The sequence below is a fragment of the Mercenaria mercenaria genome, chromosome 11 (genome assembly GCF_021730395.1).
Source record: "Mercenaria mercenaria strain notata chromosome 11, MADL_Memer_1, whole genome shotgun sequence".
Lineage (NCBI taxonomy): Eukaryota > Metazoa > Mollusca > Bivalvia > Venerida > Veneridae > Mercenaria > Mercenaria mercenaria.
Window position 1 is genome coordinate 2,280,274 of NC_069371.1, and position 132,031 is coordinate 2,412,304.

Sequence of the window (132,031 nt, forward strand, 5' to 3'; positions counted from 1 at the left end):
AATGTGGATTTTTTTGACAGTTACGGAAAGGGACCGGGTGTAAATAGCGCGCATTTCCGGCACTGGATAAATGCTCACGCAAAAACTCAAATAGTTAATCACGTACAGTTACAGAGCGATGAGTCTAAGATATGCGGACTTTACGCAGTATTATATCTTCGTCAAAGACTTATTGGTTATAACATGGAGGACATTGTCAGTGTGTTCGATGTTAGTAATTATGAATCCAACGATTCTTACGTGTATAAATTAATGTCAGAAGCCTATCCTCATTGTCTATAAATATAGTTTTAAGTTATTTTGTGTCATATACGAGTGTAATTAAATAAAATACCTGTTATAACTTATTTTTCCCTATATATTAACTCGTTATGAGGATGTAGACACAAACTATGTGTGTGTGTGAATATGTTGATTTAGTAAACAGTTTGATTATATACATGCAATGTATACACAATTTTACAAACTATGTGCGTGTGTGTGTGAATATGTTGATTTAGTAAACAGTTTGATTATATACATGCAATATATATCTTTTATTATTATAAATAAAAAGGGTCATAAAGTGTTTGCGTTTTTTCATTTCGTTCCCCTCGTATCTCCAAAGATTTTTCGTGACGCACGCCACGGAGTAGCCACCGCATATAGGGATCATTTTTCTGTTCGTCTGTCTGTCCGTCCGTCTGTATGTCATGTTTCTTGTCCAGACTCGAAAAGTATAAAAGGTATATACGAGGTTGTGTAGTGTGAATGAACCATAACTCTACCTGGCCTACATTTTTATATTCTCATCAAATTATGTCCCAGCAGGCGACACATGTGATCAGGTGATCGCTCTTGTGTTATTGGTATGGTTGCACGGACTCAGTCATTGCAGCAAGTTCAACTCTTGAGGGTGAAGGAAGACTGCAGGTACCTATCCGTGCATTTATTTCATCACACAACGGGCACCCTTTTGGTAGAACTACCAACCTTCCGTGAGCCAGCTTTCCTTACATGAAAAAAAAATTAACGCCCGTAGTGAGGTTTGAACTCAAACCGTGGCCTGGGGCAAGTGAATAGAAATCAAGAGATCTTAACCACTAGGCCACGAAAGCCACATGAACTGGTTGGAGTAATAATAAAACCTAATTACTTTGATTATTGACGCTTTTTATTTTTTTACCATATCAGTTATTCAATTTTAAAAGCGTAAACAAGAAGCGTATGACAAGTCATAAGTAATATATATACTGAATATGCAGTAGCTTGTATCCAAGAAAACACACACACAAAAGCGTAGTGTTTTTTCTTTATAATCGTTTGTCTAAATGAAGAAGTTGTATAATCATTCCTTTCATTCTGTTTTTCCAATTAGCACATTTCGTGTCCGTCTCACGCCAATCCCGACAATAAATTTTCAGTCTGTACATGTTGACGAGTTCCTTATCTTCCAACAAAGCAACGGAGTCCTCCCATTTCGTAAGGACATCGTTTTCGTCCACTTCCTGCAACATATCCTCGAACCATAGATGTAACAGTTCCTCCGTTGTAACAGATAAACACGCGTGATGGTTCTGCGATAAACTGTGGTTCATACATCCGTCGCATTTCTTTCTAAATGTCTCAAACATTTTGTCCATAATTGCTTTCGCGTAGAAAAAGTTAAAGTAGGATTCTAACAAAGACACTTCCATGTTTACTAGGTTTTTTTGTATATGTCCTGTTTCTTTCTACTGAGCCTCGGACACGGCGGCGTGTATGCTGGGTGAAAGCTGTTTCAACGTGAGCCACTGTAACATACTGAGGTCGACACCGATAATGGTGGGTGATCTGTTGTCAAACTGTCTTATATCCACAAATACAGTCCCATTTCGATGACACACTGTGGCGTAGAGGTTTTCTTGTAGATAAAACTGTTTGCCATAAAGGCACTCCGCTTTGGTGAAGTTGGCTCTATGTATAATGAGCATGGTGGCTGACTGGAATAAAGCAGTTTGAATGCGAGAGTATGATCAGTCCGAGAACGGCGCAAATCGTAACTAATATTAATAGTTTGATCCATTTGGTAAAGGTCAATTGGCATCTAAGACGATTGCTAGTTGAAGGCCATTCTTCCGCTAGACTACCGACTTCCGACATCGCTGGTTCACAAATCATGCTCACAGTAGTTCCGTCGTTTTCTTCGTTTATACCCAAGCTGTCTCTAGATTGAAAATGCTCACTCATATTTATTCCTATCATCATGTCAAATCGCGAGGGCTTGTACACTATTTGCTCCAGAAAAAATTAGGACCCCTTCTGACATGTAACAATATTTCCTTCGATGACTTGTTTCAAATACGCGACACTGATTTGGGCCTCGCAAATTTCGTGAAAAATATCTATTGGCACTTTAATACATTTCCGTCCACTTTTAAGCAGAACGTACACAGAACTGTTGTGACATTTTATGATTATTGAAAAGTTTTCATCCAGATGATAAATAAATTGGTCCTTAAAACGTTCTATGTCCTTTTCATCGCCGGAATAAAACGAATATTTGGCTAGATCCACCTGCCTCTGCGTCATGATTGAAAACTATAATGAATTAATCGATTGCTCATGCGTAATACTTGACTAAAAATATACAATATAACTTTTCCAAGGGTATTTCTGATGTACTTTTGTTTATGTAGGTCGTGACTTAACAAAACACATGCTGCATTAGCCCTCATTTGCATACCAGGGTCACTGGAAACCCAAAACCAGGACCTCATGATGTCATGTATGTTCTATATTTAGTATCAAGGTCAGTCACGTGAACCTTATATAACTAGGTAGGTCAAGGTGAATGGTTTGAACCAGTTCATAGACATGGGAAACATTCAGTAGTGACAACATTTAAGGGAGCTGTGAATTCACACTCTACTACTTTTGTAGGAAATCAATTAATTTAGCGAAGGATTGTCAGGGTAAGTGCAGATACAAATGTGAATTAAAGTTTTCACAAAATGAAATTGAAAGTATTCATAGGAGTTTCTGGCTGCTTTAATACTGATGAAGAGAAGTATGGATTCTTTGGACAAACTACGGAAAGCTGCTTTATTCAATAGTTGTTTTCAAGAAGTTCATTTATGACTAATGCGTACTGAAAGTTATTCAATAGTTTTGTATCAGTTTTCATCAAGACCTTAATATGATTATTTTGTTATTAAAATTCATTATTGCAATTATGTCTTTTTTCCATTGTAGTCAGTGTTAAATCTCAAAAAGTCATTTACCATCTTATTTCCACAATGCAGCATTTCCTTTTTTTGAACGTTCGTTTTATTCCAGAACGACCTAACTCGAAGTTGCATTTTGGAACTAACTCTTAATACTTTAATATTCATTTTCATGTGATTTTTTTTAAATATTATTTTAATTTTCAAAATATCTATTTTATCAATTATTTTGAAATTTTTACAATACCATGATGAATATAAATTTAACATTTTCTGAAAATTTCAATTTTTTTTACCAAACAGTTTTAAAGTTATTGATACTTCAAATTTTGAATTGCATTTCCCAAAATTGCAAAAATAGCATTGTGGAAATCAAGTGACCACATGCCTACCAATTTTCTGACAAGAAACTGGACAATTACATAATGATTGCATAATTGTATTAATACATGTACATAGATTGAGACACTATACTTATGCATGCATAGCATGTGAGAGATTGTGTAATAGCATGTCAGGGATTGTGTAAGTCCTCAAAGTCTCCACTGCTGTTCAAAATATTTTCAAATTTACACAGTTTAGCAGTACACTTCCCGAATGTCCTTCTAAAAACTTTGTCTTGGATATAATTTTTTTTTACATTTTTCTTAAGCAGATACTTTTAAATATGTTCATAAATCATCTAGGAATAACAAACATAATACCAGTCTTGAAATCTGATCCCATTTCGGTAATATAAATCCATAAATGCCACAAGAACTAATTACAACACACAGCACAACTAAATGCTATATTCTAAATGTCTTTTAAAATAAAAAAATCTTTGAACAGTCAGGGGTGTAACTATTTCAAGTTATTGCAGTTTATAACCCATTTGAGTTATTGCATATACTTTCATAACTTGTTTGATTCAGTTATCATAAAATATTACAAAGCCCTCCTGTGCCAGTTCCTCATTTTGTATAAAACTAATGCAATTACGTCCTGAATCCTTGAACTTTTATCTTTCCAGCTATGCAGTAAAAATTTTTACGGCAAGGCTGATAAAGGTTTATGCAAAAGTTTTAAAGCTATAAAACACTTAACATCCCATTGTGCTTATCAGGTCATGATCAGACTAAAAGAGAATTTGATTAACCACAGTTTGCTACTAATTCCACTTTAACGGTCACTTTGTGAGGACAGCAAAAAGATTTTTTTAATAACTTACCTGAGTTAACTATATTTTATAACTTATACAGGTTATAAAATGCTTGAAAAAGTAACTGAAATAGGTGACATAACTTAAAACAGTTACACCCCTGACTGTTGAAGGGCACATCTCCAGATTTATGTCAATATCTTAAAATATAGCAAATATACTTATATTTGTTACCAACTATAAACTGGAGGTTGTTTTCAAGAAAAATGTGCTAGTATGTCTTCCACCACTTATCAGGCAGAAAGTGTAAAATGCCAAAAGGGCTTTTAAACTCCTGGGAAAATCACTCAACCGTAACATTCCAATGCTATACACAACTAGGCATGTGCGGTTTTGGTAGAATTCCAACCACTGGTATAAGAGAGTATCAAAGATCAAAAACAGATTAAGGTTCATGACTTTGTTAAACAATTGACAAAGTATTTCAGTGGCAATAGAAAGTCACCTACCAGCTGAAAACTTCGTTAGTGTTCATCCCTTGTGGTTGTTGGCAACAGTGTTCAGACTAAAAATGTTTCAAGGCATTTAGGGAGCTAAGAAACAAAATTCACTTTTACTTAAATTTCAATTATAGTGACCTTGAACTACAAGCAAAGATCGTGTACATGACAAATTGTCTCATCATGGAGAACATGTGTGTGCAGTACTAAGATATTCCATCAATTCATATAAAAGTTACGAAGTGGTAACAATTTTTCCTTGACCTTCAATAGTGACCTTGACCTATCTTATGGCCTACAAACGTAAGTCATAAACAGGAATAATCTACATATTGCCTTCTATTTACATACCAAGTTGTATTAACCTAGCTTGAATACTTTTTGAGTAACTGCAGGTTTCAGATTTTGTGGACAGACAGACAGAGTGCATTCCTGTTCCCGTCTCTTCCTGTATACAAAGTTTTAAATCAAGTGATGACAACATCTTGTAGGTTTCTTTCAAACAACCAGACTAGCCAACAAAACTTTTAAAAGAAACAATACGAATCTTTACAAAAGCTCTTTACCACTCTCATTATGTAAAAGTATTCTTATAAAGCACTGTTCATTCAGCTTCAGTAAAAATTCATGTTAGATAGAAAATATGTAATAAGATTGATTTCTGGACTTCAATATTTTACAGATCTACATTATGAACATTCGATCTGACATTATCTAGAGTTGTGCCCCATTAACATACTGTTCCTATATCGGAGGTAAAGTGTTTAAAAGGGCTTGACAAATACACTTGTTGCTTGTAAGTTTGCAACTATAAAACCTAAACCCCTCCTGTTCTGTTACTACACTAGGATACAGTCCACAACAAAATTATGCTATATATGTAATATTGTTTTCAACAGACTTCTGACTAGACTTCTGACTAGACTTATAATGAATGAATTAATACAGTAAAGTATGCCTATTGTTTTTCGAAAATAACAAGACTAGTGTAAACTGCAGCCTGACAAGTGAAAATTCTAAGCAATTCATGCTGCAGGATTTACTTTCAAAGCATTAGTCAAGCCCTGCTTAACAAACAAACTAACTTACTAAATCCCAAACTGTGTGTATGTAAGGTATCTATCATGACTTACCTAATGAAACTGTCTTTTGCACATCTTTCATATAGTTTCTCTATTTCCTAATTATCTTTACATCAAAGAACACACACCAACATAAAAAGCAGGGAATGTGAAACTCTGGCCACAGAACTGATACTGTCACCGTTAATCCCATACTGCTACCACAGACCTCATACTGACACTATAGATCTCATACTGTCATTGAAGATATCATCCTGTCACCATAGATCTCATACTGTCACTGAAGATCTCATCCTGTCACCACAGATCTCATACTGTTAGCGCAGATCTCATGTCGTCACCACAAACTTCAAACTGTCACTGCAGGTCTAATGTTGCTGCAGATCTCATACTGTCACCAAAGACCTCATACTCACTACAGATTTCGTCATTATAACGTTAATCCTATACTGTCACCTATACTGTCACAACAGACCTCATACTGTTACCATAGATCTCATACTGTCACTGCAGATCTCATATTGTCACCACAAACTTCTGTCACTGCAGATCTCATGTTGCCGCAGATCTCACACTGTCATCACAGACCTCATACTGTCATGGCATATCTCATACTCCCATCTCAGATCTCATGTTACTGAAGATCTCATACTGTCACGGCAGATCTCATACACTCACCGCAGATCTCATGTCATTGAAGATCTCATACTGTCACCACAGATCTCATACCCTCAGCAGAGATCTCATATTGTCATTGCAGATCTCATTTTGTCACTGCAGATCTCATGTTGTCATTTTAGATTTCATGTTACTGCAAATCTCATGTCATGGCAGATCTCATACTGTCACTGCCGATATTGTATTGTCACTGCAGATTTCATGTCATGGCAGATCTCAAACTGTCACTGCAGATCTCATACTGTCACAGCAGATCTCATATTGTCACTGCAGATCTCATACTGTCACAGCTGATCTTATAATCTTATACTGTCTTTGTAGATCTAATAATGTCATCACAGACCTCATACTGTCTTTGCAGATCTCATACTGTCATGGCAGATCTCATAGTGTCTTTTGCAGATCTCATACTGTCACGGCAGATCTCATACTTCACCATGTCTTTGTAGATCTAATAATGTCATCACAGATCTCATACTGTCTTTGCAGATCTCATACTGTCTTTGCAGATCTCATACTGTCACGGCAGATCTCACAGTGTCTTTGCAGATCTCATACTGTCACGGCAGATCTCATACTTCACCATGTCTTTGTAGATCTAATAATGTCATCATAGATCTCATACTGTCTTTGCAGATCTCATACTGTCATTGCAGATCTCAAACTTTCATTGCAGATCTCATAATGTCATCAGAGATCTCATATTGTTATAACAGATCTGATACTGTCACCATGGACCTCATATTGTCTTTGCATATCTCATCAATGCAGATCTTGCAGGAACATGGTATAGTTCTGAAATGTATTTCAAATCAATATCAAATTAATTTGGTATAATGCAGTAATTTTTGTTTTAATGTTCAGTAGACCAGAGTTTGAAATTAATTCATCAACAAAAAGCAAACAAGAAATATCTGTAAAACCAATAGATGTTCCCAGAAACATGATTACTGCATGTTAAAAGAACTAAAGATGAATTCACTGACTGGGCATTAACAGTTTACTAACGTTTAATAATTAAAGGCAATATCTATAGAAAAATTATCCAATCACAACATGAAAGACAATATGCAAGATTTCTTTAAGGTTATAAATAATTCCACCCTGCGGTTGCTGAGGAATACTCCGGACAAGAAATGGTACTATAGTACACTTATGTTGAATAACCAAAGGGCAATAACTCAGCAAAAATATTTTTTGTTTTGGGTTTAACACCCTTTTTCAACAGTATTTCAATTATGTAACAGCAGGCAGTTAACCTAACCTGTCTTCCTGTTTTCTGTAACACTGCAAACCAGTTCTCTGCAAGTAACTGCCAACTTCCCCACATGAATCAGAGATGAAGGACCAATGATTTCAGACACAATGCCCAGAGTACTGCCCATTTGAACAAAACTGGGAGAGGACCTTACAATGAGTGTGTGTTTGTTCGGGTTTAACGTCTTTTTCAATAGTTTTTCAGTCATATAAACGACGGTGTCTACTTTTAGCAGTGAGCACAATGCCCAACTTTATAGTGCTGCCTCACTAGAATATCACGCCGTAGGCATGTGGCATGATACCCCACCCAGTCACATTATACTGACACTGGGCTGACCAGTCCTAGCACTATCCTCTTAATGCTGAGCGCCAAGTGAGGAAGCTACTAGTACCATCTTTTTTACGTCTTTGGTATGACGCGGCAGGGCATCAAACCCACAACCTTCCGCACTCGAAGCGGACGCTCTACCACTAGGCTACCGAGGCGGTTGCGACCTTATGACCTTACGATGAAGCTACAGACCTAATTAATTATGGTGAACAAAACTGGGAGAGGACAACACAATGATGATAAAGATCAATTATCAGGTTCATGAGTAAGGGTGTAACGATATATTGGAATTTGCAATTCACTGTATTGCGATACCTTAGTCTGGTGATAAGCATATCGAAGCATAGACCTGTTTCATGACATAGGCACTTGGGGGTCAGCAATCCTCCCCCTCCTAATCTGTCCCTGCCAACCTTCAGCCAATATAATTATGTTTTGTCTTTTAAGACAAAATGAGTAACAGGTTATTATTTATTTATACTTAATGTGACAAATGAGTGAAAAATACAAGGTTTTTTACTCAAGATATTTCTGTTTCACTTCTGACATGATGATCCTGAAATACTGTAAAATTCTCGTTTATTTTCAGAATGTTTCGTTTTCATTTCAAATCACCATTGATTTAATTATGAGTGTCATGTTACATGATATCCTTGCGCGGATCCCGAGGGTGTCCGGGAGTTCAGATCCTCCCTGGAAAATCCTAAAAAAAGGAAAGAAAAGAACTAAAGAAATATGGCTTTTGAAAAGGCAACCTCAGGACCAAATTCAAAGAGTGGCTGCTGCTACAATATACGACCCCAACACAATTCATATTGATTTTAATTATCCTAAAGAAACAAAGAACTTTCCCTTGAGAAAAAATATATTTTATTTTCCCCAAATGTAACAGGTGAGCTCATAAAAATGTGAAAAAAGGGGGTATATTGTATATAAAATTGCAGTGGTAAAGGTGTTCTTAGGTGCTCCTAAAATGTCCCAAGATGCAGGAAATGAAGTGCTGAATTTCAAAATTGTCAATGGGACATGACCCCGGACCCCCTAGCTGGTCAGCTACTTTTCTATATCAGCCTGTTCAACAAAAACTTGTGATTGTAAACAGCTAAAATCCACAAAAATCACATCAAATTATTAAGTGTAAGATAAGATAGTGGAACTAACAACCAACACAGATTAAAATTCACAGATTTATTAAAATGACCGACGTATAAAGACACACGTTTGTCATAGTAAGGTTCTGGTTGGACCTATGCCCCAGCCCCTCCTGAGAAAATTGGCTGGATCTGCACATGATCAATGTTAACCTTAGGCTCTTTTGTAACGTTGCATTGTCGATTTTAAAGGGAGTGAGAACACGATAGGATAGAATATAGAAATGGCATGTAACTTAACTGACATTCAGATAAAACTACATACTGTTTTTTCCTTTTTCTCTAATTCTTCTTCTACTACTACTATTACTATTTTATGGAAATCCGGTGCCATATTCAGATTATCAAGATATTTGTAATTAAGGGATTTAATCAAGATATATAATTTCATTATGTTTTGCTCTTCAAGCTGTAATATGAAAACTTCAGCAGCATATCTAATACATAAATGATTCATTAAGTTCAGTTTAGTTTATACATAATTTATTTTAAGTTGATTGTGAAGGAAGTTCTACAACTTATATTAATCACTCTTGACACCTCATTCCTGATGGAATCCATCGCCATGAGGGTATAAGAGAAGAGGCCAGTTTTCTTTTAATGCTGAGCGCCAAGCAAGGGAGGTACTGGTACCATTTTTAATGTGTTTGGTATGACGTGGCCTGGGATTGAACCCTCGACCTCCCGCTCTCGAAGCGGATGCTCTACCACTAGGCTATCAAGGCAGTTTTAAGTTTATATGCTAAAAGAAATGAAAGTATGAAAATGATGCTGAAATTTCTGTCTTAGGACTGTTGACAATATGCATGCTGTAAAAATGACTGGAATTTACTAACAAGAGCTGTCACAGGAGACAGCGCGCTCGACTATTTCGATGCTGGATAGCGAAACTGGGCACATCTGAGGAAACTGGTGCTGTCACTGGAGTGACTCCAATGGTGGATGAAGATTTTGCACAATAGCCCGAGTCAAAATTATTATGTAACAAGCAAATTCGATGAATTGGTATCCCCTGTCGAAAGGGTTTGTGGTGAGGAATGGCAAAAAAATATAACCGGAAAAAAGTTAAGGATGTTACTAAGAAGCAAATAATTTCATTAGTCAAAATCAATTTAACAGAAAACAAATGTTTAATTAAAGAATACATAATAAATGTATGATACTTTGATCCTGACTAAAGAATTTATTTTGAATGGAATATGTTTACTGTAATAAGCTTAGCTTTTAAAATTAAATGCAGTTAATTGAAATTTGAGCTTGAAGTTTAACTGGAACGAAATATTATCTTTGACTGGTTTGGCACCAAGTGTTGCTGTTTAACATGTACATTTGAACTTAAAAGAACAGATGTCCTTAAGAAAACACAATCAAGTAAGATATCTTGAACATGGCTGGGGGCAAGGTTGGTGCAGTTACAACTTAACATTTGAAGGTTTGAACATTTTAAAAAAAAGGAATCGAAATATATATGTTTATATATTTTTTTGAAGGTGGTGGGGTTGAACAGGTGAGGAAACAAAACTTCACATGTTGATTATAAATTGAATATTGATGAAAAATTAAACAAGAGGGCCATGATGGCCCTATATCGCTCACCTGTTATCATTGCACTTGAGGACAAGAAGGTCCTCAGTAAAATATCAAAGTCAAAGGACAGGAACAACAAAGGGAAGAAATTTAACCAAAAAGAAAAAAAAATTCTTACAAGGTATAGATAGGTCAAAATACACCTAAAAATTGGAGGTGCCATCCATGTTGTTCCACAGAAAAGTGGTCTCGGTTTTTCCCTATGGCCAATAATAAAAAAGTTACTAAAAATAAGCTATTTATAGTAACGTAAAAGGGAAGTAGTTAAAAAAATAAATATTGTAAGTGAACAAAAGAAGGATCTGCCAAATAAATCTGTTGACATAAATGAAATTTCAGATCAGTATCTTCATTAGTTATGGAGATATACTCATTTTAATTTGAAATAAAGGGAGGTAATTTATCATAAAACCAGTCCATAGTTATCTACCCTGATTGTCTCTGTCCAACTAATAACAATAATGAAATTTCAAATAAGTCCTATAAGTACTTACTGATATAAATCCATTTTGATTACAATCAGGGGAGGTAATCAGATATAAAACAACTCTGGAAGCTACGATTGGATCTGATTTGTCATGGAATCCAAGATTTATTGTTGTTGAAGATATTTTGGAAGATTGTATCAAATAAAACCATAAATGAAGTCTCTATATGGCTGCAAAAGCCAAAATAGCCAATTTTGGACCTTTAAGGGGCCATAACTCTGGAACCCATGATGGAATCTGGCCAGTTGAAGAAAGGAAGCAAGATCTCTTGGTAATACAAGTTGTGTGCAAGTTTGGTTAAAATCAAATCATAAATGAAGCTGCTATTGTCGGACAAGGTCAGGGGCCATCACTCTGGAACCCATAAAGGAATCTCGCCAGTTCAAAAAAGGAACCAAGATTTTATGGTGATACAAGTTGTGTGCAAGTTTGGTTAAATTCAAATCATAAATGAAGCTGCTATTGTGCAGACAAGGTCAAAATAGCTGATTTTGGCCCTTTAAGGGGCCATAACTCTGGAACCCATAATGGAATCCGGAAAGGAACCAAGATCTCGTGGTGATACAAGTTGTGTGCCAGTTTGGTAAAAATCAAATCATAAATAAAGCTGCTATTGTGCAGACAAGGTCAAAATAGCTAATTTTGGCCCTTTCAAGGGCCATAACTCTGGAACCCATAAAGGGATCTGGCCAGTTCAAGAAAGGAACCATGACCTTATGGTGATACAAGTTGTGTGCAAGTTTGGTTAAAATAAAATCATAAATGAAACCACTATTGTGCAGACAAGGAATTGTTGACGCACGACGACGGACGAAGGGTGATCACAAAAGCTCACCTTGTCACTATGTGACAGGTGAGCTAAAAAAACAAGAAGTGTGTGTGTGTGGGGAGTGGGGGGGTTCTGAGGATGCATGATCGGTGGTGGGCATAAATGGGTGGAGGAGCGAGGTGGGAGAATGGTACAACTTCCATGTTGATAAATATTCATGGAAGGTTTGAAAAAAAAATCTAAAATAAGGAATGAAAATCTTTTTTTTTTTTTTTTTTTTGGGGGGGGGGGGGGGGGAGGGGGGGGAGGGGATGTGACCAAGGTAAGGGGATGACCAGGTGTGGGTGCACAACTTCACATGTTTATAATAAATGTTCATGGAAAAGAATGAAAGAATTTCAATGGAATTCAGAATTTCTACCAATGGTAAGTTTGTTATGTACAAATATGTGGATTCTTTTACAATTAAGGGGCAATAACTCTGAAGTTACAAAAGAAATCCGAATGAAATACATGTAGTGTGTGCACAACCACATTATGGTGCTCTAAATTCTGTTTAGGTTTCATAGTTCAAGGTCAAATATATCAAAAGTTATGATGCAGAAATTGCCATATTTATAGTACCTTATATAGTTAACACTAGAAACTTTGTAACGTAACACAACACAAGTTGTACATTTTTGATGTTTATTTACACAGTAGAATATTTTGTACATAACTTTAGTAATTCGCTTTGTATATAATTTCTTAAGTCTGATCTTAACAAGTGTCATATCTAAAACCTAACTTGATATTAATATCTATAAGACCCATTTTCTAGGTCTTAACTTCGGACTCCAGATTCACACTTGGACTGTCCCAGACCCTTTCTGACCATCTAAAACAGCAATATATAGCAATTCTCTTACATCAGTTATATGCACTGTCTGACAATTTGACGTATAAAACGTGTGGGTTTGATATAATAAACAATAACATAAATGCATCATATATCAACTTGACAGAATGTACTCGTTATATGTCCGCTAATGTACATCTGACCTTATTTGACAAGTTAAACAAATAAAATAATCTTTGATTATTTTACAACTTCTAAGGGCCACAACTCTGGTGTTACTTGGGCAGGGCCACAACTCTGGTGTTACTTGGGCAACCTGACTGAAACTTGACGGGCCGCATAAACTCATAGTGGTGAACATGTATATGAAGTTTTATATAAGTATTCCGAACCATTTCCTAGATATGGCTCTGGACGGACAACACCAAAAATATATCCCTCCGACTTTCGTCGGGGGATAATAAGAGAGGTAAAGATAAAGTGTATCAAAACACTTTATAAGTATATTCTAAGCAAAAAGGGGGCATAATTCATTAAATATTGGTGCAAAAGTTATGCACCTTGTGTCATATGATGTGGGTGACGATGTGGAACAACTACTTCAAGTTTGAATTAAATATGGATTAATAACTGAGATAAAGTGAAAATGCATCAAAATTAACCTTAAATTCTATGTAAAAGAGGGCTTAATTCATGAAAAAATTGTGCCAGAGTTATGCACCTTGTGTCATATGATGTGGTTGATGATGCTGAACAATTATTTTAAGTTTGAATCAGATCCATTCAGTAACAACAGAGATATAGTGAAGGTGCATGAAAACTTTCACCTGAAATTCTAAGTAAAAAGGGGGAACAATTCATGAAAAATTTTTTCCAGAGTTATGCACCTTGTGTCATATGATGTGGGTGATGATGCTTAACAACTATTTTAAGTTTAAATCAAATCCATTTAGTAATAACAGAGATAGAGTGAAAGTGCATCAAAATTTTAACCAGAAAAAATAAGTGAAAAGGGGGGATAAATCATGAAATATTGGCACCAAAATTATGGCCCTTTGGTCAGATGATGTGGGTGATGATGAGAAATAACTATTTTAAGTTTGAATCAAATCCATCAAGTAATTACAGAGATAAATAGAAAATAGAAATGTGCCCATGGGACACAGATGCCCCTACTACATGAAAAAGGACACAGATCAACTAAAATGGGAAAACAATATTTTGCTATTTAAAAAAAAGTGCAAAAAATAACCATATATAATGTACATATAAACATATATGCTTTCTTTGGATGCAAAATCCCAGGTGCACAACTGCACATGCTGACCAACATTCCTGTAAACTCTGGTGGCTCTATGTCAAATACTTTTGGAGCTACGAGCGATACAACATTAAAATGACAAATTTTTAACTAAGTCAGGGGCCATAACTCCTACATGACTGAATGAATCCGAACGCGAAACCCCAGGTGCACAACTGCACACGCTGACCAACATTCCTGTAAACTTTGGTGACTCTAGGTCAAATACTTTTGGAGCTACTCACGACACAACATTAAAATGACCAATTTTTACAAAGTCAGGGGCCATAACTCCTACACGACTGAATGAATCCAGAGGCAAAACCCCAGGTTCAAAACTACACATGCTGACCAACATTCCTGTAAAGTTTTGTGACTCTACGTCAAATACTTTTGGAGCTGGGCGCGACACAACATTCTCGGAAGGACAGACGGATGCACGGATGGACGGACAAGGGCAAATCTATATGCCCCCCAAAAGTGGGGGCATAAAAAAAGTGTAAAAAAACTTTGACAAAAGTGGGGTCACGGAAAGACGCCAACGCCGGGTCGAGTAGGATGGCTCTCCTTATACTTCGTATAGTCAAGCTAAGGCTAAACGCTGGGACAAACATGCTCCAAATTAAAAACTTTAATCAGTACAATATAGACACTACTTGTCAACCAGTCAGGGGTATTTTAAGTTATGTAACCTATTTCAGTTACTTTTTCAAGCTTTTTATATTAACCTTTATTTATCAGTCAGGGGTGTAACTGTTTCAAGTTATGTGACCTATGTCAGTTACTTTTTCAAGCATTTCATAACTTGTATGAGTTATAAAATATAGTTAACTCAGGTAAGTTATTCAAAAAGCCTTTTTGCAATTCTCACAAAGTGACCTTTAAAGTGTAATTAGTAGCAAACTGTGTTAATCAAATTCTCTTTTAGCCTGATCATGACCTGAAGGGTTTTTTTTTTCTTATATCAGCAGTACCGATAAACAGTACAGTTCCCAATGCCAAAAAGTGTCCATTTTTCCGGTAGCAAGACGTTTTGACCCCTTGACACCTTGACCCCTAATAAAATAAGATGACACCTTGACCCCTAGACACTTTGTCCCCTATTGTCAATTTTTTCATAGTGACACTTTGACCCCTAATTTATTTTTTTTATTTTGCTTGGTTTAAGTGAAAAATTTACATGTTATATGTCGATGTACAGTATTTATTGTTAGTTTTTAGTGTTTTTGTTGAATATTGACAGAGATTCTGGCTCAAATATTTCACATTTTAGTGTTTTTGTTGAATATTGACAGAGATTCTGGCTCAAATATTTCACATTATTTTACTTTTTTAAAAGGAACAGACATCAGAAAATAATATCAGAAAATAATACAATTTTAATCAAATTACTTGAAGATTTTGACATCACAAGACACATCAAAGAATATGTAAAAAGGCGATAATGATATAATGGTAAGTATAAATGCTGTATTAAAATATAATGACTTTGAATCTCTCAACGATTACTCTCTTATAGTAGATTTAAACATTCATTTAATTTTGAAATGTACTTGAATATAATTGAAGATAAAAAGTTTCGAATTGCTCTTAGTAGATTTAGATTATCATCACATAATTTGGAAATAGAAAGAGGTAGATATAACAACACGGATCGAAATGATAGAAAATGTAAATTTTGTAATCTTAATTCTTTAGAAAATGATTATCACTTTCTTCTTGTATGTCCGTTATATAAAGAATTACGAAGAAAATATTTAAAACCATATTACTGTAGATGGCCCACTCTAAATAAATTTGATAATCTGATGTCTACGAAAAACAGAAAGGAATTACTGAATCTCTACAAGATATTAAAAGTTAGTTTCATTTTTGAAGCAACACCATTTTCCATTTAACATAGTTATTGTATGTTAGAATGTTCTGGATGTAATAATGATAATAATGAAAAGCTTCTCTCAGTATTTGTATTATTATATTAAATATTAAATATGTCTCACTACAGGTCAACTCTGTTTAGGCTAGAAGCATTTATAAATGTTTAACTGCTGAATAAGTTTCGGAATTACACATTTTCGGAATTACACATATTTGGCTATGTTTGATAAGATGTTGAATGAATGCAATTATTTCCCACTGAGCTATAAATATTATAAAAGTTGTTGGAAAACTCAAGGACATATTTTATCAACACAAACCAGTGTTTATATAATTGTACATTATAACATGTTTTATTGCATTAAAAAATGTCAATGATAAATATGCAAAATGTTTTTATAAAATTTACTAAGTATAATAGAATTGTAGTTATTGCAATCTGAACAGATAGATATCAAGGATGTGTTTGTTGATTAATTAATGTAAATGAATATATATTTTGTGGAGTGAAAATTTCACTAATAAGATTTGAACAATTAAAGGCTATGATTGAATAACACTTATTATATTAGCATTTTATTTCACGTTTATCAATTTTTCAATGTATTTTCATAAAAATGATATTTCAATATTAAATTAATTTCAAATATAAAATTCTTCAAAAATAACATAAATTACAACTATTCTTTAACAGATTATCAATTTTATCCATCATTTAATTTATTGTTTAAAGGCATACTTGAACTCCATCAATAGGGTGGTGATTGGATTAAAAACTTATTGAGGTGTGAAAATTGGATTACACTGCACTATAAACTGAAGTGTGCCCCTAATTACTCTAATCTAGGTACAATACAGTAAACTTGTGTCCTTTAAGTGTTACCTAATGGGGTCTCACCTTCACAACATGCAATTAGTAGGTACCATATATTAATTGTTAAAGGATATCAGGCTAATATTTTATGAAAATTCAAAATATTTAACTTTTATCTAAGTTGAATATTAAAAGTGTTGGTTTACAATGAAAATGGTTTAAACGTAAACATAATTATTATGTATCGAAGTTATGTCTAATTTATTAGATCAGTTTCAGGTTTGTGGCAGGCTCTTTGGGAGGTCTTCCCAGGTACAAATCTACATAGGTGTGCTTTCCACTGGGCTCAGTCCATCATTCGTCATGTGAAGGAGCATGGTCTCGCTAAAACCTACCAGGACAGGACAACCGTTCATCAGCTGATAAGCAAGCTACTTGCTCTTCCGTTACTACCGGGTTGGGACATCAAGAGCGTTCCAACGTCTAAGGGACCGTGCCATGACCAGCTTGGAGCCAGTGCGGAATCTCTTCCAATACGTCTGGGACCAGTGGTTGGGCTCAAGTTTGTGGACGGCTGATGAGTGGAGTGTGTACAGGCAGCCTGTACGCACAAACAAAGACTGTGAGGGTTGGCACCGGGGCCTCAACCAGAAAACTGGATGCAGCACACTCCCCTTCTATGTGCTAGTTATGCTTCTTCTCCAGGAAGGAAAGTTGGTATCAATCACTGTTGCTCTTATCTCTCAGCAGGCAGTGATCAGGAACCGTCTTCAGGTGTACATGTCAATGGACAATCGTATTGGTGAGCTATGGGACAAGTACGATGACCATGATATCATGTGTTAAGACTTTCTAGCCCGCGTTGGTGAGATTTACGGACGTATGTAAATTTAAACTCAACCAAATTGAAAGAACAGTGCCAGTGACCAACCAGTGCTCATCATGTAAATAGTGTACAAAGTGTATTATGTTTTATGTGATGCATTTTTCTTATTTGTGTCTTTGTTGTGTTTTGTATAATGTTTTATATTTATGTTGTCTGTTTCATGTAAATAGTGTACAAAGTGTACTTATTAAATGTATTTTATGTTTTATGTGATGTATTTTTCTTATTTGTGTCTTTGTTGTCTTTTGTTTGACTTTTCTGTTTTACAGTTTTCTGTCTTTGGTATAATGTTTTATATTCATGTTGTCTGTTTCATGTAAATAGTGTACAAATTGTTCTTATTAAATGTATATTATGTTTTATGTAATGTATTTTCTTATTGAACTATTTAACTGTATGAAAGAAATATGAGAAAGAATGAGTGAAAGAAATTATGAATGAAGAGAAAAATATTTAGTTTTAGCGTTACTTGTATTTATTTATAAAAATGTACATTTATGAATAAAGTAGTATACCAATAAATGTGAAGTTTCGAACAGAGAGTTATTTTATTATTTCAATTAGTAAATGAAGTTATTTATATCTGTAATTACTAACATGATTAGTAATTTCATCTAAATAATTTCTTAGATAATTGCAAACGTTTGTGAAACATCATTTTTAATAATACCAACATGAGTAAACAACACACATAAACCATACTTTTTCACCTACTCATAGTATAGAACTTGTACAAGTCCATCAATACAGCTTTTATCAATGACTTACATGCTCATAAGAAATTAAACTGCAGAAAAATATACCCCTAGCCACAAAAAAAATCTAAGGGGTCAGTGTCAGATAAAAAAAAGTAGGGGTCAAGGTGTCACTGAAAACAGGGGTCAAAGTGTCACTAAGGGGTCAAGGTGTCATCTTTGGTAAAAAAAATTAAGGGGTCAAGATGTCAAGGGGTCAAACCGTCTAACATTCATTTTTCCCAATCGTCGGTAAAGGAATTCCCAATGACAATCCAAAAATTAAAACGGAAAGTAAATCGGCCATGACATACATCACATTGTGTTTTTTACGACTGCGTAAATTTTACATGCACCGAATTGTGTTTTTTACGATTGCGTAAATTTTATAGGCCCAAATACTCTCCATCTCTGTTCACACTTAGACGTTTCGTAACTACCGATGTAAATGAATGCGGGATTGAGGACGAAACAGATCATTAGCAGGTTATTGGAGGTACGATTGTTACTTCTATCAATTCCTGGAAAATGTCGCACAATAGCAAATATTACCGTAAAAGACTTAGGGAGCCTGACAAGAACAAGAATTGATGAAATATGCTGTCAAAACGACAGAATGTTGTACAAGAGGGTGCATCCCCAAGGAAAACAGGGGAAGAGTCTGTTACTGTTGAGTATTGCGAACCTGAATTACCGACGACTGTCACTAGTGAATCTACATGTTCAGCTGAGAGATGTTATTGAGAAGTTTAAAACCAAGAAAAAGCGAGAAATTGCTCTGTAAACTGTGAACTAAAGTGATGTTTGAATGTCAATGACTGTATCAGTGATCATTAAAAAGAGTTTAGAGCCTTTTCAGTTGTCTGTCTTGGATTTAGTACTATAAAATTAGCTAAATAGAAATTTCCCAATTTGACCAAATACGACGCGATTTTTCCCAATTGCATGGGAATCGGTACCATTCCCAAAATACTGAAAAAAAACAACTGTGGTCACTAAAAGAAGTTATTTTCCCTGTGAGGTAAGCCAGTAGCCAGACAAATATTTTGACAGTGTTCTGCTGTTAATTTGATATCGAAATAAGTAATTACACTATTTGTACACATTTCTTCATCATTCATCTCTTCAAAAATGCACATAGAACATAAACCAAAGTTCAATAGCAGCTACGAAAGCAAACCCAACATTGACTATAGAAAACTCGAATTTTGTCTAACAAGAATTCTTGTTAGACAAGCTTACTGTCGCTGAGCGGCTGCTTTTTAATTTCTGACTTCTGCAGTTACAGTTTGACCGTCACAATATAAAACAAACTGTATACCTCGGATTAGTTCGACTAGAATTCTTGATAATTCCAATAGATATAGCATAAAGTTATTGCAAAAATCGACAGACATGCATTTTATGTAACTATTACCATGAAATTAAAAGTAGCACATGTTATCAGAAATTACCACCCCTGAATGGCCTGATCCGCCGAAGTGATCGGCGAAGGCGTGGTTGTCACTATTTGAAAATCCACAAAACAGTGAAAAACAAACACTGCAGACCTCAGCAGACCTCATTATAACATTTCATCAATTTAAAAGCAAATTCACTGGCATTATCCTGTTATTTGGTCCGCGGACCAAATAAATTCCACAACATTTAAATGATATGTTTAGCTTCGGTTCTGTAAAAAAATCATAGTGTATTCATCCGCCATTCTAAAAAAAAAATCATAGTGTATCCATCCGCCATTCATTGCTGAGGTCATGTAAGGTCGCGTAGGAATACACATAATAAATTATATATGTGCGGACCAAATACCAGGAGTATATATATAGAGACGAAAATGTTTTCCAATAGATTCATTCTAATGCTTTATAAGGGGAAGTATCCCCGGGAAAAGGGTTTTCTTTGGGGGATCATATTTTCAGAAAATGGGGCTTGGCAGTCTTTTGGGGGTGACATTCTTAAAATAATTCGTTAATTTAGAAGTTTTCAGGTGCGGACCAAATACCAGGAGTATATATAGCGACGAAGAATTTATTTGGTCCGCGGACCAAATACCAGGAGTATATATAGAGAGACGAAATTGTTTTCCAATAGATTCATTCTAATGCCTTGTAAGGGGAAGTATCCCCGGGAAAAGGGTTTTCTTTGGGGGATCATATTTTCAGAAAATGGGGCTTGGCAGTCTTTTGGGGGTGGCATTCTTAAAATAATTCGTTAATATAGAAGTTTTCAGGTGCGGACCAAATACCAGGAGTATATATAGCGACGAAGAATTTATTTGGTCCGCGGACCAAATACCAGGAGTATATATAGAGAGACGAAATTGTTTTCCAATAGATTCATTCTAATGCCTTGTAAGGGGAAGTATCCCCGGGAGAAGGGTTTTCTTTGGGGGATCATATTTTCAGAAAATGGGGCTTGGCAGTCTTTTGGGGGTGGCATTCTTAAAATAATTCGTTAATATAGAAGTTTTCAGGTGCGGACCAAATACCAGGAGTACATATAGCGACGAAGAATTTATTTGGTCCGCGGACCAAATACCAGGAGTATATAAAGAGAGACGAAATTGTTTTTCCAATAGATTCATTCTAATGCCTTGTAAGGGGAAGTATCCCCGGGAAAAGGGTTTTCTTTGGGGGAGCATATTTTCAGAAAATGGGGCTTGGTAGTCTTTTGGGGGTGACATTCTTAAAATAATTCGTTAATATAGAAGTTTTCAGATGCGGACCAAATACCAGGAGTATATATAGCGACGAAGAATTTATTTGGTCCACGGACCAAATACCAGGAGTATATATAGAGAGGTCAGGCATTCTGCAGACAATGATTACCCATAATTTTACGTTCAGATCAAAAGATAATCATGTACTTCGAGTGAACCCATTAACATAGTTCACAGAGATGTTAATATGCGTGGATTGTGATTGCAAATTTCAATTGACCGTTAGCTATGGAAGCACGCGATCACAGAAGAAAAATTTACACACAATGGATGATAATACAAGACATTATTGGAGATGCTAAAAAGTGGCCAAAGCTAATTAGAAGACTGTTTTGGAAGATAGGTGTTAAACATTTTGATCGTTTATTATTAGCTGCATTCGTGTACGTCAATGGATTAAATCCAGATATATTCCTAGAGTGGGCTTATCTGACAAATTTGTGCAGGGATGAGAGCGGATATAAACATTTTCGCGATTTATTCCGTCTGTTTGACGAAAAGAAATACAATTTGTATGCATTTAATGTCACAAATAATCGGTACGAGTATATTGATGGAAGTGTGCGACATTATACCCATTCAACATTGAGATAAATAGTGATGTGTTTATTTCCAGCAAAGGTAAGTTATCGTCTTCATACAAATATTATCAGTTTCCCATTGTTTTATAAAGTAACATGGCTTTCAGAATGCCATGTATCGTCGCCATTTCTGATGTTGATAAGTAAGCGCGAAGAGCAGTGTGAAAAAAAGGAATAAAGTTAAATTAGATGAAATTTATTACAAAAAATTAGTGTAATGTCTGGATTAAATAAAAGTGGTGGAAATTACAGAGATAGAAAGGACGTACCCAGTGAAATTTCTATTCGTGATTTAGAAAATCCTTGGAATTTTTATGGCTTATTTGGATCCTCTAACGTGGTAGTTCTCGAGTGGTTGAGAAATAACGGTTTACTGGCGCGACATGTGTTTTGTGGCAAGAAGGTCGGAGAAGAAGTTTGTGATGGAGGAATGGTGCTAAAGTCACGCACTGAGAGAAATGGGGGTCAAGTATTCCGTTGTACAAAAAACAGAAACCACGTCAAGTCTTTGCGGGCTAATTCTTTCTTTGAGAAGACAAAGGTTGAAATCCAGGATATTGTTGTTTTCATAAAGTCATATTTGGACAAAAACAGTTTGTACCAATGCTCAAAGTTCAGCGGCATAGCGTACAAGTCTACAGCAGTAAACTGGGCCTCCTACATTAGGGAACTCTTCAAAGAATATTTTAGCAGGAGAACTTATAACAAAGTCATCAGAGGCATAGTAGAGATAGATGAGTCCCTTTTCGGAAGGCGCGTGAAATACCACCGTGGTAACCCGAACAAGGGGTTGAAGGTATGGATTTTCGGCCTAGTAGATCGTGAATCAAACAGTATCATCCTATATCCAGTGACCGACCGCACGAAGGAGACGCTGATACCACTGATACAAAGGCATGTTGCACCGGGTTCCACCATCTACAGCGATGGCTGGTCGGCATATCTTGATCTGAACACGCTTGGATATCGCCATTTCACAGTCCTTCACAAATATGCCTTCAAGAAAGCATATAAAAATGTCGAAACCGGAGACATAACTTACGTCCACACCAACCGCATTGAAGGCGCATGGAAACATGCAAAGGATCATTTCCGCCGAATCGTTGGAACAAAGTCCGGACAGTTTGAAGGACACTTGGCGGAAATCATGTGGCGTAGCGAGTGTAAGGGAGATGTGTACCAGAAATTCTTCAGCCTGGTAAAAGAAGTGTATCCCTTGAACAAGCCCGCTGAATACTTATATACAACACCTCTGTTTGACTCGTGGGAAGGACCGCCAGAACATGAAGCATCAGGGGATGAAAACAATGAAGAAAAGATCATGCCAGTTGAAAGCGGAGCAGAGACTTCAGAATCGGAAGACATGAATATGCCACAGCCCCAGGCAAGCTCCTCCGTGGCCGTAGCTGGTCCAGCTGTCATAACTGTCTCGTCTTCCTCCGAAGATGAAGCTGACAAAACTTTGAATAGCAGTATTCTGCATCAGCCAATGCCAAATCCAAGAAAGACGCAATTACCGTCATGGGAACTGACCTCCTCCTCTGATGATGAAGCAAACAAAACGTTGACGACTAGTAGCCGGAGACCAAAAACAAAGATTACAAAAAGGAAGCAGTCTTCGCAGCCCAATGGCAACCGCACCAACAATGTGTGTCATCCAACAGGGTTTAGTGAGACTAAGAAAGAAGGGAAAAAATCGAAAGTAAGGAGAATGTCTAACCCGTACAAGAAGTCTGCCTTTCAGTGGCACTTCGACTCGGATGATGACGATTTTGTGTACATAGTAAAGTGCTTGTGTGATGTTTTTGTATATTTTGCTCGGATTTTATGTACATTATGCCATATGTAAATTTTGTGTGTACGTAAACAGTATCTCCGAATAAAGACTTTACTAATTTTGTGCTGGAACTGCTCTTTTAAAACTTGGATATTTCGTTGTTCATTTGCTGTGGAAGTAATTTTGGACTGCTAACTGACGCGTAAGTAGTTTTTATATTTGGTTACTTTACGGAATAAATAGCATTAGTCTACTGATACAGACTATAGTCACCTGGGGTTAGGGACTATTTTTTCACTGTACGGAATAAATAGCATTAGTATTTTGATACAGACTATAGTCACCTGAGGTTAGGGACTATTTTTTTTTCAACACTGTACGGAATAAATAGCATTAGTCTTTTGATACAGACTATAGTCACCTGGGGAATGAAAAAGACTTTAGGGACTTTTTTTTGCAACACTGTAGGAACTACTTTTTAGGATGGACTACTTTTTGACCCAAATAACATATACCGCCATTACCGGTGAGAAATAAATAATTTCAAGAAAGTTACAATAATACAAGAAAATAAGACCGGAAAGTGTCTGGTCCGCGGACCAAATAACAGGATCACTTACATCTAAAACTTTTCAACTTTATTTTCAACCAAGAATTTGTCTAAATAACTTGCCATTTCAACTAGGTCACATCGCTGTCACATCGCCCGCTATTAGCAAGCGAATGGCGCAAAATAAACTAAGGGAAGTAACTTTCAATTACACGGTCTTTAAGAATGTTTAATTACAGGTTTCCTTACATGCTTAATGCTACCACAATTTTGATCAATAATATGAGAATAGGTATGATACAATCTTTAAGAAGACATTTTATAATGAATTCAAATCCAAGACTTATCAAGATAATTTGACAAATTTATTAGAGGTGTACGAAGTTGCTCCCCTTAGAAACAAAGTTGTCATTTGTTTACAAAAGAAGGCACAACAAAACTGTCCAGTGTAATACTAATACATATCCTCCATTTGCTGAAAGGAAAAGGGTTTGTCATTTTAGAGGTGTTTATTTTGTTTTATAACAGTTTTGCTAATTTGGATGTTTAGGTTTAATAGGCAGACTATTAACATATCTAAACTTGAGAAGTATAATTTGAGCCACGCCATGAGAAAACCAACATACTGGCTTTATTTTAATAGCTCTTCATATGGTCTAGGAAATAGGTATATTTACAGTACAGATTATCTGTAAATTTACAGATAATCTATAAATGTACAGATTTTTCGGTCTATAGATTTACAGATTAAGCATGTTAAGTGTTTGAAAACTGCTCAAATTGTATTAGACTCAAAATCACAGTTTGGAATCAGTTGATATAGGCCTACTAATGGTATGCATAATTAGTGTTTGAAATTATTTTTTGTCCAATGGCATTGTAGTACTTTTCAAATTTTCAGGAAATTTATTTTAAATAGTAAATTGGCAGAAAGACATTGCTGGTGTAATGCAAAACCTAATAATAGGATATGGTAGTGACTGATTAAACTGTGTTTTAATACAGGACTCGCACTGTCACTCACAAAATTCGCCATTGGCGAAAATCGTAATAATTTGGCAATGAAAATTCACTTTTGCCAAAAACTCCTGGCAAAGCATTTTTTCACTGCATTTTTTTACAGGGTTCCAGATAAGCACTGTTTTATCGTTGAAACAAAATGATTTTCATCAGAAACGAATTAAATTCCAAAACCTGTCATTCAAAAACAAATTGATTTTCAATTTTAGTCATTTCGAAAAACCCTTGAAATTGCCGAAAACGCCAAGAAACCATCTTCCGATCGTTATGTTTACACTGATATATTTTGTCAGGGTGTTAATGCAAGTCAGTGATAAAAACCGAACCATGCCATTTATTAGCCTGCTAGAGTGATCTCCCCTTCTAAAAAATTGCAAGTATGGCATCGGCAGTAAGAAAGCGAGAATGACCAAAAAATACAAAACTGACAGTGCATTTCCTAATTTTGTGACAAGAACGAAAAAATAATAATGAAGAAATTGTACATGGAATGTCATTTATTCTGGCTGTAAAAAGCCAGTGAAACATAGTTACTAAATGTAACATGGAAATTACTTCAGTCATAGAAAACGGCCTATTGGTGAAACAAGCGTTATTAAATGAATGATAGACAAGCTCCCTCCGACAAAACACTAAAAGTTTAAACTTTTTACAATGAAAAACAAATTAAAAATAAAAAAAAAACTAACTGAATTTAAAATTTGGTGGTGGAAAAACTAATTTGGGAAAAAATCATGAAGTGAAATACTAATTGCATGAAAAATTATCTGGAGCCCTGGTTAACAATCGCAGAATGGTTTTCTTATCTTCTCCAGATGTACGACAAAGCGCATTTCCATAGGCATAAAAATCAATACCAGTCTACAATACATTATCCGGATTATTGAAAGGTTAAAATGTGTCACACATGGAGGTGCGAATATACATAAGACATTTTTTACAGTTTGTGTAAATTATTTTTGACAAGCATGACGAGTGACTCAATTGTATGTTTGTTTAAGTTAATTGAACAGCTGATTAAAGAAAACTGTACAAATTAGCTGATACACTAGGTGATAATTGATTGGATGCTGGCAAAAATAATTAAAAAGCCTCTTCCGACGTGGCTGACTTCCTGAAGTGAAGTTTAAAATGAAGTTTTATACATGTAACTTAGTTTAATATAGGTCATAAACGTTATAGATCTAGATTTGCCTGATACTACCACCATCCAAAAAGTCTACATTTGAAAGTGCTACTCCACATGCAATCTGTTTAGACTACATGCATTCAGACAGCAGTGGTTTAATGAATTTGATTGAATATATATATTTTTTTATGTTTTTTAAATTGCTTTAAGATAATATTATTCGTAGGATAAGTTTTGGATAGCAGTATGAAATCATGTTCGTACATGCAAGTTTGTATGTTCTTGTGTAAGTTGTCAGTTGCAGAAACTATTGTTGTCAGTTGCAGAAACTATTGTTGTAAGAATAAATTTGTTAACATTAACAGTTTTCATTGTGGTGTGTTGTATATAATATACAGTTTAGAATAAATATTTAATTTTAAAGATATCCATTATATACAATAATTATAGAATATAGTACCGGTATATTTCAAACTGCTCGCCCTTGCAAAAATGCAGTTGAAAATCCATGGAATTCTTTGAAAATTCATTGGAAATCATTGCAGTAAAGTTCAAGGAATTTCTAAGAATTCTTTGCAAAAGTTTGGAAAGGTTTGATGGAAAAACATTGGAAAACATTGCTGGTATTGGCACAAAATTCCAATGAATTCCTATGAATTCCAATGAAATTTGTTATGAAAATCCAAACAATTTCAAAGAATTGCAATCTAGAAAAAGATTGGAAATCTTTGGAATTTCAGTAAGGCCTGGCACTGAGGAAAAGATTGCAATTCATTGAAATTTTTACTATTGTACCTAAACAGATACAATATTAACTATGGAAAACTTTAGAATACCTTGAAATTCTAAAGAAATTCCAAGAAATCCAAAGAAAAAAATGAAATAATATCGTTACAAAATTATTTTAATATAATATTGAGACAGATCTGGGCTTCACAAAACACAAAAAGCATAAAATTCAAAGGAGAATAAACATCTGTCAGCAGCTTTTACATCTGTGGTTAAGAATAATAAAAATTCACTTAGCTTAAACTTAAAAATTAAACTACAAGATATATGATATATCAAATAAAAAAAATTATTTGATAGAAATTAAGTTATGAATACAACAAAATCAATTTTGGAGTATTGTAGGCTCAATATAAGGTGGCATCAGAATGTCTCTTTGCTTTTCCAAAACCATCAACAGGGTCAGGTACTTCATTCCAGCCATTTCTGAAAATGATATATATAGAAACAAATTATATTAATAATAATTATTGCAATTAAAATATAATATTAGACAATACAATATAACCTAGTATAGTAGTATGTGAAATGAAAACTCTAAAGCCAGTTTTAATTTGTAGTTACCATTTAAACATTCTACATGTATCAAAACCATTTAATTATTGGACACTGAAATGAAAATATTGAGAGCACGACCTGTGGGTACTATCCCTCATCTGTGTAAGTGCTGACCATACAATATGCAAGTTTATTTTTTTTTAATCTGTTTGATGTTAACCCCAATAAAATAAATAAATTATCAACCTTTTATAGTAATTTGTATAGTATAAGTGTTTGCAAACTTACAATTTAGTTGAAATATTCTGTAATTTATGTTTGATGGAATTTCTGTCTGTGTTCTCATATCATCCTGTAGCATAGTCACTGAAGCCATCTGATTTCGCTGACTACATCAATTCATACATATGTGTTGAAGGCATACTTCTAATAACTAAACACATGTACACTCCTTCACCTGAAAATGTTTAGACTCTGTTGTAAGTCCGAGGTTCAAAGTGATTTTACTATCATTTTAGTACTTAATAATTACAAGAAATAAATAATTGAAAACTGCAATAATTAAGTATTAAATAAACTGTTGCTTCAGAAGCATAATTATCTATCATTAACATATACCTGAAAAAATTACCTGTAACCAGGTGAAAGTTCAATCTACTGAGATGAATAAAGTTCCAGTTTCAGTCTATTTATTCTAGACCTGTGACATATAGCTTTAAAACTTACATTTTACATTAGAAAGTTTGATATTCAAAATTGTTCTTACCTGCATGATATCCCTCTAAAAACATTTTAGAGTTTCAAGTTTTATTCCATTTGCCTCCAACAATATGAACAAAGAACTTCCTGTTTACATTCAAATTTTTGTATTCATGGGTGATTTTCTTTGGTATAATAGTTACTGAAGGGAATATCTAGAATGTTCTTAAAATATATATGTATATAGTTCATGGGAGAATTTATCCATTTATTTGCTCACAGAATTTGCAAAGATCACAGAAAAAAAAAAACAAGCAGAAATATTGGGATTATTTTTTGGGGTACAGGTGTAAAACGGCTTCAGAAGCCTGTATTTTCATTGGTCCTTATCTTGAACAGAATGTCCAGGTGTTATGGTGTTATCATGATGCTACCTCTGTGTGTTAACACATCAGTATACATTGAACAGCAGTATATAAGTGACTGTAAAAGCTAGATAATTAATCATTGCCAATCATCAAAGGAATAGACTTATTCAGTTATGATGATGTAACATTATAAGCATGATTTCATTAACAAATTTGTTGGACTCATGAAATGACTTTTAATGCCTATTATCTGATGCTTTTGTTTGAGATATTCAATAACCAAGAAATAAATAGCTTATATACTGGGACATAATTTTATTATTTTCAATGATATATCTTGTACTTTACATCAATTAATAAAATGATAGAATTCTAATATGTATCTTTTTAATACACAAAATGAAAACATTGACTTAAATTTTAATTAGTTAGATTGCTTGATTCATTTCAATTAATTTGGATATCTATATGACCATTAAACTAAGAAAAGTAATTACAGTTGGAAATAAAACTTGCTTGTGAAACAATTGCAAAAGTGTAGACTTTCCCTTTTTGAAAGAATTTATTAGCTAAAACTAAAGTCCAAGTTATTCCAATATTTTCCAAATGCTAAACTCAGAACACAAAAGCCCAAGGATTTCCAAAGACATTGAAATCTGATTTGAGGGAGCAAAATATAAGTCCAAAGTAATCCATAGTTTTCTGATTTGGAAAACATTGGATTTGTTTGGATTATTTTTTCAAAGTTTTCCATAGTATTCAAAAAGTATAATCCAAACAAATCTTAAGATTTTCAATGAATTCTTTGCTGCAATTTAAATTAAAAAATCTTACTAGGAAAACTTTGCATTATCTTAAGAAATCTAAGGAATTCTTTTGAATGAGAAAAACATTGAAATTGTTTTTGCAGGGGCAGCTCCCACAATGTCTTTTGTAAGGTCTCGGATTCTTTCGCTACTCCACATGCAATTTTGGCTACATTTTTTGGCTAAAGGTGAATAAGATTTGGCTACAAGATTTTCAATTTGGCTAAAAGATTGGTTACAAGAAAATTTATCCCATCACCACAGCTGTGTGTAAGTTTGATTGGTAAGTGTTTTGGGCTATTCTGAAACTAATTATCCACCAAGTACAACAGTAAAGTAGGGACAAGAGGTGTGTTATTGATTTTATTTGCTCTGACGTCATGGGTGATTCCATGGAACTGCTCACATTTAAGGGTGCCCATCTTAAGATAAAATACCGAAATTGGTGACATTTTCTGCATGCTGTAATAATATAAGTTTTCCACATAAAACACAGAAATAAAAAAAAAAAGATAAAACTTGAAAGAATTGTTAAGTGATTTTTTTGTATTTCGAAATTTATAAATCCAGAAACAAAAATTAATTACAAACACTAAGTAGGTTAATGTTTATTCAATTAAATGTGCGGCTCAGCTGCTTGTAGCTTATTAAACTTTATAAATACACATTAATAAACACTAACCTATACATAAAGGTCATCTTTAACTTTCAGCCATTTCTGCTGACTTTGATTTTTCTGAAAATACCAAAAAATCAAAGTCAAGGAAAATGGCTGAATCTCACAAATGACCTTAATTGATGCATACTGTTAATAAACCAGTTGATTTTAGGCTGCGGTTTTGAGAATAAATATAATTTCATCATATGATCAAGTCGTCTAAGTAAGGCAATGAAAGCTGTTTCCTAAGTTTATCTTGTGTAAATTATCTACATTATAATTTTCCCAACTTAAACAAATTCTAAGGGCATTTTCTCAGTTCCACCAGTGTTAGTGGCATTCCTAAAATAATGAAAAGAAAGTCTGAAATAGAAGCTACATGATTATAAATACAAACTTGATAAACATACTGAGGGTAGGAAATTATATCAATATAAGAACTATAGTTTTCAGTTTGTTAAAAATTTACATTAGAAATGACACATTTAGATGAAATTCATTAGAAATGCAAGTTGGTATAATTATTATTACCTCCTTTTGTCTAGGTTGCATATCCAAGATAGATATCAATAATAAAAGAATTTGGAAGCAGCACACAGTTTTAACACCTGCATTTTGGTTAAGATTGTTGAAACATTTCATATAGTGAATATACCATTAATCATGTTAGATGTTTTACTTAGTTTTATATTATCCTGCAATATTGTCATACAACAAGAACAAAATTTTTATGTAAACACATTTTTACTTTCTTTAGTAGGTGCCATGGTATAGAAAGATTGCAAGCATCTAAAGAAGGCAAGCATTTCAGACATGTTGAAAAGTGACAGGATTTTCAAGTAGTGGCACAGTCACTAGAAATTTTACTCTGGAGACTTCTGCTTTGGAGATTTTACCATTACTGTCTTGTACGTGAAAAATCAAAGTAACAAAAACAGTGTAACTGTAATACTAGTAGTTCAAAATTAGACGAAATTAGAAAAGAACTTATGTAACGGGAACAGTGTCCAGACAGTTTGCAAGAAGTCTAGAGTTCAGTATACAGTTAACCAGAATATTATCTATATTAGGACCAGGATGATTTCAACATTTTGAGACCAGTAATAATTAGTATGAAATCGAATCAAACCGGTTAATCAGCCACAATATTGAAAATGCTCTTTGCCTTCCAGATGACCGTATCAAGTTTCTTCCAGCAGCTGACCTCATTAGGAAGTTACGGTAATTGTTTGCGAGTAGTTTGAAAATTAGTAAGTCATATTTTGGTGTGTTTCATTTTGTATATATATCACAACAGGCGAATATGAGACTATTGATAACGTTGATTGATGTGTTTTAGCGGAAATATAATGTGGGTCAATGTGTTGGTCAAAGAAATATATAAAGTACAAATGTACGCTTTGTGATGTTCATTGTTTAAGAGTGATTAGTGGTTTTGCAAAATTGAAACCTGTTTCACCTAGTAATCGAATTGGATCCAATTAACCGAGTGATCATCCCAGTCCTAATCTATATATAGTAAGTTCACACAGCTGAAATTTTGTTGAGCAGAATGAAGATGCCTGCAAAGTTTTGCAATGTATGCATAGTTGACCGTGCTAGCGCAAAATGAAATTTTAGCATTAATTTTTAAGGTCTTCTGTTACAGATGAATAAGGGCTAGATGACTACATATTTGGTGAGGTAAAGATACATCTGGAAATAGCATTACATGGGGATATTTTCAAGTTGTTATATGTCATCAGGAAACAGATATATGATCTTCTTTGTTCAAGAACAAGGCAGCTTGAAATATTAGTAACGTAATTTTGGAGCAATGTTGACAGGAAAGTAAAATGGAAGAATTTCAGAAAGAAACTCTCATAGATTCTGTAAACTGTGACAAAATTGTGTCAGCATTAGTTGGAGAGAGTGAACAGTTTGAAAAGCAGTTAAGTGGTACAAATGTCAACTCTGAACCAGATGTAGCAGCTGGTGTGAGAGCTAGTGTGACAGTACATGACTCCTCAAACTACGAGGGTGTAGAATTGGGACACACTATGACTTACCCTACCAAAGTAAAGAAATGTGTAAATAAGAAGAGCAGTCATGAAGAACTGAGTGAGAATGACCAGTCTCTACAAGAAGATATGACATCTGAAGATAAGGATGCTAATTTTAGTGCTTCAAATGATAAGGATGCTAATGTTAGTGCTTCAGATAATAAGGATGTTAATGTTAGTACTTCAGATGATGTATTAGCATTATTTCCCTTTGTCTGTGGTATATGTGATGAAAAATTTAACATTTTAGTAAGTTACTTTATGCATATTTCAACGCATGAAAATGCTAACACATTGTTACATTGCTGTGACCAGACAGATGTTGATGAGGGTTGTTTCTTGTTTTCGTGTGGCATTTGTGATATAAAGTACCCAACTTTGTGTACTCTTTACCAACATCTACTTGAAACAGAAGGTGTGACTGACTTTGTTTTCAGGGGTAGAGTAAGAACAGCGCATGCTTGTAATGAAACTAGTGAAAATTTTGAAATTCCACGAAACAGTGCAGAGTGTTATAGGGTAAAAGTAAAGGGAATACATACTCTTGATAAAGGTATCAATTCAAACATTTCAATGGATGATGTAAAGTTTGATATAAAAGGTTCCTTGGATGATGATAATTTACTTGGTAACTCAGGAGATGACGATGATAATTTACGTGGTAACTCAGGAGATGACGATGATAATTTACGTGGTAACTCAGGAGATGACGATGATACCACAATAATCAATGAGAGTGTTGTTGGAGAAGAGATTGAAACTGGAAGAAAATATGTAAAAGACCTAAAGATCATTGAAAGAAAACAACTGAAGAGAAAGAAAAGAGGCAAAAGAAAAGTAAATGCTAAAAATGCAAATAAAACATTGTTAAATGAATGTAAGAAGACTAAAGGGAGTATCCTTGCAGGCACAGATAGGAACACATCATTGAGAATAGAAGGAACAGACATACCTGCTGTTGCATCTAATGATTATGACAATGATGATTGTTATGATGATGAAAAAGTAGTTGATGGTATAAATGATGATGGAATCAACTGTCATGAAGATACTGTTGAAGGAAAACACACAAAGGTAATTAAAGTGCCAAACCAGGGAGGTTTAATGTTTAGTTAAAGTCTAATCTCAGTTTCTTTTACAGGAGTTTAGTTTCAATCATAGTAACCTACTCAAATACTAATACTAATTTACCTACAAAATTGTATGCATGTTCAAGCAAACAAACAATCAAGTATAATGTAATCTCTTTTTCTTTCCAGTGGGGATGGTGGGGGGACAAATCATTTGTATAATAATTTTATTATTTTAAAAAAGAAATTATTAAGGAACAGTTTGTATGAAATATATTTGACATGACATAACATTGTTTTTTCACTTCGCTATTTCGAGGGTTCAATGCAATAAGGGCGTATCTACATATGATTATTATATGTAGATACGCCCTTATTGCGTTGAACCCTCGATTTGATGAATTATGAGAAGTATTCTACTCACACATGCATTGGCATTGTAATCAGCCTAGGTTAAAGCTTTGCATGTATTGTATTGAAACTTCACACAATGCTTCCAAGTCATAACGAATACTACATTATTACATTATAAACCAAACTAGATAAATTTAATGTAACTTTGGAACATTTTTGAACATAGAAATTTGTTTAAAGATTTTTGTACATTTAACTATCAATCTGTATCGCAGAAACAGCTATTAATATATGCATCTCAATAACAGCTGTTATATGTATCTCAATAACAGCTATTATATGTATCTCAATAACAGCTTTTAATATATGTATCTCAGTAACAGCTATTAATATATGCATCTCAGTAACAGCTATTATATGTATCTCAATAACAGCTTTTAATATATGTATCTCAGTAACGATCTATTAATTATGCATTAATAACACTATTTTAAAGTATTCAATAACAGCTTTATAGTTTGTACATAACAGCTTTTAATATATGTATCTCAGTAACAGCTATTAATATATGCATCTCAATAACAGCTATTATATGTATCTCAATAACAGCTATTATATGTATCTCAATAACAGCTTTTAATATATGTATCTCAGTAACAGCTATTAATATATGCATCTCAATAACAGCTATTATATGTATCTCAATAACAGCTATTATATGTATCTCAATAACAGCTTTTAATATATGTATCTCAGTAACAGCTATTAATATATGCATCTCAATAACAGCTATTTTATGTATCTCAATAACAGCTATTATATGTATCTCAGTAACAGCTATTAATATATGCATCTCGATAACAGCTATTATATGTATCTCAATAACAGCTATTATATGTATCTCAATAACAGCTTTTAATATATGTATCTCAGTAACAGCTATTAATATATGCATCTCAATAACAGTTATTATATGTTTCTCAATAACAGCTATTATATCCCAGTAACAGCTATTATATTACTTTTTATTAGGTGGACGGATAGCTCAGTGGTTTGCACACTGGCCTTCCAATCCTGAGGTCGGGGGTTCGATCCCCGGCAGCTACTTGGGAATTTTCAGAAACGCTTTTCAGTGTTTCCCACCCAACTAGAGGTGTACTGGTCAGGAACCCAGACAATCCTTGCGTGTATCAGTGCTATACACTGGGCACGTTAAAAGAACCAGGCTGTCTATTCGCAACGAGCTAGGCTAAGTTAGCCGGACAAGCCTGTATCTGATTTCTGATCTCTCTGTGGGGGCTTTGTCTCACTCTGTCCCTCTGGTCAGATCGCTCTGTGTCTGTAATAGTAGAGGATGAATTATGCGCCCTGTGTGGCTGCATTTGAACTATGTAAAGCGCCTTTGAACGTGAAATTGATCATGAAAAGGGCGCTATATAAATCTGGTATAATAATAATAATAATAATAATAATATGTATCAGATTTTAGCTTCAAATAATGTATTTACTGTTAGATAATTATGTCTGCCACATATAGTAGGGGAGACATTTTGGTATAGTGCAGCACTGAACAGATTTACAGCAAACTTCACAAGTGATCATTGTCAGCCTAGTTGTGCATATCTGGCATTTTCCAGATAGATGAACTTGTTCTCAACAAAACGGACACCATTCCCACATACCCTGCACATACTGATTTGTTTTTAACAATTGACAGGTGCCTTTCCCGAATACCCTGCACATAGGAACTTGCTCTCAATAAGGCCTAAAAATATTCTTTGTTTCCAGTAACATGTTAAAAAAAGTTAGGGTAGGTAGGTCAGAAAATATATATTTTCTTTTAATTAAGTGAGACTTTTCATGTCAAAAAATGAATACAAATAAGGAGGTTATACCTGTAGAGCATCAGTATGTTGATTTTTAACATGATTAACCATGTTTAAAGCATAGAAAGTGCAGTTCTGCAACTTTTTCTTAAGAAGGTAAAAAAAAGTCTCTTGGGCCATAAAAACAGTTAGGGTCAAGCCAAAACTTAGGGTAGGTCAGAATACCGGAAACAAACATTATTTTTATGCCGAAGTACCTAACTGGCACTTTTTCTTCATGCCCAGCTCAGTTTGACTTGAATTCAGCAAATGAGTTTACCTGTGCACATGTAGTTCAGGTAGACATTTTGAAATTGTCATTTAGAACCTTTACCTTGTGTGACATTGTGATTGGGAAATTTGTATTGTAATATTATACATCTAAACTTTCAAACAGATTAACTTTCAAAAATACATGAAATGCCTTCATTAACGTTTTTGTGTAAATTCTAGAACTGATTTATATTTTCACAGAAGAAGCGAGTGTCAAAAAACCGTAAAGATCAGCTGTTTCCATGTGAGATATGTGGAGCAGTTGTTAAACACCAGTACCTAAAGAGACACAGAAGTACTCATGAAGAACGTACACTAGCATGTGACCAGTGTGAAAATGTGGTAGGCAGTTTCATTCAATGCTAAAATTATTGTACATTGACCAGTCTGTTTGAGGAAGCTCCGAAGCATTTCTTAGTTATATACCTGTACTTACTTGATATCCATAATCTTTTCAAGAGTAAATCATTGGTCCAGGGTTATAAAGAGTAAATCATTGGTCCCAGGTTATAAAGAGTAAATCATTGGTCCCAGGTTATAAAACTGAAATTGGAGATCATCAGTGGAGTACAGTCATGTCAGAAGCTGGAGTTCTGAAATGGATCTGATCTATGGATCATAGGGTTGCAAGTTCAATCCCCAGACAGGCAGTATGTTCTCCATGATGGTTTGATACAAACTTGCAAAATATCTTCAACAACAGTAGATCTTGGATTCCATGATGAATCTGTCAAATCCAATCATAGGTTCCGGAGTTACGGCCCCTGATTGACCCCTGAAAGAGCCAAAATTTGTTTATTTTTACCTTGTGAACACAATAGAAGTGACATTTTATATTTGATTTTAACCACACTTAAACACAACTTAAGTCACAATAAGATCTTGGTTCCTTTCGAAATTTTCTATTTTGGCCCTTTCAGCCATATAGAGGTTTCATTTATGCTTTGATTTGATACAAACTTGCACAGAAAGATTATCTTGATGAACTCTAGGCCTGGATCGAAACTGGGTCATGTCGGGTCAAAAACTAGGTCATCAGGTCAAATCAAATGAAAGCTTGTTAACAACCTAGAGGCCACATTTATGATCCTATCTTCATGAAACTTGGTCAGAATGTTTATCTTGATAATTTCTAGGCCAAGTTCGAAACTGGGTCATATGGGGTCAAAAACTAGGTGGCATCAGGTCAAATCAAAGGAAAAGCTTGTTAACAACCTAGAGGCCACATTTATGATCCTATCTTCATGAAACTTGGTCTGAATGTTTATCTTGATAATTTCTAGGCCAGATTCGAAACTGGGTCATATGGGGTCAAAAACTAGGTCACCCGGTCAGATCAAAGGAAAAGCTTGTTAACACTCTTGAGGCCACATTTATGACCCTATTTTCGTGAAACTTGGTCAGAATGTTTATCTTGATGATTCCTAGGCCAAGTTTGAAACTGGGTCATATGGGGTCAAAAACTAGGTCACCTGGTCAAATCAAAGGAAAAGCTTGTTAAACACTCTTGTTCATTTGTGTGCATGAAACTTGGTCAGAATGTTTTTCTGCATGAAATATCGCATAAATTTTTATCTGGGGTCAAAAACTAGATCACCAGGTCAAATCAAAGAATAAGCTTGTTAACACCCTAGGGGGCACATTTTTGATTCTATCTTCGTAAAACTTGATCAGAAAGTCTTGGATGATTTCAAATCTGGGTCAAGTGGGATCAAAAACTTTGTTTGTTTGTTTGTTTGGTTTAACGCCATTTTTCAACAGTATTTCAGTCATGTAACGGCGGGCAGTTAACCTAACCAGTGTTCCTTGATTCTGTACCAGTACAAACCTGTTCTCCGCAAGTAACTGCCAACTTCCCCACATGTATGAATCAGAGGTGGAGGACTAATGATTTCAGACACAATGTCGCTTACCAAATAGTCACAGAGAACATACGCCCAGCCCGTGGATCGAACTCATGACCCCGCGATCCGTAGACCGACGCTCTACCTACTGAGCTAAACGGGCGGGCTCACTAGGTCAAATTAAAGGAAAAGCTTGTATACACTCTAGAGGCCTCTTTTTTGCTCCAATCTTCCAGAAACTTTGTCAGAATGTTTGTTTTCATGAAACTTTGGATCTGGGTCATGTGGGGTAAAAAAAACTAGGTCACTATGTCAAATCAAAGAAAATGCTTGTTTTCACTCAAGAGGCTACGTTTTTTGGTCCAATCTTAATGAAAATTGGTCAGAATATTTGTCTCCATGAAATCACTAGGTAAAACATGTTTACACTGTTATGGTGTGTTACTCAGGTGAGCGACCTAGGGCCATCTTGGCCCTCTTGTTTTTCAAAAGGTCCATTAATGACTTTGTATTTAAGCAAAATCACATATTTGTCTATTTACATGCTTATATTTAGTATCAGGTTGCAATTCTCTCTGATCTGGTCTTGTCTTGTCTGGTCTGGTCTGGTCTCTGGTCTGGGAAGGGATAAGACTGGTCTCTGGTCTGGGAAGGGATGGTCTGGTCTCTGGTCTGGTCTGGTCTGGTCTTGTCTTGTCTTGTCTTGTCTTGTCTTTTTCTTTGTCTTTGTCTTTTATGTTGTTTATTTACATGCTTATATTATCAGGTTGCAATTCTCTCTGGTCTGGTCTGGTCTGGGATGGTCTGGTCTGGTCTTGACTTGTCTTGTCGTCTTGTTTTGTCTTGTCTTTGCCTTTGTCTCGTCTCGTCTCGACTCGTCTTTGTCTTGTCTTGACTTGATTTGACTTGTCTTCGTCTCGTCTCGTCTCATCTCGACTCGTCTTTGTCTTTGTCTCGTCTCATCTCGTCTCATCTTCGACTTCGTCTTCGTCTTCATCTTGTCTTGTCTTGTCTTTGTCTTTGTCTTTGTCTTTGTCTTGTCTTTGAATTGTCTTGTGTCTTGGTCTTACCACAAATGAAGCCATAGGTTTCTTTGGGTTATCTACCACCTTAAAGTGAATAAAGTTCACCATATGACAATAATTTTGTCAGATGAAATTAAACTTGTTACTAGTCATTTATACTGCAGTCAATTTAGCTCAGTTGTTAAACATGTTATGTGACCTTTGATTCTTGTGTTCAGAAACTTAATGAATGAGCCACACCATGAGAAAACCAACATAGTGGCTTTGCAGCAAGCATGGATCCAGAGTAGCCTTTTGCATCTGCGCAGTCTGGTCAGGATCCATGCTGTTTGCTAACAGTTTCTCTAATTGCATTAGGCTTTGAAAGCAAACAGCATTCCTTCTTCTTTCTTTTTGTTCTTTCTCATTTTCCCTTTCGTTTTTAAACCATCTTTTTTTACTACATCCAAATAATACGAAATCTTCAGAATACCGCCCATTTTATTATTTTTTTTCTAAGGGCACACTGTCATTTCATCATTCATCAGTCATTATCCAGCCTTCAGTAGTATTAAAAAGACATATAAATAGATACTTTTTACAATATATAATTGTTCTACCTTTTTGAAAGCTATGAAGTATACATTGAAAGATGTAATCTTGAAATTGTATGAATACTATATAATATAATTGATTATTCAGGATTTATATCAATGCACTGAAATGAAATAAAAATGAAAATTGGAATACTCAGATACTGTTATTCCACTTTCATATCATTTAAGATGATTCTAGTCGAGCTAAAGGAGCTAAGTGTAGTGTTTCTTTTCTTTAAAAAAACTCTTTAAATTATTTATTTCAGTATAACTGCAAGAACAAATTAAGAACTCACAAGAAACAAGTCCACACAGATGAAAAGAAGTTCATTTGTGATAAATGTGGTAAAAGTTTCAAAGCGTGGCCCTACCTCAAGCAACACAGGTAACTACGGTGTTCCGTTTGGACAGTCATGACTTTTTATTTAATACTAAACCGCGATGCACTATAGTACGATGACAAAAACGCGATAGCGCGATGGTACGATGATGAAACAACGATGGTACAATAGTGGAAATGCGATGGCACAGTGATGAAATCGGGATGGTACAATGGTGAAATGTCGATGTAATATCGCATTTTCAACAGCGTACCATCGTGTTTTCACCATCGTGCCATCGCTTTTTCACCGTCGTACCATTGCGTTTTAACCGCCGTGCCATCACATTTTCATCATCGTACCATCGTGGTTTCACATCATACCATCGCGTTTTCACCATGGTACCATCGCCTTCCAGTAAGAAATGCGCAGTCTCGTGCACTTGTATTTTTGTCAACAATAGATGAATGTATCTCAATGTATTTTGAGAGAAGAAATTTACCATTTAGATTCTGCTGTTTTGCAAAATGTTTCACAAAATGTTCAGTGCTCAGTTCACTGTAAAATCTTCAAGGCCACGTCTTTTGTATTTTATGTATGCATGAAAGTAAATAAAAAGCTTGGTGTAATAGTCACATGGTATTATTCAAACTCAGCTTGTTCTTGTTAGGATGTAGAAGGTACATAGTGCAATGTGAAAATGAGATTTATCAAGCCTGTATTTCACTGACACATATACTGTACCATTGTGTATGACCAATGGAAGGCATTGGTACGATGGTGAAAATGTGATGGTACGATAATGAAAACGCAATGGTATGATGGTGATATTGCGATAGCACGACGGTGAAAACGCGATGGAACGATGGTGAAGACACGATTATACGATGCTGTGAAAACGCGCTGGTACGATGGTGATAACATGATGGCACGATGGTGAAAATGCGATAGTACGATGGTGAAAACATGATGGTACGATGATGAAAACGGGATGGTCTGATGATGAAAAAGTGATATTACATCGACATTTCACCATCGCACCATCGCATTTTCACCATCATGCTATTATTGTTTCATCATTGTGCCATCGCGCAATCACATTTTCATCATCATACCATCGTGCATCGTATTAAATAAAAGTTGAATTCTTCATGTGAGGAAGCCATCCAGCTGGCTTACGGAAGGTCGGTGGTTCTACCCAGGTGCCTGTTCGTGATGAAATAATGCACGGAGGGGTACCTGGGGTCTTCCTCCACCATTAAAGCTGGAAAGTCGCCATATGACCTATCATGTGTCGGTGCGACATTAAATCCAACAAAAAAAGAAAAAAAAATTTAAAAAAATTGTCTAGACGGAACACCGTAGGTAACTATACAATATCCAGTTTTTGTAGATTATCATTCACCAAGATACAAACTAAATGGGGCTATATTGGAGTCACTCATGCCTCTTGGTCCGTCTGTTCATTTGTTTGTCTGTCCAACCAGCAACACATCATATCAGCTCCATATTTTCTTGACTGCTTGAAAGATTTTCATAAAAGTAGGACCAATTCTTAACCTCATCCAGACAATATGCAAAACACACAACCCTGGTCATTAGGTCCAAGGTCAAGATCACTCTTGGAGGTCAAATGGATTAATTTTGTGTCCGCTCCTGATCTCCTTAATTGTTGGGAAGATTTGCATAAAACAAATATCAATGGTTAACCTTTTAAAGGTGATGGGTAGAGAGAAAGAACAAAGTCCAAGGTCAAGGTTACACATGGAGGTTAACGGTCAAATAGCTTAACATTGTATCTGCTTCATATCTAAACCCGAGAAGATTTTTACGAAACTTGCATAAATTGTTAACCTTATCAAAACAATGTACAGAGCGCAAAACCCGGTCACTAAGTCACAACCTTTGATTTAACAGTGGAACTAGTGACCTTGGTTGTGCACTGTACATAATAACTGTTTTGATAAGGCAAACAATAGGTGATAGTTTTATGCTTATCTTTCAAGCAGGTAAGAAGAAATGATGAGTAACCAAAATTAAGCTATTTGACATTTGACCTCGAAGTATGACCTTGACCTTAGACTTTGTGACCTATTTTCTCTGCATGTCATCTGTATGAGGTTAACACTTGCTGCTAATTTTAGTCAGTTCATTCTTCAGGTATAGAAGATACGGTGACATTTTACATTAGATTTTAACCACACTGACACAACTTATATCTAAATTATGATCTCAATTCCTTTCGAAAAGCAGATAGATTCCTTCATGAGAGGTACTTCAAAGTGCACATATTATATACATGTACTAAAATACAATTATCAAATCTATTTCAGACAAATCCATATCAAAGAGAGAAATATACTGTGTCCGGTTTGCCCTATGAAATTCAAAACTGCGGGAGTGTTTAAGGCGCATTTGAAAACACATTCAGGTATATATAGCTCAATTCATTTAAAGTTTGTTTTTATATTACCCTACTGACATGTTGAGAACGAAAACGGCAAGAAAACACTAAATTTATTCTCGGAGCTGACTTGATTCAATTACCCCAGCAGTGCAGCAGCCATTTTGACTAATCAAAATCCATATCCGAAATGTACCGTACTTTCAGGATATGAAGTAATATTCTGTCTCCATGTGACATCTATTGACCAATAGAATGCAAGACATTAATTTTATAGGAGGCGAGATAAAGCACACTATTATGTATACATCTTTAACAGATATTAGATCAGTTTCCACCAAACTTCACTGAAGTGTTTTTTGGTTGGTTCCCTCTCTGATTCCTACATATATAGGTCATCTATGCTATGTCTAGGCCATTTTAGTGGCCATGGCAACCAAAAGGAAAAACTTTAAAATGTTCCTCTCAGAAACTTCTGGCCCAATTTCAAAATAGGGCTGTACCAGGAGGGAAAATAAGCTCAGGTAAGTAGCTGTAACTGGATACCTAGTTTGACAGACAAGAACTTTGTAGCTTGTGTTAGATGTTGGTCATAGATCTATGCCACATTAAATAGAGCTTACCTATACTAGAAATGTAGCTGCTGTGGAAAGGGGTTAGCTTTCCCCGCATGGCTATATGGAAGACTTTAAAAATCTTCTCTGAAGCCGCATAGCTGGATTTCAACGAATCTTCACAGAAGTGATCAGTACCAACCCCAGTTGTGCATATCGTTGGCATGTTCCACTTAGCTGCACAAAATGGCTGCCAGCGCTAAAAATAGAAAAATCTTTCCTGCTTTCACAGGTCAAACTGCTGTTCAGATTTCAATGAAACTTCACAGGAGTGGTCAGTACCAAGCCTAGTTGTGCATACTGCTGCCATGTTTTGCTTCGCTGCATAAAATGGCTGTCAGAGCTAAAGATAGCACATAGGGAGGAGACATATGTTTTTGTGACAAAAACACCTTCTAGTTTTCTTTTAATTTTTAGCTTGACTATTCAAAGAATAGGGGACCTATCCTACTCGCCCCGGTGTCAGCGTGAGCATTAGCGTCATACAAATGTTAAAGTTTGTGTACCCCCCCAAATATTTTCAAAGTCCATTGAGATATTGCTTTGATATTTTGCATACTTGTTTACCATCATGACCCCAGTCTGTAAAAAGGAAGAGGCGGCGACTCTATCAAGCATTTTGACTGAATTATGGCCCTTTTTCGACTTAGAATAAATGTTAAAGTTTGCGTACCGCCCCAAATATTTTCAAAGTCCATTGAGATATTGCTTTCATATTTTGCATACTTGTTTACCATCATGACCCCAGTCTGTAAAAAGGAGGAGGCAACTCTGTCAAGCATTTTGACTGAATTATGGCCCCTTTTCGACTTAGAATAAATGTTAAAGTTTGCGTACCACCCCAAATATTTTCAAAGTCCTACCATCATGACCCCAATCTGTAAAAAGGAGGAGGCAACTTTATCAAGCATTTTGACTGAATTATGGCCCCTTTTTGACTTAGAATATGCTTATTGTAATGTTAAGTTTTACTCATAGCTTATATTATACTATCAAGCACTGAGAATAGTCGAGCACGCTGTCAACTGACAGCTCTTGTTGTTTCTTTTGTTTAAGAAATAATAAGTTCCCAAGTTTGGTTTATCGTAGAATAACCCGTGTTTCGAGTTCTTATGCATAAGAATATATCACGAAGGCCATAGGCCTGAGTGATATATTGTTTCGCATAAGAACAAAAAACTAGGGTTATTCTGCGATAAATCACACTTAGGAACTTGTTATTTCGATTCTAACATGACACACTGGTGTCAACAGTGTTAGAAAAAATGGTAACTACTTTTTACGACGGTGCTATGCACCTGGATCCGATGACGTCATTGCACACGAGTGGTTTATTGCAGAATAACCCCAAATAGATTTTGCTCTACATGTATGTAGGTTATTTGCTGGTCGTGTTAGAATTTTCTATATTGTCTCATAGTACATTTGTACCACAGTTGACATCCCAACTGCTCACATAATCCACCCCTCATCCACAGCCCCCACTTCCCCCACCCTCCCCTACATTTTTTTTCTATTTCTTGGTATTGTGTTACAGAGTTCTGTGTCAACATTCACCCCCATCCCTATGACACACAAACACACATACAAACACACAAGGTTACCCGTCCATATTTATTAGTCCCCTACTGGTTGAAAACCAGTTTCGGGGACTATAGGAATGCATTTTTCTGTCTGTCCGTCATTCCGTCTGTCCGTCTGTCCTTCCGTCCGTCTGCAATTTCGTGTCCGGTACATAACTCTGTCATCCATGAAGGGATTTTAATATTTCTTGGCACAAATGTTTCCCATGATGAGGCGACATGTCCTGCATAAAACCCGGATCCCTAGCTTAAAGGTCAAGGTCACAATTTGAGGTCAAAGGTCAACAGGGCTTTTTTCCTGTCCGGTCCATAACTCTGCTATCCATGAAGGGATTTTAATATTACTTGGCACAGATGTACCTCATAATAAGACGATATGTCATGCACAACTTTCAGACCACTAGCTCAAAGGTCAAGGTCACACTTGGCAGTCAAATGTTAGCATGGAATGAACAGGATCTGTTTGGTGTCCGGTCCATAACTTTGCCATCCATGAAGATATTTTAATATTGCTTGGCACAAATGTTCCCCATGAGACGACATGTCGTGCACAAAGCCGGGACCCCTAACTTAAAGGTCAAGGTCACAATTTGAGGTCAAAGGTCAACAGGGCTTTTTTCCTGTCCAGTCCATAACTCTGCCATCCATGAAGGGATTTTAATATTACTTGGCACAAATGTACCTCATAATAAGATGATGTGTCATGCACAACTTTCAGACCCATAGCTCAAAGGTCAAGGTCACACTTGGCAGTCAAATGTTAGCATGGCATGAACAGGATCTGTTTGGTGTCCGGTCCATAACTCTGCCATCCATGAAGATATTTTAATATCATTTGGCACAAATGTTCCCCATGATGAGACGACGTGTCATGCGCAAAGCCCGGACCCCTAGCTCAAAGGTCAAGGTCACAATAGGAGGTCAAAGGTCAAAAGGGTTTTTGTCCTGTCCAGAACTCTGTCATCTATCAAGGGATTTTGATAGTACTTGGCATAAATGTTCCCCATGATGAGGCAACATGTCATGTGCAACACCCAGAACCCTAGCTTAAAGGTCAAGGTCACACTTGGAGATCAAAGGTCAATGGGACATTTTCCTATCTGGTGTATATTTTTGTCATGCAAAACAGGATTTGGAAATTACTTGGCACAAATGTTCTCCACTATGAGACGGAGTGTCATGCGCAAGAACCTGGTCCCTAGTTCGAAGGTCAAGGTCACACATAGAAGCCAAAGGTCAGATACAAGAATGACTTTGTCTGGAACACTTCTTCATGCATGGAGGGATTTTGATGTAATTTGGCATAAATGTTCACTACCATGAGACGGATTGTTGTGTGCAAGAACCAGGTCCCTAGGTCTAAGGTCAAGGTCACACTTAGAGGTCAAATGCCAGATTCAAGAATGACTTTGTCCGGAGTATTTCTTCATTATGCATGGAGGGATTTTGATGTAACTTGGTACAAATATTCACCACCCTGAGGCACTCTTGTTTTTTAGAAATATGTCCCTTTGTTATTACTATAAATAGCTTATATTGTAACTTACTTATTACAGGCCATAGGGAAAAGTCAAGACCAGTTTTCTGTGGTACAACATGCATGTTACATCTGATTTAAAGGTGTATTTTGACCTATCTTTACCTGGTAAAGAGTTTTGTGTGGACTTATATAGATTTTTTTTTTACTATAAATAACATATACGATACCTTTTTAGCTCACCAGAGCACAAAGTGCTCAAGGTGAGCTATTGTGACCGGTCATTGTCCAGCGTCTGGCGGCGTCCAAAACAATTTTTTTATTTACGCCTTAACTAGATTTGGTCACCAAAGATTTGTGTCATTAATTACATGTTATGACTTATTAGTCCCCTACTGGTTGAAAACCAGTTTCGGGGACTATAGGAATGCGCTTTTCCATCTGTCATTCCGTCCGTCTTTCAGTCCGTCTGCAATTTCGTGTCTGGTCTATAACTCTGTCATCCATGAAGGGATTTTAATATTACTTGGCATAAATGTTCCCCTTGATGAGACAACATGTCATGCTCAAAACCTGGACCTCTAGCTCAAAGTCTCAAGGTCAGTAGGGTTTTTTTTTTCTGTCAGGTCCAGAACTCTGTCATCCATCAAGGGATTTTAATATTACTTGGCATAAATGTTCCCCTTGATGAGACGTGTCATGCGCAACACCAAGAACCCTAGCTTAAAGGTCATGGTCACACTTTGAGATCAAAGGTCAATGGGACATTTTTCCTATCTGGTGTATATTTTTGTCATGCAAAACAGGATTTGGAAATTACTTGGCACAAATGTTCTCCACTATGAGACGGAGTGTCATGCGCAAGAACCTGGTCCCTAGTTCGAAGGTCAAGGTCACACATAGAAGCCAAAGGTCAGATACAAGAATGACTTTGTCTGGAACACTTCTTCATGCATGGAGGGATTTTGATGTAATTTGGCATAAATGTTCACTACCATGAGACAGATTGTTGTGTGCGAGAACCAGGTCCCTAGGTCTAAGGTCAAGGTCACACTTAGAGGTCAAATGCCAGATTCAAGAATGACTTTGTCCGGAGTATTTCTTCATTATGCATGGAGGGATTTTGATGTAACTTGGTACAAATATTCACCACCCTGAGGCACTCTAGATTTGGTCACCAAAGATTTGTGTCATTAATTACATGTTATGACTTATTAGTCCCCTACTGGTTGAAAACCAGTTTCGGGGACTATAGGAATGCGCTTTTCCATCTGTCATTCCGTCCGTCTTTCAGTCCGTCTGCAATTTCGTGTCTGGTCTATAACTCTGTCATCCATGAAGGGATTTTAATATTACTTGGCATAAATGTTCCCCTTGATGAGACAACATGTCATGCTCAAAACCTGGACCTCTAGCTCAAAGTCTCAAGGTCAGTAGGGTTTTTTTTTCTGTCAGGTCCAGAACTCTGTCATCCATCAAGGGATTTTAATATTACTTGGCATAAATGTTCCCCTTGATGAGACGTGTCATGCGCAACACCAAGAACCCTAGCTTAAAGGTCATGGTCACACTTTGAGATCAAAGGTCAATGGGACATTTTTCCCGTCTGGTGTATAACTTTGTCGTGCAAAACAGGATTTGAATATTATTTGGCACAAACGTTCACCACTACAAGACGGAGTGTCATGCACAAGAACCTGGTCCCTAGGTCAAAGGTCAAGGTCAGACATAGAGGCTAAAGGTCAGATACAAGAATGACTTTGTCTGGAACACTTCTTCATGCATGGAGGGATTTTGATGTAACTCGGCATAAATGTTCACTACCATGAGACAGATTGTTGTGCACAGGAACCAGGTCCCTAGGTGTATTCCTTAAAAGTCTGATCGTCCCTGCTAGAATTAGTAACCTTAAAAATGTGTTTCAGTTCTGTTTCCAATGTTATTATAGTTTGATGTATATTTGCCCAATAGTTATTACAAAATGTATGATTGTTTTGTAATTGTGTGTATGTGTCTACATGCACATCTGTGCAGTCTGATCATGATAGTCTGCATTGTTCATATTTAGTCATTAAATTTACAGTGAACATAGAAATTTGGCAAGGAAATGGTTACACTGTTGTAAAAAAAACAACCAAAAAAGACATTTACTAGTTCAACAGTCCCCACAGAAAAGGGACATTGCTGATTTTGGACCTGACAGAATCAGTACATTTCAAGACAATCCGTCCTCCAGTATTTACAATGCTTTGATTTAGATGATTGTCCTTCAGTATCCAAAGTTTGAAGAAATTCTGTTATTGGGAAAAAATTTGCCTCAGTTCTAGCATACGCCTTTAAGCAGGGCTGTGTAACTCAGGTGAGCAGTCTAGAGCTATCATGGACCTCTTGTTTAATTGCTAAATTTCAGAATTTTACTTCCAATAGTTTGCAAGATATTGGCATTATAGTAAAGTTTATGTGTTTAAAAAATTCTGTGTTTATTTTTCAGATCAGAAGCCACACAACTGTGAGCAGTGTGGAAAGAAATTCAAACGAGCTGATTTGTTAACAACACACAAAAAATATCACATGGAGGAGAAACCATTTCCTTGTCCTGAATGCTCGAAAACTTTCAAAGTGAAACAAGACATGAAAAAACATTTTAAGGTTCATCTACCACCGAAGTTTTTCTGTCGAATTTGTGGAAAACCATTTGTTCAGAAGTACAATGTACGAATTCACATGAAAGTTCATGGAGAACTTCATGAAAAATAGAAATATTGTGCTATTAATGTGAAATAAAAATAGCTGGAGTTTCAAAGAAAGATATATAAAAGATACTGTGAAATCATTAATATTCGTGAGAGACTTTTTTTTGTCGATATCGGGGTTGAGTCAGTCCGCAAAATTTGATCCCAGTGAACAAGTAAAATTCCCATTCATTTTATATTCAAAATTTGAAATCCACGAAATTGCCGTTTTGATCGAAACCATGAAATTTCATGCACACGAAATTAAATGATTTTACCGTATATAAAAGATAGACAGAGAATAATGCCCGGAAATATAGGGTTGTTTGTTGATTTGCTAAGATCACTCCTGGACCAGCTAAAGTACCGGTAGCATGTTTTGAAAATTTGGGTCTCTTGAAAGATAAAAATTAAGATGACATTTTTACATATTGAAAGATTTTGTGATGTAAAATTTAAGCATACTTTTAACAGTTAGTATCAAATTGTCACGCGTCAAGGGACATTAATTTTACAAGAAGGTGACATTTATTAAGGCTCTATAATGCAGGGATTTTTTAAAAAAAATTTAAGTAAATATAAATGCACAATACATCTGGTATTCATTTAGGACCTTAATTAAAATAAAAAAAAAAAAAATTTCAGAAAATGGGGGGATGGTATTTATTAGGAGAGGACAGATCTTTGGTTAGACAATATTGTATGTGTTTGTCTCTAAAGGCATACAAACACTAAATAGAAAAATGGCGCGAAAAAAAATGGTAGTCGCATAATGGCGGATACAAATAGTCCTCAGTTTTTTTGCTCTGTAGAGCTATTTTCCTTATTTTCTTTGCATTTTTTTTGCTAAAATCACATGACAGATCTATGCTTGACATGTAGGTAGCATTTTCATAATGAAATAACAACATGACAAAATTTTTCATGGAAACTTAGATCATACACCACCAGTATAATTTGGGGTCTCATTTTTTAGCTGATTTTGCAGTTTGTTTGTTGGACTGAAATTAATTTTCTTGCATCAAACATGACCCCCACTTTTCTTTTGATTTTTTGTTAGCACTGACAATATTCTTCAAGAATGTAAGTTACAGACATTTAAAATGGGTCCTGATGTGTGCTGCAGTCATTGGAAGTAGGTCAGTTTTATATAGAATAAAGAACAAGAACTATTTAGTGTGTTATAACCTATAAAGAAACATACTTTTTCATCATTTAAGGTATGCATCTTGAAAGTGATATGTTTACTTAAATTACCTATATAAGACAGGAAAATAAAACAAACAACAACACACTCCTTATTTTTAGGCAAGTCCACCTTTCAGCCAACAGTAACTTGGACACTAAAAATGTCCATAGCAGTCATTCATGGAAAGTAATGAATGATACCATCGAGTAACCTTAAATCGTGATACCCTTCATTTCGTGATACTGGAAAATTTACATGTAGCTCGCGCACTGTTTTGTTTTCTGACGTCATTCCATTAAATTATATATAATACATTGATGTTTCCCTAAAATAGCATGTTGCAGCCGATTGTTTACATTTTGTTCAAGAAGGTCACGGCTTCGGAAGACTTATATGGCTAAGGAGTCGAAAAACTTTTTTACATTGTAAAAAATCCTGATTGAAATATTGTTGTTGGTTAGTAAGGTCATGCTCATTTGTTTCAATCAAAGCATATTATCAATACACATGTAACCGTCATTCATTGATAGATAGATTGGTCATTGTGAACTTCTTTGTAAAATTGTAAAAGTTGCAGCAAAACGATAATACAGGCAGTATTCTCCAGCTATCTTTAGCAAGGCCAACGAGAGTTTCAATTGTATGCAAATTAAATTATAACAGTATATTTGTATCAAGAGTGATAGAAAACGAATAAATTTCGAATGTTACAGGGTCTCTGTTATTGTAGTACCTTTCATTCCATTTAATTCAACCATTTCGCAAAGGTAACGAAAACTGTTCTACCAGTCTAAATGGAAGTCAGTTCCAGTTGATGTTTAAAAATGACAACGCCAGTCAGTTAGCAACATAAAATACGTTTTGAAACTGTGGGGATAAAACAAGGAAAGATTTTCACTTTATATCTAAGTAAAATAGTTTGAGCTTATACAATTATTATCACGAAATTGCGCTCTGTTTCCTTACCATAACGGAAACTGGTTACTCGAGGGTATAAACAGTAAAATTTATTTTTGTCAATAAGTGACGATGGGAAATAGCTACCAATTTCACTCCATATTGTAGAGTAATCCAGTATTGTAGAGTAATCCAGTATTGTAGGGTAGTCCAGTATTGAAGGGTAGTCCGGTATTGTAGGGTAGTCCAGTATTGTAGAGTAATCCGGTATTGTAGAGTAGTCCGGTATTGTAGGGTAGTCCAGTATTGTAGTATAGTCCAGTAGGGTAGGGTAGTCCAGTATTGAAGGGTAGTCCAGTATTGTAGGGTAGTCCGGTATTGTAGGGTAGTCCAGTATTGTAGTATAGTCCAGTAGGGTAGAGTAGTCCAGTATTGAAGGGTAGTCCAGTATAGTAGGGTAGTCTGGTATTGTAGGGTAGTCTGGTATTGTAGGATAGCCCAGTATTGTAGGGTAGTCCAGTATTGTAGGGTAGTCCAGTAGGGTAGGGTAGTCCGGTATTGTAGGGTAGTCCCATATTGAAGGGTAGTCCAGTATTATAGGGTAGTCCGGTATTGTAGGGTAGTCCGGTATTGAAGGGTAGTCCAGTATTATAGGGTAGTCCGGTATTGTAGGGTAGTCCAGTATTGAAGGGTAGTCCAGTATTGTAGGGTAGTCCAGTATTGTAGGGTAGTCCGGTATTGAAGGGTAGTCCGGTATTGTAGGGTAGTCTGGTATTGAAGGTTAGTTCGGTATTGAAGGGTAGTCCAGTATTGTAGGGTAGTCCCATATTGTAGGGTAGTCCCGTATGTAGGGTAGTCTGGTAGGGTAGGGTATTCCAGTAGGGTAGGGTAGTCCAGGAAATTTCACAAGATCACAAGGTCCAGTACTTTCAACCATACAAATATAAGGACAGGAGAACTGGCCCAGAGGTAACTATTAAGCCAGAGCCCAAGCTGAGAGCTAAAAAGAATTTTCATGCTCAGGCAAATGTTTCATTTCATAAAAGAAATCAATGTGCTTATGGTATCCAGATTGCTTTGCCACAAATTTTTAGGATATCTGTAAATAAAATATTAAAATAGTACAGTATCTTACGAAATGCCTACTTTTGAAAATAATAGATGTTAATACTTATTTTATTGAATATATCTTTAACTAAACAAGAGCTCGTCGAACACGAAATGCCCCCCTTGATGCATTCAGTAATTGCACAAGGAACAGAAATTATATGCTCACTGTAAACAAAAGTTCTACCATTCTAGTTTAATCTGACCTTGACCTTTAACCTATTAACCTATCAAGAGATTACAGAGTGATCTTGGCGCCATCCACTGATCCATTTTTGAATGTTCCAAATTTCAAGACTAGCTCAAGGTCAAAATCAATGTCAAATTTCATTTCGGTACAAAACAATCTGTATGTGGTCCAAATTTGAAAGCTGTGGCTTGAGAAATGTAAAAGCAGGTCACTAGATCAATTTCAAGGTCAAAGTTCATTTCGGTAGACAGAACTATGCATGTGCTTCAAATCTGAAGGCTGTAGCTTGAGAAAAGTGAAAGTAGGTAATAGGTAAAAATCAATGTCAAATTTCAATTCAAAACAAAAACATATGCATGCGGTTCAAATTTGAAGCCCGTAGCTTCAGAAATGTGAAAGTAGGTCACAAGGTCAATCTCAAGATCAAAGTTCATTTCGGTACACAAAACTATGCATGTGGTTCAAATTTGAAGGCTGTAGCTTGAGAAATGTGAAAGTAGGTCACTAAGTCAAAATCAAGGTCAAATTTTATTTCGGAACAAAAAACTATGCATGTGGTCCAGATTTGAAGCCTGTACCTTCAAAAATGTGAAAGTAGGTCACTAGGTCAATAACAAGGTCAAAGTTTTTTTCTAGTAGAGACACTAGATGATGTAATATACAAAATATGCATTGTCAAATTTAAGCTTACTACAGAAATGTGAAACTAGGTACTAGGTCAAGATCAAGGTCAACTCATGTCAAGTCATCTTGCACTCAATACTGTGTCCAAATTTGAATGATGTAAGTTATGGACAGAAGGTTTTAAGTTTTTCCTATATAAGTTATATGAACCATATGACCCGGGCGGGGCCATAGTCTTGTGGTTTGGACAAGAAGATTTTCAAAGTTTTTCCCTATATAAGTCTATGTAAACCATATGACCCCCAGGGCGGAGCCATATTTGACCCCAGGGAAATAATCTGAACAACTTGGTAGAGGACCACTAGATTTTACTACATACAAATATCAAAGCCCTAGGCCCTATGGTTTTGGACAAGAAGATCAGAAACATTTTAACTGTTCCTGGCCAATGTGACCTTGACCTTTGGACCTAATGACTTCAAAATCAATAGGGTCATCTGCTGGTCATGGCCAACCTATACTACAATTTTCCTGACACTAGCCCAAGCGTTCTAGGTTATTGCCTGGAAACCATTTTATTTCCTGTCACTGGACCTGACCTTTGACGTACTGACCTCAAACAATAGGGGTCATCAGCTGTCATGACCAACACCTCCTATCAACCTATACTTCGTGACCATAGGCCTAAGCGTTCTTTAGTTATCGTCCGGAAACCGTTTTACTGTTCATGGTCACTGTGATCTTGACCTTTAACATACTGACCTCAAAATCAATAGGGGTCATCTGCTGGTCATTACCAACCTCCCTATCAACTTTCATGATCCTAGGCCCAAGTGTTCTTGAGTTATCATCCGGAAACCGTTTTACTATTCAGGGTCATTGTGACCTTGACCTTTGACATACAGACCTCAAAATCAATAGGGGTCATCTGCTGGTGATGATTAACCTCCCTATCAACTTCCATGATCCTAGGCCCAAGCGTTCTTGAGTTATCATCCGGAAACGGATTGGTCTATATTCCGACCGACCGACAGACCGACCGACCGTCATCTGCAAAACAATATACCCCTCCTTCTTCGAAGGGGGCATAATAAAAGTCCATTTAGATTTTCAGATTAGTTGGTCTAAGGTCAAGGTCACAGTGACCTGGGTAAGTTAAATGGTTTCAGGATGGTAACTCAAGAACATTTGGACCTAGGATCATGAAAGTTGATAGGGAGGTTGATCATGACCATCAGATGACCCCTACAGAATTTGAGGTCAAAGGTCAGGGTCACAGTGACACAGATCCGTTAAACCGTTTCCGGATGATAAATTGAGAACGATTGGTCACAGGATCACGAAATTGTATAGGGAGTTTGATCATGACCAACAGATGACTCGTATAGAATTTGAGGTCAGTAGGTCAAAGGTCAAGGTCATAGTGACCCCATACCGTTAAACTGTTTCCTGAAGATAAATTTGGGAATGCTTGCGCCTAGGATCACGAAACCTAGTAGTGGTGTTGATGATGACCAGCAGATGACCCCTATTGATTTTTTAGGTCAAAGGCCAAGAACAGTAGAACTTCTTTTGCCAATTACCAGAGAATGCTTAATTGTTTACATGAAATAAAGAAGAAACTGAATTAGTATAGCATAAGCAAGGGTAATACCGGCATTGGTCCAATCACAACACCCTTATAACTTGAATTTGAAACACAGAGACATAATTATTCCTCAGTACGTATAGGTGTATTTTATATATCTGTGTAACCCTCACTTATCACACTGTGCTACCGAGACGCATAGCGTCGGCCTTCAGTGACCAGACTTCATGTTTTCAAATATAACTCGCTCCTACCTATCAACGCTTGATACATAATAGAGTAGGGTCGGAATTAGCCGACAAATACTCGCCCACAAACACTCCAACAAAACAGATTTATTGTTACTGTTCAATTTAAGCCTTTTTAAATTGTAAGGAAACCTAAAATGTCACTGTACCAAAAAAAATAAAAAAATAAAAATAAAACATCAATACGCAGTGTCAAGTAGAAATCTATTAGCAATTTTATAGCAAACTTTATTCCCGAAACTGAGATTGCAGGGAGGTGGATGGGGGTATGTGCAGCGAGCTGCGTAAGCCGTTGACTATGATGACAGCAAAAACGCGTTAAATCGTTACAGATATCGTCACCAACAGCGGCATCAAAATGTTTTATTTAATGAAATCGCGTAAAAAGATGCCCTGTTCTACACAGGAAGATACGTGATATTCCGAAAAGCTACTGAAAACTTGTAATCGGTCTTCTTCGATTTTTTATAGAGCGTCTTTTTGGACAATCGCCATTTTCCAGTGATTTTTGTGCATTTTCAGTGCTAGTCTAGACCCCATCTTACTACGATAGTATCAGTTTTCGTGTTCACTAAATCCCGATCTTTGAGACTTTACTAAACAAACATTATCCACTATATCTAAAAGACACCTTACTGGCGATCCCTGTTAGACAAGCCAGCCCGAATACATGTTGTTTGCTGCTTCTGACCAGCACATTCAAGGATGTTAGTACGTCGTAATTAGGGGGCGTGGGCAGTGTTGCATTTTCCATTACTGCTCGTGAACAGACTCAATCAAAACGAGTCTGCAATTTTCACTGTTTGCATTGTTCTCGGTGCTTCCGAGGGATCTACTTTTCAGATTATATTTACTTCACAACAGCGGGTGTTAAGTGCTGTGTGGCGGCCGTAAAAAGTCGCCCCGACTTCATCTCAGTGTTGTTATATTTTCTGGTCCTTCGGGATCATTGATTTCAACTCATTTAGATTTGAAGATTGAATACTGCTTAAGCCGGTGCTAGGGGGCGTGGGCAGTGTTGCATTTTCCATTACTGCACATGAACAGACTCAATCAAACCGAGTCTGCAATTTTCACTGTTTGCATTGTTCTCGGTGCTTCCGAGGGATCTACTTTTCAGATTATATTTAACTAAACAAACATATATCCACTATATCTAGAAAGGACACCCTTGACTGGCCGATGTCCCTGTTAGGACAAGGCCAGCCCCGAAACATGTTTGTTTGCTGCTTCTGACCCAGCACATCAAGGAATGGGTTAGTACGTCGGTAATTTTTTTCCGCCAGAATAAGTGAAAGAATCCTCACTATCAGTCTGTTGAAGTTTAAATATTAACATCCTTTATTTTTGAAAGTTGATCATTATTATTATTATTTACCAGATTTTATAGCCCTCTTTTTATCTATAAATCAATACAACACAAAAATATATTTAAAAATAGTTCAACTTTAAAAGGTAGTTAGCTAGAATCAGGTTTGACTGTACATATTAATTATACTAGATATTTTATCTAATTTTATATTTTATTTACAATAAACAACAGTACATAACTTCTATTGCACAGCCATACAACAGCTTGAAGAAAATGTGTTTTTAATCATCTTTTAGCATCTCTAATGGTAGCCGGAAGAGTATTCCGTAACTTCGGTGCAGTTGATGAAAAACTACGATCACCGTACCTCACCGTTTTGCTTTTTCGAACAACTGGTTGTTTTGAGTTGTTCTTGGATCTCAAATTTCTTGCTGGCTGATAGAGTTCTAACAAGTCTTTAACATAGATCGGTGACTGGTCATGCAATGTTTTGGTTTAAACAATATTTTATTCATCAAATAGCATGTGATTACAATACAGTTTTTACAAAAGCTAGGGATCAAGTAGAAAGCTAATAAGCGTTTTTTAAGAAACTCTTTCCCGAAAAAAAAGGTACAAACTAAATTGCAGTGACAACAGTTAATTGTAAAATTAATGCATGCTTGCAGTCAATTCTTTATAAAAACCTCCAAGTTAGAAATATTTTAAGAGTTCTGAAATTGGAGTTGTTAATATTTTACTTATCTGAATCTAGTATGACAGTAAAGTTGGTAGGCAGTTGGTAGTTGGTAGTTGAACATTCGAATAACCAACTACTTACTAGTTGCCAGTTGGTTATTCAAAATGTATAAGCAAGTCTGATTACCTTTTAAAACATAATGATAAAAAAATCATTCTAATCCATGTTTTGTTCTTTAATATTAATCTTCGTTTCTTAAAGTGCATTCAGAAGTCTAGAAAAGTACCTTGAGAGCCAGTTGCCAATTCGCGATATGTTTCAGAAAAGCTATTTTTTCAGTCACAAATGGATAAAATCATTCAATATGACATTTTATATGGTTTTTCATATCATTATCTGACACTTTCAACATTAAGATCAGTCTTGGAAACACTCAGGAGAGCTAGTTGCCAATTCGCGTGCGAATAACCAACTGCCTACTGGTAGGCAGTTGGCTATTCGACATTTTACATACAGTCAGCGTTTTGGTAGAACATGATAAAAAATTTATTCTAACCCTTGTTTTGTTGTTGTTTTATGTTAGTATTTATTCTTTTAAATGCATTCAACAGTCTCAAAATGCACCAGGAGAGCCAGTTGCCAATTCGCGATATATTTCAGAAAAGCCGATTTTTCAGGCACATCTGAATAAAATAATTCAATTTTACATATATTTTGTCCTTTCGTATCAATATCCGACACTTTCAACGTATAGGTCAGTCTTGGAAACACTCAGGAGAGCCAGTTGCCAATTCGCGTGCGAATAACCAACTGCATACTGGTAGGCAGTTGGTTATTCAACATTTTACAGACAGTCATAGTTTTGGTCGAAAATGATAAAAATATCAATCTAGGCCTTGTTTCGTTCTTTAATGTTAATATTTATTCCTTTCAATGCATTCAACAGTCTCAAAATGCACCGGGAGAGCCAGTTGCCAATTCACGATATGTTTCAGAAAAGCCGATTTTCAGACACATATGCATAAAATAATTCAATTTTAACTATATTTTGTTGTTTCATATCAATATCCGACACTTCCAACATATAGATCAGTCTTGGAAACACTCAGGAGAGCCAGTTGCCAATTCGCGTGCGAATAACCAACTGCCTACTGGTTATTCAACATTTTACTGTCAGTCATTGTTTTTGTAGAAAAAATTCATTCTAACCCTTGTTTTGTTGTTGTTTTATGTTAGAATTTATTCTTTTAAATGCATTCAACAGTCTCAAAATACACCAGGAGAGCCAGTTGCCAATTCGCGGTATGTTTCAGAAAAGCCGATTTTTCAGACACATATAAATAAAATAATTCAATTTTACATATATTTTGTTCTTTCGTACCAATATCCGACACTTTCAACGTATAGGTCAGTCTTGGAAACACTAAGGAGAGCCAGTTGCCAATTCGCGTGCGAATAACCAACTGTCTACTGGTAGGCAGTTGGTTATTCGACATTTTACATACAGTCAGTGTTTTGGTAGAACATGATAAAAAATTCATTCTAACCCTTTGTTTTTTTTGTTCTTTAATGATAATATTTATTCTTTTAAATGCAATTAGCAGTCTCAAAAGCGCCAGGAGAGCCAGTTGCCAATTCGCGATATGTTTCAGAAAAGCCTTTTTTCAGACACATATGCAGAAAATAATTCAATTTTACATATATTTTGTTATTTCATATCAATATCCGACACTTTCAACGTATAGGTCCGTCTTGGAAACACTCAGGAGAGCCAGTTGCCAATTGGCGTGCGAATAACCAACTGCCTACTGGTAGGCAGTTGGTTATTCGACATTTTACTGACAGTCATTGTTTTGGTAGAACATGATAAAAAAATCATTCTAACTTTTGTTTTGTTCTTTTATGTTAGTATTTATTCCTTTATATGCATTCAAAACAAACAAAAATTCTTTTTATGCCTTATGTCTGAAAAATGGTTTATGAAACGACAACTTGCTCTCCTGATCTTGCAAAGACTAGGGAATGCATTTAAACCGATTAATATTTATATTTAATTTTCGACTGAAAAAATGACTTTCTGAAAATGGCTTCAATAATCTTACTGGTAATTCGACATTTTACAGACAGTCATTGTTTTGGTAGAAAATGATAAAAAATATCATTCTAGCCCTTGTTTGTTTTGTTTTTAATGTTAGTATTTATTCTTTAAATGCATTCAACAGTCTCGAAATCACCAGGAGAGCCAGTTGCCAATTCCGGTATGTTTCAGAAAGTCGATTTTTCAGACACATATAAATAAAATAATTTAATTTTACATATATTTTGTTCTTTCGTACCAATATCCGACACTTTAAACGTATAGGTCATTCTTGGAAACACTAAGGAGGGCCAGTTGCCAATTCGCGTGCGAATAACCAACTGCCTGCTGGTAGGAAGTTGGTTATTTGGCATTTTACAGACAGTCATAGTTTTGGTCGAAAATGATAAAAATATCAATCTAGTCTTTGTTTCGATCTTTAATGTTATTATTTATTCCTTTAAATGCATTCAACAGTCTCAAAATGCACCAGGAGAGCCAGTTGCCAATTCGCGATATGTTTCAGAAAAGCAGATTTTTCAGACACATATGCATAAAATAATTCAATTTTACATATATTTTGTTGTTTCATATCAATATCCGACACTTTCAACGTATAGGTCCGTCTTGGAAACACTCAGGAGAGCCAGTTGCCAATTCGCGTGCGAAAAACCAACTGCCTACTGGTAGGCAGTTGGTTATTCGACATTTTACAGACAGTCATAGTTTTGGCCAAAAATGATAAAAATATCAGTCTACTCTTTGTTTCGTTCTTTAATGTTAATATTTATTCCTTTAAATGCATTCAACAGTCTCAAAATGCACCAGGAGAGCCAGTTGTCAGTTCGCGATATGTTTCAGAAAAGCCGATTTTTCAGACACATATGCATAAAAACATTCAATTTTACATATATTTTGTTCTTTCATATCAATATCCGACACTTTCAACGTATAGGTCAGTCTTGGAAACACTCAGGAGAGCCAGTTGCCAATTCGCATGCGAATAACCAACTGCCTACTGGTAGGCAGTTGGTTATTCAACATTTTACTGACAGTCATTATTTTGGTAGAACATGATAAAAAATTCACCCTAACCCTTGTTTTGTTGTTGTTTTAAGTTAGTATTTATTCCTTAATGATTCAAACAGTCAAAATGCAACCAGACTGCCAGTTTGCCAATTCGCGAAATGTTTCAGAAAACCGAATTTTTCACACATATGAATAAAATAAATTCAATTTTACATATATTTTGTTCTTTCGTATCAATATTCAACTTTCAACTAAAGTCAGTCTGAAACATCAGAGAGCAGTTGCCATTCACGTGCGAATAACCAACTGTTACTGGTAGCAGTTGTTATTCGACATTTTACATACAGTCAGTGTTTTGGTAGAACATGATAAAAAATTCATTCTAACCCTTTTTTTTTGTTCTTTAATGATAATATTTATTCTTTTAAATGCAATTAGCAGTCTCAAAAGCGCCAGGAGAGCCAGTTGCCAATTCGCGATATGTTTCAGAAAAGCCTTTTTTCAGACACATATGCATAAAATAATTCAATTTTACATATATTTTGTTATTTCATATCAATATCCGACACTTTCAACGTATAGGTCCGTCTTGGAAAAACTCAGGAGAGCCAGTTGCCAATTGGCGTGCGAATAACCAACTGCCTACTGGTAGGCAGTTGGTTATTCGACATTTTACTGACAGTCATTGTTTTGGTAAAACATGTAAAAAAATCATTCTAACTTTTGTTTTGTTCTTTTATGTTAGTATTTATTCCTTTATATGCATTCAAAACAAACAGAACAAAAAATTCTTTTTACGCCTTATGTCTGAAAAATGGTTTATGAAACGACAACTTGCTCTCCTGATCTTGCAAAGACTAGGGAATGCATTTAAACCGATTAATATTTATATTTAATTTTCGACTAAAAAATGACTTTCTGAAAATGGCTTCAATAATCTTACTGGTAATTCGACATTTTACAGACAGTCATTGTTTTGGTAGAACATGATAAAAAAATTCATTCTAACCCTTGTTTTGTTGTTGTTTTATGTTAGTATTTATTCTTTTAAATGCATTCAACAGTCTCAAAATATACCAGGAGAGCCAGTTGCCAATTCGCAATATGTTTCAGAAAAGCCTTTTTTCAGACACATATGCATAAAAAAAACTCAATTTTACATATATTTTGTTGTTTCATATCAATATCCGACACTTTCAACGTATAGGTCAGTCTTGGAAATACTCAGGAAAGCCAGTTGCCAATTCGCGTGCGAATAACCAACTGCCTACCAGGCAGATGGTTATTGAACATTTTACAGACAGTCAGGAATGTTAATATTTTGTTCTTTCGTAGCAATATCCGACACTTTCAACGTATAGGTCCGTCTTGGAAACACTCAGGAGAGCCAGTTGCCAATTCGCGTGCGAATAACCAACTGCCTACTGGTAGGCAGTTGGTTATTCGACATTTTACATACAGTCAGTGTTTTGGTAGAACATGATAAAAATTTCATTCTAACCCTTTTCTTGTTCTTTAATGATAATATCGATTCTTTTAAATGCAATTAAAAAGCAGTCTCAAAAGCGCCTGGAGAGCTAGTTGCCAATTCGCGATATGTTTCAGAAAAGCCTTTTTTCAGACACATATGCATAAAATAATTCAATTTTACATATATTTTGTTGTTTCATATCAATATCCGACACTTTCAACGTATAGGTCAGTCTTGGAAATACTCAGGAAAGCCAGTTGCCAATTCGCGTGCGAATAACCAACTGCCTACTGGTAGGCAGTTGGTTATTGAACATTTTACAGACAGTCAGGAATGTTAATTCTTATTCCTTTAAATGCATTCAAAACAAACAAACAAAAAAAAAAAAAAAACCAATTCTTTTTACGCCTTAAAAATGGCATCAACAATCTTACTGCTACATTTACGCGTCAACATTAAATCGCCCCTATTTAATATACGCACTATTGTGTGTTCTATATACTGACTAAAGGTTAGGATTAGGTTTAACATAGGTTTTACTAGTGTACATTCAATGTATGCGTAAACTCAATGCGTGAGATTTAATGCCGACTATAAGTAGGTAGTGGTTTTTTTGCACGCCACAGGCTCTCTTGAATGTTTCCAAATGAAAGTGTCAGATATTGATGTGTAAGTTCAAACTAAATGTTTAAATGGATATATCTATTAATATTGAATACTTCTATGACTTTCGACCGAAACAGTGAATTTTTGACAAATGTAAAATAACCAACTGCATACCATTAAATATATTCACATGGTAGCAAGTCACCAATGAAAATCCTCGGGAAAACAAAGCTGCAGGTCAAGTTCAATAACACCGTTCATGAGATCGAGTTTCAAGAAGTTTCAAGTCATAAATCAAGCTGGACGAGGAATCTTAGGTCATAAATCGGTTGTGCTAATGGGGATATTACGCATCGGAATTTAAACAATGTGCAGAGTTCATCAGGGTTGAACATCTGACTGGGGTTAAAATGCCTAAGTTCATTTCAGGACAGGTTCAAAGGCATTGTAAAATTGAAAGATTTTCAGTTTAAGGCCGACCAAACCAGTTGCTCAACCCACGAGAAAATTAACCTTCCAAATTGGAAAAAAATGTTGAAAACGAAAAAAGACAAAAAAAAAAAAAAAGGATAAATAAACAAAAAACTGGTCTTCCTGAAAAATGCCGAAAAACAAACTGTTAGTAGAATTTGTAGTCTCATATTGCTAATAGTTATATATTTTTCATTGATTATTGATTAAGAATCAGTGCTTTTGTTGTATGTATAATATATTGTAAACAAATCTGATATGCAATAGAAAAAGTGGAAACTCCACAGGTCGCTCAACACAACAAAAATGAAAATGTTGCAGGCTCGGTTTGATTGAGCCTGTTCATGGACGGTAGTGGAAATGCATGCTACCGACCACGCCCTCTCGCCCTGGGTTGAGCAGAACTTAAGATTGTCAACTGGCTCTCCTGATTGTTTCCAAGACGGACCTATACGTTGAAAGTGTCTGATATTGATATGAAAGAACAAAATATATGTAAAATTGAATTATTTTATTTATATGTGTCTGAAAAATCGGCTTTTCTGAAACAGACCGCGAATTGGCAACTGGCTCTCCTGGTGCTTTTGAGACTGCTGAATGCACTTAAGGGAATAAATATTATCATTAAAGAACAAAACAAGGGTTAGAATAAATTTTTTAACATGTTCTACCAAAACACTGACTGTATGTAAAATGTCAAATAACCAACTGCCTACCAGTAGGCAGTTGGTTATTCACACGCGAATTGGCAACTGGCTCTCCTGAGTGTTTACAAGACTGATCTTTACGTTGAAAGTGTCAGATATTGATATAAAAGACCATATAAAATGTCATATTGAATGATTTTATCCATTTGTGACTGAAAAAAAAGAAGCTTTTCTGAAACATATCGCGAATTGGCAACTGGCTCTCAAGGTACTTTTTGAGACGGCTGAATATTAAAGAACAAAACTTGGTTAAGAATGAGTTTTCATCATTATGTTTTAAAAGGTAATCAGACTTGCTTATACATTTTGAATAACCAACTGGCAACTAGTACGTAGCTGGTTATTCGAATGTTCAACTACCAACTACCAACTGCCTACCAACTTTACTGGCATGAATCTAGTTCACATATGCAATGCTTTGTATGTGTGAACTAGAATCGTAATTATAAGTAAGATATTTAGAACTCTGATAAAGATATCATAAAAACAAACAGTTTATAGCTAGAAATGAAATTAATTTGAGCCGCACCATGAGAAAACCAACAAAGTGCGTTTGCGACAAGCATGGATCCAGACCAGCCTGCGCATCCATGCAGTCTGGTCAGGATCCATGCTGTTCGCTTTCAAAAACCGTTAGCGAGAGCATGGATCCTGACCAGACTGGTCTGGGTCCATGCTGGTCGCAGACGGACTATGTTATTTTCTTTTGTTGTATTTTCATTTGGTTGTATAATTCCATGGAAGTTTCAACACAGAAATGTTTCTGCTGACATGGAAATGTAACGCCAGTACGTAATTTTATGTAAACACGGGGTCATTACCGAATGAGCATCATGGAAGTAAGTAAGTGAGTAAGTAAATTATTTATAGAGGGTAAACCATCTAGCTAAGCTAATCTACCACAGGACCAGCTTAAGCTATAACGAACAGTATTATGGTCACAGTGCTAAATATTTAACAGAAATCAAAGAAATTATATACAAATGTACATGTACATAAATCAAAAGATATGAACTGTAGTTAGCATTAAAATTCATTCATCCATCGACCCATTTTATACAGATAGATTTAAAACATGGCAATGAAGATAAGAATTTGATTTCTATTGGCAAACAATTCCATACACTGAAATCATTAGTCCTCCACCTCTGATTCATGTGGGGAAGTTGGCAGTTACTTAGGGAGAACAGGTTTGTACCGATACAGAATCCAGGAACACTGTAGGACCATAAAGGCCCTTCTGTTTGATATATCCTTCTTAAATGATGAGCACAGTTTGGGAGCGCCGGGAACGTATTTATGTACACTTTGATTATGTACTTACTGATGAATAAAATTATAAAATAAAAATGGTTTAAAACATTGTCTGCTACTGATCAAGTCATACATTAGCGAGTCCTTCACCTGTGTTATTGTCTAGGATGCATTGACCTACCCTTCGTTGTTCTCATTGTTCCGGTTGTACAGACTTGACCTGCCCTTAATTGTTTTCAACGACTTATAATCATGTCGTCTGCTCAGAATCCAGATCGATATCGGGTAGATATTTTACTACAGTAATTTTATTACATGTTAAAACTATCTCTTTGTATAAAAAAGATCTGAAGGGATGCACATGACTACTTATGGGGTTGACTGTTATGCAGTGAAACCATGGCCACGTGACTGATACACGTGATGAAAACGCTATAATACTGCGTAGGTAGGCATCAGGAAATACCTACTTTCACTTTCATTTGCTTTTTGAAGCATATACGTAGCTTTAAAACATCAGCAAATATTCCCCTTTACAATAAAGCACCAATAAAGCTTAAATTTGGCATGAAAATCGGGAAAATTGCACTATATATTGATATGGACTACATTCGAGTGGACCACGGAGACACATCCGGCGAAAAACTACCTTTATGCCTTTAATACCAACTCCTGTGACATTGAAGACTACACTCATATTTCTTACCAGAACAACATGTATTTCTTCAGATTAATTGTTAACAGTTTTTTTTCATTTTTGGCCCGCCCGCTTAGCTCAGTAGGTAGAGCATTGGTCTACGGCTCGCGGGGTCGTGTGTTCGATCCCCGGGCGGAGCGTATGTTCTCTGTGACGATTTGATAAAAGACATTGTGTCTGGAATCATTCGTCTCTGATTCATGTGGGGAAGTTGGCAGTTACTTGCGGAGAACAGGTCAGTACTGGTACAGAATCCAGGAACACTGGTTAGGTTAACTGCCCGCTGTTACATGACTGAAATACTGTTGAAAAACGGCGTTAAAACCCAAAACAAACAAACAATAACAGCTTTTTGAAAGGTTTCAACCTTTCTGTGCTTTCAGCGCTTTGATTATGAAATAATAGCGACAACGCACGTTTCTTTTATGACCAAAATATAAAAATCCATAACCAATAAATAACTTGAGTACCATTTGACCCAGGATATTTTAACTTTATAGGGTGATAGGAGAGATCGTGTTTGTATACAAATCCGTTGTATTTTCTACAGAACTGATAAGACAAAGGTAGGGTGGGCAGACACCGAGCGTCCATGTTTTTTTTGTAAACAGTGTTTATTTCTAACGGCTTAAACTTTCTTAAAACACAAATGATATCAATAATTTTTTAGTGAATGGAAAGGATATAAAACAAGCAATTTATTGATTACTTTTAATTATTAATTCGAAATAAAATGGATTAATTATGAACGCTTAACTTACAGTGTTTTTCCTAAAAGTTTTGAACATCACTACGCCGTTATTTAAATTATATGTCATTTAAAATGGTTATTCATTTATAAAAGATATCTAAATAAGAAAATATGAAAATCTTGAGCATTTCAAAACTTTTAGAATTTTCAAAATCCATAAATTAGCGAAAACGTTATTGAAAATTAAAAATTCCGATCCCATACACAAACATTTGTTCTGCCCACCACCAGATAAACAGTTGTTAATGCGTGACGTCACGGTGATCTCTCCTATAGGACTTACAGAATAGACGAACCCTATTGTTTTGGGGGTCACTTCATCAAAGGTCAGGGTCACGGGTGCCATCTGCCTACAACACTTCATTTTTTATCATTAACTGGAGAACCATTTGGCCTAGAACCTTCAAATTTCTTTGGACAATAGGGATTACAAAGTAGATTACTCTTTTTTTAGGGGCGTTACTCGATCAAAGGTCAATATCACAGGGGCCTGAACATAGACTTAATAACTTGAGAACCACCTGACCCAAAATGTTGAATCTTCATACGATGATTGGAAATGTAGTGTGTCAATTTATCAAAGTTCAAGGACACAGGGGCCAGAACTTGGAAAGCCGTTTCTGATCAATAACTTGAGAACCATTTGGTCCAGAACCTTCAAATTTCATACGTTGATAGGACTGACAGAGCGGATGATCCCTATTGATGTGAGCACTCGGAGCCCTTGTGCAAAGGTCAAGGTCACAGGGCCTAACATGTGTCGGTGCGACGTTAAATAAAAAAGAAAAAGAAAAAAGAAAACAAGGTCACAGGGGCCTGAAAATGGAAATCTCTTTCGATCAATAACGCGAAAACCACTTGGCTTGGAATGTTGAAACTTAAGGCACGACTGGACATGACCCTTACTGATTTTTTGGTCACTCTAATAAAGTAAAGGTCAAGGTCACAGGGGCCAGAAAATATTGTATTGTTTTACCTAAGGAATATATGTTGTTTCAGGTTAAAAGTGGGTTTGTCATTGTCTGTCATTGTACTTATATGACATTTGATCTATCTGTGTCTTGATTTTGATGATTAAGAACTGCCATTGCAGTTAAGATGTAATAAAGTTCATAGATTTGTGTAAATTTAAACTGAGGGTATCATTGTACACATACATTTTGAGCAGTTAATAAACAATTAAGGTTGTTTCAAAAGTTGTAATTTAATGGCATTTCATTAATCTTTTTCTTGATGTTGATGTTTAAGCATTGTTATCATTGCTGTTCAGATGAAATAAAGTTTATAGATTTGTTTATATCTGTCATTGACCCATGGTTGCCATGATGTGTCCCGTGGTGCCCTGGTTCCGGGGTACAATGAGATGTTATAGTACTAGTCATCTACAATGCTTATCTCAGAAACGATAGCACAAAACATGACCATTGCCTACCCCTCGTGTACATAAAGATTATACTTTCAAATAGTATGACAATCACATAAAGTTAATATAAGATGTTGTATACAAATGAAAAAATATAATTTTTGTTCAAAGGTGCCCAAGTCTCCCCTATGTATTGCTAGTTCTAAATGAAATCTGGAAAAATGCGACGGTTTTTATATAGTAAGAATACTGTAATGATTAGCAGTAAAATGTAATTCACCTGTGTCAAGAAAGTGGGTGGGGTATGACTACTTTCAGGAATAACTATTCACATAAAAATAAAGCATATGATGTTGTATAGGTACTATCATTTAGAACCAGTAGTTAAATAGTTCTTATTCATATTGTTCTTATTCATTGTAGCTGATAAATGTGTTTGAGCTAATAATGCATGATTACTGCTAATTAGACATGAAGTTACTTTACCATATACAGTATATTTTGTACGATATTTACTACAATGACACCAACTCAATAACAATTTGATTATGCACGTTCAAAATTATTGTTCATAGTAAATGGCAGAAATGGTCGAAATGAAAAAGATACACTAGGACCTGTGCGATAACCCAGGTTGTACCAACACAGGCCGGCTGCGGGACGTGCAGTCAAGCGCACACGTTTGATTGTTTGGTTGCAACTTACTACTAGGAGTTACGCTACGTAGTTATGTGCAAAACCTAGTTCACGAACGCCAACATGACAAGCAAAATACACGCAACCGACCTAGTGATAGACAATTCCAAAATATAGGAGTATGTTTATTATATACCCCCGCCATTTATTGCGACGAGGCATTAAGCCTTGCAGTTGTCCGTCCGTCCGTCTTTCCGTTATTTTAGAATCCGTCTTTCCGTCTATAGACACATTGGTTTCCATTCATTTAAAAGAGAATGTTTGCATGGATTGAATTTATATTTTTGAATGTATATCCTTTCCACGCCCGTAACGTAGTAAAACGTCTAAGCCGCTTTTTTTACGAATTGAACGGGCCTCGTGGTAAGGCCATTCTCTTGATCAACTCAGTTTGCATACCATTTACACAGCAGGTGGTAATAGCTTACATGTGAATAAGATGCATCGCTTTTCATTTAATAGAACAAAGATACTAAAACCGAAAAACGGGACTGGACCAATTTCACATTTAAAGCAATAATGCATTCTAAAAGTATTGTTTGTAAGTCTGTTTCCTCATCAGTTGAGGCATCTCGGCCAGTTTCCACTTTCAGTACCTAAACCTGGTTGTGCAAATATGTAATACGTCATCTTACATCTAACGAATATCACCCGCGATTTTCTACGTCATACACTAGTCATGTGACTAATAAAGTCGCGAGAAGTTAAAATTTTACTATTTATGAAATCATGAAATCGGGAAATCGTGAATTCTTGAAGCGGAAATCGTGAATTCGTGAATTCATCACGAATTCACGAAGTTGAAATTGCGAAATCGTGAAGTTCAATGGTGAAATGGTGAAATCAAGAAATCGTGAAATGGAAATCTTGATATCGTGAAATTGTGAAGTTTAATCGTGAAATCGAGAATTCGTGAAGTGGAAATCGTGAAATCTTGAAATCGTGAAGTTTAATCGTGAAATCTTGAAATCGTGAAATCGTGAATTCATGAAGTGGAATTCGTGAAATACTTTTTTAATGATACAATAATGAAAACAAATCTTCGATGCACTTCAAAAAACTTTAATACTACATTTTACTGTTTAATCATCCATGTTTCGTTTTAAACTGTATTGTTAATCAAATTTCTATGTGAAGAAGAAGTCTAATGTTTTCATGCCAGTTTATGTAGCCATATTGTTGAATTGACGAAGATGTCTAACATTAATGGCGTAGAAGTTTTATGTCCGATACATAGATATAGTCATACTCTTGAAGTAGCGTTACCGTTTGATATCTGAATTTAATGTCTTTGTATAATGTTGTAACATAGGTACTGTAACATTCAACATGTGTTTGAAGAATATTCACATCTTTTCAAGTCATCTGACCACAAAAGTTTGCGCTGACATGGTCTTCCATCCATAAGTACGTTATCATTACAAGAGGCATACACGTGACAGCCTCTACATGACTGGTACTCTCCATCTCTTACACCTTTACAACTTGTAATACATTCACCTGAAGACAGAGACGAAAGTGAAGTTACTATACATTGTATTTAGATCGACTATTTGAAGAACAAGGTTTAATGTTTTTTATTTGGTCCGGCGTTGGTGTCGCTTTCGATTTGATCTTGTAGAAGGGCAGACACCAAAGTTTCTTAAACTCTTAAACTAACTTATAATGTATAATAATTTCCCCAAAACCACCACATCACATCTACCAGAACTCCCCCATAAATCTTTTCCCCTTTTCCCTATTTAAGCACACCTAAAATATTTTATTTTCATTTTTATACTGACATATCTATACGCTGACATATCTTATATCTGATACTGTTTCTTAATGTCCGTCACACCTCCCCCATGCTCCCCCCCCCCCCCCACCACTCCCTCTTACCCCATACAACAACAAAAAGACAACAATTCCTTTACATTTCTTATGCCAATATACATCTGATTCCCATATTGTTTCTTAGTATCGTTCATACACCCTCCCCCCCCCCAATACCACTCCCCCACAGATCAGCTCTACTTATTACATCCACTCTGCCCCAACCGCCACCCCAAGCAATCATACAACGGTAAAAAGATCTGTACAAACTGTACAAATTTAGTTTGGCATTCGCTGTTATCAGTCGTATCCACTTGTCAATTGGCGAAAATTTAACAGTCGAGCGAGTTGTCTGTCTGATAGCTCTAGTTAATTATATACTAATCAAAGGTAATTACATGATTTCTAGATGTGACCTGACCTTATTTTGTGATGAAAAATCTGTTTCTAAACTAATTATAAACAACACTGAGAGCCCCACAAACCCTAAAAAAATGGGGGTCTGGGGGGTGGGGGGGGGGCACAAAATAGCTTACTTTATTAAATTGTTTATGTTTATGCAGCAGGAACTGTCCAAGATTTATCTAAGAAACATTATTTGATTTATTTGTTTTTTCAAGTTTGTTTCTGGCTGCGCTAGATCATTGTCGGTTTTTATCAAATAACTCCGCAATTATTACCAACTAAAGGCTGACGGCTTTCTGGCTGATTCTTTGTCGTGCTTGTTGGCATTGCAGGAAGAAAAGCTGCAATAAAACAATTATAATAATAAAAATAATAGTAAATAATAGTAATAATATCTTTATTTATAGAAGGTAGCACTTGAAGATTTGGATCAGTAGAAAGTACAATATTTTAATTTTAATTGTGGCCTTCTGAACAACAACAACAACCAAATACAATTTACACTTTCACGTAACCTAACTGATATCAAATTCATTCTTAGACAAATACCCCTTAAAATAGATTTTGCCTTTTTTAAGTATCCATTTATACAAAAAAATAAAGATACATACTGTTGCTACTGTTTTAGAGTATTTAATGTTTTGTTATTTTGAATACTAACTGCACATGTTCTTTGCTAGACGGTCTTAGACGACGGTGTTGCGAACGTTTAAAGAAACCAGGAAAATTATCTTTTTCAAATCAGTTTTTTAAGAAAATGCAATACTGCCGTTTCATAACTTTATTTGAAATCATATCAATGTCTACCGCAAACAGCACGACAAAAACCTTTTAAGAACATTTTACCCAACTTTGACTTACAAAGATTGGAGCAGGTCTCACAACACGAATACCTATTGCTTTGGCAGTTAATGTACGCGTCCCATTGTGGTTCATATAGAATGTCCGAACATTTGGTCCTAGAACCGTGGTATATTTCAGGAGAGTCTCCAAATGGACATTCATCTATAAGATATAGTATAATACATTCAGTGCCAAAAGATAAGCATATATAGCCAAAACACCTTTTACCTAGTCTGTAATTTCTGTAAAGAGTGGTTGGTATTTGTATACCTTATGCTTGGCCTGTAACGTTAGTTTCACGTGCATTACCGGCATAGCCGAATTGATCCTGTCGTTTCAGCACATTAATACGTGCATATATGGAAACAGTATGCGATCAAATATGTTACTCTTAATAAACTATACATAATTATTTTACGCCTAGTAATATTAACATAAACTTACATAATCTCTGTTCAGCAGATATTTATTGCGTATACAATGTCGTAATATAGTAAAACTATGGCATATCTCAGCTCTTATTACATGAAATGTATACATATTTAACAAAAATGCATTTAAAAAGTTCAGTAAAACAGAATGTAATTAAAACACATGGACTAGTCCTGTTATAGAGGAGATTACATGCGAAGGGGGAATGTTTGCATTGTTTTTATTATATATGACGGAGAGAATATATATGAGAAGGGACCAACCTTTGATGTCGGTACTAGCTCTCGCATCTTCCACACAATACCCGCCGTGGCACAGCTGTAAGAACAACCATATAGATATGCTTTATGTTTTAAAACAAAATGTTCCAGAGTGAATAATTACATCATACCTAATTTATGTATAACAATCGAATAAATCTACTTTCATAGATATAGTTTCTCTCGCGCTTTATTATCACTTTCATTTCATTAAAGTTTGATTTACGTCTAACTCAGCCAAAGCTGAAATCAGGCCTAGTCATTAGAGCTGCACATCGGAACAGGAATTGTCAGCTTCAGGGCATGAAAAGCGAAAGAAATATGATAACTTGCAGTGAGTAATTCATTTACACAGTGGCCATAGCTGTCGCAGATGCAATGGTTTCAACACCGCGACGGTTCAGGATTTGTCGCAGGAACGGTGGATAATATGGCCGGATGAATGTAATTCGCGAGTAAGAACGACAAACTAGGTTATTCTACGATAAACCATATTTAGATACTTATCTTGATTCTAACACGGCTTATTTCAAATAACGTTAGACGAGAATCAGAGGACGTAAATTACAACTGCATGCTACAGCATTTTGCCAAAATACGGTGCGCGAGCAACATAGTTCAAGGTCGGTTTGTTGTAGAATAACCCGAGATAGATTTTACTCTACATGTATGTGAGTTATTAGCTTGTCGAGTTAGGACAGATTATATACTAAAATGAACCTATATGTTTTGAACAATATGTTACTTTATCTACTGCCAATAACTAACACCATCTTTTTATCGTAATAATTGCATCTAAAATCTGCTGAATTTTGTATGGTTATAAAAACTCATGAATAAGTACTTTTAACATTCATTTTCTCCCAAAATATAAACAAAATATCAATGGACAGTATGTCTGACCCGATTTAATTTTTACACCATATACCTTACCATATTGACTATAGTACAATACAAAGAATGATACATAGACATATAAAAGGGTATTATTGAGTTGCAGTCCGATTCATTTTTAATTCTACAGTAGGATTTTTCAGAATTATTTCACAATTAAACGAGGAAACAGATTAGCAACGTTTAACAAAAGACAATCAGAGAACTATGATAAGACAGATAAAATGTTAGAACTTCAATCACCTGTCAAATAGATCACAGCACCGATCAAACAGAAAATACCCTAAACTTTGATTTAGTTATGAGATGGTAACACTACTTTTCATTTTTCTTTCGAAATAATTATTAAATACTCTCATTTACTGTGGATATGGGATATTACTCTATTTTATACAATCGAAAAAGTTACGATAAAAATATGATATATTACATAGTCATAAAAGCAGTATCAGAAACAGCAACAGGAAAACTATCTACAATAGTTCAGACTATTGACGAACAAACCGTTAAACAAGTGCTTTATTGATATTAATTTCACAGTAATAACAGATGAGCTGCGTATTTTCGCAAAATATCAAATTAAAGTTGTAAAATATCGAATAAGATTTTCTTTCCTCTTGTATCAAAACTCAAAAGTAGAACCAAAGTCCCCAACTTAGGAATATTTCTTTCTCTCTCTTTTTAAATACTTTTTCATGACTTGTGTGTATAATGTATTTGTATCATAATTATTGTAAAATGTACCATGTAATAAAAATGAAGTTGCAATGTATTTGGTTCTCAACTCAGCAAAATTGAAACCTGTGGATCATGTATTTTTCGTAGGAACTATACAGTATATCAAATTGGTAATACTGTCCGACAGAAAACATGTTACGCTCGGTAAAGGTCTAAATATTGCAGCATATATGTGATACATGCTGAAATGTACACTAACTGAACGAAATGCCGGTCTATAGCCAAACATTTCACCCTGGGTCCGACCTACTGACGTCTAGCAGTTTTGATTTTTGACCGACAAGCGCTTCAATAAGTGTTTACATTACATGAGAAATAAATTTCAATTATTTACATAAGCACAGCATAACCACAGATAAGTTGGCATGGCAAAGGAAGAATGTACCATTGGCTCGTTTATAAATCCGGATTCAACTTGATTTAGTGGCTGACAGTTCATATTTTCAGAAGTCAGTAAGTGTCAATATCTCATATTTCTGAACCTCTATCATTTAATTTTCATCCAGTTAGATTGCAACATTCACAGTGAAAATAACACAAACTATGTACTGGCGAGTAATTGGAAGCTTGATATAATGAGTAAAATATCTGGACAACATTCTGCAGATATATGCCCAAAGCTTTCAGAGGTACATGAGTATAGTGATAATCACAGACCTATCAACTGACCCGTTCTTGAGCATTCACAATATACACCGTATATTCAGCAATGAATACTTCAATCTAGATTTGTTGAATATTTGAACATCATTTATTCATTTTGAGTGATATTTAGATTTTCTAGCATACATTTGGTCGTTAATAACCTGACATGTTCAATGGCATGAGGGCGTCGTTAATGACCTCACAGGGCTTCTGTACAGTCTTTTAAAGTGTGAAATATACATTCTAGAACATTACAACCTGTCTGCCTATGTCTACTGGCACGCGAGTAGTCCCCGGACAGAAATTGCATATATTTCGTCCTTCAAAGCTTAACCAATATCAAGAATAAAAACGATTTACATATATACAAACCTTAGCTCCAGTTTTACCAATTTAGGGTTTTTCCTGTGAAATGACGTCATGTTCGCGGGGGATTAGCGAGGCCCGAAAAGGGGTCTGTAAAACGTCAAATTTTAACATGCTCGAAAGTAATGCCCGGACACCAATTTTTCATGAATATATTTTTCGGTAACTGCCCATTTGAGCTGTAATTATGAAAAAGACAAATGACATTTTATATTACTGTAAAAAGATCACAAGTTTGCGTCATATTTATTTGTCTCGGCCTCACGGAAATAGCGATAACAGAAAACAATCATTATGCTTAAGTTACAGATATCTGGACAATGTTTATATGTTAATATTTTGGCAAATTAGTATTGTTGTCACAAAGAAAATAACTTTTCATGTTGAAAGTGTTTGTATCGTCTGCTAGTCGTGAAGTGAAGACATGTAGCTTTAATTTTAAAACCCTCCAGAGGGGCCGCTCTTGCGCATGCGCATTGAAAACGGAAGCCCCGCCAGTGAAAAGGTAAACAAGTAAGCATGGGGTAGGATTTCCACGATAATTATACTCAAATGATAACCTGTAAAAAATGAACTTGATAAACTTCTTCAAAACAAGCGTCTGTATGATTAGGCACAAAAATATGTAGACGAATCGCGAAAATAGAGCGTTGCGGGCGGGTGTCCGGGGACTACTGCTGTCCGGGGACTACTTGCATGCCAGTATACGTATATGTAACAAGGAGAAATCTGCAGACAGTGTCAACAATAAGATATCTTGACCATAAATCGCACTGAAATTTTCTTACCTCGGAAGAAGGTAATTACAGTCAAGTTCTTTTATCGTAAATAACAACTGGTAAATCCCACCAAAATAACTGGTAAATCATCCCGCCAAAATAACAACTGGTAAATCCCGCCAAACTAACAACTGGTAAATCCCGCCAAAATAACAACTAGTAAATCCCGCCAAAACAAATTATAACATAGACGAAAATAATGTTACGTCTGTTTAAGATCTCAAATGCTATTCTGCTATGTACATAATGATACAAGTGATTGGAACAACTAGTCGTCAATAGTCTCATGACCAGAACTACCCGACCCCGATCACTAGATCTACTGTAAGAGTGCTACAAAGAAAGGTTTTCGTTATGCTATATTAATTCTATAATTTGGTAACATCAAGTATGCAAGAAAAATAATCTAAGCAGGAGTACACTGCAAGTATACGAAACCAACCTTTCCCTTCCCGCACGGTGTTCCGTCCATAGTGTCGGTAATAAAGTGATAACTTTTTTCATCCGGATCGACACATTTCAAAGTGGAACATATACTCGTGTAGTTCAGTTTGTATGCGTACTAAAATACAGGAATCAGAACTCTTATAGTGTATAAAATATTTTCTTATATATTTCATAGTTCACAGTAGATTTCGGGAATATATGTATTGATCATAATAACAGGTTGGTCATGATCTAAGTACCAGTAAGATATAGTCTCATTTTTTTCTAAGTATCAGTAGATATTATGATAGACTATGTGAAATAGAGCTTTAAACTCTGTTACCTCTATTATCTTCTGAATATCTTAATTTTAGAGACATAGTTGCCACATTTTAAACATGTGCATCTCAGAATATTTTATGAAACCAAATTTCATATATAGCATGTTTAAGCACAAACAAAAGTTAGAATATATATGTACATACACGAAATAGATACGAGCCTTTCCCATACATGTATTCACATTGTTCGTCCGGACCATATATTTGTCCCGGAAGTTTGTTATTGTATTCTGACAACAGATTGATATCATTTCCCCGAGTAGACATGCAGTTAAGCCTGAAACAATATAACACGTCTGAAACATAATAATGAAATAAAGAGATGTTAAAGATAAGTTCGCTGTAATGATGTACTGGGTGATATTGCTTCAATGTGCTGACGTCGTCAGCGTTGACGTCAGATGTAGACAACTTTAAAACGGTTCAATATTAACAACCTGTTGATAACCGAAATGCATTTATTTACCGACATATGTATTACAGAACTTTGTTCCATAACGGGAATTTCTTATTTACCCATATTTTTAAGTCATAATTCTGTACACAGAATCTGTGGCAGTGATGAAATTGTGACCCTCAAAGAAAAAATGACTTAAAGTTCATTTTTCTATTTACATAATTCAACGAAAAGTCGTTAAATTGAGCCAAAATAATGCTATAATTATATTCAAAAATTAGTTAGTAAAATACTGAGCGTACAAATTAACTCTGAGAAATGCCAACCTAATCTCGTTTCCGATGACGGCAAATAACAGAGTTTGTCTTGAAAAGTTGGACACTTTTCTCAGAAATCCGTGACCAAGGATCGTCAAAAATCCTTTTTTCGTAAGACCAACATCTTAGAAAGCAAGTGGCTTGCATAAGGTAAGTGGTTGTCCGAAGAATTCATTCATGTCTGAAACGCTACACAGATCCTTCTCCGACATTAAAGCATGATAGTCTCCACACATCATAAATGTGTCAGTGTGAGGTCAAACCTCAAACAATCTCGTGTTATATAAAGTATGAAACTATAATAATTAATATGATTTACCCTAGTCTATTCAGATCATTGATGTTTCTGAAGAAGTAGTATTGTGAACAAGCTGAAAATTTCCAGTGGTTACGGTGCGACGGCTTGTCATGTCTAATCACTGGTGACATAATGTAACCGTCTTCTTCCAGACAGAACTCATGTTGCCCGTCATGATCTGCTCCAAGGCTTCAAACGAAATACATGTAAACAATATATATACATTTATGTCAGTATTCTTACAAAGAGGCTTATAGCACACCGATGGAATATAATAATGTGACATCACTTGCAATACTTAACACCGCCGATAACATTGACGTAACATAACTTTGAAGTGTTAGAGAAAATGTAGATCTATTAGGTTGGCATCTGTATACAAATCTTTTTAAACTTTTTTTTTCATGAAGTTACAATTTCATAGAAATTGAATTGCATATGAAGATTTCATTATTTGAAAGAACAAGATGTGTTAGATTTAAATTAGAACTGTTGGGATTTACTTGTGTCCAAGTTCATGGGCAGCTGTCAAAGACACATCCTCGCCAAACTTGTCTTCTATCACAGACTGTCTATTTGCTAGACAGATATCTCCTACAGATGAAAGGCCTGTAAATACAAATTCATAATCTACTGTATGTTGCCTAACAGATTATAATTGAAGTGCGACGCTTAACGATCACAATCTCTAGAGGTCTTTAGAATAATAAACTATTATCATGATTATCTAATCGAAATAAACCAAATACATCAGATAGGCAAGTTCATAAATATAAGAAAAGTAGAATTATACGAAAATGATATATATAAAAAGTGACCAATTTACCTGCTGGGTGTTGAGACTCTACAGAGACCAAAATACCTACACGTCAGTATTTAGAATCCACAGCTTACTGTTTACCTACAGGTCGGTATTGAGAATCTACAGTGAACTGTTTAACTACAGGTCGGCATTGGGAATCCACAGTCAACTGTTTACCTACATGTTGGTATTGGGGAATCCAGAGTGACCAAAATACCTACAGTATTGAGAATCCACATTGAACCGTTTACCTACAGGTCGATATCGAGAATCCAAAGTGAACCGTTTACCTACATGTTGGTATTGAGAATCTGCAGTGAACTGTTTACATACATGTTGAAATTGAGTCTACACAGTGAATCGTTTACCTACATGTCGGTATTGAGAATCTAAAGTGAACCGTTTGCATACAAGTCAGTTTTGACTCTGAAGTGAACCGAATCTAAAGTGAACCGTTTGCATACAAGTCGGTTTTGAGAATCTAAAGTGAACCGTTTGCATACAAGTCGGTATTGAGAATCTAAAGTGAACCGTTTGCATACAAGTCGGTATTGAGAATCTAAAGTGAACCGTTTGCATACAAGTTGGTATTGAGAATCAACATTAAACCGTTTACCTACGTGTCGGCATTGAAGACATAGCGAGACAAGTGTCGGTATTGATAAAATAGCGTGCCCAACTTACCCACAATGAATGTATTAAGAATATAGCGTGCCATACTTACCCAAAGTGAATGTATTAAGAATACAGAGTGCCGAACTTACCCATATATATAGTGAATGTATTATGAAAATAACGAGCCCAACTTGCAGTGAATGTTTTAAGAATATAGCGTGCCAAACTTACCCTCAGTAAATGTATCAAGAATATATAGCCTGATCAGCTTACCCACAGTGAATGTATTAAGAATATAGCCTGACCACCTTACCCACAGTGAATGTATTAAGAATATAGTCTGACCACCTTACCAACAGTACATGTATTGAGATATAGCCTGACCACTTTACCCACAGTGAATGTATTAAGAATTTAGCCTGACCACCTTACCCACAGTAAATGTATTGAGATATAGCCTGACCACCTTACCCACAGTGAATGTATTAAGAATATAGCCTGACCACCTTACCCACAGTGAATGTATTGAGAATATAGCCTGACCACCTTACCCACAGTAATTGTATTAAGAATATAGCCTGACCACCTTACCCACAGTGAATGTATTAAGAATATAGCCTGACCACCTTACCCACAGTGAATGTATTAAGAATATAGCCTGACCGACTTACCCACAGTACATGTATTGAGATATAGCCTGACCACTTTACCCACAGTGAATGTATTAATAATTTAGCCTGACCACCTTACCCACAGTATATGTATTGAGATATAGCCTGACCACCTTACCCACAGTGAATGTATTAAGAATTTAGCCTGACCACCTTACCCACAGTAAATGTATTGAGATATAGCCTGACCACCTTACCCACAGTGAATGTATTAAGAATATAGGCTGACCACCTTACCCACAGTGAATGTATTGAGAATATAGCCTGACCACCTTACCCACAGTGAATGTATTAAGAATATAGCCTGACCACCTTACCCACAGTGAATGTATTAAGAATATAGCCTGACCACCTTACCCACAGTGAATGTATTGAGATATAGCCTGACCACCTTAAACACAGTGAATGTATTAAGAATATAGCTTGACCACCTTACCCACAGTAAATGTATTGAGATATAGCCTGACCACCTTACCCACAGTGAATGTATTAAAAATATAGCCTGACCACCTTACCCACAGTGAATATATTAAGAATATAGCGTGCCAAACTTACCCTCAGTAAATGTATCAAGAATATATAGCCTGACTACCTTACCCACAGTGAATGTATTAAAAATATAGCCTGACCACCTTACCCACAGAGCACATGTATTGAGCTATAGCCTGACCACCTTACCCACAGTGAATATATTAAGAAAATAGCGTGCCAAACTTACCCTCAGTAAATGTATCAAAAATATATAGCCTGACTACATTACCCACAGTGAATGTATTAAAAATATAGCCCGACCACCTTACCCACAGTGAATGTATTAAGAATATAGCCTGACCACCTTACCCACAGTGAATGTTTTAAGAATATATCGTTCCAACCTTACCCACAGTGAATTTATTAAGAATATAGCGTGCCAAACTTACCCACAGTGCATTTATTAAGAATATAGCTGCCGAACTTACCCACAGTAAATGTATTATGAATATAGCGTACCAAACTTACCCACAGTGAATGTATTAAGAATATAGCCTGACCACCTTACTCACAGTGAATGTATTAAATATATATACTGACCATCTTACCCACAGTGAATGTATTAAGAATATAGCCTGACCACCTTTCTCACAGTGAATGTATTAAATATATATACTGACCATCTTACCTACAGCGAATGTATAAAGAATATAGCCTGACCACCTTACCCAAAGTGAATGTACATGTATTAAGAATATAGCCTGACCACCTTACCTACAGTGAATGTGTTAAGAATATAGCCTGACCACCTTACCCACAGTGAAAGTATTAAGAATATAGCCTAACCACCTTACCCACAGTGAATGTTTTAAGAACATAGCGTGCCAAACGTATCCACGGTGAATGTTTTAAGAACAAAGCGTGCCAAACTTACCCACAGTGAATGTATTAAGAATATAGCCTGACCACCTTACTAACAGTGAATGTATTAAATATACATACTGACCATCTTACCCACAGTGAATGTATTAAGAATATAGCCTGACCACCTTACCCACAGCGAATGTATTAAGAATATAGCCTGACCACCTTACCCACAGTCAATGTGTTAAGGATACAGCCTACCCACAGTCAATATTTTAAGAATATAGCGTGCCAAACTTACCCACAGTGAATGTATTAAGAATATAGCCTGACCACCTTACCCATAGTGAATGTATTAAATATACATACTGACCATCTTACCCACAGTGAATGTATTAAGAATACAGCCTGACCACCTTACCCACAGTGAAAGTATTAAGAATATAGCCTAACCACCTTACCCACAGTGAATGTTTTAAGAATATAGCGTGCCAAACGTATCCACGGTGAATGTTTTAAGAACAAAGCGTACCAAACTTACCCACAGTGAATATTTTAAGAATATAGCGTGCCAAACTTACCCACAGTGAATGTATTAAGAATATAGCCTGACCATCTTACCCACAGTGAATGTATTAAGAATATAGCCTGACCACCGTACCCACAGCGAATGTATTAAGAATATAGCCTAACCACCTTACCCACAGTGCATGTTTTAAGAATATAGCGTGCCATACTTATCCACAGTGAATGTTTTAAGAACATAGCGTACCACACTTACCCACAGTGAATATTTTAGGAATATATAGCGTGCCAAACTTACCCACAGTAAATGTTTTAAGAACATAGCATACCAAACTTACCCACAGTGAATATTTTAAGAATATAGCGTACCAAACTTACCCACAGTGAATGTATTAAGAATATAGCGTGCCATACTTACCCACAGTGAATGTATTAAGAATACAGAGTGCCGAACTTACCCTATATATAGTGAATGTATTATGAAAATAACGAGCCCAACTTGCAGTGAATGTTTTAAGAATATAGCGTGCCAAACTTACCCTCAGTAAATGTATCAAGAATATATAGCCTGATCACCTTACCCACAGTGAATGTATTAAGAATATAGCCTGACCACCTTACCCACAGTGAATGTATTAAGAATATAGCCTGACCACCTTACCCACAGTACATGTATTGAGATATAGCCTGACCACCTTACCCACAGTGAATGTATTAAGAATTTAGCCTGACCACCTTACCCACAGTAAATGTATTGAGATAAAGCCTGACCACCTTACCCACAGTGAATGTATTAAGAATATAGCCTGACCACCTTACCCACAGTGAATGTATTGAGAATATAGCCTGACCACCTTACCCACAGTGAATGTATTAAGAATATAGCCTGACCACCTTACCCACAGTGAATGTATTAAGAATATAGCCTGACCACCTTACCCACAGTGAATGTATTGAGATATAGCCTGACCACTTTACCCACAGTGAATGTATGAAGAATATAGCTTGACCAACTTACCCACAGTAAATGTATTGAGATATAGCCTGACCACCTTTCCCACAGTCAATGTATTAAGAATATAGCCTGACCACCTTACCCACAGTGAATATATTAAGAATATAGCTTGCCAAACTTACCCTCAGTAAATGTATCAAGAATATATAGACTGACTCCCTTACCCACAGTGAATGTATTAAAAATATAACCTGACAACCTTACCCACAGCACATGTATTGAGCTATAGCCTGACCACCTTACCCACAGTGAATATATTAAGAATATAGCGTGCCAAACTTACCCTCAGTAAATGTATCAAGAATATATAGCCTGACTACCTTACCCACAGTGAATGTATTAAAAATATAGCCCGACCACCTTACCCACAGTGAATGTATTAAGAATATAGCCTGACCACCTTACCCACAGTGAATATTTTAAGAATGTATCGTTCCAACCTTACCCACAGTGAATTTATTAAGAATATAGCGTGCCAAACTTACCCACAGTGAATTTCTTAAGAATATAGCGTGCCGAACTTACCCACAGTGAATGTATTAAGAATATAGCGTACCAAACTTACCCACAGTGAATGTATTAAGAATATAGCCTGACCACCTTACTCACAGTGAATGTATTAAATATATATACTGACCATCTTACCCACAGTGAATTTATTAAGAATATAGCCTGACCACCTTACTCACAGTGAATGTATTAAATATATATACTGACCATCTTACCCACAGTGAATGTATTAAGAATATAGCCTGACCACCTTACTCACAGTGAATGTATTAAATATATATATACTGACCATCTTACCCACAGCGAATGTATAAAGAATATAACCTGACCACCTTACCCACAGTGAATGTATTAAGAATATAGCCTGACCACCTTACCCACAGTGAATGTGTTAAGAATATAGCCTGACCACCTTACCCACAGTGAAAGTATTAAGAATATAGCCTAACCACCTTACCCACAGTGAATGTTTTAAGAATATAGCGAACCAAACTTATCCACGGTGAATGTTTTAAGAACAAAGCGTACCAAACTTACCCACAGTGAATATTTTAAGAATATAGCGTGCCAAACTTACCCACAGTGAATGTATTAAGAATATAGCCTGACCACCTTACTAACAGTGAATGTATTAAATATATATACTGACCATCTTACCCACAGTGAATGTATTAAGAATACAGCCTGACCACCTTACCCACAGCGAATGTATAAAGAATATAGCCTGACCACCTTACCCACAGTGAAAGTATTAAGAATATAGCCTAAACATCTTACCCACAGTGCATGTTTTAAGAATATAGCGTGCCAAACTTATCCACAGTGAATGTTTTAAGAACATAGCATACCAAACTTACCCACAGTGAATATTTTAAGAATATATAGCGTGCCAAACTTACCCACAGTGAATATTTTAAGAATATAGCATACCAAACTTACCCACAGTGAATGTTTTAAGAACATAGCGTACCAAACTTACCCACAGTGAATGTTTTAAAAATATATAGCGTACCAGACTTACCCACAGTGAATGTTTCAAGAACATAGCGTACCAAACTTACCCACAATAAATGTATCAAGAAATATATAGCCTGATCACCTTACCCACAGTGAATGTATTAAGAATATAGCCTGACCACCTTACCCACAGTGAATGTATTAAGAATATAGCTTGACCACCTTACCCACAGTACATGTATTGAGATATAGCCAGACCACCTTACCCACAGTGAATGTATTAAAAATATAGCCCGACCACCTTACCCAAAGTGAATTTATTAAGAATATAGCCTGACCACCTTACCCACAGTGAATGTATTAAGAATATAGCCTGACCACCTTACCCACAGTGAATGTATTGAGAATATAGCCTGACCAACCTTACCCACAGTGAATTTATTAAGAATATAGCGTGCCAAACTTACCCACAATGAATTTATTAAGAATATAGCGTGCCAAACTTACCCACAGTGAATGTATTAAGAATATAGCCTGACCACCTTACTCGCAGTGAATGTATAAAGAATATAGCCTGACCACCTTACTCACAGTGAATGTATTAAGAATATAGCCTGACCACCTTACCCACAGTGAATGTGTTAAGAATATAGCCTGACCACCTTACCCACAGTGAATGTATTGAATATATATACTGACCATCTTACCCACAGTGAATGTATAAAGAATATAGCCTGACACCTTACTCACAGTGAATGTATTAAGAATATAGCCTGACCACCTTACCCACAGTGAATGTGTTAAGAATATAGCCTGACCACCTTACCCACAGTGAATGTGTTAAGAATATAGCCTAACCACCTTACCCACAGTGCATGTTTTAAGAATATAGCGTGCTAAACTTACCCACAGTGCATGTTTTAAGAATATAGCTTACCAAACTTACCCACAGTGAGTATTTTAAGAACATAGCGTACCAAACTTACCCACAGTAAATGTATTAAGAACATAGCGTACCAAACTTACCCACAGTGAATGTTTTAAGAACATAGCATACCAAACTTATCCACAGTGAATATTTTAAGAATATAGCGTACCAAACTTATCCACAGTGAATGTTTAAGAATAGAGCTTACCAAACTTACCCACAGTGAATGTTTTAAGAACATAGCGTACCAAACTTACCCACAGTGAATGTTTTACGAACATAGCTTACCACACTTACCCACAGTGAATGTTTTACGAACATAGCGTACCAAACGTACCCACAATTAATGTTTTAAGAACATAGCGTACCAAACTGACACACAGTGAATGTTTTAAGAACATAGCGTACCAAACTTACCCACAGTGAATGTTTTAAGAATATATAGCGTGCCAGACTTACCCACAGTGAATGTTTCAAGAACATAGCGTACCAAACTTACCCACAGTGAATGTTTTAAGAATATAGCGTACCAAACGTACTTACAGTGTCGGTATTGATAATATAGCGTGCCAAACTAATAGTTCTCAGATTATCTACATAGCGTGACCAGCTTACCCCAAATACATGTATCAAGAATATGCTTGTATTGAGAATATAGCTGACAAACGTACCAACAAAGACTGTACTGAGAATATACCGTGACAAACTTACCTACAATGCCTGTATTGAGAGAACCATTTTCATTTCTTGTTATATCATATCTAGAATATAAATGAAATATTCAGTTACATCCAGTTTAAACAAGTTCTCTATGTTGCCAACAAGAAAAGCTGTTATGACTGACTGCATCTGTTTACAGGAAACCTCACTGTATTGATGCGACACTTTTTTTCTGGCTTCAATTTTAATTATAATTCAATTCACATATAATTAACAATACATAACGATGGAAAAATTACTCTATTAATAAAAAATACTCACTAACGTGTGAAACAAAAGTTTCATCATCTATTGCAAATAAAATTTATAACATAATTGTAGACTATGTAAAAAATTTTAGCTTTGCTCGATAAATATGCACTCGCCATTCTTTAAGATATATAAGTTTACTATTTAGTGAGTATCTGCTCAATTTATTATTAATATTGCTTTAAAAATTACGCCGAAAAATGCACTCGCCCATTCTTTAAGGATGTAAGCGTTTTTTTTTAGGCATTGTATACTTCACGAAATGCACTCCATTCTTAGGATATAAGCGTTTTTTTGATCGCATTTTTACTTGATCGAAATTCCTCACATTCTAGATTACGACGTTTTAGTTCCCCATTATTCTTGATCGAATACCACCCTCTAAGTTAAGCGTTTAGAATCGCATTTATACTTCATCGAAAATCACACCTTCTTTAAGATTCAGCGTTTTTGGATATCCGCATTTTGATAAATGTTTTTTTTAAATATTTGCTCTTAACAAAATTTACGCCGAAAACAAATGCTAAATAGTCAAAATACGGCTAATAATGTATCATTTGACCAAACAGATTCTACTTGTTGCGAAAAAAAAAAATTCACACTAAGTCTTACTCTGGCCGGCAACTGCCTTAATCTGATGTAAAATGTACAATGGGGGTAGTGGTCGGTAATCAAATATGTATTAACTAGATCAGGTTTAATTCTTTAACGATAAGCTACAACTAAAATAAAAGTTATCATCAGAGCACTTTATATTATCTAGTAGGTATAAACAGAAACAAAAATAGTTAGAATATCAATATTCACTATTTTTTTAAGTTTTATTTCTGTGACTCATTTTTTTTCCATTTTCAAGCATTTCTGTGTGTCGTTGAAGCAGCAAAATATTTTTAAAATCTTAACCACAGAATATTCTTTAGATTTAAATACGTTTTATCCATTGAAAAAAATGTGGGTAGGATAATTGGGTCAACATGTACACTTTGTGACATTTATGCTTACATAATACTGATATCGCCATACATTCATAATAACCTGTAATACCTGACATCCCTATAACATAAAATGAGATGTTATAGTGCCCCCATTTTTTTCAATTTTACTTAATTTCAGAAATGGTTTAACAGCTGAAGAAAAAAATGCCCTATTAAATAGCTTTAAATAAATAAACTTCCCATTTTTGGTATATTAGATAAATCACAGTGGTACTTGTGTGCGCCCTGAGCAGGCGTGCATGAAACTGTGATATTTACTATTAGAATTAGAACCCGGTGTATTTTAACCCACTTCTTTAGTTGTATCTTTACAATAAAGAATTGATTAGGCACAATACAATACTCTGGTGCACTTTAATGTTATTTTAGCAGACGAGCCTCAAATTGTTTTGACCTAGGCCAAGTAGTTTTGTGTTTTTGCTTCTCTACCTCGCTCTATCGATTCGACAATATATATATTTAGATATAATTTAAACATTATTTTCGCGGATCAGTTAAGGCAGAATTCTAACAATAAATAAGCAACACTCACCTTTATCCTCCTGTATCAGTTCTAAATGTTAATTGAGAGCTTTAAAAAAAGAGAAGAAATAGCTTGCATGTGAACTAAACAATATTTTACATATGAAAATATAAACCTGAAATCCCGGGGAATCCCACGTTTCGACTAATCAGCACAGACATAACATGAGATTTTTTACTGGCTTTCCCGCGTTTTTTCCATAGGCGATAAGGCGAGTTTTCATTGGTCCGGGGAGACATGCTTAATTTGCATATTAAGTGAAAACAACGGCGGCGCCGAAGAAAACGAATGAGATGACCTGTGCTTTTCTGCTCTTAAATGTTGTAAAAACTTATATTCTTTAAGCTCAAAGGGCATGAAAAACTTCTTAATTGTAGATAAAAATCTTGATCCTACATCCTTTACGAAGTAATACTGTGTTCTTAAAATCGTCAAATATTTCGTCTGCAGAAATAGTGTATATTTCTCGATTCAAAGCTTATAATCAACACATATTGCACACTTGGGATGGGAAAAACGGGGCAAACAGCCCATTGTAGAAGGCCACTATTTTGTTCTTTATTTTTTATTAATACTTCTTTGCTTAGCTGAAAGGAAATAATGGCTTCTGTCATGACGACCACCATGTGTGCGATGGGGTGTTGAAGGGGCTACTACGCTCTTTGAATGGGACTACTCGTTGGACTTCTGTCCTAGTTGTATTAGATTTTAGATCTTTTGAGAAATTATGTTTCTGTCATTTGATTTAGTTATCGTTGTTAAGATTTGAGGTGTAATTACTTCGTAAAAAGCATAGCATGGTCGTGATCAGGCAGATAGGCTTTAAATTCCTCTGACCAATCACTGAATGTAGACAGTACTGTGTCGGAATCTACTTGTATGCCACCTGTTAGCTGATGTTTGCTATTTTCTGTCCAAGGCGAGGACTCCTTTATCTGAAAGAAAACACACAGGCGTGTCATTAATTTGATTTTAATGTATACTTATATAATCCAAGTTTGCAAGCAAGAGAACTTATTAAGTAGTCTGTGAAACCTCTTACTGTTAGATATTTAGTAAACATTAGCGTTGATGACTAATAAATAATTTAGATGTAGGATTGTAGTTTGTATGGACTTACATCAGCGAGGTATAGACCAGTAAACAGTATCCGTATGTTGAAGTTCCTCGTTGTAATGCTTCGGTATCGTAAATCAACCTGTTCGTTATCAAACAAAGTTTACATTATGTTAATACATTTGTTATTTGTTGGACAACAAGTGACTAAACTTAATCATCATTAAGGAAGACAAAATTAAACAATCTAAAACATTTATATGGATATCTTTAACGTGATTGTGGTATGTTTAAAGATAACTTAGGTGTGCGTTTCATTCGTATGCACTGTCAATATGCAACACAAGCTCTGTCTGCATGCATCTGAATAGTTCACGTAATTTATCACCGTGCGTGTACTTAATAGAACATTAAGTCTGTACACTTCAATCACTAAATGAACGAAAATGGAATCTCAGTAATGGTTTAAGTATTTCAATTTATCATATCTAATAAGATTATCTAACAAATAATCAAGGTCTTCGAGTGGTTTATCGTCTAATTTATCACGAGGGCGTTAGCCCGAGTGGTTAAATACCGAAGCAACTGAACGATGAACCGTGGTAAATTAGACAATAAATCACAAGAAGGCCTTGATTGTTTTCATTCTGACATGCTCATTGACATATTTTAATGAATATTATGCTGAACTTCATTTACACGAGGAGTAATGTATCGTATGTCATGCGGCAATTTGACGTCATAATTGACGTCAAAATGCTCTCTTACCGGTCCGCGCGTCAACCGTTGTTTATCGCAGAATATACAAAGCTTGATTTCCTTTTTTGTTTAACTGGAAATCAAATCGAGCCATGTTAGAATATTAATTTATCTTCTATACTGACACATCAGTTACGCCATTCGACCACATTCTACATTGATACAACAGTTACTTACGCTATACAACCTACTTATGCCACTCAACCATCTTCTATTCCATATTTACACAACAGTTACTTACGCCATTCAACCATCCTCTATATTGACACAACAGTTACTTACGCCATTCAACCATCCTCTATACTGACACAGCAGTTACTTACGCCATTCATCCATCCTCTATACTGACACAGCAGTTACTTACGCCATTCATCCATCCTCTATACTGACACAGCAGTTACTTACGCCATTCAACCATCTTTTCTGTTGACACAGGTTACTTACGCTGTTGACAGAGCAGTTACTTACGCCAGTCATTACTTAGTAATACGTCATTCAACCACCCTCCTCTATTTAGACACAGCTAGCAGTTACTTACACCGTTCATGCATCCTCTATATTGCCACAGGAGTTACTTACACCATTCATCCAACCTCTATATTGACACAACAGTTATATACGCCATTCAACCACCCTCTATATTGACACAGTGGCTACTTACGCGATTCATCCATCCTCTGTATTGACGTTACTTACGTTTTTCAACTATTTTCTATATTGACACAGCAGTTACGCCATTCAACCATCTTCTATATTGACACATACTTACGCAACTCAACCATCCTCTATGTTGACACAGCAGTTATATACGCCAATCATCCATCCTCTATGTTGACACAGCAGTTACTTACGCCAATCAACCATCCTCTATATTGACACAACAGTTACTTACGCCCTTAAACTATCTCCTATATTGACACAACAGTTACTTACGCCATTCAACTATCTTCTATATTGACACAGCAGTTACTTACGCAACTCAACCATCCTCTATGTTGACACAGCAGTTACATAGGCCAATCATCCATCCTCTACATTGCCACAGCAGTTACTTACGCCAATCAACCATCCTCTATATTGACACAACAGTTACTTACGCCATTCAACCATCTTCTATATTGACACAAAAGTTACTTACGCAACTCAACCATCCTCTATGTTGACACAACAGTTACATACGCCAATCATCCATCCTCTATACTGCCACAGCAATTACTTACGCCAATCAACCAACCTCTATATTGACACAACATTTACTTACACCATTCAACCATCCTCTATATTGACACAGTGGCTACTTACGCGATTCATCCGTCCTCTGTATTGACGTTACTTACGTTTTTCAACTATCTTCTATATTGACACAGCAGTTGCGCCATTCAACCATCTTCTATATTGACACAGTAGTTACTAACGCAATCCATCCATCCTTTATACTGACATAAACGTTACTTACGCCATTCAAGACAAAGGCGATGTATTGCCTCAGTTTTTCTTTTGCGATCATATCACGATATATAAATGGCATGTTGGTGAACGTATTGGAAACTACATCAAGCCAACTGTAATATACATCGAACACATGCAGATTAGTATTTAAACATGTGAAATATGTTACTTAGACATGAAATATATAAGTTCTTGTATCATACAGAATTATTTAGACATAACAGGTGATATTTGTTTGTTCTGAGCGAATATGAAATATATCTTATATATATATTTTTTTAAACATATTTTTACGAGCAAGTTAAATGTGAAAATTGTCTCACTTCGATGTAAGGTACATGTGTATACTCAATATTCATGGAAAACGAACAAATATTATGTCTAATTACGTTGAAATCAGCGCGGAAACAGACGCGCGTAAACGAACATTGCGTTATACGTGTTGAGACTTTACAAAGACGCACACGACATTTCTATCTGCAGCATAACGAACTATAAAAAAACGAGGATATTTCAGGAGTGTCTTTACGGGTTGAGTGTTATTAGAAAATGCGAGGTTATCATTTTTATTCACGTTGTTTAATAAAGTCAATGTAGAAAAACACGAATGTGATATTGTTTTATAAGTAATTTCGACAAACTTCGCCTCTACTTCAGACGACGTCCACAATAAATGTTATTATTAAATCTATATTTATTGTCCTTTCCATTGGTCTAGATGTAGTCACATGATCAATGATAAAAAGTCGTACTGACTCGAAGGCGGAGCCAAAAACACATTTTGACCTCCAGCTGTGACGTCATCACGGTTGGACGTCAAAACAATGCGACATCGTACACAATTTACCACGAAAACTGACCAGTGGCTGCAGATACTTGTTTATACTCATGAGTAGGCTGGATTTAATATTCTAATATGACTAACAATGATTTAATCATCACAACGAAATTATGTTGACGTCACGTCAACGTGATATTTAGCGCCATGTACGCATCAAGAAAAAGCGCTTTCAACATCCATGAAATATTTTACTTAATAACATATTTTAAACGAAATGTCACATTGCACAAATATGTTGATTAATTTACCCACGCACTGAGTTAGTTATTCGCTTTGCTGAATAATTCGCAAAAGTTTTCGCCAAACCTGAACTCTGCCGCAAGACGTATTACCACTTCCGGTCCCGGCGTGTATAAACAAAGACCTACTATTGGCGCCATGCTTCTGCGCCCTCGTGAAATTATTACGCCCGACGTATAACCACCCATCGTGTATAAATGGTGATAAAGCATTGTTTTGCTATAAATTATTTCTTAAATAAAACAATTGTTGCCTTTTAAACTCGGTCGATATGTGGATTTATCGACCTGATAAATACAGTATTTCATCAATCAGCATAATACGTATTGGTTACATCATTTACACAAACTTACAACTTATATTGTGAGAAATCAGCGACGGCTAGAACCTCTATTTCATACAACTGTTTGTTAATTCTCTCTTCTTCCTTTAAAAAGTCGTTGAAATCAGCTGAAAAACAAGATTAAACAATTAAAGCCTAAAAAGGGTAAGCGGCTTTTATGATTAATTCAGATAAGTGAAATAAGGTGTAAAAATAAAAACAAACACGTCTGTATAATCTTAAACTGACAAAATACAGTAACATTCGTCAGTTATGAAGAGTGATATATAAAGACTACCGAGAAAACATGTTCACTCAATGACCCTGATGGTTTATTTTCAGTCTGCTATTTCATACAATATGTATAGGTTATAAGCAACTGTACTTGAAATAGAATGGCTAGATTTGAACGAATTTGGAACGATTCTATTGGCAGAGCAACTGGTGCGAACTGTAAAAAACCCTGATCATAATAAATCGTGTCAAATGACCAATCAAGGCGAATAACTCTGCTGAAAATATCAAATTGGAAACGTGCACATGAGCAGTTGCCCGGACAAGGTAAATACAACATATAAAGAGCCATAACTCTAACTGAAAAAAACTAATGGTTATATAGCAGTAATTCGGTCAAAAATGTGCTTCCGTGGTATAGAAAGAAGTCCATAATAAATAGATCCTAAGTTTTCCATTTTTCGCGCATTTGCGCGTAAACCGGGGACCAAGTGTGCATTATTTCACTGGTGGAATGAATTTTACATAAAATAAGACACTTTTCATGCCTATATTCGCATGGTTTCGTGTTGTTTACGTGAAAACGAAAGTAGGATGTTTATTCTGCAGTTTTCTGAAATGAGGCAATATGAGGGTACCTAACTTCAGTTGACTTGCCTTTCACTGCATACTATTCAACACCCCTATTTCTTTTCGTTTTCTTGAAGCAAATGTATGGATATCTTGTGGAAAATAGGTCTACGACGGAGTGAAAATCTAGAAACTGTATCAAAATTGTTCTGAAGTAGATGAATTTTATATGAAACAAAGAACAATTTCTTTTACTGGTATACAGCCTTATTGCCCTTATATGACATTCAAAATATTAGCGCGGACACATGACCTGACAGTCACTTTCGCTTGGTCACATGTCAAAAAGGCTGAAAATGTTTTTGATAGTCAAAATATCTCTTTCTCGGGTAATGGGATTTTACCATTGTAGACAAAAGAGAGGTATAATAATATAATATATTACAAGACGGATGAACAACGGTAAGAGACAAAACAAGTATTTATCATTTTGGGTAGTATGTATTAACTTATGTTAACGGCACTAGCCTCTACATTGTACATATATTTCTTTAAAAAAGCTTTAGAACTTCTTTACCGACAGTTTATATGTTATGGAAACACAAGAGAATTAGTTGTTTTAAATAGTTTTTGCATTAAACCATGTAAATTACTCGAGTCAAACTGCTTTAGTTATAATACCTATATTTAACAATTCCTCCGTGGTGTATTTGTGAAGACCGCGGAGAAAGCTTTTATTGTCGCGTCGGCCTGGGTTCAGTTCCCGACTCGGGCATCTTATTTTTTGATTTGGCATGTTCCAGATAGTTTAGAAACAAAAACCTATCTTCTAGCGTTCATAAAATGACCAAACCTAAATTTCAAAGAAATATTATTTTTTGTCAAAATCTGGAGATCAGTGCCTTTAACAAACATTTCCCTTACTGTTTATTGTAGTTTTGTTTTATTTTCTTGAAAATGTACTTTGGCGCTTAAAAAGCTTCAATGGACTGCTGAAACAAATACTGTAATGCACAAACAATAAAGAGAGCTGAGCGTCATATTGTATAGGCTTTATCCTACAGCCACACAAATACAGTCGTTCTCGATATCAATTCTTTAATGTATTTACAAAGGCTACATCACAAGCTTAGATTGTTATGTCTTTCACATGTAGTGGGGACAGACATAATTATTTAGTGTTGTCCGTCTGTCTGTCTGTCTGTCAGTTTGTCTGTCACAAAGTTTGTCCACGCAACTCCTTCGACATCACTGAAGGGACTTACACCAAACTTCACAAGAGTGAGCATTGCCAAGCCTTGTTGGACATATCGTCGGCATTTTCCGATTTGAAGAATTCCCTTGATTCATCACATTTTATGATTTTTAGCCACTTCTCCTATATTATTCAAGAAATAATATATCTCATTTAGTGATTTGTCGCTGAATAAATCATTGTTTGGAGATCAGATGCGAAGGAATTAGATCTATATCACGAGGGCGCATCTGAACGACAAACAATGATTTTATTCAAGAGCAAATCACTAAATGAGGCTTATTATTTCGATTCTAACACGTTACCAAGGGCTTTAAAGTACATCCTTGACGGCATTCATTAAATATTTGCCCGTTTTCAGTCGGTTTCTTTTCCATCGCGCCGCTATGCTGTTTGACGCTATGACGTAATAATTGTGACGTAAGAACAGTGAATTGTTGTACAAAAATTCACTGTTTTCAGCAAAATGAATAGAATCGTGTTAGAATAGGCGAATATCCACGAAACCTTACAGGAGTGGTCAATCCTCATTTTGCATATTGTCGCATGGTCCGGTTAAGGCTATATACCAATAAAGAAATTGTTCTTTGTTTCATATAAAATTCAGCTACTTCAGATCAATTTTGATACAGTTTCTAGATTAAATTAGTTTCTAGAAATTATTACATGGCTCCTTAAAAACCTCCGGTCTACAGTTTAGGATTTTCACCGGTCTACAGTTTGTGCTTTTGATCGGTCTATAGTTCAAACAGGTTAAAAGCTGGAGAGAAAAAGGTTTAAAATTTATTTCTGATGTCATCTGATTAATGATTTCGGACCTCGGGACAAAGTTTTGACTATCATGACTGCCGACAAGCCATTCGGTCAGTGTAAATTATTACATTACTCCTTATATACAACAACAACAACAACAACATATATAAAGTACCAGTCCGTAGTTTTTGCTATTGACTGGTTAATAGATAAACACATCTTTGATCTGGGCTAAAGAAAGAATTGTGTAGTGTTGAATAGGTTTTACTATTGGTCGGCAACCCATTTAACAAGTGTATAATATTATCCATTTGTATTGACGTTATACTTGGATTTAGTATTTGCTAATTCTACCATATCAATTGTTCAGCGATGATCGTACATCTATTATTATCCTTATAACGACATGAAGCCTGTTCGAACGTAGGCGTAATGTTTCAACAGTCCAACCTCTTATCTGGCCACACTTACGTTCTGTGATTTCTGTCATGTTGCTGTCAGATCTGATTACAAAATCATTCCTCCTGAAAGACCTCTCTCCAAGCATTGAAAGTCTGTATTCCTGTGTGTTGTCATGATATTCTAGACGGTATGTAACGTTCTGTAACTTTACATCGCCTGTCTGAAATATAGTTTATGAATGTTTCATCGTGTATACAGCTTATTGTAGCACTGCCTGAAATATAGTTTATGAATGTATCATCATGTATACAACTTGTTATATCACTGCCTGTCTGAAATATAGTTTATGAATGTATCATCATGTATACAGCTTGTTGTATCACTGCCTGTCTGAAATATAGTTTATAAATGTATCATCATGTATACAGCTGAAATATAGTGTATGAATTTATCATCATGTATACAGCTTGTTGTATCACTGCCTATCTGAAATATAGTTTATGAATGTATCATCATGTATACAGCTTGTTGTATCACTGTCTGAAATATAGTTTATGAATTTATCATCATGTATACAGCTTGTTGTAGCACTGTCTGAAATATAGTTTATGAATGTATCATCATGTATACAGCTTATTGTAGCACTGCCTGAAATATAGTTTATGAATGCATCATCATGTATACAGCTTATTGTAGCACTGCCTGAAATATAGTTTATGAATGTATCATCATGTATACAGCTTATTGTATCACTGCCTGAAATATAGTTTATGAATGCATCATCATGTATACAGCTTATTGTAGCACTGCCTGAAATATAGTTTATGAATGCATCATCATGTATACAGCTTGTTGTATCACTGCCTGTCTGAAATATAGTTTATAATTGTATCATCATGTATACAGCTGAAATATAGTGTATGAATTTATCATCATGTATACAGCTTGTTGTATCACTACCTGTCTGAACTATAGTTTATGAATGTATCATCATGTATACAGCTTGTTGTATCACTGTCTGAAATATAGTTTATGAATTTATCATCATGTATGCAGGTTGTTGTATCACTGCCTGCCTTAAATACAGATTATGAATGTATCATCATGCATACAGCTTATTGTATCACTGCCTGAAATATAGTTTATGAATGTATCATCATGTATACAGCTTGTTGTATCACTGCCTGTCTGAAATGTAGTTTATGAATGTATCATCATGTATACAGCTTGTTGTATCACTGTCTGAAATATAGTTTATGAATTTATCATCATGTATACAGGTTGTTGTATCACTGCCTGCCTTAAATACAGATTATGAATGTATCATCATGTATACAGCTTGTTGTATCACTGCCTGAAATATATATATACACGGCAACATTGACGTCAAGTCGACCATGCATATTATTTGGTAGCATACACACTGTGATACAGTCACAAAGTTAGAGTGCTACTACCATTTCATAATTCTACATTCGCTTTATTTTTTTCCATTGAAAATTATGATGTTCATTTCATACGAACAGCAAAAAGTAATGCGCAGCAGTTACGTCAACGCTGCTTAGTGATAATGGGACGTCCACATATAGTCAGGGAGAACGTTCCTTAGATGACGTCACTGTTGTCTGGTGAACAGAATGGTCGGAAAGCTGATTTTAATGTTAAATGCAACAAAATGTGTGTAATTTATAATAAAAACTTGTTTACAAATGGAAAGGAAATATAATGTACTTATAAGCAATGAAACTTTTTTTTCGGTGTTCATTGCGAAACGAGCGACAGAATAGGATCGGTAAATTAGCGCGATTCATGGATTTGTCGATCCTATTCTGTCATTAATTTCGCATGACCGCCAAAAAGTATTTAATTTCTTAATACAAGACATTTCAGAATTAAAATGATATAACAGCACGGCGTTAAATTTAATTTGCATACTCTTATTCGACTGTTATGTGCGTAGAACAATTGAGTAGAGGTCTGCACACTCCTAAATTAATCCGCCGGACGTGTTACCTATTCGCCGTGCTTTGATATTATTAAAACGTGGTCACGTTGAGGTCACGTCAATCTACAAGATAACGCTAAGAAATAGCTCTTAACTTATTACATTTATATTAAAATCGAAATAATATAAGGTATCACATTGTTTTAATATATTTAAACACTCCGAATAGGAAATACACCACGTGGAATAATTCACTCGGGCTTCGTACTCGTGAAATTATTCCAGCAGGCGTGTGACCTCTCTGTCGTGTATAAATATGCTAAAGCATGTTTTTTTCTTTAAAAAAAGTGATAACAGATCGCTATTCCTAGTCCAATACCTACAGCAGTGTACAAATACTGTTCAAATAAGATGTCCCGTCACCCCCTGCTCCGTTAGTCCCTAGTATCAGCTGTTGTGCTTGCAGCAACATTTCACATGTTTTACCGCGTTATGTTCAGATAATTTTAGGGATTTAAAAAGCAATCTTAAGATGAGCACATTATTAAAAAGCAGTTTCTGTGAATTACACCGCCGGTTAAAAGTTTCGCCCTGAAAATGGTGTTTTCTGCCTACAGAGATTTCATATCAAAACATTCATTCAGCATTACATATAATACTTTTATTACAATGACAATGGGATGTCATTGTCATGGTGTGTGTTATGCAAGAAACCAATATTTTACTTTTACATTAAGATGACTCTTTCTTAAATTCAAAAATATGCGCAAACTGTGACAGAAATAGAAAATAATACAGCCTCACCAACTTCAATGTCGAAGATACATGTTCTTTAACTTTTGTTGCCATGACAGTCGCATATGGTTCCAGCGAAAGGTAATATCCCACAGCCTAAACGGAAAACAAAGAAAAGAAAAATTACATACAACGAATAAGGTATTCTCTGAACTGATCTGTACTTGCAATGTGCTAAAATAGCTTGAAGGAGCACACATTGTTTAAAACAATGCGAGCAACATATTAGCCTCTAGTTAGCTCGACGTTGTGGTTGAGCGGGTATTACCCACTGTCATTATACATAATTTAGACGGGCATAACATTCATTTGAAGACATATCAAAAATCTGTGACCAGTTCTTTCAAGCATGGAATAGTGTATAAATTACAGGAATACAGTATTTCATACAAGTGTACTATCCCCTGATCAATTAAACATTTGGATGGGGTTACACATAGCTTTAAACATTGGTAAACAGTAATGACTGGTAAGATACTTTACTCCCAGTACTGACCTATACCTTTGTTTGATCCGATGTTCTGTGATCAGTTTTGTGTTATTTAAAAACATTTCACCAAATATATAGGTTTATTTACCCTTTTGATATTATACTAGAAGGTCATAGTGGTCCAAGGAAGCTAGAATGAAAATGGCTCTTTGTCCTCATTTTTAGCTAAAATTAGTCGAGTGCCTCCATTTGAATCAATTTAACAAAGAACTTTATAAGAATGCTACAGACCAAGTCTGATAAAGATGCATCAAGCAGTTCATGAAAAAGTGTTAAAAATGGTTCTATTTTTAGCTCTATTGGCCCGAAATTGGTACTATGTGTCCCTGTATGAATAAAATGAAGAGAGAACCTCATAATAATGTTACAGACCGAATGTCGTGAAGAATCAAGCTGTTACAGACCAAGTTTCGTGAAGATCAAGCTGTTACAGACCAAGTTTCGTGAAGAATCAAGAAGTTACAGACCAAGCAGTTTCGTGAAGAATCAAGCTGTTACAGACCGAATGTCGTGAAGAATCAAGCTGTTACAGACCAAGTTTCGTGAAGAATCAAGCTGTTACAGACCGAATGTCGTGAAGAATCAAGCTGTTACAGACCAAGTTTCGTGAAGAATAAAGCTTAAGCTCTAATTGCTTCTGAAAGGAACCAAGAGCCCCCATTCGAGAAAAAACTGAGAGAGAACCTTACAATAATGCTACCGTACTAAGCCTGGTGTAATTCTGAGCGGTGTCTTGTAAGAAACTATTTATGTGTATTGTAGACGAAAGATAAACGATGGGCCATCCTACTATACTGATAGCTCACAATGAACCTTCGGTTCACGCGAGCTGAACAACGATACAAACTTTTATGTCAGCGAAGAAAATTTCATAAAGCGTTATACGCCACTTTAAATGTCACAATGCCATAATCATGGCAGGAAACTACATCTTTTTACGATTTTTGATTACCTACATGTTCCTTTAAACTATAAGTCGGAGATGTGAAACCTGGCTCAGAATGGTCATTTTACAGTGTCGGCGACTTATGACTTAAGAGCTTGAATGATTGCCAAAGATGTATGCAGAATTCGAAAACATTTGGTCAGATAGTTTTGAAGCAACATGCTTTCACAAATGTATGTAATTTCAACTAGCCAGTTATACTGGTATCAACTATATCTCCACGAGTAACTGATAACTTTTTCACGTGAATCAGATGCGGATGACGAATGACTTTAAACGCAAATATTTTAGTCGACTCGTTGCCATGTCAGAGAGAACTTAGACCTTGAACTCCAAATCTCTTTATTTGTATTCATGCAGGGAGTTGTGTCGAGCTTTTCAATCCTAGGAAAAAGCTATTTTCATCGAATCTTTTAATAACGCAGGTATATTATAAAAGTAATTATTGCACAATTTAATGATGCAGCATTTACTTAGAGTTTGATATTTTGACAAGCAGAAGTCTGAAAGGTGCTTAGCAATTCATATATTCGTAAAACTTCATCCCAATGAAATTTAATTGAAAAAATGAATCAAAGCTTTTCCTATAAGAAAAAAAAATGAAACATTTGGTCTTGCCTAATGTTACTGCTATACTCCAATCATATTAACTACCAACGATCAGGCAAAATCATATTGATCCGGAAATGTGAACTGGCTGACCCGATCGGAGTAATCAGTATCAAAATAAACTCACGATATCACTCTAAGGGACGTCGGGCATACGAAGAAATACTTTCGGAGAGCTTTAGTAATGGAATTGTGAACAAAGTGTCACAGGTTTCAGGACGATTTCTGTGTTATTTCCAGTCATTGAAAACAAATGTAGGTTAGAATTTCACGTAAAAACAAACAAATTTCATGTCTTTCCATAACGTATAATCTGCAAAGCTTTCTTTAGAAAGGTAACATTAAATTTCTGATATCTTTCTGATACTTTTCTTTTCTGTGGCACGATCTAGAGGTCGCTCCTTTCAAACGGGATGAAAATTGTCGTCGCGCTTTGTTCTTTATAGTACATGTTACTTCAATTTATGCTGCAGATAATAAAAATGGATGGAATTTATTCATGTTTGACGTAAACTTTGTACAAATTGTCCTTGTCTATAATATGAAAAAGAAAAAATAAATTTTGATGTTTCAGCAGGAAAAGCTAACATGTGATAAAAGCAATATCACATTTGCGCCTTTCCACATTGAATTTATTAAACTCGTTGAATAAAATGGATAAAATGCTCGACAGAGCCTCGTATTTAATTATTCTGTTCAACTCGTTTGATAAATTCAGTATGAAAAGAGACTCATGTTGTATCATCTATTATGTCCTGTGTGTCTTTGTAACGTCCTAAGACGTTCATTTTTATTTACGCGCGTTTTTTTCCAGTGCTCAGATTAAAGTTGTTTGCAAAATACACATTTCAATGTAAACAAGACGAAAAAAGAAAATGTATGCTATTTCGATTTTGTAGATACGGAATATTTGAGATTTTCACTCGTGCTACGAGCTTGTAAAAATATAGAAATTGTCTCACTTAGATATAGTCCATATTCGTATAAAAACCAACACATCCTCTATAAACACTGTCACTATATAAAACTAAATGAAGTACCTCCGTATCATTGATATCTTGATAGATTAGTCTTCCATTTCTGTGCACAGATATAGGAACATCTGACTGTATGTTCCTGTTCCTTTCCATCAACAGCGACACATTCTCGTCTGCTCTGTGAAGAGTGATCTGCATCCAGTCTGGCATGCTTGCCTGATTACCTCGAAATTCGCCATTTGTACCTGCATCCCGTATTGTGACAGCTACAGGTTCTAATTATAGACATAAAAATGAAATTATACTTCGTCTGAACTATTCATGAGATATGTTTTACGCACACACAGTTGTCTTTGTTTTTCCGTGAAATATGAATGCCCACTGATATTCAGGCCTCATGTTCCCAAAACATTATCAGTTTCATTCTTGTTAGATAATGAACATTTTTCACATATTTATGAACTGCATGATTAAAGGTGAGTGCTATGTTTGATGACTATTTTCAAGTGGCACTTCAATATCTATGAATATCAGGTAAGTTTTCGTTATCAAAATTTCAGTCTCAAACTACGTCGAGACTGAAGTATGTTTTGTGACCATTGGCCCTGACAGTAATTGCTAAAATAGCTTAATAATCATTGGCCCTGATAGTAATTGCTAAAATAGCTTAATAATCATTGGCCCTGACAGTAATTGCTAAAATAGCTTAATAATCATTGGCCCTGACAGTAATTGCTAAAATAGCTTAATAATCATTGGTCCTGGTAGTAATTGTTAGAATAGCTTAATAATCATTGGTCCTGGTAGTAATTGCTAAAATAGGTTAATAATCATTGGTCCTGGCAGTAATTGCTAAAATAGCTTAATAATCATTGGCCCTGACAGTAATTGCTAAAATAGGTTAATAATCATTGGCCCTGACAGTAATTGCTAAAATAGGTTAATAATCATTGGTCCTGGTAGTAATTGCTAAAAAAGCTTAATAATCATTGGCCCTGACAGTAATTGCTAAAATAGCTTAATAATCATTGGTCCTGGTAGTAATTGCTAAAATAGCTAAATAATCATTGGTCCTGATAGTAATTGCTAAAACAGCTTAATAATCAATGGTCCTGGTAGTAATTGCTAAAATAGCTTAATAATCATTGGCCCTGGTAGTAATTGCTAAAATAGCTTAATAATCATTGGTCCTGGTAGTAATGGTAGTAATTGCTAAAATAGCTTAATAATCATTGGCCCTGACAGTAATTGCTAAAATAGGTTAATAATCATTGGTCCTGGTAGTAATTGCTAAAAAAGCTTAATAATCATTGGCCCTGACAGTAATTGCTAAAATAGGTTAATAATCATTGGTCCTGGTAGTAATTGCTAAAATAGCTTAATAATCATTGGTCCTGGTAGTAATTGCTAAAATAGCTTAATAATCATTGGCCCTGATAGTAATTGCTAAAATAGCGTAATAATCATACGATATCGTGCAATTTGACTTACTTCACATTCATTCTGCTATCGTATCCCTGTTATTGATAATCGTATAAAGTTTTGATTAATTTATTAATTCTAAAACAATATATTTGTGCCTGTACTTTAGAAGTGTCTATCTCAACATATATAAAGTTTTCCCCAAATATCTTAATGGGGTCGGTGTGCTGAAGTTCCTGTTGGAATATTTTTCTGCAAGTCATTTTCAAAAATGCAGTCAGGTACAATTGCTTTATTTAACTTCAATTAACCGTAGTAAATGCAATGTATTGAACCACATTTTTAAAATTGATTGATATACTTGTATTAAAATAGATATAAACCTGTGATGGCATATTTTGATTTTGCAGTAATTTTGATATCTTATTATCAACAGCTTTTCTAAATATGTGTAAAATATCAAATGTTATAAAATAATTAAAAAGATAACAAAAACTGTTGCGTTGGAAGATACCTTAAGTTCGATGAAACTTGAAAAATCTGATACAAATATAGTTAGACCTAAAGTCCTAATTTACTTCTGTCAATTACATTCCACTAGTTCATGTTAAATCATAAATATCCGAATACATAAAACACAAATACCTGATTGAGCCAAAACATAACTGTTAAGTCCAACTACATTCACAAAAATTGTTGCAAAAATGCAAACATTCAACATGTTAAAATCAGTGTTATATCATGTAAACTTATCTTAATAACCTTTATCTTGTAATCTACAAACTCAAATGGTTCTGCATTCAGTGGAATATTGCGCCGTTTTATACTAACAGCTTATCTGCTCATATCCAATCAGAATAGAAAACAAAGACTGTCAAAGTGGCCTTATGTCGCTCACCTGATATTGACTATCTCGCCTTAAATATATATAAGTCACACTGTATCATGAACGGTAACAATTGTGTTAAGTATTCACACATAAATGCTGAACCAACACAAGAAATCAGGATGTATAAGCTCTGCGAACTTGACTTGAATAATTAAGAAATGAGTCAAGAAACGCCGTTATCATTTGTATTTTACCACTCCATTACTCCACTCAAAGATTTATTATATTTCAGATAAATAAAGACACTAAGAATCATCATACAAGAAATTCATCTCAGAGCTAAAGCAATTTTAGGATTTCATTATACTATCTCGTGGCCTTTCCCAACTGATGATTAGTTATTTACAAGACTTTTTTCTGACAAGAAAAACAAATTGAAAATACATGTATCTGACAAGAAAAAAATATATGAGCCACACCATGAGAAAACCAACATAGTGCATTTGCGACCAGCATGGATCCAGACCAGGCTGCGCATCCGCGCAATATGGTCAGGATCCATGCTGTTCGCTTTCAAAGCCTATTGCAATTAGAGAAACCGTTAGCGAACAGTATGGATCCTGAACAGACTACGCGGACACGCAAATGCACTCTGCTGGTTTTCTCATGGTGCGGCTCATATATAGATATATCAATTTTTACCCCTAATGACCCCTTAAAAGGGCCAAATTTCCCAATTTGAAAAAAATAAGTGACTTAGAGAATATTACAACTGCAGACCAAGTTTAATGAAGATCCACAAAGCGCTTCATGAGAAGTTGTTCACAGATATTTCTATTTTTAGCTCTAGTGTTCACAGATATTTCTATTTTTAGCTCTAGTGTTCACAGATATTTCTATTTTTAGCTCTAGTGATCCTAAAAAAAGGCCATGTGCCTCCGTTTGAAGAAAATGAGGATAGTACTTTGTAAAAAAAGCTACATACCAAGTTTGATCCATCAAGCACTTATGAGAAGCAGTCGTTTAAAGGTTTTCTATGTTCAGCTCTAGCAGTGAGTGCCCACACTTGTGCAAATTTGGGAGAAGACATTATAGTAATGCTGCGACCAAGTTTAATGAAGATCTTTCAAGCAGTTCTTGGTAAGAAGTCGTTAAAGTATGAGCCGCACCATGGAAAAACCAACATAGTGCGTTTGCAACCAGCATGGATCCAGACCAGCCTGCGCATCAGCGCAGTCTGGTCAGGATCCATGCTGTTCGCTAACGGTTTCTCTAATTGCAATAGGCTTTGAAAGCGAACAGCATGGATCCTGACCTGACTGCGCGGATGCGCAGGCTGGTCTGGATCCATGCTGGTCGCAAATGCACTATGTTGGTTTTCTCATGGCGCGGCTCATATTTTGTTTTTTTTAACAATTTTCAACTCTAGTGGCCCTACAAGGAGTCATTGGTTGCAATACGAACAAACTTGAACACGAACCTTGCCAGAATGCTACAGACCAAGTGTGTGTTTATTCTGACCGGTAGTTTCAGAGGAGAACATGTTTTAAGTTTAACTCATGTCGACGGACGACGGACCTTCCACCCTGAACCTGTGGTATAGGTGAGCTAATAACGCTTAAACGTAGTGATGGGCCGACAATCGGCGACAATCGAATAATCGTCGGACTTGCATTCATGAACGCGATCGCCGACTTCACTTTTCCCTGACCGATTAATTACTTGGCACCCTAAACGGATAATTTAGTTGTTTCTGACCTAGTTCTTTTTAGTATTTATGGTTCTTTGGGGCAATTACGCCAAGGGAAAGTACTCTTCCCTAAAAATGGCTTCCTCCAAAGTCTCGAAAGAAATTGAGGTCATCTGTGATCACCCAGATTTTGGAAGATATATGGCTTTTACAACATTAAGCCGGGAAAACCATCAACCTAAACTCTTGACATTAGTATGACAGTATGCATAGCATGCCGTAAGACTTACGCAAGCATATTAGCAAAGGAATTTTCATTTTTTGATTTTGTGGGATTGAAATCATTCCAGTCGTAAACTAAGAATTAATAAATCATTAATACGTTTTTTGCTCCAAACAATTTTAATTTGATAACACAATATCACTGGATAAGTCCCTTGTGAAATTAAGACAAGTACCTAATTTGAAGTTTACTATCTTCACAAATATTTTACTTTTGTGCTGTTAACTTACTCATGTTTATGAAGGGATACAATAGAAATAGGATATTTGACGTCTGTGTGGTTCATTTTTTAAGTAATGACATAAAACATACACTGTGAGATGACCTTATAGATTATGCAACTAGAGTAACCGATTATCCGATTATATCCGATTAATCGAATCGGTTGGCTTGTCCGATTATGCCGATTAATCGATTGGCAAATCTAACCGATTTGCCCATCACTACTTAAACGTTATAATGGAACGATAAAAATGTAAAGTTTTTTCCTTGTTCCTTTTAACAATGTCAATTTTTCCTAAATGTAAGCGGCCCGAAAGACAAAGAAACATAGATTTGAATATAAGACCAAGTTGTATCACGCACACAAGTTATCTTTTATTCTAACATGACTCGGTTTGATTTCCAGTTAAATAAAGAAGAAAATCAAGCTCTGTATATTTAACAAATAATCAAGGCCTTCGCGTTGTTTATCGTCAAATTTACCACGGTTCAGAGTTCAGATGCGTAGGAATTGAACCACGAGGGCGTTAGCCCGAGTGGTTTAATACTGAAGCATCTGAACGATGAACCGTGGTAAATTAGACAATAAATCACAAGAAGGCCTTGATTGTTTTCATTCTGACATGCACGTTGATATATTTCAATAAATATTATGCTGGAATTCATTTACGCGAGGAGTAATGTATCGGATGTCAGGCGGCTACATGACGTCAAAATTGATGTCATAATGCTCTCTTACCGGTCCGTGCGTCAACCGTTGTTTATCGCAGGATATATTGCGTTTGATTTTCTTCTTTGTTTAACTGCAAATCAATTCGAGCTATGTTAGAATTTGCGATAAACAACGGTTGACGCGCGGACCGGTAAGAGAGCATTATGACGTCAATTATGACGTCAAATTGCCACATGACGTCCTATACATTACTCCTCGGGTAAATGAAGTCCAGCATAATATTTATTAAAATATGTCAATGAGCATGTCAGAATGAAAACAATCAAGGCCTTCTTGTGGTTTTTCGTCTGATTTACCACGATTCATCGTTCAGATGCTTCAGTATTTAACCACTAACGCCCTCGTGGTTCAATTCCTACGCATCCGAACTTTGAACCGTGGTAAATCAGACGATAAACCACTCGATGGCCTTGATTATTTGTTAAATCAATAAAATACGATACTTTTGATTAAGTTAGATGATTTTACTATGGAGACGAATATAAATAAAGCACCTTTTTCACAGAAGGTCCCATTGTCACGCCGTGACATGAAAGCAACGCTGTTTAAGTGGGAGTAGTGAAATCAAACATACCAGTGTATATACAAAATGTATACCATTACATACGTACAGTCCATAAAATAAACAAACGTGTTTGTAAACATGGACGGATCAAAACGGAAGGGGAAGAAGCATTTTATAGAAATATTTCGGTGGCAAAATACAATACATATCCGTAGCTCTGACCAACCTATAAACCGGGCCAGTCTATTTTATAAGTACAACAACACGGTTGACCCATTTAAACGAGCTGTAACAACCTATACATACATGTACTAAGAAATATAAACCATTGTATGCATACAATTATATACATATCAATAGATACATACCAATGTATATATACCATTGCATACGTACCAACCTATACATACAATGTACTAAGAAATACAAACCATTGTATGCATACCATTGTATAGCTACCATTGTAAACTAACCGTTGTATACATACCAATAGATACATATCAGTGTATATATACCATTGCGTACGTACCGACCAATACATACATGTACTAAGAAATACAAACCAGTGTATGCATACTATTGTATAGATACCATTGTAAATTAACAGTTGTATACATACCAATTAGATACATACCAGTGTATATATACCATTGCGTACGTACCAACCAATACATACATGTACTAAGAAATACAAACCAGTATATGCATACTATTGTATAGATACCATTGTAAATTAACAGTTGTAACATACAATTAATACAACCAGTGATATATACCCATTGCGTACGTACCAACCAATACATACATGTACTAAGAAATACAAACCAGTGTATGCATACTATTGTATAGATACCATTGTAAACTAACAGCTGTATACATACCAATAGATACATACCAGTGTATATATACCATTGCGTACGTACCAACCAATACATACATGTACTAAGAAATACAAACCAGTGTATGTATACCATTGTATAGATACCGTTAGTTTATACATAATTTATTTTAGGTCGATTGTGAAGAAAGTTCTACAACTTATAGTAATCACTCTCGACACCTTATTCCTGATGGAATCCATCGCCACGAGGGTATGAGACAAGAGGCCAGTTTCTCCCTTTTAATGCTGAGCGCCAAGCAAGGGAGCTACTGGTACTATTTTTCACGTCTTTGGTATGACGCGGCCGTGGATCGAACCCACGACCTCCCCCACTCGAAGCGGACGCTTTACCACTAGGCTATCAAGGCGGTTACCGTTGTAAACTAACCGTTGTATACATACCAATAGATGCATACCAACGGACCATTATAAAACAAACTAAGAAATACGAACCAATGTACTACTCCCGCACGATAATTTAAACGACAGCATGTTTATATTATTTTTTATTGTTATGGTTCTTATGCATCGTTGAACTCAAAAAGGTTGTCAATGATAGAAGTTAAGTGCATACTGTAATGTTATACAAAAATATTTTCTGTATTGAAACGTTTTAATGAAGAAAAATTAAAATTATCAAACTTGTTAGGCCAAAAAATAATAGGTCCGTTTCCGGTCTCCTGTCAAAAAAAATGAGGGTAGGTAGGTAGGAAAATCTTATTTATTTATTTTTTTAAGTCTGAAAGTTGTTGCTGTCGTTATAGCCCCTTTTTTTAACAGAAATGATAGGTACTGAACTAAAATATGACTATCTTTTATATAAGGAATAGATTAATATTGCATATATGTAGAATCTACTTTAAATTATATAAACAGAATACTAGTCAAACTCCGTATAAAATGTCAGATACTTCTTAGTACATGTACTTGTATACCTATAATATTTTGAAATAAAAGCAGATTTATATCTCTATATAATTTTGAAAGAAGTTCATCTCTTTGTTGTCAAATTTTCATATATGAATTATGTGATATTCTAAAATAAAAAGGCTTTACAAGAACCTTAAACTCATAATTAAAGTTTCCGGAGATGTGTGTAGCTGTTTAAATTTAATGAATCCATTATCCAAAAAATGCAATATTAATTATTTGAAGCTAATTATTATTCTCCCCAAATACTGACTCTCGACACTGATCCTGCCTCTAAAAAATTAGCCAATGAAAATACCGGTCAGACACTATTGCTCTGCCATTTTAATATCAAAACATGCAAAATATAATATGAAACAGATTATTTTTGACACTATTCACCCACACAATAGATTAATCATGATACATGTACTGGTGAAATATGTCATCGACTAATTTGTGATCTGGAACCGTTGTAAGTAAGTTTTTGGCCGTACAAACTTTAAATCGAAGCCCCAAACCTGATGAAGCCGGTAACACGGGCGCTGCCATCTTTGATATAACTGCCAGCCAATCAGAATTGCCATCTTTGATATAACTGCCAACCAATCAGAATCGCGTCAGGGCTTTCTGTAGGTTCTGAAACTCGAGAAGAGTCATTGGTCAAAATCAGATTTTCAAGTCAAGATCAGCTTTTCATGGGTCAAGTTATACTGTTATAAATGCAACTTCCACAGACTTTATCTAAAATAAGTGCATTGGAAATTACAGATTTTTTAAGCATAACATTCTTTAGTTGTCTTATTTTGCCCATTGCCTAAAGGTGGGTGTGGTTTGGTGCCTTGGCATGTTTTTATTCTTGAAAAATGCTTCAAAATAAGAGCTGCTTTTGAAACAGTTATCATATTTTTCTTAAATGCAGACATTTTATTGGCTTTTTATTTAGATTGTACTAAAAAAATCCTGTAAAAAAATGATAAAAATGTCCGAAAGTCACGGTCGCGAAACCGTATGACAAATATGGAAAACGAAATAAACATTCAAAATTCTTGATAAAATACCAGTTTTAAATTTCATTAATTCATCATACCTATTCAATACTTATAATTTCTGCTTATTTAAAGCATTTATATAAATTAACATATTTGTTCTGGCCCAAACAAAGCCTCGGCAAAGATAATAAATTTCCTATAGATCGTAACGGTTGACCGGCTGATATAATCGTATCAAGTACAGAACATAATGATTTTAATTATCCAATCTGTTGTTCTATTCAGTAATAAAACAAAGTAATTTTTATTTTAAATCGGCAAGACATATAACAATACAACACAAGCTGTATACTGTTAATTAACAAGTGGAACAAACACGATAATCTGCATTGTTTATCAATTAACTTTTACACATTGATCGATAAACACCTTTGAAAATGACCGGGCATTATTGTACTAAATTATATAAAGGATAAAGGTCAGTAATTTAAATCCTTCTTTGTTTCATATAAAAAACGACAACTTCAGGTCGTCTTTACGTATCTTTAGAGAACATCACTTTTTCCTACACCTATTTTTCATGGAAGTTCTATCACAAATTAACGAAAAAATGAAAAGAAAATAGGGGGTTATGTAGTTCCTAGTGAAATGCCAGTCAGTTGTGGTCTGCTACCCTAAAAATGGCGCATATTTGCTCTCGTCCGCGCAATAGACACCTACTTCCGGTTTCGATCTGCAAAACTTGCCATGTGGGGTGTATCAACACGAAAACCGTCTCATTCCATGCAGAATGTATTCTAGTAGTGAAAAATGGTGATTAAAGCACTCGTTCTACACGAATTTGCGCAAACAATGGGAAAATTAGGATATATTTATTATGGACTTCTTTCGACTACACCACGGAAGCACATTTTCGACCGAATTACTGACCTTATTCCTAAACCGCGAGATGACCACGTGTCAGTCCGCGCGTGGCGTGATTGACATCTGTCAGTAGCTAATTAACATACGATGCTCCGCCTACTGCCATACTTCTGCTTGTGCAGGCGAACAATATTGAAAATCACTGGGATTTTGATTGACACGGGACAGAACTTTCGAACTCGAAACGTCTCAAAGAAAATTTCGGCGAATCAAGCCGATGCACAGGGTTTATTCTATGCAGGTCAAATACGAGTTTTTCTCGATTTTCGCGGGTCAAAACGCGGCGGACGCAAAAAGTTTAAATTGAAAACGGAAATATTTTGAAAAAAAGGGAAGGCGGAAAAAGTTTAGGGTCGGGGGTAAAAAAGAAGGTCGGTCGGAAGACCAGAAACCGAACTAATTTTTTTTTGGCCTTATCGTTTGAGTTATCGTGCGGGATTTATATAGATACCATTGTATACATATCAGTTTTACATACCAATAATTGCATTCCAGTGTATACATACCAAGAAATACATAACAATGTACATATTCCAGTGTATACATACCAAGAAATACATAACAATGTACACATTCCAGTGTATACATACCAAGAAATACAGTGTATACATACCAAGAAATACAGTGTATACATACCAAGAAATACATAACAATGTACACATACCAGTGTATACATACCAAGAAATACATATCAATATGCACATACCAGTTTATACATATCAAGAAATACATAACAATGTACACATTCCAGTGTATACATACAAAGAAATACATAACAATGTACACATATCAGTGTATACATACAAAGAAATACATAACAATGTACACATTCCAGTTTATAAATACAAAGAAATACATAACAATGTACACATTCCAGTTTATACATACAAAGAAATACATAACAATGTACACATTCCAGTGTATACAAACAAAGAAATACATAACAATGTATACACACAATTGTATACATAACAATTATATAGATAGCACTGTATACAGTCCATGAAATAAACAAACGTGTTTGTAAACATGGACGGATTCAAACAGAAGGGGAAGAAGCATTTTACAGAAATATTTCGATTGCAAAATACAATACATATCGTAGCCATGACCAGCTTATAAACCGAGCCAGTCTATTTTATAAGTACAACAACACGTTTGACCCATTAAACGAGTTGTACGTATCACTGTATACATACCATTGTATACACAGAAATGTATACATACCATTATATACGAGTACATACCAAGAATGGAAATTTGATCCATATTGAAACAGAAGTATTCTCTGCACTAGCATACTAAATATTTAATCTTATTCAATTAGACTAATAAGTAAATGTTAAGGAACTCGTGAAGAAATTTTAAATAGAAAAAAGTAACTGATAAATGGGGAAAATACTAAAACATCATTAATTTGATACTGCTGAAGATGAACAAAATGAACAATAAAATAGCCGACGTCATCACCATTATCATCATTAGTTTCATAATCAGTTATGTAATCATCACCATCATCATCATCATCATCATCATCAATATCACCACCACCACATTATCATTGTTGTCAACATCATCATCATCATCGTTTTGTAACCAGTGCCTGATCATCACAATTGTCATCAGTATTTTGATAATTAGAATGATAATTCTGATGAAGATGTCGATGATAATAAATGCACATAATGAAAAGTGATGATGTTTGTAATAGTTATGAGGATTTATTTATTTATTTTGTTGGGTTTAAGTGGCATGGACATAATTATAGGTCATGCTTTGATGGTGGAGGAAGACCCCAGGTGCCCCTCCGTGCATTCTTTTATCACGAGCGGGAACCTGGGTAGAACCACCGACCTTCCATGAGCCAGCTGGATGGCTTCCTCACATGAAGAATTCAACGCCCTGAGTGAGGCTCGAACCCACATCGATGAAGGGCAAGTGAGTTGAAGTCAGCGACCTTAACCACTCGGAGGCCCCGTAGTTATGAGGAGGATGCTAACGATGATGATAATGATATATATGACTGATGATGGTGATGACGCTTTTAACACTGATAGTGACTTGTAATGAAAATGGTAATGGTTATTCGTTCTTGCCGGACCTCATAGCGACGCATTTGTCTGTTGTCACGTAACTTGATTGCGCATGTTATGCGGAACTAAGCAGTATTTTTTCTTGTGTGTTTATTTTAATGGATTGCAGGTCTCAATATTTACGAAATTTCTCACTTTGTAAACATAAACATGCTTAGGAATATTCACTCTTCCTGGTGATCAAAGCATTGCAAATAAAAAGAAGGAAGAACATGTTAATCTTCTGACTTGAACACAACTATTCACTTTTTTCATGTATTATGTCTATGTAATATCACACGCGGAAATGATCAATGTAGACCAAATAGCTCAGCAAGGATTGCTTTAGTTTTAGCGAATTCTTTGCTACAGGACTGCAAAGGAGTAAGATCAGAGGGGAGGTATAGTGTGAGGAAGGGGGAAACTTTTGCTATGGGCCCCCTAACTTTTGACCAAAATCTGACTGCTTTTTCATACAAATAACAGTAGATATAAGGTAAAAACCATTTTGAGAGAGCATATACTCGTATTAGTGAGGATTTGATCCAACATCTATTAAGAAGTTTTTCTCACGTCTTTTGTCCAAAACCTTTAAGGGAAAATATGTTTAGGTTTTGCTGCTCCCTTCCCTATCACCTCTCTCCATTTTGAGATTGCTCCTCTACCAATCTTTCCATTTTGAGATTGCTCCTCTACCAATTGAATGCATGATAGTAGTGAAAAAAACACAGATACATACATGAATGCACGTTTATAGCGAGAAAATTAGACAAATACGGAAATGTATATTTACAGTGAACAAATCAGACACAAATACAGGAATGCATGCTTACAGAGACGGAGTCAGACACAAATACAGGAATGCACGCTTACAGAGACGGAGTCAGACACAAATACAGGAATGCACGCTTACAGAGACGGAGTCAGACACAAATACAGGAATGCACGCTTACAGAGACGGAGTCAGACACAAATTTTACAGAGACGGAGTCAGACACAAATACAGGAATGCACGCTTACAGAGACGGAGTCAGACACAAATACAGGAATGCATGCTTACAGAGACGGAGTCAGACACAAATACAGGAATGCATGGTTACAGAGACGGAATCAGACACAAATACAGGAATGCACGCTTACAGAGACGGAGTCAGACACAAATACAGGAATGCACGCTTACAGAGACGGAGTCAGACACAAATACAGGAATGCACGCTTACAGAGACGGAATCGGACACAAATACAGGAATGCACGCTTACAGAGACGGAGTCGGACACAAATACAGGAATGCACGCTTACAGAGACGGGGTCGGACACAAATACAGGAATGAACGCTTACAGAGACGGGGTCGGACACAAATACAGGAATGAACGCTTACAGAGACGGGGTCGGACACAAATACAGGAATGCACGCTTACAGAGACGGGGTCGGACACAAATACAGGAATGCACGCTTACAGAGACGGAGTCGGACACAAATACAGGAATGCACGCTTACAGAGACGGAGTCAGACACAAATTTTACAGAGACGGAGTCAGACACAAATACAGGAATGCACGCTTACAGAGACGGAGTCAGACACAAATACAGGAATGCATGCTTACAGAGACGGAGTCAGACACAAATACAGGAATGCATGGTTACAGAGACGGAATCAGACACAAATACAGGAATGCACGCTTACAGAGACGGAGTCAGACACAAATACAGGAATGCACGCTTACAGAGACGGAGTCAGACACAAATACAGGAATGCACGCTTACAGAGACGGAATCAGACACAAATACAGGAATGCACGCTTACAGAGACGGAGTCAGACACAAATACAGGAATGCACGCTTACAGAGACGGGGTCAGACACAAATACAGGAATGCATGCTTACAGAGACGGGGTCGGACACAAATACAGGAATGAACGCTTACAGAGACGGGGTCGGACACAAATACAGGAATGCACGCTTACAGAGACGGGGTCGGACACAAATACAGGAATGCACGCTTACAGAGACGGAGTCGGACACAAATACAGGAATGCACGCTTACAGAGACTGGGTCGGAAATAAATACAGGAATGTACGCTTACAGAGACTGGGTCGGACACAAATACAGGAATGCACGCTTACAGAGACTGGGTCGGAGAAAAATACAGGAATGTACGCTTACAGAGACGGGGTCGGACACAAATACAGGAATGCACGCTTACAGAGACGGAGTCGGACACAAATACAGGAATGCACGCCTACAGAGACGGAGTCGGACACAAATACAGGAATGCACACCTACAGAGACGGAGTCGGACACAAATACCGGAATGCATGCACGCTTACAGAGACGGAGTCAGACACAAATATCGGAATGCATGTTTATAGCGAAGAAATCAGACGTGAAAACAGGAATGCTTCCTTGTAGTAAAGAATCAGACATAAATACAGGAACGCGAGTTTATAGCGATAAAATCAGACGTTAGTACAGTAATGCATGTTCGTAGTAACGTTATTAGACACAAGTACAGGAATGCAAGTTTACAGTGAAGAAATCAGACATAAAACAAGAATGCACGTTTATAGCGCGGAGAAATCAGAATTTTGATACAGGAATACACGTTTACAATTAAGAAATCAGACAAAGATACAGGAATGCACGTTTATTTACAGGTAAGAAATCAGACACAAATGAAGAAACGCTCGTTTCTAGTGAGTTGATAGTGTAGAAATCAAACATAAGTACAGGAGTGCATGCTTGTGGTGAGTAAATCAGACATAAATACAAGAATGTACGTTTAGAGCGCGAAGAAATCAGACATAAATACACGCTCATTTGAATCAGAATCGGTTTGGATGTTAAATATATTTACATAGAATCCGATAGATCTATTCTTTCATACACTTGCTTTAGACGACTTTAATTTGTTGGGAAGGAAAGTACGGAGAGATTCTAACCTTGTAGCGTTTTGTTTTACCTGAACATGTGAGCTCACCTATGTCATAATTATGTGAAGCTTCCGTGCGAAAACATTTTTTTTATCATTTATTTTTTACACGGTTTTAAGTATAGTTTGCCAAAGTATAACATGCTGCTTTTGTAGTAGAAAATGTGGAGTCGCCATTTGAGATGGTAATTATAATCGACATTTCAGATGCTATTTATACATGACGAGAATGTTGGTTACTTATTCCTTATTCCTTTTTCGAATAAGGAATAAGTAACTAGGTACTTTTGGTTACTTATTCCTTATTCAAATGCGAATAAGTTACAGAGACAAATTAACACCAGATAAAGTCTCATCTCCTACAAAACGTGTTCTGCTCACATCTCATATCTATTTCACCGAAAAATCATATAGGTCGAATAAGGAATACGTAACTAGTTTCATTCCTTATTCAAACGCAAATAAGTAACAGAAAATTAATATCAGATAAAGTCTCATCTCGTTCACCATTTCTTCAACATGATTTAATTACTCACTTTAAGACCTACAAAACGTGTTCTGAACACATGTCATATCTTTTTCGCCGAGAAATGATATAAGTCGAATAAGGAATAAATAACTAGATTCATTTTGTTACTTATTCATTATTCAAACGCGAATAAGTAACAGACAAATTAATATCAGATAAAGTATCACCTTGTTTACCATTTTTTCCATATGTTTTAGTAACACACCTTTTAACCTACAAAACGTGTTCCGAACACATGGCATCTTTCTTTCACCAGAAAATTGCAGAAGTTAAATAATTAGAACTCGAATCAGTAACAGATTAATGAACACCAGATAAAATCTCATCTCGTTCACCATTTCTTTAACTTGATTTTTGTACTCACTATAACACCTACAAAACGTGTTCTGAACACATGTCATAACTATTTAACCGAAAAAATCATACAAGACGAATAAGGAATAAGTAACTGATTTCATTTTGTTACTTATTCCTTATTCAAATGCGAATAAGTAACAGACAAATTAACTGCAGATTAAATTCTCATCTCGTTCACCATTTCTTCAACATGATTTAATTACCCACTATAAGACCTACAAAACGTGTTCTGAACACATGTCATATCGTTTTCGCCGAGAAATGATATAAATCGAATAAGGAATAAGTAACTAGTTTCATTTTTTTACTTATTCCTTATTCAAACGCGAATAAGTAACAGACAAGTTAACACCAGATATAGTCTCATCTCGTTCACCATTTTTTTCAATATATTTTAGTAACACACTTTGTAACCTACAAAATGTGTTCCGAACACATGGCATCTTTCTTTCACCAGAAAAATGCATAGGTTGAATAATTGGAACTCGAATAAGTTAAAGATGAATGAACACCAGATAAAATCTCATCTCGTTCACCATTTCTTTAACTTGATTTTGTTACTCACTATAACACCCACAAAACTTTTTCTGAACACATCTCATATCTATTTCACCGAAAAATCATATAAGACCAATAAGGAATAAGTAACTAGTTTCATTTTGTTACTTATTCCTTATTCAAACGCGAATACGTAACAGACAAATCATCACCAGATAAATGCTCACCTCGTTCACCATTTCTTCAACATGATTTAATTACTCACTATAAGACCCACAAAACTACACTTATGTTCAGCATGATTCAGTTAGATATAATAAGTCATATAAAACTGATTTTGAACATGTCTTTGATTATATTGTACCCGCACGAATAAGTAAAAGATGTACTAGCACCAGATGCAGTCCAAAATCTTATTTTTCAGCATGATTTAGTCCCTTATAACATTTCCCAATAAACCGATTTTGAACAAGTCTGAAGTATATTGAACCCGTACGTTAAGTGTTGTTTATTCGGCCGTGAATAAGTAACAGATGAAATACCACCAGATGAAGTCGCAGATCGACCACAGTTTTGTTGCTCATGATTAATTAAGCTATAACAAGTCCTATAAAACAGATTCTGAGCATGTCTGAATTATATTGATCCCGTACGGTACTTAATACTGATTCGGGCATGAATACCAGCACCAGCCGAGGTCCAAACCCGTATGTTCAGCTTGATTCAGTAGCCTATAACAAGTCCTACAAAACCGATTTCACCCCCTACAAACGACCGTACACTCCCCCCCCCCCCCCCCCCCCGCACACACACACCTCTTCCTCTTGCAACCGGTCGAAAAAAAAAACTTGCAGGCCGACGGTAAGAAATCGTCTTCAAATAAATTAGTTTGCATTACACGTGTTTGTATTTAAGTTTTACGATAAGTTGAATATAAATATATGGTGATATAACTGATGAAACAGACAAGTATTGTTTACAAAATGCTGACTGATCACACTCATTGCATGGAAACTCACTCGACCAAGTCACGAAACTGATGGATAACATGTCAAATTGATTTGCAATTCAATAATCCATGTTGTTTTCTGAAATAAGCATGCATAATCCCTAAATATATGTAAATAAGGTGCTGCATAGCTGCTGCGTTATCTAGACGGTAAAAAACATTCACTGTATGCCGACTTGCCAATTTTGGTATTTGATCTGAACTCTTAATTGCGACTGACACTGCATTCCATTTTGCGACTTAAGTATGCGATTTATGTCCTGAAAGGGCGTAAATGAAATAGAAATACATATCTCGGTGTCTCTATCGATCAGTCTTCATATATATAATGTCATTTAATATCGAACCCATCGTGGGGGAGGGGGGTCTGTGACTACCTAATTATATAATGCAATGGAATGCTTCAAAATCGTTTAAATGTGAGTATTTCGTGTTGGTTTTACAGATATATACTCTCAATAAATACAGAATAAGAAACTGAAAGTATACACAGCGTCCCTAGTATGTAACGCAAGAAATTACCTTCTGTCGATTCCCTATGGAAGTCACGCGAAGAAATGTTTCCTGACGACTTCAAGAAGTCGAAGAAGTGAGACAGGACGGACTATAGGTTTACTCCCGTCTGTCTGTCTGTCCATCCGCCAAATCTTCTAACAGCCCCTTTTCTTTTCATATTTTGACAGCTTATTTATTGTAGTTTGCGATGATGGGTTTCAATGGGTTAAAATTTTACTTCGGCCGCGAATAAGTAACAGATAAATACCGCCAGATTAAGTCACAAATCGAACACACGTATGTTCAGCATGATTAAGTAAGCTATAACAAGCCATATAAATCTGGTTCTGAACATGTTTGAATTATATTCAACCCGTACGTTACTTATTACTTATTTGGGCACGAATAAGTAAAACATGTACTAGCACCAACATGATGCAGTCCCAATTCTTGATGATTCAGTAGCCTGCAACAAGTCCTATAAAACCGATTTTGAACATGTCTGAATTATATTGAACCCGCACGTTACTTGTTACTTATTCGGCCGCGATGAAGTCGCAAATCGACCAAAAGTATGTTTAGCATGATTTAGTAAGCTATGATATGTCGTATAAATCTGATTTTTGAACATGTCTGTATTATATTGAACTCGTACGTTACTTATTACTTATTTGGGCATGATCATGTACAAAAATGAACCAACACCAGATGAAGTTCCAAAGTTATGTTAAGCAGGATGCATTAATCTATAATAAGACCTATAAAACCGATTATAAACATGTCTGAAATATATTGAACCCGCACGTTACTTATTACTTATTTGGGCATGATCATGTAAAAAACGAACTAACACTAGATGAAGTCCCAAAATTATGTTCAGCAGGATGCAGTTAGCTATAATAAGACCTATAAAATCGACTTTGAACATGTCTGAAATGTATTGAACCCGCACGTTACTTGTTTCTTATTCGGCCGTGAATAAGTAACAGATGAAATACCGCCAGATGAAGTCGCAAATCGAACACACTTATGTTCAGCAAGATTACGTAAGCTATAACAAGTGATATAAATCTGGTTCTGAACTTGTTTGAATTATATTCCGATGTTTCTCATTACAGATCTGGTGCAGCCGTTCTGCGCATGCCCGGAATGATTATCAATTGTAGCGCATGACAAAATTACGCAATTTTTTGCATGTCTGCACGTATTTAGTGTATAATATGCATAATATACTGACTAAAGGCTAGGGTTAGTATCACCATGGTTACAAAATACAAACATGTAAGATATTTTTCGTTCAAATTTAGTGAATCCGGTATATACCGGAGTCTGTAATACATCACTGGCGCACCAGACCTGTTTTTAGTACAAGCCATTATATTCAACCCGTACGTTACTTATTACTTATTTGGACACGAATAATTAAAAGATGTACTAGCATCGGATGCAGTGCCAACTCTTATGATTTAGTAGCCTTTAACAAGTCCTATAAAACCGATTTTGAACATGTCTGATTTATATTGAACCCGCACGTTACTTGTTACCTATTCGGCCGCGAATAAGTAACAGATGAAATACCACCAGATGAAGTCGCAAATCGAACACACTTATGTTCAGCATGATTAAGTTATAACAAGTCATATAAATCTGGTTCTGAACATGCCTGAATCCAAACGTTACTTATTACTTATTTGAGTACGAGTAAGTAAAAACATGTACTAGAACCAGATGCAGTCCAAAATCTTATGTACGGCATGATTTAATAGCTTGTAGCAAGTCCTATAAAACCGATTTTAAACATGTCTGAATTATGTTGAACCCGCACGTTACTTGTTACTTATTCGGCCGCGAATAAGTAACAGATGAAATACCACCAGATGAAGTCGCAAATCGACCAAAAGTATGTTCAGCACGTTACTTATTACTTATTTGGGCATGATCATGTAAAAAACGAACTAACACCAGATGAAGTTCCAAAATTATGTTAAGCAGGATGCATTAATCTATAATAAGACCTATAAAGCCGATTATAAACATGTCTGAAATATATTGATCCCGCACGTTACTTATTACTTACTAGTATTTGGGCATGATCATGTAAAAAACGAACTAACACCAGATGAAGTCCCAAAATTATGTTCAGCAGGATGCAGTAAGCTATAATAAGACCTATAAAATCGACTTTGAACATGTCTGAAATGTATTGAACCCGCACGTTAGTTGTTTCTTATTCGGCCGCGAATAAGTAACAGATGAAATACCACCAGATGAAGTCGAAAATCGAACACATGTTCAGCATGATTAAGTAAGCTATAACAAGTCATATAAATTTGGTTCTGAACATGTATGTAGTATATTAAACTCGTACGTTACTTATTACTTATTTAGGCACGAATAAGTTAACGAACACCAGATGAAGTCCCAAAATTATGTTCAGCATGATGCCGTAAGGCGGGCAGCTCTAGTTTTCTTCACCCGGATATCTGCTTATTTACATCATTGCCCTTTTGTTATAAAAGGTAAGTTAATAACGGTAAAGGTTTTGTTTAGTGTGACCTCTAATGAAAGGGCCAGTTAGTTCTGACTAATGAGAAACCTATTCCTCAACGCAGTACCTCCTGAGTCCTATCATTATGCCAGGCGCCAGGCTGATAGGCAGACGGTTACCATTATTTAACTAGCTGGTGGCTCACCAACCGGCCATATCAGGACGGACCACTGATCGACGGGATTCTAACCTTCGACCTCCCACCCCCTAGGCGGGCGCCTTAACCACTCGGCCACGGAGACGGTTTTCTTTCTATACTTGAGCAGTACTGGCAGACATATCGGTATTGAACTGAATTTGTGTGTATTGTACCCTTTCGAAGATGTAAATGCAGGACTTTTTAGTTATGGTCATTCTACCAGTGTATAGTCTTTAAACAATGAAAGATATCTTTAAAAAAAGACTCTTTAAAGAGTTGCTTCAATTTAATTTTGAGTTTTGTTGGCGGTTTGAGAAAGGATATAAATGTATCTATAAAACCCTCAGGTTTCACGCATCTTTGGCTTACTAGTATTATTAAGCTATTGTCATCACATGATCGTAGTCGTCGGCGTTGTTTGTGATTTTTTCTAAATTTTACGTTAATGTTATTTTCTTTTTAATCCTCAGTCGAGGCGGAGGATTATAGGAATGGACTCTGTCCGTCTGTCCATCCGTCCGTCCCTCCGTCCGTAACAAAATCGCGTCTGGTCTATAACTGTTGAACCCCTTCACAAATTTTCATGATATTAACACCAAATTTTTAACTCACTTAGGCGATGTGCAGAACCCGTGTTCAAACAGCACCGGCTCACGGTCAAGGTCACGCTTAGGGATCAACGGTCATGTGACTGTATTTCTTAAACCCCTGGAAGGATTTTGAAATAACGTGGCATAAGTGTTCATCATATCAATACAATGTGCAGAACCTATGTTCAAGTTTCCTCGGTTCAAGGTCAAGGTCACACTTAGGGATCAACGGTCATGGGGCTATGTTTCGTGTCCGCTCTGTATCTCTTTTTCCCCTGAAAGGATTTTGAAATAACTTGCCTATCAATACGATGTGCAGAGCGCATGTTCCAGTTACCTCAGATCACAGTCAAGGTCACACTTAGGTGGCTTTAATTCGTGTCCCCCGTGTATCTCTTAAACCACCAGAGGGATTTCGAAATAACTTAATACAAATATTTACCACATCAAGTCGATGTGCATAACATAGGTTTGGGTTATCTTGGTCAAGGTCACCATTAAGGATCAAAGGTCACTGAAGCTTTATTTGGTTTTCCTTTGTATTTCCTGTACCCTGTACGGATTTTGAAATAGCTTTGCACAATTGTTCATGTTTTTATTTGACTGACATTGACCTGCTGAACTACTTTCTTGTTTCTGAAGTTACAGCATTGAAAAATAAAACTATATCGATGGTTCAACGCAATACAGTCGTAACTGTATATGAATGAAAAGACAGTTATTACCTATTGCGTTGAGCCCTCAATATGTGATGGTTTGAATGCAGATTTAAACTCTGACGACCTGGATCTTTTACCTCCTTTTTTATTTTTTAAAAAGCTACAGCAATGAAATTTTAACCATATGAATAGTTTTAATGGAGATTCCAATGCCTCTACCAAAAAGCATAAACCCCTACATTATCAGTTACTTCGGCGGGGGACTATAGCTGTCTTTTAGACTGCCTTGTTAAACTTGGAATATTTATTTAATAATTATGATGGAAGAAACATGTTTATAATTCATAAGTCTGGGATGTATTTTTAAACTCGGTGGATTATTGTACATTTTTTACTTAAAAACATTGTTTTAATTTTTGTTACGTCTTGCGTTTAGGTATTGTTTCGAAAAAAATACGTTAAGGTAATTTTCTAACTGGCAAGGCTACCTCTTTCAAACTTGAAATACTTGTTAACCTCTATAACTGGCAAGGCTACCTCTTTCAAACTTGAAATACTTGTTAACTACTATAACTGGCAAGGCTACCTCTTTCAAACTTGAAATACTTGTTAACTACTATAACTGGCAAGACTGCCTCTTTCAAACTTGAAATACTTGTTAACTACTATAACTATCGATTGAAGAAGCAAGCTACATAACCCTGTGGTATAGTTGAGTGAATTATTGCCTGTATTCCGACAATCAAAATAAAAAATTCCGTTTCTTTTTTGTGGTAAAGTTTTATGTTAACGTCATCTTTTTAAAAAAACTGTCAAGGCATTTTTTTGTAGTAAAAAGTACGATTATAAAAACAAGCTGCATAACCTGGATTAATTGCCATGTTTTGAATTAGAACAATTGCTTACGTTTGTATTTGAGTCATTTTATCAAAAACTTTAAAGACTATATCATTCAAACTTGGAATACGTATTCATTATTTATGATCGAAGAAACATGTTCACAAGTCTGAGACGTATTTTTAAAATCAGTGGATTATTGCATCTTTTACCTAGAAACGTTTGGAAACAAATATTCAGGCTATATTACATCAATTCAGATCAGCATTTAAAAAGTGACTAATAGGCCCAACGGGCTGGTTGTGCTTTATTTCATTGTATAATGTTGTTCAATTTGCTATGATGTGCAAATGTAAATGTGACTGGTTTATAACATACATCCATCTACATCTTTCATATTGGATAACTTGTATATTACAGAAAGACTGATTGGTCAAACAAGCTATATAACTCTATGATGTATTTAATTGGAATAATGTCCCTTATTCGAATTATAAAATTTGTTTAAGTGTTTTTGTATTGATCATATTTCCAAGAACTTTTAAGGATATCTCTTTCCATATTGGTTTACTTGTGTTAATTAATAAAAGTGTAGTTGAACAGATTCTTGCATTGTTTTTGATATAAAAATTTCAATATCAAAGGTTGAGAAAAAAAACAGCAGTCAAAATCAGACGAGCGTGCACCACTAGTCATGGATGCATTGCTCATGTTTAAACTTGTGTTCCAGTGCTTTTTTATAGTATGGATCAACGTAAATATGGTACAAACACGATAGTCTATGATGTTATTCAGTTTCAAATTATCTTTATTATTCAAATATTTTATTTATTTTTATTTCATTGAGAAATTATATTAGAGGAGGTGGTATTTACACGTTTTCATTCCCCTGCCTGATTCACTGTTGGACACTGCAACTTTTATTTCCGTCCATGCGAATGCTTGTCTCTTTGTTTGGACAGTTACTATCATAACAGAATTATTAGAAGTATTTGAATACCAAAAATACCAGTATAATACGTTAATTACTTGTTCTTGGCCTGGGCAACACTTTACTTATTATTGTTGATACGGTGTTTATGTAGCCAGACAATGAAATAACAAGCAAAAAAGAGAAACTTCGTAGTTTTGTTCTGTATTTCAACGTATATTATAAAGAGGTCGTTAGAAGTTTTTAGATTTGTAATGCGAATTTCCAAAAAATCAACTCACCAATCCCATAACAATTGCATCGCCATAGACTTTCCGGCAGAGCGTTTCTTACAAGGCTGAGGACAGCGGGGGTAGGTATTTGTCTCAAAGGTAGATTTCAAATATCTCCGATGCCTAAAGTAACTGGTATGTATATACATGATGGATTTCACCTCGAAAAGTAATAGAAGTGGGAGCAGAAATTGAAGAAGCCCTTTAACATCGTAAAGTACCAGATTATGTACAACACTGACCGCGTCAAAAAGGTCACTCAGGCGGAGTACACCCTGCATAATCAGGCACTTTAAACCGTTAACAAAGCCATTTATCTAGGTGTAGATTTAGCATCCGATGTTTCATAGACTCCATATATAAATAAAGTAGCAACTAAAGCCAGCCAAACACTAGGGTTCCTCAAATGTAACATCCATTCAGCATCAGAAATTACATGCAGCAGTATATAATCCATTAGTACGTCCAACCCTTGAATACTCGTCTTCTGCCTGGGAATCATATTTAAAGAAAGATTTTGAGAAGATTGAAGCTGTCCAGAAGAGCGCTGCCGTATTTGTAACTAATAACTACTCAGAAAAGCCTGGTTTCATGACAAACATGCTAACATCTTTAATTTGGTCGTCCATAATTATTCGAGTTATACGATTTGCCTGACATACGTTCAGAACACGTTTTGTAGGTCTTAATATTGTCTTACTAACTCATGTTAAAATGGTGAAAGAGTTGAAACTTTATCTGGTGTTCATTCATCTTTTACTTATTCGCGTTCGAATTATTCGACCTATGCATTTTTCGGGTGAAAGAAAGTTGACATTTGTTCAGAACACGTTTTGTAGGTTAAAAAGTGTGTTACTAAATCATGTTGAAGAATTGATTAACGAGATGAAACTTTATCTGGTGCCAAGATAATTTACCTGTTACTTGATAAGGAATAAGTAACGAAATGAAACTAGTTACTTATTCCTTATTCGACTTATATGATTTTTCGGTGAAATAGATATGACATGTGTTCAGAACACGTTTTGTAGGTGTTATAGTGAGTAACAAAATCAAGTTTAAAAAGTGGTGAACGAGATGAGATGTTATCTGGTGTTCATTCAACTTTTACTTATTCGAGTTCTAATTATTTGACTTCTGTAATTTTCTGGTGAAAGAAAGATGCCATGTGTTCGGAACACGTTTTGTAGGTTAAAAAGTGTGTTACTAAAACATATTGAAAAATGGTAAACAAGGTGATACTTTACCTGGTGTTAATTTGTCTGTTACTTATTCGCGTTTGAAAAAGGAATAAGGAATAAGTAACAAAATGAAACTAGTTCATTTCAAGTGCGTATTGGCACACGTTGTATTCGCTTGACAATTTTAAATATAGTGAATTTAACCCTTGCTTATCACCGCCGCCTTGAAGAAAGTGGTTTAAAATCAAAGTATGTGATTCATAGCAGTTTGAGTATTCTGCACGATTTTTGTGATAATCTTTTTCATGTGTTTGTACTTCATATTTTATATTTAAAACGTCTTCATTAATTTATCTATTTTCCAATACCTGTATACATGTATACATTATAGTGCGAGGAAACAGTGCTGTTAATATTCAATCTATTCAACTCGTTCAGTAAAATAAGAAATCCGAGGCTCTGTTGGGTCTTGAGACACAAATATAAGATTTTTTATCACATGTTGTAAAACAACAACAACAACAACAACCCCCCCCCCCCAACCTCCCCCCAAAAAACAACAACAAGTGAATCATCAACATTCCTTCTTTTCTATACCTATTATATACATATATATACAGAAACATAGTTATTATCTAAGCAGATTATATTATTTATTATACATCATTTTGTCATGATATCATGAAATGAGTGAAATAAACTCACTGAATTGAATGGAAGGGAACTTCAAGCCAATCGTCAATACTCAGCTCTCCTGTGTCCGAACGTTTAGCCATTTTACACACAAATAAAAATAATAAAAATATTTTAGAACTAATAAAGATGTCCAAAGAATGTTACCTACGTCTTGTCCTCGTTTTTACTTGCTTTACGGAATAAGATCTTAATTTTTTTCAACAAGTTTCAATAGAAACAGCAAAATAAAGTTACCGTTTTTTCAATGGTTAATTTCATAAAACTTCTATAACAGAGTAAGACGAATAATAGCAGCATGTATTTAAGCTGTAAGAGCACATTCATCGACAGTTTTAACACATAATTTGGACATGATAAATGGCCGTCAGCAGATGTTTATCGTCGACTGGCGTCGAAATCCTCTTGCAATTGTTTTCGTAACGTTTTTGGAGAGACAAAACGCCTTTTTCAGAGCAAAGAAACTCAAGATTTCACGATTTTATTCATAACACTCAGTGTGTGCATTGGTACAAATACAAGAGCAATATCATATACATAAATATTCCATTCTAACATGGACATCGATGACACGTGGCATACAATAGTCAGAGGACAACAACATAATATACGTATACTTATCACTTTGAAAAAAGAAATAAAAAAAGATTGAAAAAATTCCTTTTTACGCGGTTTTCGAAGAACTTTCATGTAGCAATATTGCTATAACTACAATGAAAATTTGTTTATTTTCGGCATATAATTATTGTTTCGACTTTAATACTATTTTCTCTCTCGTTTAAATATGAGAAACAAAAACAAACGAGGTTTTAGAAGTATAAAAATGGTACGATGAATCACACGTCGATTTTTCAGCTTTCTGAACAGATAGAATATCTAGCATTTTCTAAATTCGGCTAAAAACGGCTAAAAAATGATTTTTTTTCACAAAAATATATAAACGTGGATTTCGGCGCGGGCCGACGTTATGTCTTTTTTAAGCGCTTCATATGAAGTTATTTACAGCATAATTTAGATGTATGCCTGTATATTGACAGAAACATTCTATGCAAAGTTTGAGTAAACAGATATTTAACGCATCGTGCCACTCTTGTCAAGGGTCGAAACATAAAAACACGACAGGTAAGGTATTTAAACGAAGCAAAGTTAAGACGGCACGACTGCACGACAAATTCAAACCCGCCAACACGAAAATATGACATCTATGTCATGTCGGCGCCCTCTAAACGTTGCGTTCTGTAAAAAAAGTCTCTAGTTTTCAGGTTATGCCAGTCCTTGACAGCATACGCCCAGGGAATTAAAAAGCGCATCAGCTAAACATTTGAGGAAGATATTTGTATTGCGAATGCTTATAATACTAACAACCAAAGCATATCAATATGGTAATTTTTTGTTACTACGTGAAGCGTAATATCTGCTCGTAAAACCTGTATTTGGATTGAATCTGCTCAGATATACAGATGTCAGGAAAGGGCACGAACATTTTCAATTTAAAATGCAAAAAGGGCACGAACATTTTCAATTTAAAATGCAAGAGTTGATCGCTAATGTAGGTGACGTTTAAGATAAGCAATTATTCACACGTGGATCTTAGGCGTTGATCTCCGGCAACGGTATTAGTACAAAAGTTCTGTATTTATAAATGATACTTTTCTACATAATTAGCAAGGACGGCTGACTGTAGTGCTTGTCGAGGAGTTCTTTCCCACACTCAGAACCATTCATGAGGGCACAGGACACGGAAGGCAGAAAATGAAGCTTAAAAAGGTATAATGTACTGATTACTGGGTATACGGTTTGTCGGCCCGACCGCCGCCAGTCCGTCCGATTCATAATGTCAGTTGAGAAAATGACTTTCACGTTTTTAAAAAGGATTCGCACATAATTACTATTAATTAAGAAATGAAATTTTATTTTTCGGCGATAGCGAAATGAACGACAAAATAGGGTCGGCAAATCCATGAATCGCGCTAGCAATTCATGTTTAATTTACACTATGTTTCCTTTCCATTTGTGGTATGCTTAGATATTTTGTATGTAGCATTGTCTTAGTGAACCACTACCAACATTGTTCAAAACATCAATGAAATGTTGATTCTTCATGTGTACCGGTTGAAACATCACTCAATAAGCACTGGCTATCAGTCCTTTCAGGGCTTTGATTAAAGGTATTTCTATCAAACTACACTCGGCCATTAAATGTATGTAATAATGTTTTCCAGGATGGACGAAGATCCCCTCTCAAGTTTGTGGCGTATTCTGAATGCTTTTTGTGTTGACAAAAAGTCACATTCATTCTGACAAAGCGGTATTCGGGATATAAATCATATCTAGTGATAGCTGTAGTTTGTTTTGGTGTGTCCGAGCATTCATTCAATAACTGTTAAAACAGTATGTTACAACAGTGTCGGAGGGGGGGGGGGGGGGGGGGGGGGTTCAGTTAACATATTCAGCATTCCTGAATTCGTTTCCGTTGTTGAACTCTTCATCAAACAGACAAATACAGCTCAGCTTATTCATACTGTCTTTTAACCAGTTTTTATTTAACATAGCAACAGTCTTATTATTAATTTAAACATAATATTTTCACGTGAATATTATCAAGTGAACGTGACCATATCTCTCTGCCATCTTCTCCCCATCTGTTTACATCAAGATATTTTTCGACATATCTTCAACTAGCAGTCTGGCCGCTACGTAAAATTACGCAATTCGTCGTGCCTTTTTCCTTTAACATAATTACTTTGACCGAGGATATGAAGTATAAAAATGGTCAAGTATACATGCTTAACCCTTGGCCTACATGTTTTGTGACAGGTTTGACAATACAGCAAATTTTCAATGTTAACAATTTATAGAACAGAACAGAACAGAATATTTATTTAGATTTAAGCATTACAGTTTGTCATCTGTCTCCGTAACATATTAAACAAATGATTTATAGAAAATACAATATTTCGAATCTTTCAAACCTGTTACATTACAAATCCCTTCATTTCTTTCACAAAAAAAAAAATAATAAAAAAGATAAACATAGTGTAGTAGCCTGACCGGTGTACCTGAAGCTTTCTTTAAAACACAATACCATTATGACAGTTCTAACATTTTTATTTCCTACGAAGAGCAATGCACTTATAAATGTTCAGTCGAATTTCAAATATATGATCAATGTTCCATTACCCTTTTAAAACAGTTCTACTTACAACTCTATTAACAACATTTCTTAGTTATAAAAGTATTTCAGCCTAGCTTTTAACAATGAATATTGAGTTTCAGCTCACGAGTACGGGACCATGTCCTCAGCCCGTAACCTGGGCAGCTCCCTCCTCTATGATCACAGTGTATATTGAGTTTATATAGGATAATACAGGAAAACACAGCAGACACATTTTTCAACTTCCGTCAACTTAGTAATTAAACTTAGATAATTCACGGATGTGACCCTCAAGCTACTGCAGGTTTGACAAGTTTTGTCTGACTTTTATAATTCATGAAATGTAAAGTTTTTGTATGATTTTTAAAATCTTAAATCTCTGAAAGAAATATCCAAATTAAAACACAGAACCCAGCCATTACACTGCAGCATTATCCGTCACAGAAACAATAATCAGGATAGGAATTAAATATTAATTATTAAAATTGCAAAGTAATGAACTTCTTTCAAAAAGGAGTTCAAAGGCCTTCTAAGTCAACATTAGCATGCGTCCAGTGACATAAAAACTACAGACACTTATTTTTTAGTTATTCTGACTTTATCTTATCTATCACCGCTTCAGATAAAAGACCAGCTGGTCCCAAGGTCAGCTGTCGTTTAATTCCTAGGTAGTTGTTTGACTTGTCAGGTAAACACAGCACAGATGAACCAATGCGAACCTCAGAGAATTAGAGACTGAAGTCTTCTCACGAGTTCAGGTAAACAAAATTGATATACAAATTTGTACCAAATGTTTCGTTGCTTTCTTTTCCGGATGTTTTTTTTTTTTTTTTTTATAGAAGTTACTATATTTAGGCCTAATGCAAAGAGGAATGTGCTTTGGGACTCGTCTGCTGTCGTGAGTTGACACCAGATGCCTAGTTACGTAGCAACTAGTGAACGTAAGATCTCTGATAATCACGACTAAAACATTTTCAATGGGTTTATTTTTTCTTATATCGCAAGTGTGGCTGCTGTAGAAAAGGAATTTATTTTAGGTTGATCGCATTGACATGACACAGAAGCCGTCAGGAAATCACAATCCAAGAGTTTAAAACTCATGAAAAAAATCTGAGCGAAAGAGAATGACATGCTCTTTATTATTAGCTTACCAAATCCATACCAAAAATTTACTTGAAAGAAGTTATTAAAGATTTTATAATGTAAACAAACCCCTACACCATTTTACCATCAGTATTTTCCACTCATGAAAGCATTCAATTCAGGTGATAATTGTTGATATAACTGTAAATGAGAGGCTCCAACAATTTTTTTTTCAAGTTGTGTAAACAGTTTAATTTGTAAATTAATGTTGATATGTGAAGTTACCCCCTTACTTTGTTTACAACAATAAATAAAACACCTTATAGTTTGTTTTAAAGGTAGTTCACCTGTAAGGAAAATCATGAAATGAAGTAACCTCCACATGCTTTTTCAGCATTTATTCGTTTTTCATGGAAAGCAATGATCCTGATAGTTCCATCCAGAGAATGTTGAATTGCTTTAAATACATTGCATAGAGTCATTACCTATCAGCTACCTTAAATGTTGTAATTACAACCACTACCTTTAAACATTGTAATTTCATTTAATGACAATGACTTTTTGTGTTACATTATTTGCAGCAAAGTACTCTTGAACAGATAGAGAAATGCTTCAAAATGACTAAAGCATAAGAGACACTTTCAAAATGATTCATTGAAGTGACGAGTATAAGCAGTCTAGCTACTTTTACACAAACGTGATACCAATTTAACTTTTTTTTGTTATTTCTCATTGTTGGATATATACATTTTACATTTTAATATATTAATTTTGTGTAAATAAAATCTGGAAAGTAGATCCCTCGGAAGCACCGAAAACAAAGCAAACAGTAAAAATTGCAGACTCGGTTTGATTGAGTCTGTTCATGAGCAGTAATGGAAAATGCAACACTGCCCACGCCCTCTAGCACCGGCTTAAGCAGTATCATTTAAACATGTATCATCATTGAGAACAATAAATAACTTCGGCTAAAAGATAAAAACTTACTAACGTTTCTTAATGTCGTAAAATTTCTTTAAAGGTATTTATGCATTCTTTTACTTTATCCTCATGCACTACTAAACTTTCTATCAGGGCCTCACTACAACTTATAAAATAACTGTCTGTGTAAGCCATGAGAAAAGTGCGCATTTCGTATATTGAATACAAAGAGATTTAAACAAATATAGGTCATATTTTGTCTGCCAGATCACTTTTTGGAAAAAGGACCTATCTGATTTTTCTTTCACTTTTGACAAATGTTTTATGTTGACTTCAGTTTATTGGTCAATTCAGAGTTGTTCCCCTTAGATTTTCTTGGGTAGGTACCATAGGTAAGTTTTATTTACCGTCGCTTGGTGAAACAATTAACATAAGCTCTAGAGCTTTTCTGTGACCCTACATTAAGAACAGTTAAAACCAATTATACCTCACCCCCAGCAATTTGCTGGTACCCATTTACAGCTGGGTCGACTGAGGCAATCGTGATAAAGTGCCTTGCCCAAGGACACACCGCAATGGGAGTAGCCAGGATCTCTACGTAATAGATGCCGACCGAAGTGGAGGTATGAATTACTATACTAGCCCGAGCCCGTGCAATGCGTGAAAACCGAGCCGCGAAGTGGCGAGGTATTTACGCTCTGCACGGGCTCAGGTTAGTATGGCGATGCATACCGAAACTGGGGCTCGGTATCTGATTTACCGCATGATCGTGTACAGTGTAGAGAAATGCTTCAAAATGACTAAAGCCTAAGACAGGAGAACTGGTCCAGTACTTCTAACCATACAAACAGTTATCCTGTCCTTATGTTTGTATGGTTAGAAGTACTGGGCCAGTTCTCCAGCCCTTATGTTTGTATGGTTAGAAGTACTGGACCAGTTCTCCAGTCCTTATGTTTGTATGGTTAGAAGTACTGGGCCAGTTCTCCAGCCCTTATGTTTGTATGGTTAGAAGTACTGGACCAGCTCTCCTGTCCTTATGTTTGTATGGTTAGAAGTACTGGGCCAGTTCTCCTGTCTTTATGTTTGTATTCTCCTGTCCTTATGTTTGTATGGTTAGAAGTACTGGACCAGTTCTCCTGTCCTTATGTTTGTATTCTCCTGTCCTTATGTTTGTATGGTTAGAAGTACTGGACCAGTTCTCCTGTCCTTATGTTTGTATTCTCCTGTCCTTATGTTTGTATGGTTAAAAGTACTGGACCAGTTCTCCTGTCCTTATGTTTGTATTTTCCTGTCCTTATGTTTGTATGGTTAGAAGTACTGGACCAGTTCTCCTGTCCTTATGTTTGTATTCTCCTGTCCTTATGTTTGTATGGTTAGAAGTACTGGACCAGTTCTCCTGTCCTTATGTTTGTATTCTCCTGTCCTTATGTCTGTATGGTTAGAATACTGGACCAGTTCTGTCCTTATGTTTGTATTCTCCTGTCCTTATGTTTGTATGGTTAGAAGTACTGGACCATTTCTCCTGTCCTTATGTTTGTATTCTCCTGTCCTTATGTTTGTATGGTTAGAAGTACTGGACCAGTTCTCCTGTCCTTATGTTTGTATGGTTAGAAGTACTGGACCAGTTCTCCTGTCCTTATGTTTGTATTCTCCTGTCCTTATTTTGTATGGTTAGAAGTACTGGACCAGTTCTCCTGTCCTTGTTTGCATTCTCCTGTCCTTACGTTTGTATGGTTAGAAGTACTGGGCCAGTTCTCATGTCCTTATGTTTGCATTCTCCTGTCCTTATGTTTGTATGGTTAGAAGTACTGGACCAGTTCTCCTGTCCTTAAGTTTGTATTCTCCTGTCCTTACGTTTGTATGGTTAGAAGTACTGGGCCAGTTCTCCTGTCCTTATGTTTGCATTCTCCTGTCCTTACGTTTGTATGGTTAGAAGTACTGGGCCAG

At 35.6% G+C, this 132,031-nt stretch overlaps 3 protein-coding genes across 12 annotated transcripts; 1 reads left to right on the forward strand and 2 right to left on the reverse strand.

The window, feature by feature from the left end:
- Positions 1-19,126: 19,126 nt before the first annotated feature.
- On the forward strand, positions 19,127-50,293 carry LOC123531572 (zinc finger protein 37-like). Of its 10 annotated transcripts, none has more exons than XM_045312660.2 (8): positions 19,127-19,643; positions 30,974-31,124; positions 31,389-31,466; positions 31,865-33,332; positions 36,022-36,162; positions 39,531-39,649; positions 41,918-42,015; positions 48,154-50,293. In XM_045312660.2, exons 4-8 carry the CDS (start codon positions 32,052-32,054, stop codon positions 48,417-48,419), a joined length of 1,905 nt encoding a protein of 634 aa, XP_045168595.2. In that variant the 5' UTR covers positions 19,127-19,643; positions 30,974-31,124; positions 31,389-31,466; positions 31,865-32,051; the 3' UTR covers positions 48,420-50,293. The 10 variants fall into 10 exon arrangements, with proteins under 10 accessions (XP_045168595.2, XP_045168596.2, XP_045168591.2 ...); XM_045312661.2 differs by having other exon boundaries at positions 31,389-31,437; XM_045312656.2 differs by having other exon boundaries at positions 30,974-31,466.
- Positions 50,294-50,508: 215 nt separating this feature from the next.
- LOC123532226 (IgA FC receptor-like) lies at positions 50,509-64,040 on the reverse strand. Its single transcript, XM_045313613.2, has 2 exons — positions 64,025-64,040; positions 50,509-51,248 (listed from the first exon to the last, which is right to left on the reverse strand). Exons 1-2 carry the CDS (start codon positions 64,038-64,040, stop codon positions 50,509-50,511), a joined length of 756 nt encoding a protein of 251 aa, XP_045169548.2.
- Positions 64,041-68,590: 4,550 nt separating this feature from the next.
- Positions 68,591-102,000, reverse strand: LOC123532914 (zinc metalloproteinase/disintegrin-like). Its single transcript, XM_045314526.2, has 17 exons — positions 101,862-102,000; positions 99,858-100,069; positions 96,782-96,868; positions 94,102-94,252; positions 90,850-90,946; positions 89,423-89,528; positions 87,272-87,349; positions 86,932-87,086; positions 84,376-84,425; positions 76,810-76,915; positions 76,328-76,495; positions 75,439-75,571; positions 74,970-75,089; positions 71,109-71,163; positions 70,432-70,575; positions 69,846-69,911; positions 68,591-68,850 (listed from the first exon to the last, which is right to left on the reverse strand). Exons 1-17 carry the CDS (start codon positions 101,935-101,937, stop codon positions 68,675-68,677), a joined length of 1,980 nt encoding a protein of 659 aa, XP_045170461.2. The 5' UTR covers positions 101,938-102,000; the 3' UTR covers positions 68,591-68,674.
- Between the last annotated feature and the right edge of the window lie 30,031 nt (positions 102,001-132,031).

Bases quoted from the DNA above. Each gene is read 5' to 3' on its own strand.
- LOC123531572 (XM_045312656.2), top strand. From the start codon at position 32,052: ATGGAAGAATTTCAGAAAGAAACTCTCATAGATTCTGTAAACTGTGAC. The intron at 33,333-36,021 runs GTAATTAAAGTG...ATATTTTCACAG, and splicing joins TTGAAGGAAAACACACAAAG to AAGAAGCGAGTGTCAAAAAA. The intron at 42,016-48,153 runs GTATATATAGCT...TTTATTTTTCAG, and splicing joins GCATTTGAAAACACATTCAG to ATCAGAAGCCACACAACTGT.
- LOC123532914 (XM_045314526.2), bottom strand. From the start codon at position 101,937: ATGTTGAATGTTTGCATTTTTGCAACAATTTTTGTGAATGTAGTTGGA. The intron at 87,087-87,271 runs GTAAGTCCATAC...GTTTTCTTTCAG, and splicing joins CTGGTCTATACCTCGCTGAT to ATAAAGGAGTCCTCGCCTTG. The intron at 68,851-69,845 runs GTAATAATTGCG...CTCTGTCTTCAG, and splicing joins AAGCCGTCAGCCTTTAGTTG to GTGAATGTATTACAAGTTGT.